General features: G+C 37.1%; 10 protein-coding genes and 1 pseudogene across 12 annotated transcripts in view; 8 read left to right on the forward strand and 3 right to left on the reverse strand.

Moving 5' to 3' along the window:
• Positions 1-9541: 9541 nt before the first annotated feature.
• LOC122092311 (pentatricopeptide repeat-containing protein At2g13600-like) lies at positions 9542-11383 on the forward strand. Its single transcript, XM_042662633.1, has one exon. The coding sequence runs from the start codon at positions 9542-9544 to the stop codon at positions 11381-11383; it is 1842 nt and encodes a 613-aa protein (XP_042518567.1).
• Positions 11384-13816: 2433 nt separating this feature from the next.
• On the forward strand, positions 13817-38906 carry LOC122091993 (probable methyltransferase PMT7). Its single transcript, XM_042662270.1, has 7 exons — positions 13817-14178; positions 16179-16593; positions 23757-24046; positions 33886-34263; positions 36046-36292; positions 36382-36520; positions 38423-38906. Exons 1-7 carry the CDS (start codon positions 14013-14015, stop codon positions 38579-38581), a joined length of 1794 nt encoding a protein of 597 aa, XP_042518204.1. The 5' UTR covers positions 13817-14012; the 3' UTR covers positions 38582-38906.
• Positions 38907-53674: 14768 nt separating this feature from the next.
• LOC122091059 (BTB/POZ domain and ankyrin repeat-containing protein NOOT1-like) lies at positions 53675-58909 on the forward strand. 2 transcript variants are annotated; one of them, XM_042660875.1, is made up of 3 exons: positions 53675-54402; positions 55047-56013; positions 56219-58909. In XM_042660875.1, the coding sequence occupies exons 1-3, from the start codon at positions 53929-53931 to the stop codon at positions 56227-56229; spliced, it is 1452 nt and encodes a 483-aa protein (XP_042516809.1). In that variant the 5' UTR covers positions 53675-53928; the 3' UTR covers positions 56230-58909. The 2 variants fall into 2 exon arrangements, with proteins under 2 accessions (XP_042516809.1, XP_042516808.1); XM_042660874.1 differs by having other exon boundaries at positions 55047-56404.
• An 11010-nt stretch (positions 58910-69919) lies between these two features.
• On the forward strand, positions 69920-72257 carry LOC122090896 (xanthoxin dehydrogenase). The gene is made up of 2 exons (XM_042660647.1): positions 69920-70181; positions 71246-72257. Exons 1-2 carry the CDS (start codon positions 70138-70140, stop codon positions 72042-72044), a joined length of 843 nt encoding a protein of 280 aa, XP_042516581.1. The 5' UTR covers positions 69920-70137; the 3' UTR covers positions 72045-72257.
• Positions 72258-81608: 9351 nt separating this feature from the next.
• Positions 81609-89845, forward strand: LOC122091181 (phytochromobilin:ferredoxin oxidoreductase, chloroplastic). The gene is made up of 8 exons (XM_042661028.1): positions 81609-81996; positions 84239-84358; positions 86823-86917; positions 88316-88409; positions 88520-88651; positions 88858-88962; positions 89291-89341; positions 89433-89845. Exons 1-8 carry the CDS (start codon positions 81796-81798, stop codon positions 89616-89618), a joined length of 984 nt encoding a protein of 327 aa, XP_042516962.1. The 5' UTR covers positions 81609-81795; the 3' UTR covers positions 89619-89845.
• Positions 89846-90050: 205 nt separating this feature from the next.
• On the reverse strand, positions 90051-94695 carry LOC122091180 (triacylglycerol lipase SDP1-like). The gene is made up of 4 exons (XM_042661027.1): positions 94486-94695; positions 92171-94062; positions 91395-91538; positions 90051-91261 (listed from the first exon to the last, which is right to left on the reverse strand). The coding sequence occupies exons 2-4, from the start codon at positions 93587-93589 to the stop codon at positions 90275-90277; spliced, it is 2550 nt and encodes an 849-aa protein (XP_042516961.1). The 5' UTR covers positions 93590-94062; positions 94486-94695; the 3' UTR covers positions 90051-90274.
• Positions 94696-101328: 6633 nt separating this feature from the next.
• On the forward strand, positions 101329-102501 carry LOC122092044 (cytosolic sulfotransferase 15-like). Its single transcript, XM_042662338.1, has one exon. The coding sequence runs from the start codon at positions 101373-101375 to the stop codon at positions 102375-102377; it is 1005 nt and encodes a 334-aa protein (XP_042518272.1). The 5' UTR covers positions 101329-101372; the 3' UTR covers positions 102378-102501.
• Positions 102502-104293: 1792 nt separating this feature from the next.
• LOC122092312 lies at positions 104294-105295 on the reverse strand (annotated as a pseudogene).
• Positions 105296-106563: 1268 nt separating this feature from the next.
• LOC122091593 lies at positions 106564-118569 on the forward strand. The gene is made up of 7 exons (XM_042661609.1): positions 106564-107254; positions 107487-107824; positions 109240-109392; positions 109930-110022; positions 113516-113574; positions 117905-117998; positions 118173-118569. The coding sequence occupies exons 1-7, from the start codon at positions 106750-106752 to the stop codon at positions 118386-118388; spliced, it is 1458 nt and encodes a 485-aa protein (XP_042517543.1). The 5' UTR covers positions 106564-106749; the 3' UTR covers positions 118389-118569.
• Positions 118570-123263: 4694 nt separating this feature from the next.
• On the forward strand, positions 123264-130345 carry LOC122091678 (4-alpha-glucanotransferase DPE2-like). Of its 2 annotated transcripts, none has more exons than XM_042661720.1 (9): positions 123264-123431; positions 123869-124264; positions 127848-127965; positions 128099-128154; positions 128310-128437; positions 128542-128665; positions 128767-128963; positions 129923-130001; positions 130174-130345. In XM_042661720.1, exons 2-9 carry the CDS (start codon positions 123911-123913, stop codon positions 130249-130251), a joined length of 1134 nt encoding a protein of 377 aa, XP_042517654.1. In that variant the 5' UTR covers positions 123264-123431; positions 123869-123910; the 3' UTR covers positions 130252-130345. The 2 variants fall into 2 exon arrangements, with proteins under 2 accessions (XP_042517654.1, XP_042517655.1); XM_042661721.1 differs by lacking the exon at positions 123264-123431 and adding an exon at positions 123438-123777.
• Positions 130346-135451: 5106 nt separating this feature from the next.
• The window catches only part of LOC122092313 (isoleucine--tRNA ligase, chloroplastic/mitochondrial), a 48397-nt gene continuing 39669 nt past the window's right edge, over positions 135452-144179 (reverse strand). The window contains exon 16 of the mRNA XM_042662634.1: positions 135452-135600. Within this exon, the coding sequence (XP_042518568.1) occupies positions 135452-135600 (149 nt within the window). The remainder of the gene's footprint in view (positions 135601-144179) is intronic.

Raw genomic sequence — 144179 nt, forward strand, 5'->3', positions numbered from 1 at the left:
TTTTTTTTTTTTTGCTCGATTTGCGTTCCTCAAACTTTGTGATTCAAACCAAATTAAACCTGGTCAAAGCAAGCGATGTATTTTAAATAATAGAGAGGGTTCTCCAATCAAGTGGCATACAGAAGTACGACTAATGAGATATAAGGGTATAGGAAAACAATAAGGCTCCGTTTGGTATCGTTTTAAAAAAATGTTTTTGGAGTTTTTTCGTTCTATTGAAACGAAAAAATTGAATCTTCTGTTTGGTGCACTTATGGTTTGTTTTTGTTTTATTGAAACAAAAAGTGAAAAAAAAAACTGAAAAAACGAGATTGGACGGAACTCCAAAATGGTGTCTTCTCAGTTTCGTTCCATATTACAAAAAAAAAAAAAAAATCTCGATCAAAATCTGAAATTTTGAAACACCATTTTTTCGTTTAAAAACTGCGTTTTGACACAGAAACTGAAATTTTCGTTTTTAACACGAAACAACGTTTCTGGAACAGAAACGATACCAAACGGGCCCTAAGGTTATTTTATGCGAGGGAGAGAGGGGTAACTATTTGATAAGTTGGAATCTTTTTCTTTTAAGGGAGAGGGTTTTCTAAAAGGATCTAGCAGCATATATTAGATGACTTGGAGTATTCAGACATGGACCCCAACACATGGGTGTGTGTCTCAAGGTGCTCCAGACCTTAGATGTGCGCTGCCATCTAAGTTGCGTCATGGAAGAATTCTAACCTTTCTAAGAGGCTACATTGGCACGGCCCCAATAGAAGTGCACACAAAAGCATAAACAATGGTGGCCCCAATAGAAGTGCACACAAAAGCATAAACAATGGTGTGAATTCTGCCTTTCTTTTGGTGTGGGGGGGGGGGGGGGTGAGGGTGAGGGTGGGGAGTTCATTTTGACTTCCGCAAGGGTCATGCTGCTTTTTGGATTTTTTTTCTCATTTTTTAACAGAAAAAGAACTTGTCCAACAGGTGCAAGAAATGCCCAAAAAAAGGGTATGCGGAAATATCACGCTGCCCCATGACCCCAACCAGCAAAATGGCTCCACTGCAATTGTCTCACTTGATTATGAATACAACTCTAATCTCTACATAAGCCCACCCAACACTGGATATATTGTCATAAATATAATGTCTCATTTTTATTGCAAAAGAAATTAAGAGGAAGGGAAGTAAAATTTTCAAATTTAAAAAATAAAATAAAAAATAAATAAAAATTAGAATCACTATCCCCTCAATGACATATCATTTCAAATTTATTTACTGAATTTTACTTCGCTTTACATCTAAATATCTTGAATCTAAAAATAAAATTATAATAGAAAGTATCATTAAGAAATTTAAGTAATTTAAAAGTGCTTAATATTCAACAAAAAAAAAAAAAAAAGTGCTCAATGGCTCAATCAGTTTTCTTACAAATAATAATAATAATAATAATATCTTTTTTTCTCTCCCTCTAAATATCTACAATACGAAAGATAAAACATCTCTCTTCTCCACACGCTCATACACATACATAGGGAAAAAGATCCTCTCCACCACCAATGCTCCCTATATCTATCTCTCTTTTCTTTAAAATATTGAGTAAAACTATCTTTTCATAAAAGGAGAAGAGAGAGAAACACGTTGGAATGCTAACATAGAAGACAAAGAATCACTTATCAAAAGAAAATAAATAAGAATGATTGGATCATCATAGGCAACATTTATCATGCATAAATCAAATTAATCAACATATTATTTAATAGGTCAGAAAATGCTACTCGATAGTTCATATAAACACTAGTGTCCAAGACCTATAGGAGAACACGTGCAGAGCAGTGTGGTCTCTTCACACCCACTTACAAAAAAAAAAAAAAAAATCAGCATGTTAACTAAGAAAGTGGGTATAAGGGTCGGGCTTACTCAATATAGTTCACTCCAATAGCGTGGGGCTCTACGTTAGGAGTGAAGTGCGCCCATTGGATGAGTATTCGGTGGAATTGAAGTGTGCCCATAGCTTAGTACTGTACAGTTTTCTACGGCCATGTGGGATTAATACTTCTTATATACTTAGTTCCTTTTTAAAAATTAAGATATTGTTCCGGCCACAGTACGATACTATAATCCTATATATAATATATATGCTAGACCTAGCTAGAATGTTAATTAATAATCTATTTTTTTTATATTATTCTTTAATTAAGCTAGAGAATGAATGTCTTAAGGGAAATTTGGGACTTATGCTGGGAACATGAGGATATTTAATTAATTTCAAACACTAGTTTAATTATCTTTCTAAGTAATTGGTGAACCGGGCTATTTTGGTTTATATGAGCTGGATGACCCAAGTACGGTTTGGCCATAATTCATAATTAGTAGGTACGTTTAGATCGAGTGACTTTTATTTTTAATTTTAATTTAAAATTTTTTTTTTCAAATTTATGAATATGAAAGTGGGGTTTCCCTCATGATGCGGACATCAATGTCATTGTTAGAAAACCAGGTGTTGACTTGGGCAAGCCAATCGTGTCGAATACAAAAAATGAAAACAAAAACTTTGTCAAGAGTCCTGAATATTTGTTTTGTGTTAAAAATTGATCGGACTCGTTCCAAGTCCTATCGAGTCACTTGTGATTAAGTATTTTTTTTCCAAAAAGACTAAATCTCGATGAATTCGGTCTCTCCCACCCCCTTCTCATTTCTTGTAACTCTTTCTTTCCCATCAACTAAAAAAACTGAATTGCATAAATTTTTGAATCTTTAATTTTCTCTCTCTCTCTTTTTCTTTTTCTTCTTATATTCTATATATTTTTTTAAAAGATTTATATATATTTATTACACTTAAAAATGAAAATGCACAATTTGTTTTGGCTAGGTTTGATTTGTTCGTTTAACTAGGCTCATGTCTTGGCCAATAAGTTGAGAGAGGACAGGCTCCATGGAGCCATATAAAATGGAATTTTGCTTCTTTTGATATTATTCTTTAGTTAATCTAGAGTTTTATTTTTTTGAATAATTAGTTAATTGATATTGTTTTCCTCGTTTAACTCACAATAGTTATATTTGTTTTTCTTTATTGCTTCGCCATATTATGCATATAAAAACTAATTAAAAAAAAAATATATATATATATATATATGTGATATAGGCTTATTACGACTTATATTTTACTTCACCATATAATCTAACTCAGCCTAATCAAAACTAATGAGGAGTTACATATAAAATTACATGGAAAATTTCATCGTAAATTTTATATAAGAAAATTTTAGATGAAAAATTTTACATCAAAACAAACAGAATCATAACAAACAAGGCAAACACCAACCCCTTTTGACAATCTCCTTAACTTATATGGCATCCAATCACATAAGCACCAAATGCAAGGAGTCTGTGGAGCTAATAAATATAGATAGTATTCAATCATATATTTGGGAATAACAACCATAGACTTTTACGGCCCCTTCCTTGGTGGCATCCTCATGGAAGATCAAATATATTAGAAGTAGACTTGACCAAGAATATCTTTCCGAATATATAACAAGTCATGACTGAGTTTCCCATCGTCTACGATTAAACATAGACTCTTCAGGTTTTGACCCTTAGGTAGGACTCCTGGAATAATGGAAGGGGCATTTTGGTCTTCGTTTAACCGGAGATAGAGGGAATACTGACACCCTAATGCTAGATTCTCTTTAATCACAGGGAAGAAAATTTTCATGGATGATATTATCCTGAAGATTAAATATTGTCACATTATGAATACTGATAACGTAGCCGAACATTATAATGTCTCAATACCAATCAAATCAACCAATTTCAATGCAAATGTAGCTGGTAAAATAAGCGAGTCCACCGAAGAACCAAACTCGAAAAACCAGACCAGGTCTGATAAATATTATTAGATTAGGAACATAGGAACCCATTATCACCTAGAATTGAGCTAGAGATTAGAAGCATCACATGCAGTAATTATGTTTCATTATCTTGGATCAATTAAATTAAGTCCCAAAAGTTGTAATTGAAGTTGGGGGTTGGTTGAGAGTTGAGCCTTGAGAGTCAAGAAACCAAAATAAAATAAATTCAAAAAAAAATTATAATAATAAAAAAGGGAGAAAAAGTTAGGTGTGGAGTAGGGAAATTGAGGTCTCGTTTGGTGCCATCCATGATACACACATGTGAGCAACTATTTCAAAATAGTAAAAGGAAATAATTTATTTGTTTAAAAGCGGCGTATAGACTTTGGTGAGAGATAATTTATTGGGGATTCTATAATCTAGAAGTGGAAATAAGGTATGAACACCTTGATTCCAAAACCCTCATTATCTAGAGGGTCTTTTTCTTCAATTTTTGCCGTGGCTGGTCTGTGGACTTTCTCTCCTATTTGATCCATTTTATTAGAGTACTATTCCTTCCTTTGTAGCTTTCCTGGAAGATTCTTTGGGGCTTCTTTCCTTGTTTTTATATTCAAATTCTGTTAGACTTTTTTAAAATATGATACAAATAGTTAATTAGTAATTACCTTTGAGGGAGAATAGGGATGGCAATAGAGCTGATTAATTAAGTTGGGATATTATTTTAAAATTGCAATTGAAAATCAGATCGAATTTTTTTTTTTTCACATTTTGTTTTAAAAAGTTAAATTTCATTTGGTTTTATATGATTTGAATTTTAGATTGAAAACTACTGAGTTGAGTAAAGTATACAATGAACAAACTCAATCTTATCCTAACTAAATGGAATCAGTTACATGGATCCGTGCAAGACAAAGAGGAAAATGAGAACAAAAGGGGAAATAAAAATAAAAGGAAAGCAGCCCAATATCAGGAAGTTAGGAAAATCTCAGCTAAATATTTGCATGAATCCTTGCCCTCTAATCGCTCTATTTGAGGTATAATCCATATAAATTGACCAAACCTAAATTTTTCAAAAATCCTACAATCATGCATCTTTGGTGAGTTGTGTGAAATAACCTACCATTGGCTTCTCTTCTTGAGTTGTATAAAAAATGATGAAAGATACCAGATTTGGCATTTTCTGGATCTATATCTTCAGGTAGTTGTAATTTCCTTTTATCACTTTCATTTGTTTCAGAAGTTAATTTCTACTCAAACCAAATTTTAATCGAATTATTGACACCAAGTACAAATTGAATGCAGAATTCAAAAAATTGAACCGATTGAATTTGATTTTAGTTTTGAGGTTATAAAATTATTCGATTTTGATTTGATTTCAATTTTTACATATCATATCCTGAACCAAATTGAAAAAAAACTGAAACCAAATCGAATCGATTGACACCCTTTAGCTTGAAAACTTTTTAATTAATATTGTAGGTATAATATGACCCGTAACCACGTAGAATAAGAAAACTTTCTCCCTAATACAAAATGACTTGACCCTAACACAAACTGTTGATTAAACGGATCAAAAAGCTTGATACAATCATAAGTAAAAATCTCACGTAACATATTGATCAATGGGTTGGGGTTGTGTTCAGATTTGTATAAGATGACTTGAAGTGGCAGAAAAGGGGAAATCCTATACAAATATTGTACAAATGGACTTGAAGCAACACAAAACTTGTAGACATTGGAAGTGATAAATGAGTTTGTTAAGTAAGGTCAAAAAATGAATTTGTTAAATAAAGTGGGAAACACGAAACACTATTTGAGGCCGAAGAAAAAAACTTAAGTTATTATATAGAAATAGTCTACTGGTATATGAAGATACATCCAAAATCCCATAATACTTTTACAAAAACTATACCTTTATAACTCTCAACATCTCGACAGAGTCAAGGTTATTTATAATTTAGTGTTCATGTTATGTTGACAGCTAATTTCACGCATTGCCATATGTGAAATTCTCCATGGAATTGAATTGTTGAAGCCTTGAAGAATATTGATTACGAGATTTATAATTTAATTTTATATAGTTAATGATTATATTTTTCTTCAAGTTTTGTAGTTCTCTTTGAATCACATTCTAACAAAAAAAATGCCATTTCAATATCCTTTGATTTATGGCATAATATATATAATACTTGACAACCCAAGGAGGTAGTGCAGTTGGTGAGCAACGAACTTGGTATGAGCCATAAACTCGAATGTCTTGAGTTCGACTCCCACTATGCATACCTTGGGCCATTCACTCGGAGGTGTTTAGTGTTATTCATTGTTTTCAGTAAAAGTTGAATGGTTCTCTTTCAACCTCTGTATGACCCGGTCCACGCGGTTGTGGAGTCAGTATGGGCCTGCGGGACTAGTCAGACCGAAGGCCTGAGTACCCATCGTTAGCAAAAATATATATATAATACTTGATTTCCTTAGACATAATTGGGAATTTAATAAAATAGAAATTACAAGGTCCTACACCCCAATCTGACCTTTGTTTTAAAACAATAAGGATCAAAAGAAAAAGAAAAAGAAAACTAAAGAAGAACATGAGAGGTGAGTACATCTCAACCATACCATGAGTTGGTACATAGAACCAGCTAGACAGTTAATTGTGCTTAGTGGTGATTACCAGAATCCTACCCAACTCTTAAATATATCTATTGGACACCAACCAACCACTATCACTCATAATGTCAAACAGCTCAAAACAATTAATACATTGTCTAAGTAGCAGCAGTTGCAACTCTTAAAGTCTTGGTCCCCAATAGAAGATAGATTCTGAAATCTTTGAAAAGTAAAAGTTCTAAGAATAGTTGGTTTACTTGTAAGAATCTATCAACCATTTTATATTGGGATTCCTAGAAAGAGATTCAGTATCTACAAACCACTACCCCCAAAAAATAAAAATAAAAAATTCAAAAGATTCTCTTCATTGGCATGTTATTTCTGTCATGGGAATGATTTAGCAAAGGTTATAAATGATTTCAGACAACATAGGCCAAAGCCCACAGTTTCCACTGAGAAGATTTTAGGTTGGAGTGAGTCCCTAACTAGCCAGGGTTAGGGTTGCAACTCGCATTTCCTAGTGCTGTTATCATGCATTTTCAGCTGTTAAATTATTGAAGGTTGATCAGTTTATTTCAGTTGTTGAATAAGGGACATGTGGATTGTCATCTTTTAAATCTCATCTATAAATTAGTTTATGTATATAGATGGGCACAACTATATAACATCTTAGATTCTTAATGGTCATGTAGTTAATTCCATTTTTTGTTAATTATTTTTTTAATGGAAAGCACATGAGTATAGAACTTGAGAGAACAATTGCTTGCTCAGTTAGTTGGTATTTTACAAGTAGAGTGTAGGCTCTTAAGAAGCCACGAGTTCAGTTCTCTTGCTTCCTTATGCCTCAAGGCAACCCTTTACCTCCTCCCGCAACTTGTTCCCCATCGTACTCAACCAGTCTCTAGTAGTTGTAGTTAAAGTCCCATGATGTAAATTAGACAAGTAGATTTCAAAAAAACAAAACAAAAAAAAAAAAAGAAAATGGGGAACTTTGGTCCACAAACTTTTAGCATCATATAACTTATCACATGGCTGATTTAAGTGACTCTTTTAGTATCTTGTATAGGTGTGCTTGACTAGTAATACTACTTACCATAAATAGAATATTTTAGTATCATGTTTCCCTTCGTACTCAACCAGTCTCTAGTAATTGTAGTTAAAGTCCCATGATGTAAATTAGGCAAGTAGATTTCGAAAAAACAGAAAAAGTGGGGGTCTTTTGTCCACAAACTTTTAGCATCATATAACTTATCACATGGCTGATTTAAGTGACTCTTTTAGTATCTTGTATGGGTGGGCTTGAGTAGTAATACTACTTACCATTAATAGAATATTTTATTATCATCCAACCTATCACATGGCAGATAGATCTAAGTGACCTTCTTTCTAGTGCTTTCGTAGGGCAAACGAACTCTTAGGTTTTTTTTTTTTTTTTTTTTTTTTTTTTTTTTCTCTCTCTCTCTCTAATTTTAGATGACCATAAATAAAGAATGAAGATAGAGAATTGGATAATGCACAAAGAGTTAGAGGTAAAAAGATACGGCCCTCAAACGACTCATTCAAGGGTTACGAGGAATTGAAGCGTTGGTAGGTGTTGGGATACATGTCCCATCCCTCCCAACCCTTGGGTGGTCATTGAAAAGGAGTTAGATCTGAGTTTGAGCAAGTGGACATACCTTTTTTTTCTTTTTATTTTTTTCATCTGACCACTATTTCTAGACTTAAGAGCAACAATTGCTGGATTGGACTACCATTTCTATTCTCTACACTTTGAACCGAATCAGAACCAAACCGATTAATCGAAACTGAACCAATTAAATACCCCCACCTATACCCTGATTGGAGGCCCAAAACTATTACTGGGCCTTAGTTCTATCAAATCAAACAACAACATAAGTAGGCCCATTGCAGGTCCCATATACTATGATGGGCTTGATCGATCGAACACCAAAGCTGAGCTAAATCCGCGAAGTAAAGACAAGTGATGTGATTAATAAACGATGCTTTGTTCTCTGTTAGGTAGAGTGGACCACTCAGACTACCATGTGGGCATGTTGGGCCCAAAAGCCCATTGATAGCCAATTTGTACTGCGTGTAAAACGATTGTTTGTCTTTTGTTTTGTTTTTTTGTTTTTTTGTTTTTTTGTTTTGCGTGTAGAATGGAATGGTTCTGGTTGGTCAGGGTTTATCTTACCGTCGCTAAGAGTCTATATTAGATAGTCGGAGTCTTGACCGGGTCAATTAGAACAGGCTGAGTCAACTTCTCTTCCTCCCTTGGATAGAAGAAACGGAAAGCTCGAACAACCTTGCTTGACCCACTAACTTGTGATTGACAAATTTAATTAGTTCCAAAACCTTGGAACCGATATAAATTAATAATGTGATTGTTTGGTTCCTAGTTGGTGTTAGTTTTTAATTAATCCGAATACCAAAACACTACTCAATCAAGCCTGATTACTTTACATTTTAACGGCTTACAGAAGATTCATACAAGGTTTACAGATATTATAAATGATTTAAAATATACATGCTGGTAAAATTTTGGTATAATAAAATCTCACTTCACAAAGGATTTCACAACTTCAATTTTTCTTTATCATTTTTTTTTTTAGTTATTTCCAACTCTTTATTACTCGAGGCCCTAAAGATTTCATTTAAAAACATTTGAAGCCAATGAAATGAAATCTTTGGCTTGGAACTAGCTAGACAATTGGAGTGGAGATAGTTCCTCCTTCCCCTTCCACCTCTATTAGTAAAAGATGATAAAATCAAAGGTTTAAAAACTAGAAGTTTTGATTCAAATCATTCCACAAATAAGTTGAATCGGACGGACTCAGTGAGAAAAGGTATAATTAGGTCAAACTCAGCCTACATAGAAATCGGTTGAGTGACTTGAGTTCAAATTGATTCGGCCAATTCTCCACTGATTTTGATCTTTCAAAGCTGGACGATTCAGAAGGCCCCGCCCAGCCCCGCCCAGCCCAGCCCAGCTTGATAACTTTTGGTCAGTTGGTGTAAATCTTGAGACTCTCCATGCTCGAAGCTCCTGAAAACTCGAGGTTTACAGTTATTTCTGGTTGGGTTGCAGGATTTTTTTACTCTACATGCTCAAAGCTCAAGCATTCCATGCATCACTCCTGAAAGCAGGTCTCCAAAACCATGTCTACCGTTGCAACCTTCTCCTCCAAGCCTACTCTGAATCCGGCGCTCTCTCTGAGGCAAACAAGCTTCTTCACCTCATGCCTCAACCCAACTCCGTTTCTTACAACACCGTCTTATCAGGTTACATCAAATCTCAGCGAATCGATGAAGCCTTCAAACTCTTCTCCGCAACACCCCAACCTGACTCTAGATCATGGAATATCATCATCTCTGGTTGTATCCAAAACCAGAGAACTGAGGAAGCCATGACCCATTTCGTCCAAATGCGCTGTAGCTACACTAGGCCTGATGATTTCACTTTTACGATTGTAATCCCATGTTGTGATGTGGGCATTGGGCGGCAAATTCATGCTGAGATTGTTAAGGTTGGTTGGTATTTTGATATTTTTGTTGGCACTAATCTTCACAGAATGTATGCTGATGCGGGGGAAATGGTGAATGCAAAGAAAGTGTTTGATGAAATGCCTAATAGAGATTTGGTCTCATGGAATGCTCTTCTTTTCAGTTATTCTAAACTTGGAATGGGTGAGATTAGTTTAAAGATGTTTCAACAACTTATTAGAGAAGGGGTTCAAGCTGATGAGTTCACTTATGCGATAGTTTTGAATGAATGTGCATCTCACTTGCGAGTTTTTGAAGCAAGGCAGGTGCATTCATTGATTATTCGATCTGGGTTTGGTTCTGATCGCTTCACTAACAATTCATTGGTGAACTTGTACTCTAAGTGTGGACTTGTTGCTTCCGCTGCCGGGCTATTCGAGGAGATGACTGTGCAAGATGTGGTTGCTTGGACTGCGATGATTGTTGGGCTCTCACAAAGTGGACATGAGGAGGACGTGATGCCATTATTTTATCAGATGCGGTTGGCTGGTGTGAAGCCAAATTCTTTCACCTTTGGTGGCATCCTTAGTGCTTGTGCAAGTGCTAATGCATTTGAAAGGGGACGAAAATTTCATGGCCTTGCTATAATGTTTGGTTTGGATACAGATGTGGTTGTGGGAAGTGCAATTGTAAATATGTATTTGAAGTGTGGGGAGATGGATGATTCATTGAAGATCTTTCGAAGCATGCCTGAAACAGATATCGTTTCGTGGAATGGAATGATATGTGGATATGCACAGAATGGTGAAGGTATGAAAGCTTTATATCTATTTCATGAGATGGTGCAATCCAGGTCAATAGCCGTTGTTCCAAACCATATCACTTTCATTGGTGTTTTAAGTGCATGTAGCCACAATGGTTTGGTGAATGAAGGTCGTTTCTATTTCAATGACATGATTCAAAGATATTCAATCAAGCCCACAGCAGAGCATTATACATGTATGGTTGATATATTGGCACGGGCTGGACTGTTAGAAGAGGCTGAATCTCTTATTCTGGCCTTGCCCTTCAAGGCTGATTCTGTGATATGGGGTGCATTGCTTGGAGCTTGCAGATTACATGGGAACACAAAGATGGCTAGGCGAGTTGCAGAGCGCCTTTATGTGGATGAACCTGAGAATTCTTCAAATTATGTGCTTCTTGCCAATGCATATACAGCCATTGGAGAGTGGAATGATGCATCGGAAATTAGGGAAGTTATGGATGCAACAGGAGCTCAAAAGGTAATTGGTTGTAGTTGGATTGAGATTTACAATAGTATGCATTCCTTTGTTGCGGGTGATAAGAATCATCCACAGATTGGATTGGTTTACGAGGTTTTATGGCAATTATGTCAGCAAATGGAGGAAGGATATGAGATTATGACCAAAAATGGAATTGATTCATTGATTGATTGTCAATAATAGAATAACAATTGAACAATTTATTGAATATTGATTATAGAGAAATAGAGTAGTTACTGTAAACAATTGAGCCTGTACTGTCAGAAAATGGTGCCAGATTATGTATGAGAATAGTCACTTTAGAGGGAATTGTTCGGCCGATTGCTTGCGTACGGATATCTCTTCTTTTGATGGTTCTATCCAGTGTGATTGTCAATAATAGAATAACAATTGAACAATTTATTGAATAATTGATTCTAGAGAAATATAGTAGTTACTGTAAACAATTGAGCCTGTACTGTCAGAAAATGGTGCCAGATTATGTATGAGAATAGTCACTTTAGAGGGAATTGTTCGGCCGATTGCTTGCCTACGGATATCTCTTCTTTTGATGGTTCTATCCAGTGTGATGCCCAAAAAAGGTGGGGAGACCATGTTTGCTTGAAACCCACACGAAGCTGAGCAGAGGTCTACTGTAGAGTGAGTACAGGGACAGCTCCCGAACTGGCGGGTGCAGTCCAAGATTTATCTGCATCTCTCAGCCTATGGGTGTGTGGGACATAAATGAGTACTGCTAAATATCGCAGGATTCAATACCTTGTTATTGCTGATGGCAGTTATGACTGGTCTAATGGAGCTGCTGGATGGGCGTCTCTGTTATTAGTTAACTCTCAGTTTACTGCAGCGTATGTTAACAATGATTTTGTAGGGAATTCGCAAGGATCAGAGGTTCAAGGGGTTTATCAGGTACTGCAAGGAGCAAATTATCAGGGGTGGCCGCATGCTGCAGTCTGGATGGACTGGCAAGAAGTGGTAGATTGGCTAGTAAGAAGGAATGTGAAAGCTTGGCCCTGGGAGCTCTTCCATCTTCTTTTTGATGTACGTATCTTGATTAAGGGGTTTGAGTAGAGAATAGATCTATATAGCCCATAAGTGGGTTGCAAATTCGAGAGTACGTCGACTTTTGAAGGCTGTTCATGAAAATGTTGAATCCTTTTATTTATTTATTTATTTTTTAATGGGAAAAGGCTGGGTATGCCACCGGTATACCCTAAGCTAGCGCTCTTTATCTCTTTTCCGCTTTTTGAAATGACCTCCATATCCTTCCTGTATGATACTCCATCAGGTGCCCCCCTTGAGGTACTCCTATTTCCAAATTACAAATCAATTGAAGAACAGTTTGTCCAAAGTCCAATCGTTATGATATTGAAACCTGCTTTGCCATTCAATTCTATTTAAGGTCATATTTGGTTGCTTACTCCTGTGTGGGATTTGATTAATTAAAAAAATAATAAAAAAGAAAAGAAAAAGTCCAATCCTTCTTCCAAAGCTATAATTTCTTAAATACAGGCTAGGCCAAGGTATGTATACTTGCCCTAAGGGGTGTCAACCGGTCAATCCTAGTCGGTTTTGTCGGGCCAAATGGTTTTCACCACCTTAAAGACTTGTATAGTTAATGTCTATTTAGGTAATTGGACCTTGTAGGCCAAGGCATGGACATACTTTTATTTGATTGATTATTTACTAGTCCATATTTAGACAGTCTTTAAACAGGTTCAAACTCATTGGTCTATTGGTCTGGTGTTTCTTGCGTTAACTAGAAGGGTTCTTTCGCCCTAAATTATTCATTTAATTTGAACAAATTAAGAAAGTGGGTCTTTCGATCTAGTTTTCGATCAATCCCAGTCAGACTACTACCTTGCACCATGAAAGCATGGGGTTTGTAATCCTTTGGTGCCTAACCCCAATACCTTTACAATTGGTCAGGTCAATCTCGGCTACAGTCGATCAGTTTAGATCGGACCTACTGATGGATGCTAGCTTTTGATTCTAGGGTATCAATTCTGAGCCTGCACCGATAGGCCCCACCAAGTCCAATACATTTACGGCCCCACCTCAAGCCCGACACGTTTATTAAATAGGTGTTCACGGTGCAAGTAGCTAGCCCGTCGAGCGCATGACCGAACTGATACGTTTATATGTCCAGTTTGAACCAACTCATTGTAGCCCGACCCAACCCGACCCACTTTAATACTATATAAAATTCCTATTTGTCCACTACTAGTAAGAAACACATTAAGCTTTCTTAACTTTGCTTTGTAATAGGATTTGATTTAATTAAGCTTTATTTTGTAAGTTGTAAAGGTCATAATCCCCCGTTAAGACCTATTTAAGGAAGCCCGATATAGACAGGCTCGATTATAAATCGTACCATGAGTCCACGCCCCCCAAAGTTAGGCCCGTTTACTTAAACGGACGTTTGCGATGCAAGGCTTCCAATTGGCCAAACCCGATCCCGACAGAGACAGGCCCGACATGAACCGACCGATTGACACCCCTACCTGCCACAACCCGAACTCAAGTTTGGGCCTTAAACGGCCGGCCCGGCCCCCGGCCCAATAATCTCCACCGTCACAGAAATTTAATTAATTAATAATTAATGGATCTGTCGGAAAACATTGATACTTTTCCTATCTGCAACTCTTACGCTAACAGAGACTGAATCTTGAATGCTACAACGGTTCTACTTTCAGTAGAAAAGATGAAGATGAGACTTGTGAGAGAAGTCCGTGCTAAAGAGAAGAAATAGGAGTTGGAGAATTTCTTCTATTTTGATATAAACGAAAAAAGAAGAGAAGAGAAGAGAGCAATGGGTGTTAATTGGATCTCCGCGGCATTCGATTCGAAGACGGTGCAGTTGATCTTCCTAACCCTTCTTGTCATGGTTGGTTCTTTCTACACGGGAACCCTCTTTGGTAACAACAGCGCTGCCTACGTCCTTCAAGCAACCTCTTCCTCCTCCCTCACCTCCCCTGGTACTCTCTCCAGCAGACACTTCCTTACTCTTTTTTTTTTTGCTAAACCCTTACTCTTTCGTTATATTCAATGTTCGTTTTTGATTTGCTTAATGTGGAATCTGCAAATTGATGGAAACTGGAAAGGGAATTCGATCTTGAACAATATAAAGAATGGGGAACAAATTTCGTTATTATCTTTTAGGTGGAATTCAAACAAATTTGTCTTAATGAAGGAATTTTTAATTTAGAAAGTGCACTCTTATTGCAATGTGATATTCTGGTACAGTATTTCCAGCTTACTAGTTGATCTGGGTCTGCTGGAGGGCATCGAACTTTTGATTTCTCGAGTTAGTTTCAATTGTAGCATTAATGTTTATTGAACCTTCCGCATGGCGAAAAGTTTTTGTTGGAAATCGATCAATGACCTGTTTTGTAGAAAGAAAATTTGGGTGCTACCAACTCCATTACAATTAAGTAATTAAAATGGTAAAGATGGAGCACAAGACCTTGAATTCTGTTCAAGGTCTATGTTTGCCAAGGAACAAATAAATCCACAGAAAGCTCATGAATTGAAAATATGTTAAAAATATGGCTTACAACCTATCTGAGACAGAGTAGATAGGCACTACTTTTGGCTAGAAAATTCACTAAATCGTTCCAATAGAGTAGATAGGCAACGTAGTATCCAACGTATGCATATATCTGATGTCATGTAAAATCTCTGCAGATTCTGGACCAAATTTTCATAGAAAATTCACCTTTCCACTTCTTTCTAGCAAAATACTACATCTACTCCATCAAAAACCTTGAAGATCAACCGAGGGTTACAATTTAGTACTGTATGCTCTTGATTCTGTTAAATTGTTGGTTATCACTCTATTGGTTGCTGATTGTGATCCTAGTGAAGCTAACCATCGAATTGTTTAACTGTTTACTGGACTCAGAATTCTGATTTACACTATTTTATCACTATATTGGTTGCCATTCTTATTTTTTTATGAATTGATGAGTTGATGTGGCTTGATGTTGATTTTTGATGACTTGATGTACACTTTATGGTGATTTATTATGATTTGATGTATAAGTCATATTGATTTTTTATGACTTGATGTTGCTTATTGTTGATTTTTGATGTTATAGGGTATCTATTGTAGCATACTAAATAATGTTAGAAAATAGGGAAAATAAAAAATAACACATGGACGACTTGGGCTCTAAATCAATTAGACACCCCTCCGCCGCCTTGGGTCACCATGACGCTGTGACAACTATGCTCTTTATTTAGTTAGATTGGATTTACATTGGAATGTTTCTAGAAAGTTATTAGGTTGTAATCAGTTGTTATAAATAAAGAGAAGAGGCTGATACACAACCAACGATTGAAGTTTGAGAGAAAAAGAATGGCTATAATTTCTAGCTTCGAGAGCTGTGAGTTGCAGTGATGGTGAGAGGCCCAGGATTGAGATAGTCCCCTATCCCTTATTCCCTACTTCTTATTTCCTTCTCTATTTTCAGTTTTAATTTTCTGTTGAAGTCTGCTCGAAGAAGTATTTCTATTGCTGGACATCAATGTAGTGATCCTACCGTAGAGTTGGTTCTTGTCTGAACTTACCTCTACATTAATCTTTGTAATTCAATTTCCCACCTTGAATTTGTGCTTATCACTGGTTTTGTACCTATGCATTTGTTTTTCAATGTTCCACGTCTGAACTATCTCAATCTGCAATGTGTAACTCCTTAGCTAAATGCTAAAATTGAATCCAAAAACCGAAATCCAAATTGGTTTCAAGCATATTTTCCTGTTCTTAAGCTAAAATATTTCAATCTAGTACTCTGTAAGCTTGTCCATAGATTGTGAAGGGGTCACCTCAACTATTTAGTATATGCTTTGTCAGTTTTTAATACATCAAAGCTGGTCTCTGGTCTACAACAGTTTCTAGTGGGTGCTTTTATACTGCTGAATGTTTAGAACTTTTGGGTGCTGTTAAATCTTACAAATCTATCTTTCATACTTGCAGGTCATTTAAAGTTTACAAACAAAGTTGTTCTTACTTTTAGGAGAGCACCTCTTTTAATACCTAAAACCGGGATGAACATATGCCCCTTAACATACAATGAGTACATCCCCTGTCATGATCCTTCTTATGTAAAAGAATTGCTCCCAACTCTAGATATTCATAGAAGAGAAGAACTTGGCAGGCACTGCCCTCCATTTGAAAGGCGATTGTTTTGCTTGGTTCCCCCACCAGAAGATTATAAAATCCCAATAAGATGGCCAACTAGTAGGGACTATGTGTGGCGCAGTAATGTGAACCATACACATCTGGCTGAAGTCAAAGGAGGACAAAACTGGGTGCATGGGAAGGATAAATTGTGGTGGTTCCCTGGTGGTGGCACACATTTCAAGCATGGGGCTTCAGAGTATATCCAAAGGTACCTATCACTAACCTTCCAAGATATTTCTTATACCTCTGCTAAACAACTGCTCTTCGATCCCGATCTGCTGCCTTTGCACAACTGGCACTGGCTCTGTCGATGCTGCTGGCCTTGACCAGTCCACTATAATGGTTGGATTAAAAAAAATCCTACCATCCCAAGAAGCTGATGTTGGTTGTTGGCCTGGCCCGTAATTCTTCCTTGTTGACCCTCACATATTTCTTGTATTGGCATTAGTACTACTTGTTTGATTATACTTCTATGTAGCCTCTATGTAGCAGGCAGGCACTGCAGAATAGGTCCTTATCTAACTTGAAATAACTGTTGACTTGACTTTCTAAAGATTTTTCAACATTATGAACTTATCAGGTGCTTTTGAACTTTGCTTTGGGGTTTGAACTTTGAATTTCTATGTTAATTTTTTTAATTAAACTTGGAGTTTGTCCAAGTTCTCCATTAGAGGAAGTATAATACTTCTCCTGGTGTCAATAATTTTTATTTAGAAAGACATGAAGAGTAAAATAATCAAAGACATGGAGTAAAATGATCCAAGTGAAAATCAATGATACATAATGTAGCTACCTGTGGGCTGTGGCAGATATGTTCATGCGTAATAGTATAAAAATAATGCTGCTAGAGTGCCAGGCAATAGTTGGACAACTCTTACAGTTACATTGCTTTGGCTCCAGTTTCCGGAACTGGTGAACTGGCTAATGTTTGGGTTAAGAAGACTTTATAAGCACATGTTGCCTTGTAATAACTGGGAATTACAGGATTTCAGTATTTTGTATGCAAGCTACTTAATTTTACATTCTATCTGCCTTAATACTTCCTGCAAATTAGATATTCACCATGCACATAGTAAAATTAAGCAAATAGTTCTAGAAGGTTCTTGCAGTCTCTGGGTGAAGTTTAGTGGAACAATTGGTGGCATGGGTGATAATAAGGTTTGATTGATTGATGTAGGCTGTAGAGGTTGACTTTATCTTTGGTGGGAACAAAGAACACAGATAGTTGAGACTTGAGAGCTTGCAGCTGGTCCTAGACTTGACGTCAGGTCAGAAGCATGCAATAGAAGAAGGGTAATTGAGAAGAAATAGGAGAGTGGAATGATGAATTTTTGGAACAGAATGACATAATAGAACAGGAACAGGTTTCTGAAGATTTAATCGGTAGTATGGGAGGTTTGTGAATTAAAAATTAATGAAAAAAGTATGGGTTTTGAAGAATAACAAGAGTTGAAGATGAGCTATTTACTTTTGGAACAAATCAGTGGTTTCAATATTGTCACGCATATTCTGGGATGGTCACTTTAAGGTGTGGAACCTAGTCTTGCAGAAAGCAAATGATGGATTAGTGGAAGAATTAAGGATCCAATCTAAGGTAGATGTCTTGGAGTTGGGCCATTGCAGTTTCTGTCTGTGGAAGATCCTTAGGCAATTCTCCATGGGGTGTTTGTAAATTCCATTGTTTAGTTGTTAATTTCAGCATTAGAAACCCTCTCCTTTTCCTTTTTCTAATTAAAATGCGGTAAGACCGCAAGGGTATGAAGAAGGAGATTATGGTTAAAATACTCATAGCATTCCTCTTTCCTTTTGGTGTTTAGAGATTTTCTTGATTAAAAAAATGAGATTGGGGAGTTGTTATATTTGAGTGATTATAGTCAAAGTGAAAGGGGATGAACTGGATTTCTTAATGGTAGAGGTAGGTAGATAACGCAGAGTTTATTTAATGGGGAACCGAATGATTGTGGAGGAAGGATATCGGATGTTTGATACTGTAGGAAGGATTACGGATTGCATGGTGGAGAGTCCGATCCCGGGGTGGGTTCATATTGGTTACATGGGGTAGCCTGCTCCCTTCTCGGGGTCAGCTACATGGTCCTGTTGCACCATGCAACTCTATTTAATTCCATGTTTGTCGTCCTTTCATAATTGACAAAGGCCTTTCATGGGTCATGCCCTTTTAAACCCTTTACTGTTTTCCCTGTGCATCCTTGATGCCTGATGGTGTGCGACTGTGCGTTGCACCTTAGTGTTGTTTTATGGTTGTCTTTGTTGGCAACCCGGTCACATGGCAGTGATGATGTGGCCAGTTTGGGTGACATGGATGGAAATGACGACATGGTAGTGTCCAGTGTCACCGATGAGATAACAAAGACGTTTGGTATGCATGGAATGGTTTGATACATCCTTAGTATGTGGTGCCAGTTTCTGGGTCAAAACTGGCAAAATTGGCTTATTTACGCTCGGGGGAATTTTCGGCAGTGAAAATGACATTTTTGGAAGATTGTTTTTTCATGAAAAATATAGATTGTAATTTATCTAGTCCAGTGCATCTGATTTTGTTGCATTCCGATACCGTATGAAGAAGTTACGACATTTGCGGCAGTCGAGGGCAGTTTCGACATTGAAGATGAATTTTTTAAAGGAAGTGTTCTCCATGTAACAATACGACAAAATCCAATCTTTTCAACGGTTCTGATTTCATCGCGTTCCAATTCCGTATGAGAAAGATGCGTCATTGGAAAGGTCTAGGGGTATTTTGGTCTTTTTACATGGTTGATTCAGATCATTGAGTCTTCTGGAAAGTCGTAGAACGTCCAATTACGGTTCCTACGCACTTCTTTTCATCTCGATCGGATATCGTATGAAAAAGTTATAAGTGTTTCCGTAAAGCCGGTTTGAAAATCCAAACCGAAAATTCATAAGTATGCTCTCGGTGTTGGGTGGATTTTTCGGAATTTATTTTTGAAATTTGAAGGGCTTTTATGTAATTTTGAGATTTTGAATGTCTTAGTTGATAAGGGGTGTTTAGCACTGGAAATATGAAGGCAGGGGCTTATGTGTATATAAGAGAATCAGAGGGATCCTTAATACACGGCTCAGATTGAGCCACGTCGGTCAGATTCAGATCTGACGGTTTGTGCAAGAGCTTGCATTGAAGATGCTTACCCGAGGCTTGCCATTGGTGGAGTGTATTAGATATGATGGTGTGGCGCCTCACCATATTGAGTCTTGATTGTGTGTAGCGCATGTGCATAGAATCTATAAAGAGATTCTCCATATCTTGATCTGAGCCAATCATATCAGATCGGTTCCGATCTAACGGTCAAGATCGATGGAGCTTTATTAAAGTTAGCCAATAGCGTACCGTAAAACTCGCTACACCAACCAATCGGTGATCGACAATGCGTCTGACATTGTCAGCGCATACGTCATAGAGATTCAAAACCTATGGTTTAGATCTATTGTCCGTTGGTTTAATCGGACGGCTCAGATTAAGAGATACCTTTTGATGAGATTTACGGCCAGATCTGCACCTCTGTTGCACGCACCGCCGGTGTACCCTACGCCACCCCTACGAAGATTCCATTTCTCATTGCTCCAACTTCAAATGGTCATATCTCCCTCATTTTAACTCAGATTTGGGTGAACCAAGTTGCTACTTCGTTTTTTCAAGCCCTACATTATGGAAACAAGAAAAATGAGTTTTGAGTGAAGGAAGGCTACGGTTTTGGCAAGAGAAGCTTCCCCCTCTTTGTTGGTCTTTGAATGAACATGAATACTTGATGATAAATGTTCTTAGGCCATTAAAGGAGGTAAAAGAGGTCGTTGAGGTGTGTTAATGATGCATTAACTCAAAGCCAAGGAGGAAGAGAAGAAAGCAAGGATGTGTTTGCTTTGGAGAGCAAGAAGCCAAGGAGAGAAGGTGTGAGCACCAAACTTGTTAGTACAAGTTTTCAGTCATCCCAAGCAATCGATTGTGAGATTCTGTAACCTTTGATTTACATTATATGCATGTATGTATGTTAGGGTTAGTTGTGGATGAATGTATACATGCTAAGTTAGTTGTGGATGAACTGTAAGCATGCTAGCTAGTTGTGGATGTATATGCTAGGCAGAGCTTGATTGTAGGGCATTGATATAAGCCCAAATTTACTGTATTATTTGTTGTGCTTAGTGGGTGCTAAGCACCGGGAGTGGGTGCTCCCGTGTAGTGGGTGCTACACATTGTACCGGCACTGCAAGTGCCATCTCAGCTTCGGCTTGAGAAAATTGGGTGTGGGTGCTCCCGACTGTGGGTGCAGTCAAAAGTAGTGCATTGAGTAGGTATGAAGTCTTTACAGGCACTACTCCGGGGATGTAGGCAAATTGCCGAACCTCGAAAAAACCCTGTGTTGTGGGTGCTTGTTGTTTGCATTTTATATTGAAGTGCGTGGAATGTGGAATGGGTGTGCACATTTGGAAGTGCTTATGAGAGGCTAAGTGTGTATACGACTGTGTGCAAACAGGGACAGGTATATCAAGTTTTTCTTGGCCAGACATCAGACAGGTTTTGGGGGATCGGAATTGGACTCACTGATTCACCCCCCCTCTCAGTGACTGCCGGGTTACAACACTTAGAGCAATTTGTTGGTGGAATAAAGGGCTTGCTCTGTCCTCTTCTCTCTCTCTCTCTCTCTCTCTCTCTCTTTCTCTTGGGGGAGTTTATTTGTATAAGAATTAAGAGGAATCAAGCATGTATTCGTCTATGGACTTGGGGTGGCATTACTTTTGGACTCTGATCTTAATATGTAGCTCTCATTGTAATAGTTGAGAGCTATATATCATGGATAGGACCATAGTAATTTTAGGGATGGGATAAAATTAATCTTGGAGGTGGTTGAGTATAACTTGCTTCCTAGAAGAAGTAATATTATAGAAAACTGCAGTCATCATTCAGCACGATGATTGAGATCCTCCCCCTTTTTATCTGCCGTTTGGAATGCATTGCCTTCCATTGCCAAAGGCCTCGTGGTAGGGGAGATTTGATTGTATATTTAGCTTCTTCTATCAGCCATTTCAGCTCTAATTCAGCTTGGGACTTCATCAGAGACTTGTGGCTCCTTGTTTCCATGGCACTAGATAGTTTGGTTCAAGGGTTATTATCCCTCGTCATAGCTTCTTTGTTTGGCGGGACCTCAACACAGCCATTCCTCATCCATTATGTTTGCACCTTCCCCTCTGCAGTTTGGAAAGGTCTCTTCGGCAATGGTTGGCCAAAAAGAAGAAGAATTCTCCCTTTAACGAGAGAATGGATTGTGGTGGATATGGCTTATGCCGGAAAGTCAATTTGTGATGTTGTTGGTGAGCTAGTATTTGGTGTTGCCATCAATCGTGTTTGGATGGAGCGTAACCTCAGAAGATGGTCCTCTAGCTCTAGATCCTTTGGGTTTGCCCATCTCTTTAATGCAGCGCTCTGCCCCCCCCCCCCCTGATGGTTGGGTTTTGCTTTGCTTTGTATTGTTATCCTATAATTTCCCTTCCTCTTTCCCTCTTATAGGGACTCCTCGTCTTTCCTCCTCCTTTTGATAATGAGTTCTTTATTCACCCAAATTTTTTTTATAGAAAATTTGGAATATATGCTTAATATATTTTTATGTACTGGTACATAGAATACTATAACTTCATATGTAAATATAGGGCAACCATTATTATGTTTATAATAAGGATAACATGCTTTATTAAACTATTAAGCTACAACATGCAAGTATTCTTTCTGTATCTTTGGATTCAAGATAGGAGATATATTTTCTTAAATAAAAAACGCAAGAAAGTATTGATGGCTATTTTTAAGTGTTATAGATGAATGAACCCTAGGTGGGACAGGTTTCTATCATATGTATTTGCAGCATGCTCCATTTTACTCCTAAAATTTTACTCTTACCAATAAAGGTTGGGGGGGGGGGGGATCTTTGTATTAAAATGTATATTTGAAGTTGCTGAAAATGATGAACATTTAGTGGTGTTTCTACCTTTTTCTTTTTGGGATAAATAAATAAATTTATACCCAAAGCAGAAAAGAAAATACAAGGGGAAAAAATTGGGGGCGGGGTGGAGGGGAGGCTTAAGCCAACAAGGATAAGCCAACCCCAGGGGGAGCAAAACAATAAAGCATAAAAAAACTAAAGCACCAGCAGCTAGAGAAGACGAAGGGGGAATCAACAACCAGGGGCAGCAACCAGGGAAGAGGGGAGGCAGCGGGAGGAGAAGGGGGGCTTCAAGTGTTGGGAGTGGAGATAGTCGGAAAGTTCTAAGAGGCAATGATGTGCCTGCTTCTAAGGGAATTTGGGACAGGGCAGGTGCGGAGGGTGTGGAGGGATTGGATTTTAGAGGTGACATCAAGGAAGATGGCTATCCAAATCCTGTCTAGAGAACAGGAGTTGGATGACCATCTATGGATGTTACGCTCCATCCAAAGGTGCTTAATGGTTGCAGAGAAGGTAGGTTTACCAATGGTATCACAAATGGAGGAGCCCACAAATGTCATATCGGTCCAAATCCATTCCCTATCAAAAGGGAGAATAGGTCTTCTGGAGGGCCAGCACCGAGACATGATAGTTTTCCAAACCAAGGAGGAGAGGGGGCAGGAGAAGAAAAGGTGGGAGATATCCTCTAAGCCAAGGGGCAAAGACAGTAGGAGGGATTAACAGGGATGTGGCAGTGGATGAGGAAGGATTGAGTCGGGAGGCAGTTGGAGAGATATCTCTAGACAGTGAAGCTGTGGCTGAGAATATGACCCTTGAACCAAATGAGATTTCGTTAAGGAACAACAGGGCTAGAGGATCTCACAAAGGACCAAGCAAAGGCAGAAGAGAACAACCCATTGGAAGAGGGGAGCCAAATGCATTTGTCTTCCCTGCCTCGGTGACCAGGAGGGATGGGAGGGAGAGAAGACCAGAGATCCGCAAGAGGGGGGGGGGGTGGTGGAGCTTCTACCTTAATTATACAACATTCTCCACAATTTAGTTTGTGACTCGTCTTTGGGTTGGATCTGCTACATTGTCATTTAATGAAGCTTGTTGGCATGCATTGCATTTACAATAGTTTGAAAATGTGGCACTGCTACTTCTCTGAGTGTTCAAACTACTGGATCTGGTGTCATGTTATTTGTAGCATGCAAAATGCATTGTTGACTTCCACATATATGATGACATGCTATGGTGCAACTATTAGTTTTCCTTATGTGAGGCAGTTGATTAAATTGCTACTCTTGGGATTTTAAGCCCAATTGCTTAGATCATGCCATCATTTTGTATATTGTTGGCTACATGTGGTCGTAGAAATATCTCCAAGTTGTTTTAGTTGAGTTCAATTTTTTCTGCGATGCTAGTGCAGGTTAGGAAATATGACAACTAATGAGACAGGTGATCTCCGTTCAGCTGGGGTGGCTCAAGTTCTTGATGTTGGTTGTGGGGTTGCCAGTTTCTCAGCTTATCTACTTCCACTGGACATTCAAACAATGTCCTTTGCTCCGAAAGATGGGCATGAGAATCAGATTCAGTTTGCCTTAGAGCGAGGAATTGGTGCAATGATTTCTGCATTAGCCACAAAGCAGTTACCACTTCCAACTAATTCATTTGACATGGTCCATTGTTCACGGTGTCGTGTTGATTGGCATGAAAATGGTAAATTTTTTTTAATTCCTATATGTGATTGTGGAAAAGACCTGCTTGTGATAATCCTGTAATTCTCAGTTAAAAAAAGTTACATGATGCACTTGTCATTCTAATTTTACTATCTTTTTAGATCAAGATCAATGTGGTGGTGAACATGCTGGAATATCATGTTGGACTAATTCATTGTATCAAATGATAACATTAATTATTTCACCCTTTTTTTTTTTTTCTTTTTTTTGTATTGATTATTGAACCACCACCATTTTTTAGTGACGGTAAAAAAATGCAACAGTATCGCTAAATAAAAATCGGTAAGTATAAAATTCTGTATGGAGGCTCAACATTTTAGTTTGGGCTATAGGTTTGGTTCTTCATATGAGACTCCAATCCATATCTTGAATGATAACTTCTGTATTATTAGTTATTACCTTCTATCATATGGCCATTGGAACTGAAGCCCACCCATTTCATCCATGCATATGCCCTGTTATTGCAGAATATAATGAGTGTGACTGCCTTACAATGGCTTGGTAGTAAACTGACACACTGAGGTGCATTGTATATTTGTATGGATTGGTCAGGTGGTGAAGTTGGCATGTACAGAGGAAAAGGTGTAAGTAGACTCCCCAGTCCTATGCCACATAATGAACCAATTTATTATCCTCACAATGTGCTTCTTCAGGGTTTCAATTATAAGGTCTCTACCCAATCCGACCATAAATTCAAATCCTTTTACCTCTGAAGAAACAATTCAAATTAATTCAACTTGACTCAACCTAACTCAACGAAGCCTTACCCAACAAATGAGGTTGGCTACGTGGAGCCTGTTATGTCATTCGTCTTTTGTTGTCAAACCCAATCCATGCTGTTTTTTCTCACTTCTCCTAAAGTCATTTTAATGCCTTCCTGTTGCTCTTTTAGCAGCCCTAATGTGAATCAGAAATCCTCCTTAACGGTGCATTTGAAGATCTTCGTTGTATGTGACCACGCCACGCCATGCCACGCCATGCCACTTGAAACGACTCATCTCAATTATCATGTATTGGAGCTACTTTTAAATTACCTCTAATGTGTTCATTTCTTATTTTATTTTTTCTAATTTTATCATTCATCCATCTCAGCATCCTGATCTTAGCTACAATAACTTTATTTATATGTTGTTTTTTAACCTCCCAACATTCAGCTCCAGAAGTCAATTTTAGTTTTATAGTTGTCCTATAAAAATTTCCTTTCAATTTTATTGGGATGCATTGATCATAACAGCACTTTAGAAACACCTAACCACTTCATCATTGTATGTGTTAATATCTTTGTCAATTTCTCATTCTTTGTTTATGATTGAATCACTTTGAGAGTTTGAGGTATCTACTTATTGCCAATTCTAACTTCTCCACTTTCAGTCCATAGACCATAGTTGTTAAGGTGTTGCCTAGGAATCCCAACGCCATTTGTTGGAGGGTGCCTTGGTCTCTTGGGCACCTTGTTGGTGTCACCTTGACGTCTAGGCCCTAGTTGAAATTTACGGTAGTGGAAGAGAGTAATAGAAGATGAGAGAAGAGGAGACTGAGAAGGTTGTGCAGTAATAACTTGGGGAAGAATTGATTTCTCTTCCCTATATTCATTCACTTGTTTATATTATGGGAATTACGTGTATACCCCTTATTGACGTAGATACGCACCCATGGAGCGATCCATACCTATCTGGGTATCTAGCAAGAGATGAACCGGATCCATGTTGGTTTTGGGTCTAGTAGGATTTTAGAAATTTACTTTATTTAAGAAGATTGTATATGATTTTATTTTATTCACTTTATTTTAGCAAGTTAGGTACACGTAGGATTTAGAGAGTTGATTTGCAATTTGCTTCCTTGTTTAGGGTAGTTTCTTATTTTAGTTGAGTTATTTTGTGTCTTTTATTTTCCTTTAAATTGGTTGTAACCAATAGACAAGTTAGATTGAAGAAAATATGAATTGAGTATTTGTGAAGCATGCGAGCATGTGTGAGCGGTTCTCTCCCCTCCCTTTTCTTAGTGCGATTTCTCCCTCTCCCCAGCAACTCTGAGACCCATCTCAGGGATTCTTCCTTATCCCTACCGGCCCTCCATAACTTATGCTAACATAAGGTAGCCTAGGGAGGTAAAAGGGACGAAACACAATACAAGATAACCCAAAGTACTCTTATTACATAAACTCTAACACTCTCCTCAAGCGGGAGAATAAATGTCATACATTCCTAGCTTGCATTGAATTGGCGAGAGATGAGCCTATGATGAAGATAGCAGCCAATTGGTCACCTGTTTTCATAAATGGAATGCAGATGTAGCCAGAATCAATTTCTCCTTTATGAAATGTCAATCCACCTCAATGTGCTTGGTTTAGTCATGTTGCACAGGATTGTGGGATATACTTATAGCAGCTTTATTATCACAATAGAGCCTTAGAGGCTCCTCAATATCAAATACCAACTCTTGGACCAGCCTTTTCAACAAATGGCTCTAAATTCTGCCTCTGGACTTAATCTAGCTACAATAGGCTGTTTTTTGCTTCTCCTTGTAACCAGTTTACCACCCACAAATGTGCAATATCCTGACATAGACATTCTGTTAGACGGATCTTGCCCAATCAGCATCAATGTGGCCTTCAATCCTCAAATGGTTGTATCTAGTGTACAATAGCCCTTTGCCTGGGGTAGACTTATCTGAGAATGCGATACACGACATCCAAATGCCCACTCTTGGGAGCATGCATAAATGGACTCACCACCCAATTGTTGAGGTGATATTTGGGCGAGTTAAAGAGAGCTTCCCCACTAATCTTTCTTACTTCCTTGCAACAATAAGGGACCGTCCACAATCTTCTCCTAACTTGTGATTTTTCTCATAGGATAGTTTGTTTATGACACAAGATTCATGTTTCTTTCAAAAAATCCAGCACAAACTTCCTTTGACATATATTTATTCCCTTTTGTGACAGCAATAATTTTCTTATGGACTTTCGGAAATCTTTTTCATGTAGCTTGGCAAGGAAAATTTGAGTCATGGGTACGTGACCCTTTACATGTGAGACCTATTGCTCATGCAATTTGGGATCCTTATTATGGTCAATCGGCTGTGGAAGCCTTTACTCGAGGGGGCGCTCTCGGCCTAGTGAATATCACTTGCTTTGACACTTCAATTCCCAAGAAGTATTTCAAGGGACCAACGCCCTTGATCTCGAATTATTGAGCTAAGGAAGACTTCAATCATTTTATCTCCTTGTCAATTTCATTTACCACAATGTCATCCACATAGACAATTAGAGCTTTGATGGTGCCATTATCTTGCTGGGTAAACAAAGTATGGTCAGCTTGACTCTGGGTATATCCATTCTTTAGAATAGCCAATGTTAAATTCTCAAACCAAGCCTGTGGGGACTGGTTGAGGCCATACAGAGCTTTCTTAATAACTCACATCCCTTTAGCTAAGGGAAACTTGAAGCCTGGTAGAATTTGCATAAACACTTCCTCTTCCAAATCACCATGGAAAAATACAGTCTTCACATCTAGTTGATACAATGGCCAGTCTCTATAGTGGGCCAACTAAAAGTATAAACATAGTTGTAGCAAATTGAAAACAAAAGAGAAAGAGAGAACAAGCTTGTTCACCATTGCAAAGCTAGGGATTGACTATTAGACCACTTTGGAAGAGAACCATTCCCTTAACCATAATAAAAACCAAGCCATTGCATTTACAATATGCTGGTTACAAGGCTTTGTATAGGTAATTAATGATCCATAATTCTTGCAAGAAATTCAATTTTTTTACTCTAAAAGGAATTCCTAATATGGCTTGTGAGAATATACTAACCTTGTAAACAAGCACCTATGTGATAAGAGTTGTTGAAGGTACCTAAATCATGGTCTAGCAACCTAAGTCTAATAACAGTAAAAGTGAAACTAACTTACGAATCAACACTACCTCATTATCCCATGGTGCAGTTGACAGTACCACAGGATACACTTTTAACACACTGATTACAATTTAGTGACTCCTATGAGTGCTGGACCTTTTTGTAAACAAATAGGTACTAATTTAGGGATGGAATCTAAATAAAACTCGTGTAATTAAAATTTCCAATAATTTAGTGACTCCTATGAGTGCTGGACCTTTTTGATCATAACATTCTGTATACTGGTCGCCATTGCAAGATCTTGGTCTTGTTGGAAAATTAACTCAGCAATCTTTTAAGGGGCACTAAAAACACATTGAAAAGATCAGTTTTGACCTTGTAAGATACGTCTCCAAGGGGAACTAACAGAAATAGCCCAGTGTACTTTAATCTTGTGCTTCCAACCTCCAAAAACTGATCTAAACTAATGGTCTGTGACAAATCCTGAAACCACAGCAATTCTTCTCAAGGATGCTCCCATGTCGTATTGCCTCTTGAAAGAATCGTGTCCTCAGTGCCTACTTCCATGCCCTTTGTGATGCAGTTGCATGATGGACTTAGAAAAAAAAAAAAATCTTTCGATTTGATTTTCTTTTGTTTTAGAAACAATTTTCTTTGAATTTAGCTAGCTTATAATTTTAGAATAGTTTCTTTTTCAATAGTTGCCATTAATTGTTTGATTTTTCCTTTATATTGGATATGTAAACAATGGAGAAGTTTAGTTTTCAGTTTTTGATTTGAAGAATAGAAATTTGTTTAAGAGTTTTGGTATGAGAACCATGGCTGCTGATTTCCCCTTCTTCCTCTGAAAATTTCCCATCTCTTCTCTTCCATTCTTTTGCTTCCCCTTTATTTCTTCTCCTTCTTTTTTTAAATTTCTGGTTTTTTCTTCCCTTACCCTGTTCTGGGCGACATTACCATACCTGAAAGGAGGCATCACTGCAGCTTTGTCTCCAATCGATTGACTCTAGGATTTGGGTCAAAGGTAGCATATACCTAGGCGACTTACCCCTTGGAGTTTCTAATCTTCACGTTTCTTATGTGGTGAGAAATCAGAACAACAAACAGACTGAACCCTAGCTTCTGCCAGATTCAGTTGTAGGTTTCACTATAGGTCTGATTGGGAGTTTTTGAGACTTGTCGAACTTGGACTTACACTCCTCTTGCTGTTGAGATCCATTCCCTGAAACCTGAGGTCGAGATTTGCTGTCCAAATCCTTCTTGTTCTACCGCCTGCTCTCCTCTCTTAGTACTGGTTTCAGTTTATCATGGAGAAGAAGATCAGTTTTTAAAATTACATAAAGACCCCTGGCTGGACTTTATTTCAGGTTATACTCCCCTTTCTTTAAAAATTCAGAATAAGCCCTTATATTAAAAGTTTTTTAGTTCTAGAACTACCTAGTTGTCATATAATTATTTCTAAGGCTCTGCTTGTTTCTGAAATTACAAGAATACCCTTCAACCATTAAATTTGAGACTTTTAGTCATTCTTGGGACCCTAAGCAATCCGATTTCAGTCCTTGGAATCTGGATCCGCATCAAGTGATACCAGAGCAAATTTCCCGCACTTCTCTAACTATGACAGGTAACGTTACCAATGCTGAGTTGAACAAATTGTATCGTGAGGTACTTGAAAACCAACAGAAAACTAATGCTAGGATTGAGAAGAATGAGGCCAAATATGACAAGTTCATGGACAGCACTCAAGGTGCCCTCGCTAAGATTCTTACCTTTATGCAAAAGTCTGAAACACGAGTCGATGAAGGACCATCTACACCATCTCCTCAGTTTAATGCCTTACGGATTGAAGGTACACCTCATCAAGTGCAACGTGATCTAGTTATACCCCAAGATGTTATCCTTTAATTTTCTGACAGAGATTATGGCATCAAAGTTGAGGTTCCAGAGTTCAGTGGTGAAAAGGGTACTGAGGAATTTCTTGACTGGCTTACCAAAGCTGAGAGGATTTTTGCATATGTTTCTTCCAGACGTGAAGAAGTGTGAACTCATCCTCACCAAGTTTATGGGGTATGCATGTTCATGGTGGGATGATGTACTGCATGCAAGGTTTGTCAGAAGACTTGGACCCGTTACCAATTGGGAGGTCATGAAACAGATCCTGATTGAAAAATTTGTTCCTCTTAATTATGAAAAGGTAATGTTCCATAAATTGCTTAACTTGCAACAAGGTAACAAGGATGTGGATTCCTACACCCTTGAGTTCCACAAGTTGTCTTCAAGGTGTCGACTTCAGGAAACAGACCAGCAACGGGTGATGCGATATGTCAGTGGGTTAAGTACTGAGATTCGACTTGAGTTGGCTAACACTGATTTCTGGTCTATTGAGCGGCTCATGCTAAGATAGCTGAAGAGAAGTCCATTTATTGGAAGGGTATGCTCAAGACTTTTTCAGTTTATAGACCTCCACCACGTATAGAGGAAAAGAAGCCTGAAGCTCGCAGAGTTGAAGAGAAAAGGTCAGAGTTCAACAAGGATAGTGTTGGGGTGAAGAATATCATATGCCATAGTTGTGGCGAGAAGGGTCACTATTCTAACAAGTGTCCCAACAGGACTCGTTCTGTGAACATAGCAGAGAAGCAGCCGACAGAGGAGGGAAGATGAATCTCATTTATATCCTTATCTCCTCGAGGACGATGATATTGTCGATGATGAAGATGAGGATATAGAAGCTCATTCAGCTAACCTTTCATCCTTTTCAAATAGATTGATAAGGCTCCTCTCTTCAGACAGAAGGGTACTCTCCTGCACAGCTCTGACTCTACTGATATTCATGCAGTTGTTGATCCAGGGGCAGAAGCAAATTTTATATCTGCTGAATTTGTTCAAGCACACAACCTTCCACAGACGCAGCTTTCCAAGAAGATTCATGTGCGAGGTTTTGGACCCACAACTCGAGAAGAGGCCACTGCAATTGTTTGAGTACACTTACAATTTGGGCCATTACAGTACCATGTAACGTGTTTGGTCATCCCATTGGCGCACTGTGACATTCTTCTAGGGCAACCTTGGCAGCGACATGCAGACATTCTCTACGATGGTGCACGGAACACCATCAAGGTGAAGCAAGGAGGTCGTATGTACTTAATGAGGCCTCATGCATTATCAGACATGCCACGTCGTCGACTGACTCCTACTCCAGTGACACGTCAGCCTACTCTCCCTCCTCTTGGTGTTATGTTCCCATCTTCTACTTCGAGATACGTGCCACCTCATCAGCGAACAATTTACAAGGGTATCTTGGGAGCACTACCTAACTCGACGGAGTCGAGTTCTTTTAAAACCGGGAGAGCTGATGCAGTTACACGATGGACTTAGAAAAAAAAAATCTTTTGATTTGATTTTCTTTTGTTTTAGAAACAATTTCCTTTGAATTTAGCTAGCTTATAATTTTAGAATAGTTTCCTTTTCAGTAGTTGCCATTAATTGTTTGATTTTTCATTTATATTGGATATGTAAACGATGGAGAAGTTTAGTTTTGAGTTTTAGATTTGAAGAATAGAAATTTGATTAAGAGTTTTGGTATGAGAACATGGCTGCCGATTTCCCCTTCTTGCTGCTCTAAAATTTTCCCATCTCTTCTCTTCCATTCTTTTACTTCCCCTTTATTTCTCCTCCTTTTTTTAAATTTCTGGTTTTTTCTTCCCTTACCCTGTTTTGGGCGACATTACCATACCTGAAAGGAGGCATCACTGCAGCTTTGTCTCCAATCGATTGACTCTAGGATTTGGGTCAAAGGTAGCATATACCTAGGCCACTTACCCCTTGGAGTTTCTGGTCTTCACGTTTCTCATGTGGTGAGAAATCAGAACAACAAACAGACTGAACCCTAGCTTCCGCCAGATTCAGTTGCAGGTTTCACTACAGGTCTGATTGGGAGTTTTTGAGACTTGTCGAACTTGGATCTACACTCTTCTTGCTGCTGCGATCCATTCCCTGAAACCTGAGGTCGAGATTTTCTGTCCATATCCTTCTTGTTCTACCGCCTGCTCTCCTCTCTTAGAGCCCGTTTGGTATCGTTTCTATTCCAGAAACGCCGTTTCGTGTCAAAAACGAAAATTTCAGTTTCTGTGTCAAAATGCAGTTTTTAAACGAAAAAATGGTGTTTCAAAATTTCAGATTTTTATCGGGTACGATATTTTTTTATTTTTTTTGTAAAATGGAATGGAATTGGGAGGACGGAACTCAAAAATGGAGTTCCGTCAAATCTCGTTTTTTCAGTTTTTGTTCCAAAAAAACAGAGACAGACCATAAGTGCACCAAATAGAAGATTCCGTTTTTTCGTTCCAATAGAACTAAAAAACTCCAAAAACGTTTTTTTAGAACGATACCAAACGGAGCCGTAGTACTGGTTTCAGTTTATCGTGGAGAAGAAGATCAGTTTTTAAAATTACATAAAGACCCCTGGCTGGACTTTATTTCAGGTTATACTCCCCTTTCTTTAAAAATTCAGAATAAGCCCTTATATTAAAAGTTTTTTGGTTTTAGAACTACCCAGCTGTCATATAATTATTTCTAAGGCCCTGCTTGTTTTTGAAATTACAAGAATACCCTTCAACCATTAAATTTGAGATTTTTAGTCATTCTTGGGGCCCTAAGCGATCCGATTTCAGTCATTGGAATCCGGATCCGCATCACTTTGGCTGATACAACTTTATCTAATCACCTCTTGAATTCTAGAAGTGGAGTCGTCCTAGCTTTTTTATGGCAAAATAACTAAATCCCTGCCCTTTGGCTGTTACAGCTTTATCTAGTCACTCTTGAATCCTAGAAGCAGAATCGTCCTAGCTTTTTTTATGGAAAAATAATTTCCATCTTGCCAAGGTGAAGTTTCTTTTTTTTCCCCAGCTCCCCACTAGAAGTTTCATGGGGATTTCTCTGTTCTTTTTCAATCTTCTGTCAACACAGCGTGGCAGTTTACTGATGGGAATGCTAAAGACTGTACTCTTGATAACGGTAGTCCTTCCACCAACAGACCAAAGTGAAAAATATCTTGACTTATAAGTTAAAAGTCTACTCTCCACTTTTTTCTGGAATTGTATCCTAACATTATTAGCCTAGCTGTGGCACCCATGTGATGCAATTTCACTATGAGAGCATCACAACTCCCTTGAACATTTGTTACTCCCTCATCATAATCATCTCTCTCTCTCTCACTGTTCTTAGTTCTATGATTTTGTTTACTGCTTGAATTTATTATTTTTTATATTCTGCATTATTCTACCTCTCTAAAAAATTTCATTTTCTTGCCGAATGTCTCATATTTCCATTTTTTTTTTTGGGGGTGGGGGGGTGGGGGAGGGGGTGGCATTTTTGCACATTCCACGTTAAGCTAACCTAATAGACTGATGAGGAAAAAATCTGTCCATGGTAACAGAAAAGGAATATGATTAAGGCTTATAAGATTCAGTCACATGATTATAATTATTAGTGGAATGAATTCAAGTTTGGTGGAGGTGCAACTCTAGAACCCATAGTTGAAATGAAAGAGGACATCATGTATTGGTCAGGTGTCAAATTTGGAGCCCCTAATACAATCATATGGCCCTTTTAGTATTGCACAATATCCTTGTATTGTCATTGGTCCAGATTTGTGTTAATTATTTAATTTTTTTCCTTTTTTCTTAATTTTGACACTCTCTGAGACTGGTTGGGCTCAAATTTGGCACATGAGTAGGAGAGAATGTGGCCTACTTGTCACAAAAAAACTCAAGTGTTCTTTTGCACCGGCTTGTAAGTGTGAGGAGAGGGAAGAGACTTCTATACAAATCTACTCTCTCAATCTGCATCCTATATGTGCAGAATATATTGGACTAGAAATTGTTCGTTTTGATACATTTACAGAAAGTGTTGTTGTGGTGCAATAGTGTAGGTTTTCTTATTGTCGTTGTTTTGTTTTGCAGATGGTGTGTTGCTCAAAGAAGTGGATCGTCTTTTGCGACCTAAAGGATTTTTTGTGTATTCTGCTCCACCTGCTTATAGAAAAGATAAAGATTATCCACTGATATGGGACAAGTTGGTAAATCTGACTTCGGCAATGTGCTGGAAACTCATTGCTCATCAGGTGCAGACAGCAATCTGGATTAAACTGGAAGACCGTTCATGCCTACAGCACAATGCTGAGCAGAAGCTATTGAATTTATGTGATGATGATTCTAAGCCATCATGGAACATACCACTGAGAAACTGTGTAACGCTTACCAGTGGGGAAGCAGATATTAAGACACTCCCACCTAGACCACTGCATCTTTTAGTTTATACAGAGAGTCTGAACAATATAGGTTTGTCCATTATCTGTTTGATCTTATCGATTTGTCTTGTTTCCTCAATATCCTACATCAATTCTTCTCTATGAAGCATGAGCAACTTGGTCATAAGAGTATCTAAAAAGGAAATCAGAAGGTTTCTTTTTTGTACTTATGGCTTATATTTTTACCTTCCCTCTTCTTCGAGTGGGTAAATGTTTTTTGTATTCTTACCATAAGCAGTTACACATGGAGTTTGTCCTTGCCTTGCTTTGAATAATTCTTTTTCATTTTTTTACATCAACATTCAAGTTAGGTGGCTTTCACTTATTCAAAAGGTTATTGATTAAGAAAAAATATGAGTTGAAATAAGAGAATGAGAGAATGAACACTTTAACAATATGTGAAATTTTACTTGTTTATGTATTACTTATTCAGTTGATTATGCTAGTATTTCTATATCAAACACTTCAAGGATGTTGTCTTTTGTGGCTATGATCTCACTAAGTCGGTGATTGTGCGATTGTGCTTGTTGTCCATACCGTAACCTAGATTCAGAGGCTGTCTTCTGATCTTCTCCCTTTTTATAGTTCTTCATTCTTCTCAGTGAAATTACGGTTATCTATCAAAAGTAAGGCAACAATAACTCTCAAACTAACAAAGAAACAATGAAGTTTTCTTGTGTCCATCATCTGAAGTTCGGATGTCATGTATGCCAATCTGCGCAAGACTAGTAGGTTCTTGGAATGCCTCAATATGCCAGTCATGTAAGTCATTCACTGAAGCTCACTCCCAACTGTGTATCTTATTAAAGGAAATTCTGCTATTGTTCTGCTGTGTGTGATCTAAAGCATTGCATCTGACTTCCTATAATGTTACTTGAGGAACCTGTTTCAGCCAACAAATTATTACATGCTTCATCTGATGGAAAACCATCATGTTGAGGAAGTCCAACTGATAGCAAGAGGAAAGCAATTTGAAAGTTAGGGACGGACCAAAATATTGGTCAGATAGAACTTGTGAGGGGCCATCACTTGGTGCGATGTTAAAAAGCTTAGGCTGCCAGCTGGGAAATGTGGGTTCAAGTCTTGAGTGTGGCCACTGTGTGCAAAATATTGGCAAAGGTTAGGACTGTCTCCAATCACCTCTCCCAGGACCCTGCGAAGTTGTGACTTGCATTGGGCTACAGCCCCTTTAAATGGTTAGAACTTTCGCACAAGGTATTTCTAGCTCTCCATTTTTGCATGAATATCAGCTTAACTCAGGCAATCCTAGCCATTTAATGGAATTAGATATTTAACCTTGAAGTTATAGTCGATACTTTTATTTCTAGCTCTCCAGTTTTGCACGAATATCAGACTCAGGCAATCCTGGCCATCCAATGGAATTAGATATTTTACCTTGAAGTCATAGTTGGCACTTCTATGTATTGTGAAAATATCCCCAGGCCACTCTGATTTACAAAACCAACTAATGACATCAAACGATGCTACAGCTAGTTTCCTTCAAAGAGAATAAGATAATCTGAGAGAAGAGCAAGAATCTACACCCAATTGACAGTCTTTTTTCATTATTCATGGCATTGTCTTTCTTGTTCATTGAAGTCTTGGTTCAAATGTGCCTTGTTTGAGCTCCTTCTAGTCATCCAACTTTCTTAGAATATTTTACCTGTAGGACTTGGGATGGGCCAGTCGGTTTGCCTCTTGTTGACTAGTCATTTCCAAAGGGATTTTTTGTGCTGTATATATAGGTGTCTTCATTTTTCACTGTGTGAGATATACTTTTTGGATGTGACGTATTTGATGAATTTCCTTACAGGCATCAGTCGAGAAGAATTCATCTTAGATACAGATTTCTGGCAAAATCAAGTTCAACATTACTGGAGGCTGATGAATATTAATAAGACGGATATTAGAAATGTCATGGACATGAATGCTTACTGTGGTGGATTTGCTGTGGCTTTGAGTACATTTCCTGTTTGGGTGATGAATATAGTTCCTGCAAGTATGAACAATACCTTATCTGCTATATACAACCGAGGCTTGATAGGTGCTTTTCATGACTGGTAATGTTTTTGCCATCTCCACTATATTTCTTTAATATATTACTCAAAACCTTTTATATTGACAGCATTGTTATTTATTATGTGCTTAGGTGTGTGCCCTTCTCGACATATCCACGTACTTATGACTTGATACATGCCAACCATCTGCTCTCTCACTATGAAGGTAACAAGGGAGGTTGCTTACTAGAAGATATAATGCTGGAGATGGACCGTGTTCTTCGTCCTCAGGTAAAATTGTTTTCTGATGTTGTCCTTGAGGCGGTGAAGAGAAAAAACGACAGCCTTAACATACCATACTTAGCCCTGGAAAGTTTTTGCATTATCAGTTGGGGGTGAGGGTGGGGGGGGGGGTGGTGGGAAGAGAATCATTTGCAAGAGATATGGCAAAAGAGCAATCAGCTCAAACAACTATAATAAGTAATTGCCCAAGTAGAATACCTCTCTTAGTTATCTGAATAGATATAGTTCATCGCACACTTCATTGTTACAACGAGGAATAAATCACTAATCCATTGGAATACATTTGGGTCAATAGCAAAGTGAGAAGATAGAAGGAAGACTGAAAGAGTCCTTGATAAAAGCTTAGTAAAAAACTAGGAGGTACACGGGTGCCTCTCATACATAACACATACACACACAGACACACACACCCAATTTGGGCAGATCTTAGAGCTAATAGTAAGAAGTTTCAGGTATAAAGGCTACAGATTTGTATGAATTTCAAGAACTTATAGATGCTTGAATTTAGATTTCCGCATCACTAAGAAAGCTAATATAGGATTGCTGAAACATTTGGACCAATAGACATTTTTAGGGTTGCCATGTGTATATAAATCTTGCAGTTTGCATTTGCAAACGTTGCTGGTCATCTCTGCATCAATGCCTATGTATATCATATTTGGGGATGTCATTAGTAAACCCATGTCACATTAGTGTTTTGGCCACTGTTTGAACCTTACAATTCTGCTCTTACATTAGGGTTGTGTGTCAATTCCACTCTTATATTAGGGTTGTGTGTCTGACTGCATACAAGAATGTGCATAAATGAAAAATAAACTAAACATAACATAGCTATTATAATAAGGAACGGTTTTGGTAGGTGGTGATTGTGCAAAAATGGTCAGTGCTTAGACCTGCCATTGGGGGCCAGAAATTTTGTCGACCGGTAGATTCCCAAGGTCCCTTGCTGACTTGTCAAGATTCAGCCTAAGATGGCCAAGTGGAAAAACAAAGCATGGAAAAATCCAGAACTACCACGAGGTTGCATGGACATACGCTGGAGTAGATTGGAAAGAAAATGATTGAATTTGAGGCAGAATTTGACATGTGGCCTTTTTAGACCATTTCCTAGATATGTAAGAGTTAGAATTACGACTCCACTCTTCCACATGTCAGAGCAACTGCAACTCCCCCCCCCCAAAAAAAAAAAAAAAAAAGAATCCACACACCACACACCAATTTTATCCATGGGTTGTTGACTACAACTTTCACCTAATAAGTAACTTGATTTCTCATAGACCTGTAGAGAAAGGCTTACCTTCACAACCCCACCCTTTTGAGCCTGGAAGATTCTTATAGTCAAACCAACCTGTGGACGGGAAGCCCCCCCCCCCCCCCTCACCCACCCACCCTTGATTTAGTCATATATCAAAGTTTCGGGTCCATCTCCATGTATGGCTTTCCATTTTAAGATTTCTAACCTTGAATTCTGTTTGAAATTAATTCAAAGTTGCAAAGTTGAATTTAACAATTCTCAAAGCTTTGTATTTCCACCATGAAATCGGATTGGGCCCAACCTTGACAGATTGATAGATGATGACATGGACAAAATGTCCACAAAATTTGAGCACCAAAGGAACTGCTATATGGCAGAAAGTGGCACCATGGAGGCAGGCTTCTCTCCATGGTCGGTGGAGGAAACTGTTGCCATTATATAACTCCAATAGACATTGGAATGTGAGGTTGGGAAGTACAAATGATGTTCACCACAGACGATTGTGTAACCTTCATGCAACCTTGTGGGGAATGATAGGTTCACAAGATTTTGGCATTTGATATCATTTTGCAGTATTTTGAGGTTTAGTGAACTGCAAATGACTCAGATTTCTTAAGCAATCTTTAATTGTGCAGGGATTTGTTATTATCCGAGATGATGAATCTGTTGTCTCAAGAATCAAAGACCTTGCAGCAAAATTTCTTTGGGATGTCGAATCACATCTGCTAGAGGATAAACAAAAGAAAATGGAACATGTGCTAATTTGCAGAAAGAAGTTTTGGGCAATCGTGTAAGCTATTTATTTATTTATCTGAAAAATAGGTTTTAAATGCTCCCAGTACCTAGATTGTATGACAGCCATTTGGAAAATTGGATACATGAGGTCTAGCTTAAGATTCCTATGCGACCACCCTTTTGTTCTTTCACCTTTCTCTGTCCTTGTAGAACGATTTGAGGTCTGTAAGTGCTTTAGTTATTTATCATATGTATATGTTTTTTCAGTTTAATGTGTACATGATAGGAAGAACCTTAAATTTTGTTGTTAATGTTTGATGTTATGCTGTTTTAGCTTCCAATTTTAATCTAACTACCTAATGCATGAGTATAAATTTAATATTACATGTAAGACTTGATTTGTTGTATTAGAGATTTTTCTAATTGGGGTTTTTTTTTTTTTGGGGGGTGGGGGTGGGGGAGGATTACTAGTGCAAGGTGAAGCTGTGCAGATATGATCCTGCTACTGTTGGCACTTGATCCCAGGTTGGGGCCGGAAGGCAGCACTGACTTTCGAGGATAACTAGCTTTCACCTTCTATTCTACCCTGTTTTTCAGAAAAAAACTGTTAAGGTCACTGTTTTTTTGGGGTCGATAACTCGGTTAGGGTTTCATTTTTGAAAATAAGGTTATTGCTGTCAGTGGGGGAGGTCTGTTCAAACAGGAAACATTCAAACTGTTGACTAATTGATCTCTTCTCCCATTCTTTGCTTCACTATTTCATTTGATAAACTTCTCCAGCAAGTGAATCCTAGAAGTGTTTTTAACAGTCTCTCAAGCTTGTGCTTATGTGGCCGACCGTACTGTTTGGACCGCCCCATTTTGATGACCCTGCGTGTCTCACTGGAGCAAAGAGATTCTGATCCTTTGATTGGAATGGACAAGGTTTTTTTGGACATTGAACAATAGGGGTGGGACTTGGGAGTTGATGATAAAGCCAGATCTGACCTGTTTTTAGAAAAATGCTTGGTGGTGACTACCAAGGGGAACCTGGGATGTGCTAGTTCTGTACTTGATACCTGTCCAGTTAAATGGGCTGGTATATGGATAGTTGGACTTGCCCAATGGGCCACAGATGAGGTACAGAAATGGGCCTTAGCTAATTAATGTCAAAAGTACTATTTATTTATTTTATTTTATTTCTGGGAATTTTTATTTTGATGGTCCTTTTGGCTGGTCTATTTGAGACACAGAGAAGGTTGGTCTAATTTGGATCATCTATTTGACCTTTCTCTTTGCATTTATTGTTTGGAATTGACTTTTCAACTAATTTTCTAAACATTATATTAACAAGTTGAAAAGCTTGATTTAACTAAAACCTAATACATTACAAAATTATGGGATTAAGACAAATTTGGCACTTGGGGTTGGAGGTAAATGGTTTCAGTGCCAGCTAAGCTGCCACATGGTAAATGTTCAGAACTCTAAGGCTGTGTTTGGTTTGCATTCTTGGAATAGAATCTTGGTCTAAAATGGATTTTAACATGAAAAAGAATTGGGTTTCAAAATCTGTTCTAGACCCAGAATCTATTATGATAATGTATACCAAGCACAACCAAAAAAACAGATAATGGACGAAACACCTTCCCTGTTTTATATTTTTTTTGTACAATAAGATCAGTACTCTTAATTCCTTTACTTTCTTCAGAACAATTTTAGGTTGGCCTTTTCTTGCACTCCAAAACATAGTTTCTTCTGTATTTGTAATTATTCCCCATTCTGTGATCATTGGCTTTTACTGTCATGGATGTAGTTCATGGTATTAGGATCGGTATCGATCACTGACAATATTGATATCGATACTTATTGGCTGTACTGAGCTAATACTAGATAAAAAAAACATTTTTTTTTTCTAGAAAAAAAAAAAGATATTCGTATCACATGAGTCACAATCCATATCGATCAGATATCAGTATTTACCATGGTCGGTAGCAATATGAATCAGTTTATACGAGTCAATCCGATACCAATAACTGATTCTGTATCGGAATACACAGTAAGAAATATGTTTCTAAAAAGAAGCCTTTCCAACAACTATCATTTTCCCCTAAATCATCATTTCAAGCCTGGACGGCAACTCTATGATCCTCCCGCTATCTTATCTGTGATCAAATAACTATGCTTTCAATCCACATGATGGGTACCCGAAAGGGAAAAGTCCACTGCTGCCCACTTGTGACAATAAAGAATAAAGTGTGGGGCCCTATGTGCCCTCACCACCCACTGAAAGGTTATAATTACCCTGAAAGATACTCATCTGACGACAATGAATTGTGGCATACTAGAATGATTTAGATTTCTATATGCTTCATTTTAGTTCACAGTCAAACACCATATCATTTTCCTTAACCTTGCGGGTTTGAAGCTGATGTCTCCAACCTCGCCTGAAAATGAAAAATTTCACCCAAATTGAATGCCTCTATATGTTTTTATTTGCCCCGCACTGATGCAGGAATTACCTACAACCCAAAATATCAACTGAGAAAAAATTAGGGTTAGGACAGTATTACACTGAATTTAATCAATTCCGAACTGATTTCGACCAATTCAATATGAATCGGATCGAAATCTATGGGGACCCATTCGGATCTTGAGAGAGAGAGAGAGAGAGAGAGAGAGAAAGAAGAGGGGTAATTTTTGCGAAAGTGAAAGAACCAAGGAAAGGGACAACCGGTCTGGTAAGAGGAAGCCACTCAGTGAGAGGTGATATGACAAGACAACCCCATGCTTGTCGGCTGGGCCCAACAACTTTCATAATTTGTCAGCATGTCGTGCAGTAGTTGACCCCCAAATCTCTCCCCGCCTCTCTCTCTCTCTCTCTCTCTCTCTCTCTCTCTCTCTCTCTCTCTCTCTCTCTCTCTCTCTCTCTCTAGACTGTAGACACTATAACAATAAGACAATGGAGCCTTGAATGGAGATAAATCACCCTAGATCCATGGTGTAGAAGGAGATGGCAATGGGTCGGATATGAACCAGACATGATTTGACACAATAATACATCTCACAATCTAAATAATTTTTTCCACCATATACCAAATGTATGATCAAATAAAGAGATTAATTCTCATATTGTTAATTGTCAAGTTGGACATAGAAAATCATAAAGAAGAAATTCTCAGGTTACTTTGGATCTATCAAAACCCTCAATTCGACAACTGACTAGGGTTCAATCCGAATTTAACCCATTTTAACCCTAAACCCTAAACTTTCAAAACTGGTTGATGGGGTCCAGTACACTTGATCCATCCTATTAATAAGATAATCTTAATCAATTGATTAGATTGATTTTAGCTTTTAGAGGTTCCTGCAATGTGGGCACATTGATGGAACTATGAACTTATTAATAATGTGCATAGTTTGTGTGCTTAACAACTCTAAGTCCCTAAACAATGCTCCACCAACTACTTCTTGCTGTAATGCTATCATCATTTTATCCGTTTTTAGTCACATGGCTTAAGGGTAATGATTTAGCTTCTACTTTGAGCCATAAGGAAGCACATTGTCCTAAAAAAGAAAAAGTTAAAAGAAGAGACATTTAAAAGCAAGCAAGATTCAAGATTGATATTCTTTGAAAAAAATAATAATAATTGAGAGTATAAGTACATATGTTGGTATTGACATCTGATGTGATACTATAATAATTTATCAAAGAATTAAGTTGTTGATAGGGAGAAAATCTTAATCATCCATCTCATCATTTGGCATGGCTAATCAAAATGACATAAAATTTATAGCTAGAACTATAAGTTTATCTAGATTTCATTTAATGAAATATCTAGCTACTTGCTATTTCGTTAAGTAAAATTTTTCGAGCAAAATTACTAGTTAAGAACAATGATTTTCTCATATATATATAAATATCATTTGTGTTTAAATAGAGTTTTATTTCATGACTTTTTTTTCCTCCTTTAAAGTTCATTAATTTAATATATTTCTTTTTTGTTTTAAAAAAATTTAAAATTTAGATTTTATGTTAATTATAATAATAAGCCAAAAAGTATCATTGTTTATTAAATCTAATGATTTTTAGTATGATGCATCTAGGGGTTTACTCTTCCCACCTACATTCTCCCTTAATTATAATCACTAAAGTAAAATAGAAACTTTTTAGAATTCATCGATACTTTCTTTTAACTCTTTTACTTAAAGGGTGGTCAAACAATTTAAACCATTATAGCTAACCTATCTTTATCGTAGAGAGACCGCTTTAATTGCTTTCCGATGGTCTTATGTTTCATCTCGTACGAACTCCAGCTAATACAGGCTGGAGCACTTTGCTTTTATCGCTTCTCTATCAAATCATCTATATTGATGTGATTTATGAGACTACATGTGCTTTTTTCCCTCTTTTTCAGTCGATAGTTGTTTGTCAGAAGTGTTAATGTACCTAATCTAAGTAACTGGGATAATCTTAGTACGTTTATTTTCTTCATTTTATAAATACAATGATGGATTATTATTTTTATGTATTAAATTTATGCATTTTCAATCCAACCACATAGAACTACAATGTGTAATTAAGAGATAAATTAGTTATGCATACAAGTTTTGACAAAACTTTGAACAAAAAAAGAGGAAAGAAAATTAAATAAATAGTTCATTTAGGAAGTCTAATATAGACAATCCTAAAATTTTTTGATATGGAAATCAAATAGTGCATAAATTTTTGGATAAGTATAAGCTTAGGTCCTCTGCTTAAATGTCAAGTTTCAGTCTAATCAAAGTTTAGGTTTGCCAAAAAAAAAAAAAAATCTAATCAAAGTTTAGAAAGTACCCAAATAGAACTTTGAAAAAATTCAATACTATCAAAATATGTATAGTATGATTAGAGTACACTAGACTTACAAACACATTCATGAGGAAGTATACTCAATACAAGGGAGAGATAAATTAAGTTCTAAAATTTGACATGTGTCTAATCCATACAGTGTCCTCTCTTTCTATAGTTGGAATTGTCACATTACTTTCTATGTAGCACAAAATAATGGACCATTTTGAACCCTTCCAAAATAAGACTATGTGAAAGGCAATTTTTCCATATTATAATTGAGAAAAAGATTATATAATTTGCTAATTTATATACTTATAATCTTCATAGGACTAAGATTTCTAGCACATATGAGGTCAAAAGATAATCTAGTACAATTCCACGTAGCAATTTGGATGGTTCAAATAATCCTTATCATTATGTGATTATAGACTACTTTAAATCAAGAAACTGTTTGAAGGACAAAATGCATTGAAAAACAAGTTGGGAAAATCCCATGTAGAAAATTATATATAGTTAAGATGAGCCATCATTATTTTTAATACATCTAAACTAAGATATTCCTCATCTCTCCAAATGTCAAAATCCAAAATAATCAATTTGCAATTTGTAGAGCATGCATGGAGTGTTAAAAATCCATTCTACCAAGAGGTCTTAGATTCAAGCCTTATGGTTGAAACCTTTCCTCCTCCCCCTACAATAAGATAAGATAGGGTAAAACCTATAAAAGAAAATTACCAATTCGTACTATATATTAGATGATTTCTTCATATTCAATGTAGTTCCTTTTTTACATGCTACAGTGGAGACCTAACTAATTGCATAAACACAATTCATGGAGTAACTGTTAGAGGGTTGGTCACTTGATCAACTCCTCTCAAGTGCATCAGTACTTGTTTTTATCAATTTTTTTGTTTTCCAAAATATGTGGCTTTGAACCTCGGTAAAATCTTCTATGAATCTATACTTGACCCTATATGGGTCTACTTTATAATAGTCCATAGACCCTTGAACTTAAACTTGAATTTGAACTTAAAGGAAAAAAAAAAAAAAATCTACAACTATCACAAAGGTTAGACAACAACTTAAAACAACATGATTTCCTTGAGATTACAAAATAATATTACATAATTTCCATTAAAGGAATCCAGTGTGCTTCCTTGAATAAATTTTCTTTGGGGAATTGGGTTTATGCTTCCTATGTTCTGCTTCTGCCATCAGGCTTCAGATGGTTCAAAGAGGAGTACAGGGGCCTCTCTTCGATATTATCTAGAAAGAAAGAAATCTTCTTGTTATTTTCCCACCAACCTCAAGAATGGGGTGATCACAGGAGTAAATTAATGAAGGACAGGCAAAAGGAATGAGAGAGCACTGAGAGAAGCTATCCCAGATCCACTGGTCTGGGACTTCTGATGTAGGGTTAAAGCCTGAGTCAGGCAAACAACTGGCACGTGAGAGTCAGTGCCGACTGGCAACTTCTTTTGTGACCTTTCAGCCTTTTCCTGAGATGGGAAATCAAATCATGTCGACACGTGCCAACTGATAAGACTGTTTGGAATAAGATTGTTTCCACGTGTAAGTCACTGTGCTTTTGTTTATTTCTTCTTTACAGTTTCTGTGTTGATGTGATGAAAGAAGAAAAGAAAAGAAAAGAAACAGAATAGGATCCATTCCAGAGTTCTTCAGAGAGCATAGTCAAAGCTCTTAACATCATTTCATATCATTTCAGATTTCATGTCATATGTGACCAATCAACGTGTCCACATGCACTTTCGTTTCTTCCCCCCTTCCTTCACCTGTCATGTCAACGGCTTCCAACTGTTCCATCCAAGCCCCACCCCCACACAACCATATCTACGGATTCTTCTCCATCCCATGTATTAATATCTCTCTCTCTCTCTCTCTCTCTCTCTCTCTCCCATTTTCTACTTCAGTGTTTCGTTCCATCTCTTATATAGCTACAGTGATGAGTACACTGAATGAATGAATGTTTTCTCAGCGAGTGTATGAATCTGTAATGTTACATCAATCCTGCCTCATGAATGACCCGAAAGTGATAGCCGTTACTCTCAACCATTTCCATTTCCAAAGGAAAGAAAAAAGAGAAGAGAAGCGTTAGGTACACTTCAACCTCGCCCCCTCCCCAATAAAAAAAAAAAAGCTAGTTATTTTGTTATGGAAAATTTTTCTTCACCCGACATTAGGGATTACAAACTGTTCTTCAAAATATCATTGTGTTAGTGTCAATCTCTATTCTTCTGCTGGATCAACGACTTGATTCCCTATGTGAATTGAGATTTGCACTCACACAAATTAGTAATTGGCTTGGAGTTCCCTCCGAGAAGAAGGCTCCGATGCCTAAATTAATTGAATTCTTTCATTGTCCAAGTTCAATGAATCTTAAGTCTTTGAAATTGTGTATCTGTTCCAGTTGTCTCGTGCCCTTTTTATTGTGATTTCGATATCTCTTCCCATTGGTTAGCTTCTGCACTTGGAATTAACCGGACCATGGTTTATCTTTGGTTGAATAACCTTCTCGGATTCAATTAAGAAGTGTTGCAGGGATGGCATGGAGTCCTCCCCCATGATTATAGTTATGATCAATAAAGCAATGGTCAAGTGTTTGGTCCCTTCTTAGGCGAGCCTCATGGTTCGAGGGGACTCAGGATAAAGGGTCTGATTAGTCGATCATTGACCAACCCTAGATCATAGTGCATATATTATGGTATATCACATTGTGATATCCTTTCATACTCTTCTGAAGTTTATAAAAAAACTCGATCCATTATTATAAATATGGGTCTTATGTTTGTATCCGAGTTCAGAGACCCTTCATTGTTGTTAATCCAATGATTATTAGGGTTTTGATTCATGCACAATCATTACACTAGAACAACTAACTAGAATGGCCCTTTTTTTTTTTTTTTGTGTGTGTGTGTAGACAAAACTGTAAATTAAAGGCTCATTTTGAAACTGGGAAACCATGCTTTGAAGTTTGAAAGCAGCCTTTGCTAAAACAAGCAATGACAAAAGATATTGAATGAAACCACGTTCAGGGAACCTCATTTTAAGGATTCCAAGGGGTTTCATGACTTTTTTCTCCCTTTAGTTAGGTTCAAGTCTCTTTTCTGATTCTTTCAGGTTTCCTTATAAATCAGTCTCAATTTTCTTTATGGAAAAAAGACTGCTGGCACTACCAAATACAGTAGGTCATTAGGGAGGAAACCCAAATATCAACCCTAAGAAAATATGGGACCCAAAAGATAGGTTGGTTATCATGGAAAAGCTAAGAGAGTGAGAGAGGGCACATATCTCATCCCACAACTAATTGTTTCTTCCCATATCTCATGATGGCAGTGTTGCCCTAATTGGTGGAGGGTACTCAAGGGGTAGAGGCAGTGGGGTTTTATTAATTATAATCCTTATTAACACTTGTGTGTGGGTGGTGGTCTACTGAAAAAACATGCAACCTTAACCTTCCTTTCTTCACAATCAAACAAACACTACTGTAGGATGAATTAAGATGAAGACCCCTGATAATGTGAGAGTCATACAACTAAGATGCTTGTAGGTAGCATCATCTAAGTCTACAATTGGTGCACACTTATGCCTGTCTTAACCATTCCATTGATCAAAGGGCCAAAAATAATTCACTAAGTTGTATTATAAACCAGCTAATATAATTTATCTCATCCATCCGGTGGTTGTTATGTCATTTAAACCAATGAGACAATTAAGGAGGGGCTGGCTGATCTTAGTGGGTCTACTATTTATATAATACTCACAAATTGTTCTTGTCAACGTGGACCACTTTAAACCCCAAATTCTCACACCAAAAAAACATAAGATAAAAAAGAATAAGTTGATTAAAAGAAGGGAACTTCCATTGTTAACTTGGTCTCCCATTTAAAGCAGAAAAAATGAATTATTTAAAGATTGGAATCTTTCCAGATATAAAAAATGATTAAAAATTAATAAATTAATAAATCCAAATATAGAAAGGATTATAAAAATAAAAGGAAAGAGAAACAGAGGATATTACTATAAACTATTCAGTGGTTAGCTTCTTCAATCATTCAAGATCTAAGGCTCTTACTTTAAATAAGAATAGTCCCTTTCATCCACCAAATTTGATGTTATACTTTTTCACTTCCTTGGAGTCACATTCAAGTACTTTGTTCAACCATTGAAGTCATGAGACGTCTGGAATAAGAAAAGTATTAGGCTGTGATTGGTGGATAAGCTCAAAGTTTGAAAATTATACAACATTATCTACTGTAATCAGAGAAAAAGCATGAAAACGACATGGGATCTTTGGATTATTTTCAATAATATGCTAATTTTATGGCTTTTAATAAATTAAAATTAGGAGTCAAGATTCACAAGTTTGTCGCCTTCTAAGCTCTCCTATTAGTGGAGTAGTTGGTTAGTACAAGTCAAGCCAAACACAAAACAAGTGTCTTTTGTGTAATGACATATGATCACTGCGCAACAGATGGGATATACAGTCTCATTAACAATAAATTTGGGATTATAAAGTTGTTGCAATTCCTTTTCATTCCATTAATATAATTTGAGCAATTTACATCCCCTCCCCTGTGTTTTCAAAAATTACGAAAACCTCTCCTGTCAGTTAACACTGTTAGTTTTGGGTGTTAAAATACGATTTTGCCTTTTTGCTTTTAACTACAAAATAGAGAACCACTCCCATTGTCCTATCCCTTCTTCCCCTTCTCTATCCCTTCTTTCCCTTCTTATCATGTAAATTGGCTGGTAATATCACTTCTAATATGTCAATGGAAGAAAAACCTAACTTGTAATACTAATTAGAACAAACCCATGTAACACTTCTAATCTGTCAATGGAAGAAAACCCATTTTCTGAAAATTCATCATCTAATAAGCAAATCGGTTGATAAAAATCAAGCTCAAAAATGAAGGAGATTACTCAACAAGTTTAAATCCCACACACATCTAGTTGATTACCGAACAATCGAACAGAGAAACAAAAGAAAAAAAGAGGAAAAAAAGACCCTAACTGTCGAGACAACTCACCGATTAATTGTGCGTAGAGGGCAGCAGCTCATTGGACTTGCCATAGACAAGTTTTCAATTGCAGTTCGCCGTCATCGCGCCTCTTGTCGTTGTCACTGTTCGACGATCACCATCGTCGCTGTTCGTTGATCGCCTCAAACAAGCTCTGAAAGTGGTTAGGTTGCATGTGAGAGAAGATGAGTGTTTTACTCTCTAATTCCTTTAGTTATAATAGGACGAGTATAATGGGTAATTCACCTACTTCAGGGGTAATATACGTATTTAAAAAAAAATTAAACCTTAATGGCCAAACTATGACGGAGTCACGTTTTTTTGTAATATTTGTTAATAGACAGGAGAGGTTTTCATAATTTTTGAAAACACAGGGGAGGGGGTGTAATAAATGCAAAACATAGGGGAGGGGGGTGTAAATTGCTCATATAATTTTGTTGTTTCTTATAATCTAGGGTGTGTTTGGTATGTATTCTAAGCCGATAATGCATCCTAAGAAATTATGTTAAACATAATCTTAGTCTTCCATCCATAATCTTTTACATCTAGATCTACTATTTAGTTTTATCATCTCATATTCTTTATCTCAACATTTTTGTTGTGGTGGGCATCTCACCTTATGAAGATCTTTGACTATAACTACATAATTATATTTTGAAAGCATTGTGAATCAAATAGCAGACTTTTTGAAATTAAGGTTTTGTTTAATATGATTTTTTGAAATACATTACCAACGTAGAATAACTTCTAAATGGAAGAGTTGCGATTTCCCACTTCATATCCATGTGGTGTAAGAAGAAACCTGAAAATGTTACATTCAGACTCGAAGTCATGATAATACACATGGCATCCACTATACCTATGTTCCATTATTCAACTTCTTGTGTAAAGTGCATCACTACAGAAAGCATGAAAGGAAATTATTCTAAAAATTCTAGGAAGAAAAATTCCATTCAAATATTTTTTTTTATTTAGTTCTATGTCCATGAATTCCTTAGACAAGTACATGGGCAGACATTAAATACCCTTAGAAATTATACGAGTATAAATTTGCTAGAATAGTTGTTACTTCATATCTTATAAAGCATAAAAATCCTTATACATAGATTAGAAAGAGGTTCAATTTATGGGACCCATCTATAGAGAGATTGGAATCATTGGATAATCTTCACTAAATAATTGGTTAGTGGATCTCTTTTAATAGTTGAGAACACATATGCACACTATATAAGGAATAGTGGGTTTCAAATTGTGATTCAATTCGTTATTAGAAGCAATTTATATGCTGCTGAAAGCAACATAACAAATCTGCTCAGATGATCGAAGGAGAAGAAATTACCGGGCCTTGTGTCCCATCCTTGTATGATTGGGATCAAGTTGTGATCCAAGCAAGTCAACACTTTATGGTCCTATTCAAAACCTAAGAAAAAAAAAAAAAACAGTGGATTTGAGACATGTGGAAGTAACAAAAAATGTCAAACTTCTACCGAAAAAAAATGTCAAACTGTAGTCTTGTCACCTTAATTGTGCCTTTCATCACCATGTCTCATCAAATCAAAAGAGGCCAACTTTGAATTGAAAATCAAAAAAGAAGAAGAAAAAAGGTCACAGAGTGCTGTCAATGAAACTGCCTCCTCCCAAACCACTGTGGATGAGAGAGGATAAATGGGTAGTGGTTTTGATGATCTTCAATGTGTAGGCCTTAAGCTGACCTGGTTCCTAAATTTCCACCACCAGAATGCTTTTTGACCCTCTTCTCTCCACAAAAACCCTAACAAAATTCTCACACTTCCCATTATGGATATCTCATTCTTCCTAATAATACATGTCTATTCACCAAAAGTCCAACTTCAGTTCAAGACAATTTTGGGTATTGTGTTTTTTGAGGGGGGGGGGGGGGTGGGGGTGTGGGGGTGGGGATGGGACTTAGAATCCAATGGATGCATCCTTAGGTCAAAATTTAACTTCATCCTATCATTAGTTGTGACCATCTAATCTTTTTTTGGTAAAGTTGTAACCATCTTATCTACCAAACATTTTTGCTATACTGACAAGATGTATACGTAGAAAAATGTTCTGGATTAGTGTGTTGTAATCAGCTGAAGTTGACCCTTGTCACTTTGAGTTGCTACCAGTTATTGGCATTAGGAGGGGGGGGTGATCGATCTCAAGGATACCCACCAAACTTCTCGATATGGTAGAGAATTTTGGTGTGGGATAGGATAAACCCAGGTCTTGACCAAATTTTTGGGTTTCTTTGCCTAACCAAAGGGATTATTAAAAGAATTTGAAACTTCTATTGGTTTATTCACTGGTTTTGTTGAAAATATATTTTTTTCTGTTTAATTGTTTAGCTAAAAGGAATAAACAATTGGGTGGAGAGGTAAACTAGTGATGGTAAATTTTGGTTTTCTAATAATATCGAGGAAACTCCATCTTCGGTAAAATAGAGAGGAAATCCCCACCTTCAGTATTATCATTGGTAAGGAAAAAACAAATTCTAACAAAAAAAAAGAAAGAGGAAACTATCTAGATAATCAAAATTTAGGTTTTCCAATAATATCATTCTGAATCTAACTCCTTTATAATAGGTAAAGGAAAATCATGAAGAATGTATTAATACCAAGGTGTAATAAAACTAAGAAACTTGGTTGATTTTATTTATTAGAATAACCTGAGATGTTTTTAATTTTTCTCTTGAGGTAATGTATTAAATTAAGTAAAGAACCAAATAAGTGAAGATGCATAGGCTCCCAACTTTGGAAGGTCGTGACCTAATACTAATCAACCTATTTTTCATTTTTTTTTTTTTTTTTTTGATATTATGTTCTTAGGAGCATAAGTTTTTTGAATTCTTGTAATAATATGGAAGGTTTAGATTTTTTTTTTTCATTTTTTAAGTTGGGACTCAAAGAGAGTTGAACTCATGACCTCTTACTTTTGATGTGTTTGTCTTTACCTATTAAGTAACCCCTAAAATTTACGTACTCAAAAATTTTTATATTTATTCAAGCAATCCCTTTGAAAAAATAATCATGCTTAACGTAACTTATGGAAACAAAAAATAATCGATGCTAAATTTAGTTGTCAATAAATGAATAAAAAAAAAAAAGAATTTGTGGAGAAAGATTTTTACGTAGATTAATTATTGTATCATGTTAAAAAAAAATATGATGATCTAATGATTTTTTATGTCTCTCTCATCAAATTTTATTTTTTTAAATTTCTTTTAGTTCTTTGACAGTGAGAAAGATTGAGATTTTGAAGCGGAAGAAAAATAGAAAGAGGTGGGGATGACTGGTCAAACATGGGTGCCCAAGGTCCTCAAAATCATATGACAGTCAGTGAAATGTCAATCGATAGGATCTGTGGAATGGGAGGGGGGCAAAACAACAGTTTCAACCAAGAAGGACTTTCAACCAAGGCAAGTCCCTTCCACACGTGTCTAATACTTGTTCTCACGTGTGAAGTTGTCACCCCAGCCCACGATGGAGCACGATGGTTTATCTATCACATGGCACGATTCCCTATGTCCCACTTCTTACACTTCTGAGGCCCGGCCGACACTCTACCCAATGCAATGCCCTAATCCCCACAACTCTAGATCTCCATCTCACTCACAGTCACTGTCGACTGTGACAATTAATATACACGGTTACAATTTTTCATTTTTTTTCTATTTTTTCTTCAAAATTACTTTTATGCCACGCTCCTCGTACAATCTCTTTTATTTTGTTATGTTGTTCATTATTTTTTTATTTGGAACAAAGTTTTTTTTTTTGGGGGGGGGAGATATGCTCCTGTGTTTGAACTTGGACCACTTGTTCTCTATATTTCACTTAAAAAATATTTTTGTAAAACATTCAACTATGACAGGAGTAGATGAATCTTTTCACACCCAAATGGGGGTTTCTTATGCCAAATCATTGGGCTGTGTTTGATAATCAAGAAAATAAAAGAAAAAAAAAAAATTAAAAAACATAAGAATATATAAAAAAATTTCTTTTCTTCTCTTCTAATGATAGACAAACACACATACTTTTTCTATTTTTTTATCATTTTATTTATTTTCTATTCTTTTCTAGATTATTTTTTCTTTTCTTTTATTCTCTTCTCTTGGATACCAAACATAGCCTTAAAGTTTTTTCCCTTTTTTTCTTAAAAAGGTTTTTCATTTTATATCATTGGATTTCGTTTTAAAAATGGGTTTTGATGTATATCAGCAAGGTTCTAAAACTTGAGATCGATTAAGGCCAATATCGATTTGAGTCTGCATAGTTGGACCAGACATATTTACTCCTAACCTCTAATAAAAAAACAGTTTTTTTTATTATGTTTTTACCCTTGGGCTATCCCTCTATATCAGAATTGAATTGGTCAAGATCTAGGATTAATAATGGCCAATAGCGATCCAATCCGAGTTTTAAACCATGATACTAAGATATAAAATCCATTTATATACACACACACATATATATATATATATATAGGGATCCCATATATATAATACTTTGTTGATGGTTAAATATGAAAACATACCCTTTTCTTATAATAAACTCCCGGTGTAGAAATGAATCTCCACACCACATCAATCATTGTCTTGAAAAATTTTTGTATCAATCCATATATTCAGAGCATGAGAAATAAAATAATATAAAAACACACATATGAGAGGAAATTACAGTCTGATAACGTGACAACAACCTTTTCTCTTTTTTATATATAGTTAGTTTTCAATTTTTTTGACTCGCACATATATGTGCTTTAATTTATCTTTAAAATGATTTTTATTCTTTTACTTTAGAGGGGTATAAATTTTTTTTAATAAATATGAAAATAGTTGGATATTCCTTAGAATTGTCATGGTAGTATTATAACATTTTATTCAATTATTAATTCAAATTATTAGTTGATACAAATGATTCAATCCGAACTTATGTCTTTATCAATTCAAATTGACTTCAAAGATGAACAGTAACACCTCAAGATACAATTTTTTTTTTTTTTTGGTATATACTGACCGTAGATGTGTGATGTCAAAATTTTGTATCAAATAACAAGGATTTTATAGTTCTAATTCATTTCTAAATTTATAACAAGGGCAAATCATAAATAGAAAGCAATGGAAGGGCAGATTCCATCTAACTAACCCTTTTATTAACCCTTGTACGTCCAAATTAATTTTTTCACTTCCATTATTCTTTTTTCCCTCTCCATTATTTTAAATTACATAGCCGCCCAGCACAGCCACCCATATTGCTCTCTCTCTCTCTCTCTCTCTCTCTCTCTCTCTCTCTCGTACACAAAATATCTAGATTGCCGCATACACTCTACCATAGTCCATAAGCCATCGAGAGATTCTGAGAAGAAACAACAGTTCATGAGAGAAAAATTGAAAGAAAAAATAGGGATGAAGAGAAGCTTTCCTCTTCCAGTACTACCCTATCTTCATATCATCTTGACCTAAAAGTTAAATTCAAATCCAAGACAAACCCATCTCTCGAAACTCCAAACCCAGTCATCATCCCTCTCAAATTCTCTCTCAAAACCAACAATGAGCCTAGAAGAATCCTTGAAGTCTCTCTCCCTAGACTACCTAAATCTGCTCATCAACGGCCAAGCCTTCAGTGATGTAACCTTTAGTGTAGAGGGTCGTCTAGTCCATGCTCACCGGTGCATCTTAGCTGCCAGAAGCCTCTTCTTTCGCAAGTTCTTTTGTGGGTCTGATAAGCCGGCAGGGTTTGACTCGTCAGCTGTCGGTGCAAGGATGAGTTCGGCTGCATCGCCGAGAGCTGGGAATTCTCAGGTGATACCTGTGAATTCGGTTGGGTATGAGGTGTTCTTGTTGCTTCTGCAATTCTTATATAGTGGGCAGGTCTCAATTGTTCCTCATAAGCATGAGCCAAGGCCTAATTGTGGAGAGAGGGGTTGCTGGCACACGCATTGCTCCTCAGCCGTTGATCTCGCCCTTGATACTCTAGCTGCCGCTAGATCCTTTGGTGTCGAACAGCTCGCATTGCTTACTCAGGTCACCTTGTTTATTATCATCTCAGATTTCTCTCTCAGTGGGATTACAAAATTTAAATGGTTTTTTTATATATGTATATATATTTTTTAATTGTTTTGATGAAGTGGGTAAGTTCGATTTGGGTCAGCGATCCAAGTTTTTTTTTTTTTGTAGATTTCTTCCCTTTGTACTTCCTTTACCTGAAGCACTTGGATATGATAAATAAATTATCATCAAAAGGACATTTGGGCCTTCTTCTTCTTCTTCTGTTGCTGATTCTTGAAAACCCTGATTTGGAATTTATATTTGGTAAAAAAACTGTACTTTCTTCAAATGTATTTTACTAATTAATCTTGATTTCATGTAGCATTTGGAGTTTCTTCTATTGGGTTTTGTTATTTTTCTCTGTTGCACTTCCTTGACTTTCCAAATTAAGACCTTGATTACCACTTGTCTTCTCCTCTTCCACAGTAATTTCACCTTTCTTTTCTCTTGTGTTTGGTGAAACACACTAAATCTTTCTGAAACATTCAACTTTCCTCATTTAGGTTTAGGGTTCTACATTGAAACCCTTTTATTGAAACAAGGACACACTTTCCTTATTTAGGTTTTAGTTTCATTTCATCAATCTGGTTATACTTATATATTTGCCTTTTGCACTACAGAAACAATTGGTAAGCATGGTGGAGAAGGCTTCAATTGAGGACGTGATGAAAGTTTTGATAGCTTCACGAAAGCAAGACATGCACCAGCTCTGGACTACTTGTTCTCACCTCGTTGCCAAATCTGGCCTTCCGCCGGAAGTCCTCGCAAAGCATTTACCAATTGACATCGTTGCCAAGATTGAAGAGCTCCGCCTGAAATCCTCCCTCGCTCACCGCCGCTCGTTCATGTCACAACACCATCCCCACCACGATCTCAATGCCGCAGCTGACCTCGAAGACCAGAAGATCCGCCGCATGCGCCGAGCCCTTGATTCATCCGACGTTGAGCTCGTCAAGCTAATGGTCATGGGCGAAGGACTTAACCTCGACGAAGCACTCGCTTTGCACTACTCCGTCGAGAATTGTAGCCGAGAGGTAGTGAAGGCATTGCTAGAACTTGGAGCTGCCGATGTGAATTACCCGGCGGCGCCGGTGGGCAAGACACCACTTCACATTGCGGCGGAAATGGTATGCCCGGACATGGTGGCAGTCTTACTAGACCACCATGCTGATCCCAGCGTTCGAACCGTCGATGGTATCACACCACTCGACATACTTCGAACGTTAACCTCGGACTTCTTATTTAAGGGGGCCATTCCCGGGCTGTCCCACATTGAGCCCAACAAGCTAAGGCTCTGCTTAGAACTGGTTCAGTCAGCAGCTCTTGTTCTCTCTCGTGAAGAAGGCAGCAGTGGAGGGAATGCTCCCTCCACCACCACCACCACCCACATTTACCAACCAATGAATAATGACCTAAACAGCAACAACAATATGGTTAACCTCAATCTTGATTCAAGGATGGTTTATCTGAATTTGGGAGCATCTGGAGCAGTCCATCGATTTGGGTGTAATAAGATGGATGGAGGTGACGACAATAGCAACAATAGCCAGAGAGAAGCCATGAATCGACATGGGTCACACTCACAAGGTGGGTATGACCCATCAATGTATCATCACTCTCATGACTATTAATTCTATCAATACTTAAGTCCATGAATTGGGAAGAAGAGATTTAATTGATTTGCATCTTATTTTGCCATTCTTTTTGTCTTCTCTTTGATCTTCTCTTTGTTTCTATCTTCTCTGTAATCTTCTCTTCCTTTTGGGTGTCTTCGTATTCTTTTCTTTTGTAGGGTTTCGATGATCATATGCAGTGCAATCCCTCTGGACATGGATTTTTCTCATGGGAGAGGAGACAACGAGAATCTAAGTTTGCTCTCAGTGGGGGAAGATGCAGGTCAATCTTTTTCAAACCCGGCCTGTCAACTCCTTTTGTATTTGATTATTAATGTTATCTAATATCATGACTATTTAATTAAGATTTCTTTAATTTTTCTGTCCCCTCAACTACCATTTCTATTACATATAATAGTACTATCTATTATATGATTTATTTTTTAAGTATATCTTTCTATGTATGGTCACTACCATCATTCTACCAAATTTAGTGTTAGATATCTGTGGGTCTAGCTTAAGGTCCTTTTAATTTGTTAAATTTGTGGCCATTCTTGGTCCTCCGAGGCTTTGTTTGGATATGGACATAGACTAGAGTATATATCCTAACAAGGGAAGTGAGCTGTCTCCTCCCTATCCTCTCTCTTTGCCTCTTTCTTGGCTTCCACAGTAACCCCTTTGTCTTTTGGTATCCATGATCTATTGATCTTGTTAAAAGAAATAAATCATTTTGCCATGGACAAATAAATAGCTTGTCTTTGTTGAATGCAAAATGAGTGTGACTAGCTACTGAAAAATTGCATCTAAACTTTGTCCCCTTGGCCTCTTTTTTTTTTTTTTTTTGGGTCTTGGGTTTCCTTAGAATGAAAGGAATTGGCCTTGAATGCTCTTCCACCTTGTACTCTTGGGTTGTTTAGTTTCCGGACTTGCAATTTATACACATTAATTGGGGTAGGTAAGAAAGTAACACTCTTCATTTGTTCATAGGTAAGCAGTCAATCGTGCCATTAAGAAAATCACTGTTTACTACAGTTAGTTGCTCATTAAAACCCCTAAGTGAGAACATCAGGTTGGTAGGTTGCTGAAGAGAGAGTAGATCATCGATTCATCCATATATGTTGAGAATTAGTTGCTATGGGATTTGTGCAATTTATGGATGATATCACATGTATTAAGTTTTTTGAGACATTTGGCCATTTCTTAGATTCTTGTTAACTTTATCTTTCAAGAAGTTGGTGAAATATTAAAGAGGGAAAGAAAGTAATGCTAATGAAAAGATACCAAAGCAAATCACTAGACCTTATACAAGACCTAATTAATGGGCCAAGAAAAGATGAATCCAACTGCCTTAACCAATATTTCTACTCAGAGATCCTAGACACTTATAGTAGTTGAGTTGTTAATTAAGTGAATGTAGTCATTTAATGTCGAGATGGAAGTCTAGCTGTCAAAAGAATTTACAAACAGCACAAGAGTAAATATAGTTTTCTTGCTTGGAGTGAAAGATGACACCTATAGGCAATTTAATGTGTCAAGTGTATTTAAAACTTGACACATTCTTTTGATTATTTCTTGTCTTATTCCCAAGTCCTTTAAGATAGGGATATAAAAGAGTTTTCAAAAAATAAGTATATATATTTCATAATGTTATCCGTATTATTCGAGTCCAAGTGTAAAATGACATCATTACTTTCACTGGAAAAAAATTATGTTATACTAAGAGGGTAAAAAAGAAAGTCAGTCTTAAATTGTAACTCTATTGGTGTCTAATTGTCAATCAACAAATTATGTGTCTCATTTTTGGCATCATTCATCATTTTGAGTGTATTCTCACATGTTGTCACCTTTTGTTACTTATATATGGTATATGCCTTCCTCATTAGTGACTTTGCAATATGCTACATATGTGGATACATAATTACATAAATGGGCGCCTGCATTCAGTGAAGATGCATGACTTTTAACCTGCCTATAGTTAGTTGTAGGTTCATGATTTAGAGATTCAACATTGAAAAATAACACAAAATTTGTGGTTAATGTTGCAACAGATTTGAACTATTTACATGTTGGGTCTAGCCGAACTTCTTATCTCGCGATAGAAATATCAGAGGATATTGAGAAAACCTTTAACAGTAAACAAGATATAACATTTAAAGACAGATTTTTTATTAAAATTTTGCATTAATATTTAAATATTGTTAATGCAATGTTTTCATTGACAATCCAAATTTTAGCTGTTCCATCCATGTTCACATTGCCATTGTACTTCTAATAACTTGCAACATTTCAATGTAAAGCAACCTAAGTAACAAAATACACTTCTACCAAAAAAAAAGTAACAAATTACACTTCATGGTGACAAATATGAGATAGAAGTTAGAAATTTAACTGAATGCCCAAGTTTCTCCTTCTGTATAAGGTACCAATTATTCTTTTCAACTGGTATATGAAGAACCAGAAGTTAGTAATTATGAGAACATGAAAGAGAAAATTTTACAGGAAATATTAGAGATAATTTCTTTCAAGTCATGCATCCTTGCAAATAGGGTGTATTTGTCTATCTTGTCAATATTTCATATATAGCTAAGATCTTGATACTTTTTATTTTTTTGCTTTTGAAATTCCACTTAATTAATCTTGGTGATTTATTTGTGATAGAATTATCCTCTATCAGAAGTGAGTGTCCTATATTAACTCCAGGCATTCTTCTTTCCTTGGTAATTGTAATACAATTCCCAAAATTTTACTGAGATTATTGTTTCTTGATGTTTGTCTAGATGAATGGAAGTCCCTAAAATCACTTTGTAAACAGCACATTTGTAGAAATATATCAACTAGTGTGATCAATGATATATTTAGTTGAGATGTCACAAATGATTTCACCTCTGATTCAACTAAATTCCAATTTAAATACGCCTATAACAATTTTTCCGATATCAAACCAAAGAAATAAAATTTAACAAACACATTTTACGCGTACGGAACCGATTAATTTTATTGATTCAAAAAAAAAAAATTATGGATATGAATAGTTTAGTGATTAACCCCCATACAACCCTCCCCCCCCCCCCCCCCCAAAAAAAAAAATTGAAATTGTAATAGTATCAATGGTGAAAAGAAATTTGATTGGGTCGATCAGAACCAATACTAGAACTCCACCGACATATCCATTGAAACATGGGCAGCTACGTTTGATTTAAATAGATCATCCCAAAAATTGCAGTGATGGGCAGATCTCATTCCAGCTCATGTGGGTCCAGAGGAGCGAAAGGTTTTAAAGCATAAATATGTTGGCTGTGCAAATTCCTTTTTAAGAACATTATGGAAGCTCTGTGAGAGAGAAGAATATATATATATATATATATATATATATACCTAGTTACTTTCTTTTAGACGGACGAGTGGTTCAGTGTTGGTTGTTATTCTGAGAACACTGAATTGGCTTCTTAAATGCTAAGTGGTACAAGCTAAAGTTAGGGACCTTTTGGAAGACTTTAACAAATGGATGACAGTCTCCTTGTTAGTATTTGTAGTCCTTTTGTACCTACAAATAATTTAATTACCCTGATGGCTTATGCATGGAATCCTATGAAAGCTAAGTTATCCAATAGTAGTGCTGTGTTTCAAAACCAACAAAGAAAGACATTTCATGAGGGGCTTCATGTAGTAATTTTAGTCAATCTTCTTGTGAAATTAACTAATAACATATTTTTAACACGTGATATTGGTTAACAACTTTTGTTTTATCTGATGTAAGCTTGGACTTTCAGAGAAGGCCTAGATTTCAGTTTATGTAGATATTATGATTGAGCTAAAAATCTGTTGATGGCCATGCTGAAGGTGGATTTTTAGTTCAATGGATTTTGATTATTCCTGTACCACCATTTCTTATTAATGATATTCTTTACTGATCTTTGGAGGAAAAAAAAGACCTCATCGATCTGAAATAAAATGACTTTAGTTTTCAGTAATTAATAACACAAGGTGGCAGGCGATAGAATAATCTTTTAATGAAAGCCAAAGGTCCTGAAGTTCTTGGAGCAAAGTAGGAAAAAGCCAATTAGAGTTTAATAAAGGTGGTGGGAAATAATGTGAAGCCTAAAATAGCTTTCTTTTCATTGATTAGAACCTTACGAGGCAGTAAAATTAAGGTGGTATGGTTCATCTAGCTCACTGTCAGTACTTTGTGTGTACTCAATAGTTGTTTGAGATTTCACTGAACTGATAGCCTAGAAAAACCCAAATCTTGTCTAAAAGAGATCCCTGAGAATTTAACACCCAATGTTCTTGTATCATATTGAGATTTGAGACCAAATCACCTAATCTTTTCAATTGGAGGGCTTCTCTTGGATGGTTTGATTTTAATGGTTGCTTGAGCCTTGAACATAATGGACTTGACAGATGGGGTGGACTAAGTGTTAGTGATTCTAAATCCTAGAATCATTTGAATGATTTACATTGTATAGAATATAAGAATGAATAATAGAAAGAAATCGGTCACATACTCGTTGAGCGTGAATGAAATACCTAAATCAAGGTTGACGCTTGTATCACGAAGTCATGATGAAAAACCACGTAATATGGATCCTTCTATTGAGATCTTCTGCAACCTCTTATTCTGGGATCTTCTCTTTGTCTCTACACTATCTCTATGAAAAAGCAGTGTCTCCAAAATATTATTATATAAAGTAACGGTTGCAGGGACCATCAGTATTCTATATATAATAGAATCCCTAAACCCTATTCCATTCCCACAATAGAATAGGGCTAGAAGTTTCCTAATTAGAATGGTCCTTATTCTCTTGAGCCCAATAGGTCAATTAGTATCAGTTAAGTCCACATAAGAGTCCTAACAATCTCCCACTTGGGCTACCTTGATATTGATGTCTTCCCATTGACATCTGGCCAAATAATCCCAAGATTGAATACCACTCAAAATAAACTTTGATCCAATCAATAATCTCTATTGGTGAACAATAGTGAAAATACACCTTAATATACGGCATATAACTATCTAATGTTACAAACAACAAAAAATTATCAATTCAAATTGCCTGGAAACATAGATATAAGGAATTATATCATAACTGTGATCACATAAGATATATCCTCCTTATAGGTCCGTTCCTGATCTAAAGATCAGCCTACCTTGAAAACCTCACAGGTAGAGAACTTTGATATTAATCAATACTTAGGCAAACCGCCCTTTTCTTATATTAATATCTCACTTTGGCATACAGTCTATGGTTAACAACCACCTCCATGGATTTAGGTTAAATATCGTCATAAATCACGAAACTTGGCTAAACACTGCCATTAACTGTGACATGTCAAAGTAAACCACAATAATCATACAATAATATGATGAGAGAGAATATAAATGAACACTATACTGGAAAGTAAACATCCTCAATATAGATTGTGCTCATAATGTATGATCTAACAAAATAATACTTATTACAATACCACTATGGATAAGTAAACTCCCACTAAACAAGCATATCAAAAGATTCCATCACACCCATGTTAGAAACATGAGTCTTAAAAATTTCCACTGGAAGAATTGGCCAAAGGATCAGCAACCACCTCTTCAGTAATAATATGCTCAACAACGATCTCCCCAGTGTTGATCTTCTCACGAACCAGAAGATATTTAATCTCAATGTGTTTGGAGCTGCTAGATCTCTTGTTATTCTTTGCAAAGAAAATAGTAGAAATATTGTCACACCACAAATGCAAAGGCTTAAAAATGGAATCTGCAACCTTCAATTTAGATATGAAATTCCTCAACCACACTGCCTACTTGGTAGCTTCATAAAGTGCCACAAACTTAGTTTACATAGTGGATAAAACCAAAATAGTTTGTTTGTCACTCTTCCAAGAAATAGCTCCTCCTCTTAATACAAAAATGTATCTCGAGGTAGACTTTCTATCATCAGTACACCCACTGAAGTCCGAGTCAGAATATCCCACAACTTCAAATTTTTCTGATTTACTGAACACTAGCTTGAAGTCCTTTGTTCACTGTAGATAGCATGACCTTCTTAGCTGCAGTCCAACGAGCCAGACCAGCATCAGATTGAAACTTGCCAAGTACACTAATTGCAAAGGCAATGTCAGGGCGAGTAAAAACTTGTGCATACATCAAACTTCCAACGGCAGAGGTATAAGGCTTATAATTCATTGAGCTCCTCTAAATATCATTCTTTGGACATTGTTGCTTGTTCAACTTGTCTCCTTTATTAATGGGTGCTTCACCACCAGACCATTTGGACATGTTAAACCTCTTTAAAACTTTATCAAGATATGCCTGTTGTGATAGCCCAAGTAACCCCCATGGCCTATCACGACTAATCTCGATTCCAAGCACATAACTAGCTTTACACATATCCTTCATTTCAAAGTTTTCTGAAAGAAAACCATTAGTCTCCATCAATAAGGTTTTGTTGCTGCTAGCCAACAGAATATCATCTACATAGAGCATAAGAAAGATGAAACTACTCCCACTGAGTTTCAGATATATGCACTGGTCGATTGGATTCTCTACAAAATCAAAATAAGTCACAACTCGATCAAATTTCAAGTACTATTGTCGAGATGCTTGCTTTAACCCATAAAGAGACTTTTTCAACATACAAACAAAGTCCTCTTTACCCTTTTCCTCAAAACCTTCAGGTTGTCTCATGTACACCTGCTCTAACAGCTCTCCATTCAGAAAGGCTATTTTCACATTTATCTGATGTAACTCTAGGTCAAAATGGGCAGCAATAGCCATGATAATTTTGAATGAGTCCTTTGATGAGACAGGTGAGAAGGTTTCCTTGTAATCTATCCCCTCTCGCTGAGTAAAACCCTTTGCCACAAGTCTAGCTTTGTAGTGTTCTACTCTACCTTGATAATCTATCTTGGTTTTGAAAACCCACTTAGATGCAATAGCCTTATAATCTTTTGGGATTTGCACTAATTCCCATATTCCATTATTGCTAATGGATAACAGTTTTTCCTTTATTGCTACTACCCATTTGTCTGAATGCTTATGATTAACTGCTTGAAGAAAAGTAACAGGGTCTTCTTCTTGTCCTATGTCAAACTCACACTCATTCAAATAAGAAACATAATCAGAGTGCAGAGAAGGCTTGCACACTCTAGTAGACCTCCTTATAGGTTCAGGTGAAAGACTGCCAATATTAATGGTATCAAGAGATGATGGTGGGTCTGCAATAGCAATATCTGTCCCAACTTGCAAACCATATTCAATTGGAGTTTGAGTGATTATATCATCAGATAAGATGGGATTGAGATCAAGAAGTGAATTTCTCAACTCAGCAGATGCTATCTCAGGGGTGTCATACTCCCCTTCTTCAAAAGAGAATTACGAGGTATTCTAGACTCTTCATTGCATTCAACAAATCTAACATGAGTGGTCTCTACAATTTTGTGTCCTGGGCCAGAACAATAGAATCTATACCTTTTAGACCTCTCTGGGTATCCCACAAAATAGCAGCTTGTAGTCTTTAATGTAGTTTTCTTGAAAAATCATCTCTTTTCAATCAGAGTTTTTTTTTTATTGGTCAACAAAATAGAATTAAAAAATAAAAATAATATAGAGTTAGCGTCCAGGCATACCCAGATGACTTAAATACAAGTTCCTTATTTACTTCGACCTCCACATTTGCTTTGCCATATACAGAGGAGGAAACAAACAAAAAGCAATAAAAAGTCAAAATCCCCAACACTTAGTTTCTCTCAATTATATCTGTGGGAAACTCACTAAGACACATATGCCTTTCTATTAAGGCTGCCTTTGATGTTCCGAACAAAATTCCATAGCCACCTAGCATTCGGACAACCACTTTTGGACTTACAACCCCTTGCTCAAGCAGCTCGGGTAACTTCCTTACCTTTTAGATCGCCTGATCTTCTTGAAGTAGTTCCTAAATACTCCTTATCTTCCTTGGCAATTCTTGAGAACCTGGACCGAATGACCTATCCTTCATGGAATCGCGCTTGTGCCTACCATTCCAATTAGAGTACAACACTTAATGTATTTAAGATGAAATTAGTTTTGTTTCCTTTAATCTATTGGGGTAGTAATTAATGGAGTTTTAGACTTGGAGTGCCACTTTTTTATTTTTTTTTCTTTTTCCAAAAGGAAGTTGTAGTGCCTCTTATCTTATAGAGTACATTTTAAAAGTTCATCAATATGTATATATCATGGATTAGTTGTACATATCACCACTCAATGTTTGATCCAACCAACTTATGGGAATCTTTTACCCTACAAACAAATACGTGGAATGTAAGGATAGACATCTCTTACCCGCCTTGCGAAATAGGTACTGTAAAAAGGGGCAACTATTTTCGGTCTAGGAACACCCCTTTTGCCTAGATACAGAAGCACGTGAACTCAAGAGGGGCACGATGATCATTTTGTTCCTCCTGTTTCGAGGGGGCCGATCCTGGACAGAAAACTTTGCCCTTGTAAAATAAACAACTCTTTCTCTCTCTTCTTTACCAACCTAAAGTGGCATATCCTGTACCCAAAAAAAAAAAAAAAAAAGGTAAACAGCTATGGTATTCATCAACTCACTTTTGTCCTGCCCATTCTATTCTTAAATAGCCACTACCCATAATCTATAACCCTTAAATCCCATTAGAAGTCCATTATGCCAAAAAATAAAAAAGAAGAAGAGGCGCTTTGCAACACTAGCCCTTCTAAATAATAAGTGCAACCCAGCCAAAGCCCATTCTCTGTTGGTCTGGTTTGGTTCTGCAATCAAACCATATGTGTAAAATTGGCCCAAAGCATTAAATCACTAGGCTTACACAAAGTGGGCCAGACAATAAACCCGAAAAGAGCCTGCAGAGGGTGAAAATATTGATTCTATTAGAAGGTTGAGAATTCAAGGTCAAAAGTCTAATGCATGGTAGCAATAATATTGAGATGGCCACCAAATATGGCGCGTAACTAAGTTAAAGCAACTTTGGGTTTATGGTCCTTGCACAAGACCTTCTGATCAGGATTATGTTATAGCAAACATCAACAAATACAAAAAATAAATAAATACAGATTCGCACAACACACAGAGATTTAACGAGGTTCACACACCGGTGTGGTGTGCTATGTTTTCAGGCAAAGAAGATGTTTCACTATGTAGAAAAAAAATTACACCCAAACAACGGGGAGAAAATTCACTCTGAAACCTTAACTTGAAAAACCCCTAAATTACAACTACTTGCTTAACAAGACGATAATACATTATATACTTGTCTAAGTCATGGGTCAATCCATCGGATTGCAATCGATCAGATCGCCACCAAAATATGTCAGAGTGAACCATTCTTTAAAATAGGTCACGAATTCAAGACAAATTTAACAGACTAACGTCCATATAACATCCATAATGTAAAATAAGTTTAAATGGGCCTAGGATAGGCCCAGATCTTGTTAAATAGCCTACTGGGCTCGGCATTATCTCAGCTACTAAGGCCCAAGACGATTTTAATAAGTTAGGGTTTGGCCAGTGAGATAGCCTGTAATACAAGAATCAAACTGAACCTATTTCATGGCTCTAAATGAGGTTAAACCATGTCTTGGATGGACATCTAAAATTATGAATTGATTTCAGTACTAAGGCTCTCTTTTCTGCATGTATTACTAGAAGGTTTTGCCTTATGTGCTATATATCTGTTACAGAATATAAAGGTAATAATCGAGTTTTTACCCACTAGGTGAAGGAGGATTTCCTTTCACTGATGTCCATCATTGTGCTTCGAGGAGTGTCTAAGAACAATAAAAAGCATTTTGGATCTCCAACAATTAAGGAAGTAGATAAACGTGATGATAAATTTGTGGTGCGGCTTCATTTGATTGTAAGTGGAAGTAAAGGGAAAGGAAATGAAAATTTGAAGTTAGAAAAAAAACTTTTGTAATCATTAATACCACATGTGGCTATATCAGTAACTCCGAATCATTCCATATTTGGTTATTAAATTTCGCTTTATGTTGTATTTAAATCCCCTCAGTTTAAAAATAAAATGAAAAATTAAATGTAAAATGTCTCATTACTAAATTTGTTAAAAAAATTAAGTAACTTATACAATCATGTGAGATAATTATTACAAAAGTTTCTTTTTTAGGTTCGAAATTTTTCACTTCTCTTCCATTTTATTTTCCTTGCAACCAAACATAACTTGAAGGAAAACTTTCCCCGTATCTAAAAATTTACAATATAAAAAGTTTTTCTTCACTATGGATGAAGGAAAACTATACCTATCCTACAATGTTTTAAAACTTTGGATCGATCATGAAACCCAGAGGGTGAAAGCACTCAATAGAAGGGAATCGACAACAAGATAGGTAATTCTCCTTCTTCAGTTTGGTAAGAAGCTTCGTCAAGGATCGGAGACTTGTGGTATAGATGTGGTCCAATGGCTAAAGCTTTGCTAGCTTCTTGTAGACTGACATGGTTGAATCTGTATCAAATAGATTTACCCATGTTTTTCAATTAAAAAACATTTTTATTACCATTTTACCCTAATGTCTTACTAGCGGATTGGTATCAGATCGGTCAAGGTTGGGGATCGCTCAAGACCAAATACCGATCTGATCCAATCCACCCAATAGTGACCAATCCAATCCAAAATTTAAGACCATGACCCCATATATATAGTATAATATAATATTGACAATACTCTTTGATTGTTCTGTTATATCTTCTACGCATTTTTTTTTGTTAACCAAGGTGTTCGGGCCAGCTTACGCGTACCTCGATTAATCCTTGGTGAGACTAGTGTAGCAACCCACCACCACAGTCTCCACTTAAGTAACAGATGCACAAATGGGAAATCAAACCTGAAACCATGTGCCTATCCATGTAATCTCCAATTTGTCCTAACCATCTGGGCAACCCACGGATAGTTTTTACAACTGTATAGTTGCATTAATAGCAAAAGGTTGTTCAATAGTTTAAAGTGGAGGCAAATAATGAAAGTTTTTTCTCTGAATATTTTGAGATTTATTAAAGTGGCTCCACTTTATAAACTTAGGTATATTACTAGAAAATTCAGTTGGGAACCCACTTAATAGCAAGTTGGCTTTGCGTCCAGGGTCAATAGTGGGTTCGCTCATGTCCAAATTGATCATTTTAAAATAGTCTTTTTTTGAAATCCAAAGTACTATTTTTGAAATTCAACTTTTCCCCTCAAAAGTGTCTCTTCTACTTTTATTATTTTGTCTTTAGTATTATGAAGTTGCGTATGAACTAAAGACAACTCACAAAACTTTAATCCCACATTACTTAGGGATGAAAAAAAACTTGGATATATATGTAGGGATGTTTGTTAAGGGTGCAAGCCCTTTAGAGAGGAACTCTCCCATGTCATGAGTGTGTGAGGGTTCCTGGGGTGCTTTTGAATTGCGAGCCAAGTAGGGCCATGGCCGGGTACAGGTACGGGTGTGGGCGTGGGTGATTCAAAGAACTTACTTTTTTGCTTCATATAACTTTTTGTTTGGATCCACACTAAGGGACATATTATTGGTATATGTACCAAATATATGTAAATACGTATGTACATATACATACATGCACTTGTACGTATGAGACATGTACCTTCCTATATATGCATAGAGTCACACCTGTATACATATGGATACCTATACAAATATACCCATTTGTATATAGGTACTTACATTCCATATATACAGAATACATATTCTGGTTGGGTATTGTATAAAATACATACTGTGAGAATTTTTTGGTTCTCTGTTCTCTGTTCTCTACAAGTGCTACTGGTTTCTATTTCCTTTCTGGTATTGGTTTTCTGTGTTCTGAGTATTACCTTCGGACATACCTATTGGAATCGATTATTAGAAGTGCACCTTAGTCGATTTGGAAGATGTTTTATATTGGAGGTGAGAACTTAAGGTCAAACTAGTTGCATACAAATATACGGGACGTTCAAATACCTTAAGTAGAGTATACATACTATATGATTCAACTTCATTTAAAGTGGGACGATTTCTGCTACTATTACAGAGGATCAATTGAACAAGTAAGTCATCTTTTACTTATAATTACATTTCAATTAAGTAATTGTTTTGTCAAAGTCTTATACCTATTGCCTAGTTCTTGTTTTCTTACAATGTGTTGGGAGTCCAATCAATGTTGTGATAGAACCCATAAGTACACACATGTGGTTTTTATTTTTTTATTTTGATTGATAGTTAGGCGACACATTTGTGGCTTTGTTCACTCGATCTTCTTCACATTTTGTTCATAAGGAATTGATAACACAATTTCACAAGAAGTTTGGCTGCCAATAAAATAAAAGAATAAAAATATTTATAATATGATAAAAATTATGATGATATAATGATTGAATTATGTGTATTTTTTTCTTAGATTGAAAAAAAAAAAAATCCTATTCTTGTTTTGGTGATTAAATTTATAATAACTTGTCAGCTACTTAACACAGTTGGTAGATGCATAATTCAGTAGAGCACTTGCGTCCAAAAGATCTCGGATTAGAGATTTCTGCTCCACATCTAATCCCTCCTTGTATCCCCTACTTTGTAAACCAAAAAAAAAAAAAAAAAAAAAAAAAATCCGAATAAATATAAAGATCGACTAAGAAAAGTTATACCTACTTGACATTGACCAATAGATTAGGTTAGTCAAATAAATTTTCATTCATTCTAGTCTAAGTGTTACGATACGCGAGGTGTTTAACGAATCAAACCAGAAAGAATCCCAACCACCGCCATGACGCGTATATGATCAAGACCCCACCCCGCCAACCCCTACCTGTTTGGTCACTCGTCTTCCACGAAGATTCCCATGGCCCTGTTTGGCCGTTGAACGAGGTAGTAGTACTAATAGTACTTAATTACGGTAAGATATTTCTTTAGAAGACAAGATCAGCAATCTCAAGGAACCCAATTTGATTGGACCATATGGATATCGAGAAAGATAAAGACTTTTTATAAACAGAAAATATCTTGGGATGGTTGATTGATCAATCCGATCAGCTAAAAGATTTCTAATTTTATTGGAACTCGTAAAATTAAACTGTGGGATGGACCATTTGGTTTTTTTAGAATTTTTTTTTTATAGTAAATAAAAATCTATTTATGAAAGTGAGTAAAGTAAACAATTTCAAATTTCAAGATTCTATCAACTATAGAGTGAAAATAGGTCAGTACATCTTACTTGGAACACACAAGGCCATCAGTTGTTCTTAAATAATGATGAATGTACACATGAAAGGATAAGAATGGACCGAAAGGGGTGGAGATAATTGTGTTAAATCCTATTGAGGGCCCATAGACTATTAGGGTTGGCAACCCAACTCGAGCAAGAGAAGGGAGGCCAAAGGAGGGGGGAATAATATGTTGTACACATCCAATGGAGGGGGGTGGTTGATCTCTCCCTATCTGAAAAAAGAAAACTTCTGAGACTTAGATTAGGTTAGGCCGCTAAATTGTACTATCGACCACCACCACACCAAGAGGCTCTTACCATTCATAGAGACGTGGCTAACAGATACCATGCAAAGAATGCAATTGGGAGGTGGAGGGTGTCACATTTATAGGCTAAACTGCTAGAGGACAAAGGGTTACTAAAATGAAATTTATTGCTATTTTTCCAATTTCTGCATGATTGGGACTTCAAGGAACAGGATCAGATCCTTTCTAATGCATCAGTGTATTCAAAATACATCTGATGAGAAAATATGCATGTTCAAGTGCTACCAGCTGTCCGATGCTCACTGGAGAGAATCCAAATCTCCCAAAGGGCTGTGAGCAACCGCAAAACAGCAACCCCATTTTTTATTTGACTGAGAAATTTTAGTAAGAGATTCTTAACTCTTAATCCTAATCACCAACCAAACACCGCAACGCGCTCCTCTGCCCCTCATTTCTACTCTCTCTCTCTCTCTACCTGGCGTTTGGCCCCTCCTTCCACCTTGGTCTTTAAAGTCTCCGTAAACAGAAAAATCTTTCTCACAATTTCAAAGCATCACTCTGTGGAGAGAGAGAGAGAGAGAGAGAGGTAGATCAGAGACAGAGAGTGAGCAGTGAAAGAGTGGTCCAACCATGTCCAGCAGCAACTCAGGCAGTTCTTCTCTCCCCCACCAAAGGTAAGCAACAGAGAATCTCTTTCTATTTTTTATTCTAGTTTCTTGCTTGTATAAATGGCAGCACACTTCAATGGGTCTTCAGATTGTTTTCCCCCAATCACAGAACTAATTAATATGATTTGAGTCTTGGGTTCTGCACTTTATAGTCTTTACCTTTATAATCTATGAAACTAATCCCTTTACTGTAACATTTTGAGACCCAAATCTGTATCTTTGATGAACTAAATAAATTAGGATCTCTAGTTTGCAATTGCTACTCACCCATTATGAGAAAGGGAACCCTTTCTTGTGGGCTTCGATTTATCCGCCCAAACATCAGCCAAATTCAGTTAATTCCACAGGAGAGAACTTGATTTCATTGAGGAACAGTTTCTGCAAGTTTCTGTGATTATGTTGAGGGGCCATTGACAGTTTCATTGATTTGGCCCAACAGTGTTGGTGTTCTCCTCCCAAAGACCCATCATCTGTTTCTCTGGGCATATTCCCTCTTAGCAGATTAAAATTCATCTTGTAGAGTTAAGAGTTGCAGCCAAGCACACCCACTGTAAATCAATGGGTTTTCTTGTTATCTCGATCTCTCTCTTGAAGTCGAGATCTTGCATGATTAGCTTACTTCTTCAATCCATTGGTTTCTGCAATTTCTCAGGCATCTTCTAAAGTTTTCTATTGCATTTCATTTGATATTTCAATTGCTTTCATGTAAGGAACTATAAGGAACTGACTTGTATTTATAATCCCAAGTCCAATCCAAGTACTATAAAGGAATTGAATCAGAGATGTTGATCTAAGCGCATGGGTTCATACTCTTTACCTAGAAAAAAATTGAACATTTCAATATATAAGATATCATTCAACACTAAAAAATTGAACATTTTTCATATTTTCTTTGTGTGTGTGTGTGTGTGTGAGAGAGAGAGAGAGAGAGAGAGATTAATTAATTGTATATCTTAAAACTATGCTTAAGCCCATGTGGTAATATTCTCTCCTCTACTGATATATGCCATCCTTGGGAGCTCTAGGAGGCATTGGTTTCTCATAAATTATGTCTATTTACCACATAGCAGACTTTTGGGGAAGGTGGCATTGGTGACCGGCGGCGCAACCGGGATCGGCGAGAGTATTGTACGTCTCTTCCACAAGCATGGTGCCAAAGTGTTTATTGTGGATGTAAAAGATAACGTTGGGAAGCATCTATGTGAGGCTCTTGGAGGGGACCAAAATGTGTGTTACATCCATGGTGATGTAACTATTGAGGACGACATTCACCGTGCAGTTGATGCGACGGTCGAAAAATTCGGCACCCTCGACATTATGGTTAACAATGCTGGTGTCTCCGGCAAACCGATTCCAGATATTCGCAATGTAGACATAGCTGAATTTGAGAAGGTGTTTGATGTGAATGTAAAGGGTGTCTTCATTGGAATGAAGCATGCAGCTCGTGTGATGATCCCCAACCACAAGGGCTCTATTGTTTCTATTTCTAGTGTTTCAAGTGCTATTGGGGGCTTAGGCCCTCATGCATACACAGGGTCCAAGCATGCTGTGGTGGGCTTAACAAAGAATGTAGCTGCCGAGCTAGGGGCTTATGGGATAAGAGTGAACTGTGTATCACCCTATGCTGTATGTACTGATCTAGCATTGGCTCACTTGCCTGAGGATAAGAGGACTGAGGATGCTAAGGCCGGATTCCGTGCTTTTGTTGGGAAGGCAGCCAATCTACATGGTACCAATTTAACGGCCGATGATGTGGCTGATGCAGTGCTTTACATGGCGAGCGATGAGGCGCGGTATGTCAGTGGGGCCAACCTCATGGTTGATGGGGGTTTTACATGTGTTAATCACTCACTTGGGGTATTCCGGTGAGAGTGATCATACTAAGGAAGTGTCTTGTGATTGTAGGGTCAGCCACCCTAGAGGGACCCAAGGATCCCAAAATTTGATTAGGTCTAATGGAATAAAAAGTTTTCTTTTATAAGCAAACAATGAAACAAGAGTTGTTAAAAGTGTTCGTGAGAGAATCAGATACTGATGATGTTGTCAATGAGGTTTGGAAGTCAATTACTATTGTTATTACTATTGTCGTGCAAAGTATGTTAGACACAAATTAAGCATCTGATTCCATAATTATAGGCATAAACTTGATTTAATTAAAATGGAATTGCTTTTGGATGATTCTATAGGAGCTTAAGTGTTTAAAGGATAACAATATTAATTAGGATGATCTCATTCCCAAGCAGTTCGTTAAAAACTCTTAGCCACACCAACTCACTCCCCTCCACAAACAATGTTTAGTTTATTTAGTTTTGCTGCTTTTGGTTGCCAACTCTAGCGGAAACAATTTCATTGTGTTTTGCAAAAGCATCTTAGGGGGCCTAGGATGCGTCGATCTTGCTTCGAGTGGTTAGCATTGCTCCCTTGGAGATCGCTCATGGATTAGGTCAATGCATAAGGTCCCTTTTGGCATCTAAAAAGGCACATCTATTAGGTCACTAAGTATTTTTCTCAATTTTTGAAGAAATGTAGTCCTCTTGGGTCCCCCATCCTAGCCCCTCTATCAGTTTTTCCTTGACTATCCACTGTATGTTCCCTAATGGGCCCTTCGCCAAAAAAAAAAAAAAAATGGGTGGGTGGTGGGGTGGGGAGGTTTCTTAAGATGCTAATTAAAAATTTCCATCCTTTTCTTAGGGATTTAATTAAATGCACAAAGGAATGAACTCCTTTAAATTTGGAATATTCTGCAGGGTTCGGAGGTGCACATACCATGGAGTAGTCAATAGTGACCCATTTAATTGGGATGTAAACGGATTGGATATGGATCGAATTCGGATACAATGTGTTCGGATTTGAATATTTTCTGATCGAATACAGATGCCCTTAAACGAATTTGGATTTTCAACTATCCGTTTACTCTCTAACTTGTGCAATCTATACCTTCCTCTCCCTATGAATATAATTTGCTCTTAATTCATCCTTCTAAATTGTTTTAACTCTTTTTCTCATTATCTAGAATCAGTTTGAACTTCAAGAATCATCAAAATCGTTAATTGATTATTTAATCAAATCGAATAATTATTTTTCAAATAATTTAGATTTTAATCCGGATACCCTTTAACCCCAACTCCTTCAAAATGGACAACTCTTCTTTAACCTAAGAAGACTCCACCCTTAAAAGAATTGGTACAAGCTTCTCGCTTTGATCAATTCCAAGTCCCTACTACTGAACAAGAACAACTCTTCACCCTCGAGATACCTCTATAATTAATCCCTCAATGGATCTAGCAAGGCTATACTCACCTCCATCTTGGGGCCATTAAGTTTGCTCTCTCCTTCCATGGCAGGAAAGGACTCCTAGTAGTTTCCCGTGTTGTCCTTCTAGATAGTTGATTTTTACGGTACCAACATGCCGTGATTGCTACTGTTCAGACAACCCTAAATGCAAGAACAGTGTTTTTAACTCTATATCCTAATTTTAGCATTCCACTATCAAACTCTCTTCTCCCCACTACTCTCGAATTTCAGATCCAAATTACTGGTGTTCCCCAGAATGTTATTGCTAAGGTTGCTACTTTACATTATCAGGATGGCCTATCATCTGCAAAATCATGCTTTCGATCTTCTTACTGGCCATACAGAGGATGCTTTGTTCATAACAATGGACTCTAACCAAGTCCCTTGTTGTTCCTATGTCCCACGACAGATCTCTCGAGATGAACTTCTTCGTCTCTTCCCTTCTTCTTGGGTTACAGCCTATGAACAACAGGTCTCTAATTCTCAGCCACAAGCCCCTCTAGAACCAATTCAGTCTACAGATCCAGAATATGTCAGACACCCCAATGGTGAAGTAGAAATCCGATTTTCTCCTCTAAAACCTCAAACCCATCCTTCTCCTTTCCCAACCTCTTTTGGGATTCAAGAAAAAATTCCTATCAAATCTTTTGATTCAAAAGGAGACCCAATCTATTTCTTTCAAGATCTTGTTACTGGTCATAAATATTTTGACCTCTGTGACTGTGATGCTTGTCTACAAGAATCACAGGATGATACCCCTCCTCTATGTTGTTCTTCCAAAAAAAAGTCTTCCCAACATCTTCTCCTAGAACGATACGAATCAGGAGATTCCACTGTAGGTCCCCTCAGTGATGAATCCAAATACCCTTTCTTTGTCAAGTATGGAAAAAAGGTTACCCACACACCTTCTCCCTCTACTTGCAAACCTCCACCAAAACCGGATCTTCCACCTCCGATTATTCCTCCCTGTTGTATGTACGCTCCAGGATCTTCTTCCTCTTCTCCTCTCAAGAATTTTCCAAGCCCAAGTGACTCTGGCCCAGATGTTCATGGTATTCGCCATATTTGGAAGGTAAAACCCCCGATCCATGCTACGAGTCAACCTTCATATATCTCTCCAGCAGAGGCAGCTTTAAATTGACAAGCAAAAAATATCACTGTTCAAAACCAATACCTTGAAAGGATTCTGGCCCAAACACAACAAACCCATGGCACTTTAACCCATCATGATCATCTTCTACAATCTCTCTGTCGAGAAATTGATCAAATACATACAGAATTTGCTGGAATTGTTTCTGGTGTCGTAAATACCACTGCTGCTTTTGCCCTTATTGGACAAAAGGAAAAGCATCTCCGTTATCTCGAAGCTCAACTTTAGAGCTTACAGCGACCACAACCTCCTTCTTTTGCAACAAGCAGACAGCAACCACTTCTAGTTACAGTTCCAAGCTTCATTCCACAAGATCCTTTTGCTATATATACCTCTCCTACTCCACCTGTTGTCTCTTCTCCAAGGACTTTTCCTATTGAAGAACTCGAAGAACTCAAAGAACTCCAATGGCAACAGCGTTTTCTTCCTAAACGAGCAAGAGCTACTAGAGGTCGTGCCCGTGGTAGACTTCCTACATCATGGACAAGTACCACTGCACTTATGGATCTTAGTGATAATTATGAAGAAGAATTTGCAGATGCCCTACCAGCACCTTCTCCTTTTACACCTTATACTATGCTCGTTCCTTACCCAACACTACCACCTCCAGTGCCAATAACACCACCCATTTCTCAACCTGCTCCTCCACCATCTACCCCTGTAACTACTCAACCACTTCTCAAAACCATCCATACCATTGTTACCCCCTCAGAAAATATTTTATCTGAGTACCTACAAACCTTACCATTACAGAGCCTCTTCCCTCATTCATGAATGATGGTCCTCATCCCACTGGTCCTTATGTTTCAGAAATGGATGACGACCTTGAAATCCAAAATCCTAAAGAACCGCCTAGACCTAATCCTGTTCCACCTACACCGTATACCCCATACCAAAACTAGGACCCTAAACAGTTTTTCACCCTCGTTGATATCCCTGTTCCTAAATGGGCATCAAGAATTACAGATTTTCATTCACGGATCAATGCAGAATTACTTCATAAAGGCGCTTCTACCATCACAGTCTTGTCTAAATTTGTTGCAAGACTCCAAGGAAAACTCAAAGAATGATATTTAGCTCTTGGCCCTTACAGGCAACTTCAACTTGTTCAACTCACGGAAAGCCAGTTTATTACCACTCTCTACCAAGAGTTTCTTGGCCCAGTTTCTAATGATCTATTAAAGGCCCATGACGAATTTCTTCAGATGAAGTGCTGCTCCTTCAATAGATCATATCTTGACAAAAAATTTTCAAGGATGACTGATCGTTTCCATAAGATTGGTGGAATTGATAATGAAAATCTCAAACAAGTCTTCCTGAATTCTCTTCTAGAACCCCTTGGTGCAGATACACAGTAGTTTTTGAGGAACCAGAACATTCCACTAGCATCGTGTATGATTGGTTCTCTCTACAGCTATGCTCTTACTGCCCTTGACAAACTTTGCAATATCAAAAAAGTCTGGAAAGAATTGCAAGATAGATCTGATAAGGTCTCCTCAGCCTGTGATATCTCTTACCTCAAGATCAAGTGTAAAGGTGACAAATCTTATGATTGTTCTACCAAGAGGTCTTCTCATCACAGAACATTTCCACCTTTCTTTCATCCGAAAAGAAAACTTACAAAGAAGTTCTCCCTCTGTTCCCTAAAGTTCAAGAAAAAATGGAGATTTATTCAGAAAAAACAATTTAGAGGAAAGAACAAGTCTACTTCTTGCTATGTCTATAGAAAAGAAGGATATTTTGCAAAAAATTGTCCCCTGTCTCACAAGAAAGACAAGATTATGCATATGTTATCTTCCCTTCAACATGAAGATCTTCAAGATGCCGACCTGGAATCCTTATATTCCCTTGATGAATCACCCACAGATCTTTCCCTCTTTGCTATTGATTTCCCAGTAACAGACTCAAACCCAGAGTCTTCTCTTTCCGAGTCTGAGGAATCTGACCCCCTCTACCAGGTCATTCCCTTTGTCTCCCCTTCTCAGACTAGCCTACAACCCTCTCATCTTCCCTGCCAAGCATTTTAACTTCCCCATGTTTCTGTTCAACTAATCCCAGAACCTTATGCTAAACCCATTAAAATCCAACTTCTCCCTACCCTGTCCTTCACCCATACTGTCTTAGGAACTCATTTCCCAAGAAAATACCTCATCATAGGTTTTAATGTCCTCAGCCATCTCCCTCTCCGTTGGACTCCCCAAGGTCTTGTGTATAAACAAAATCTTCTTCCTTAGTCTCCTGTTTCTAACCTCTTTCTTGCAGGTCCATCTCTGTTAGAAGAATTCAAGGCACATATCCTAGCAACACTTTATGGCAGAGTTTCTCACAAAATGTTCACATCCTTTATGGCAGAATCCTAACTTTTTCATTACACTTCCTTTCAAGAAGAATGAAGATGTCAATCCTACAAAAGCCAGCCATCCAGGCATGAATCCGGAACATCTCTCTCTAGCGGTCCAAGAGATCCAGCAATTACAGTCTTAAGATCTTCTAGAACCCACTCTCTCCCCATGGGCATGTCAAGCATTTTATGTCAACAAAAGAGCAGAACAATTTTCGTGGCAAATTAAGAATGGTGATTAATTATCGGCCTTTAAATTTTTTTCTAGCTAATGATAAGTTTCCACTTTCAACTCGCCCAGCTTTACTCCTCCAGTTGGCCCATGCTAATATTTTCTCTAAGTTTGATCTCAAATCAGGTTTTTGGCAACATGGGATAATCACAGAAAATAGACCAAAATAGCTTTTTGCGCTCCAGGCTACCATATGCAATGGAAAGTAATGCCTTTTGGCTTGAAGACAGCCCCCTCTATCTTCCAGAGAGCCATGATGAAAATCTTTGTTCCCATCAAAGACCATGCCATCATATATATTGATGATATTCTCCTCTTCTCTAGAGATGAAACAGATCATCTTCAACTTCTTCGACAATTTCACAAAATTTTTTAAGCTTATGGTCTTATGCTCTCTTCTAAGAAGATGCAAATTGGTGTCTCTATCATTGATTTTCTCGGTGTAACCATCTCCAAAGGACAATATAATCTACAACCTCATATAGCAACTTCCTTGCAATTATTTTCAGATGGTCCTTTGACAAAAAATCAAGTTCAACAATTTCTTGAGATAGTCAATTACATGACAGAGTTTCTTCCTCAGCAGATCAAGTACACCTCTCTGCTTCACCAGTTTCTGAGTAAAAAAGCTCCTCTGTGGTCTTCTGCTCACACTACAGTAGTTCAAGCTCTAAAAAGATTATCTGAGAATCACCCCACTCTCCAAATACCTTCTACTGGAAAAAGAATTTTACAAATAGATGCAAGTGACACTCACTGGGGTGCAGTTCTTCTTGAAGAACAGAACTCAGCCACCAAAAGGATTATCTGTGGTTACAAAAGTGGATCTTTTAAGCCTTCTGAAGCTCATTATCACTCTACCTTTAAAGAGATCCTAGCAGTCAAGCGTGGCATAGAAAAATTCCAATTTCATCTAATTGGCCACAATTTTCTAGTCGAACTCGACATGTCAAGCTTCCCCTAATGCTTGAATTCCGACAAAAGATTGTTCCTCAAGCTCAACTTCTCCGATGAGCTCAGTGGTTCTCCCAATGGTCATTTGATGTCAAACACATCAAAGGAAAAGAAAATATTTTGGCAGATTTCCTCTCCCGACCTACCTCAACTTTTGCTGTTATACTCCTACTTTTTCCCATGATCCCTGGTGCCTCAACCTCTCAATCTCAACCTTCACCACTTGGCCATAATCTTTGTTGCTCTCTTCCACCTAACCTCCCATATGAAATACTACAAGATCTAACCCTGAGAAAAGTTCTTTCTTATAGTAAGACTACATCATTCCAACTCTTTGAAGTCGTTGTTCGAGGAGAAGGATTATCCTTCCTTGGCCTTTCTTTTCATCCAGACTACACTTTCCTTACCCTGTTTACCTTCACTACCCTATATGAACTTCAAGACCTTCCCCTTATCTATAAATGTATTTTTTGGCACCTCTGCTCAGTCTACACTATTGCCCTAAGCCTTCCCCTCAGCACTATCCATTGGTTTACCTCCCGTTGGATGTTTCCCAACCGAGGTATTCCTCGCCCCAACCTTATAATCCTCACTTTTTTACAACTTTTTGGCCCCATAACCTATTGGTTTAATTTCTTCTCCTCTCATCTCTCAAAAACCATAAAAGAACAAGAACACCCAAACCAACACCACATCACCATCCTCTTTCACCGACCACTTCTCATCCATCAAATCATCGAAAACCAACAACCCTACCATTATATTCATTACATTCTTGATTTTCACGTGTTAAACATCAGGCCTTATGACCTCTTTACCACTCGGGCTTAGCACAGGAATGAATGGAGATCTTTCTTGGCTACTATGTGTGCTGCTAATGATATCCTCCCAAGTCAAGTTCTAGCTCCACTACTACTTCGACTTGATACTGCATAGGAACTCCATCAAACAGGCAGGCTCACTGAACCACGTGTTGCACAGCTTCTCGATGCTTACAATGACTGGTTAATTGATACTGCCAGCTTCTACCCAGCCAGTAGCTCTAACAGCACTGATAGCAATTAGTGGTCTGTCCCACACCTTATCTTCTTGGGTTATGTATTGTAATTATGATATCTTATCTCTTCGTGCTTTGAAAAAGTAGCTTTGTAAAAGTAGTAGCTTTGTAAAAGTAAATTTGTTTGTTGTAATGTGTGCATGGGTCCACGATAGGATCCAATGTGTAGGGTGTAATGTTGTTGTTGTAAGTTGCTCTATAAATAGAGCCTTAATCTTCATAAATAATACAAAGGTTTGGAATGAACATCTGCGCGTTAGATTCAGATACATATACCCATCCTTTATCTTAATCTTCATAAATAATATTTGTTGTTGTAACAAATACGAATGCAAATTCAAATTCAGATTCAGATTTTGACTATCCATTTACATCCCTACATATACTCATCCTTTTATGTTTTTTCAACTTACATCTATAATATGTGGGCCTACCGTACTCAAAGAGACACCGCTGCTCCAAACACAGCCCATCTTGGATGGGATGTTCCATAGCGACCCGTGCAGTGTGAGTGTTACTTAACAAGGATTCCTCTTTTCCTTCTTTTGTGCCTTTCTGCGATTGAGGAACACAGCCCATCTTTGATGGGATGTTACACGGTTGCCGTTGTAGTTTTCTTTTCCTTCGATAAATACATGAAAAAATGGCCCACAAGACGAGGACGCATAGAATTACAGTACACTAAATATTGGGATTAGGATTGGGGTTAGGGTGAGGGAAAGTCCCAAGTGGTGAAATAACAAAAATGTGGAGAAGTGTTTCTTATGAAGGAGGGCCAGCCATGCTCCCCCTGATATGTCTGGCCGTCCGGGTACACAGGTTATATTCTCCTATAAAAATCCTTTTTTTTTTTTTTTTGAAAATATTTCTGTTCTTAGAAAGTTAAGAGGCAAAAGAGGCAAGGGCATCAGCTACTGAATTGCCCTTCTTTGTGGATATGAACAAAGAGGATTGAAGGAAAATGGGAACTGCATTTCATGCTTTCGTTACCATTCAGCAATTCAATAACTAATTTAGAATCTCCTTCAGCAATGATATGATGTAACCGTTTTTTGAAGGGCCAAAAGAAGGGCATTCCTAATTGCCATTGATTTTGCAATATTCAATATGGGACAACTAATTTGTGGCTTCATAAGTCATCTAGAGGTGTCAATTGATCGGGTTAGGTTTCACCACTTTATGATCTTGCATCGTGATAGATCCGTTTGAATAATTGGTCCTCATATCATAAGTATGGTTCTATTTATAAATAATTGGTCAAGTATTGATCTTTAATCGAGTTATCAATAATTGGTTTAAATATGTCTTAAATGGCTTTAAATGGGCTCTAAATAAACTTTAGGCTTTAAACGTGTTGGGCTGCATTGAAAATGATCAATTATAATTAAGTCAGGTTAAAATCAGATACAATTATTAATTGAGTCAGACCGGTTCAGACTTTAAACGATCCAGCTCGATCAAACTTGCCATACTGAGCCTAGAATTGACACCTTTCTGCCTCTCTCACTCATGCAGTCATGCCTAAGGAAATCGACAGCCATGCGATAATGCATTCTGGAATATTTTTTGGAATTGAAATATGAAAAAAAGTATTGAGGATGACTGGAAAAGAGGCGACCGCCAGAGATGGAAGAATTAAGAGTAAAACATGTGACGACAGTATCAAGGAACGAAACTTTTCACACATTCTACTCCCCATGGCCCGTTTGGTTTTGGTATCCCCCTTTTTATGCTTCCTCTTGGACATGAGCACGTGGTTGTGCACTCTTATGTCTGTGTTTGGTTGTGCACTCTTATGTCTGGCCGCAAGCTCACATTGGCTTCTTATGTCTGACCGCAAGCTCACATTGGCTTCCATGCTGGCACAAGCCCCATGATCAGATAGTATTCTCTCTTTTTATATATATGGGTAAAAGAATGCTCCTTGATCACACACAGGCCAATAAAGGGGAGCGCTTGGACATCAACAATGGGTGGGGGATATCATTCTCCACCACCTGGGTTTAGGTGTTAAGGCCACGTGATTAGGAAGTGATTTTTTCTCCCAATAAATGGCATTGGTAGATTTGATCAAAACCGACAGATTAAAGCCCGAAACTAAATTGCTCGATCGATAAACAATCGTCAAGCCTAGATTGATTATTATTTGGGCATTCTATTATTATTTGGGCATTTAGAATGCTTGGTCATAGCCCAAGGGTGCTCGATCAGGAGCGACCGTTATTAACAAGTTTTTACAGTGAGTAGATTCTGTGTTAAAACCGTGCGAGAATGATTTTTGAATGAAGACCTAATCCAAACTTTACTAAATCGTGTCCATACTTGGTCTATGATGCCCAACTTGACAAAAAATGCATCACGTGGCAACAATCCAGACAGACCAGTTGAGTTGACAGTTTTTTTCCTTCTTACTAGACCAGTTGACTCCTCAAGCCCTAGCATTCCCACCAAGGAAAGAGCGCGCACAAAAGCAATGAATGGCAGGAAAGCCCTTTCAGTTTTTGGGCTGCCATCATGCCATGTGTCACTGCAAAACCCGAACAGAGATTTTTGAACTAAACGAGCTCCTCAGAAAGAGGGTTCCATACTTCCATGGCGTTCAGTTTCAAAGAAAGCCCTTTAATGGATTCCTCCTTGCAGAAGTTTCTCAGCTTTGAGTTCAGAATAGGAGCTCCATTGATGAGCAGACGAAGACATTCAATGAAAGTAGCTGTTATTTCTTACCAGAAATTCGTTAGCTTCGCTTTGGAAGAAACACAACGTCGAACCCATTTGATTTCCTCTCCTTTGCAGGTGAATTTGGGTCTTATGCTCTTTCCTTTATGTGCTTCTGCTTTGGTGTTCTTTTAAAAAATATGAAACTTTTTGTATGAGTTCTGCATCCAAACAGAGCAATCAACTTAGCTTGAAATACCATTTACTTCCTCACTTGGTTTTTGATGTCCAATGGGTTCTCCTTTGGTTAATTTATATTAATACATGATACTTTGTGAAAAGGTAGAAGCTTCTTCAGCTTTTAGTAATTTCAATTGGGCACCTCGGTTTTGACTCCGAAGTTGAATACAAAATGGGTTCATGGTTAGATTAGTGCATAGTTCACTATTAGATTGGGAAAACTAAGAGGTTTAGAATCATAGAATATCCATTCAGTTAAGTAAATTTACAAGCAAATAGGTGTCTAGTTGGGTTAAGTAGCACGGAGGTGTTACTGATTGATATCTGACCAGTTTGAGGAGGTTACGGGTTGGAAGGAGTAAATTGCTTCCGCATGTTCCTTTGCTGCTATCGTATGTCTAGGGATTGAAGGAGTGGGTTTGATGTTATACTTCCTGCTGGGTTGAAGTGTTGAACACTCTGGGATGCCGTCTGTTCAGTGGTTTGTCGTCCGATATTGGATGCTTCCATTCAGCTCATCCTGCCTTGTTTCTTGGTTTTCATTTTGTTAAATCCCCTTCCTCAAAGGTAATTAGGGAACCCTTGAAACTATTTGGGAAACAAGTCTCCAAGTTCTGGAAAATAAAGTTATATTTATTTTGGGATGATGGCAAGGTGTAGGGTATCAGTCCGATATGTATCATGTTCCCATCAATACATGACTATCAGATACGGTACATGGAGGGAAAAAGATATTAGTATCAGCATATATTGACCCGTCTTGCTTGATACAAACTGAGACATGTCGATGCAGGTCAATACGTCGAGCCGCCGTAGTAGTGGGGACAGCAGTGGTGGTGGAGAAGCAGTTACTTCAACCGCATGTTGCCCCCTTCCTTTCCTCTTTTGTAGTTGGATAGAGGTTTTCTGTGGTCTGTCCACACATGGCAGCTTCCATACGCTGCCACCTAATGTGTACATGGAAGGATGATTTGGCAAATCGAACCATTAAATTGGAAGGACATAGTTTATATTGCTTACATGCCAATTTTTCACAGTAGAACTTAATCATTTGCTACCCCTATATTGTCATCTTTCCATTGTGTTTATAGCCATCCATTTGTTTTTCAAAATGTAATGTATCTTCAAAGTTTTATACCACCACATGGCCAACTCTGCTTGAGTTTAAAATTGACAGGTATCAGGGTATCATGAGGCAACTTGTACATTGGGCTCGAATTGATTTGCCACATGACAGATAGTGGGTCGAACCACCTAACATCCTATGGTTGGACTTACTACTCATTTATGGAGTATTATGCTTTAAAATAGTACCATGCATGTACCCTAAGCTTAGCCATGTGCGTCTTTAGGGTATCTTGTGTCTCTTAGTGTCTCTCCAGTATGTTTCTTAAAACCACCCTTCTGATATGCTGACCAAAACTGATACTTGATACCTTGGATGGTACTGTTTGACTGGTTTTGTTTTCCTCTATTTACCTTAGGTTGTGAGGCTCCTTCCCTAAATGGACTGGGAATTTGGACTTTGTTATCTATATAAAGTGTGAAATATTCTTCCAGGTTGTATTGAGACAGTTTAATCTTAAGGGAACAAGCTGTTGGTTCTTATCTATGGAACAACTAAGATGGAGGCCTACAGGTTATTTGCCTTGGGACATAAGATGAGGTGACTTCCAAAATCATGAAATAGATATGTACAGTAGCGGTGTCCTGGTGCTTGAGGATGGATATGGAAATTCTGCCAAGGAAATTTTTTGGGAAATGAAGTGCCCTGTTAGATAGGTTGTAATTTTCTATCATTTCCTAGCCAATAGTAAGTTTTGAATTGCATGTCTTTCAGCAATATACTTTCCACTTGTATTGGATGATTTTAGAAACTCTGAAATCTTCATGGTTGGAATTCCATCACCTAAATACTTTTGACAGATTTTATAGTGGTGTGCTTTTTGAGTAACTACTTTGGTTGCATGTCTCACATTGCCACTGGTTAATTGACTTTAGATCTTATTTGAATCTTTACTTTGTCCTCTACCAATTGATATCAAATCACAAATTACATCAGAAATAAGAACTCCATTGATGTTTGCATGAGGTTTTATGATCTTCTGTTATTCCTTATACATCATTTTTGCTTCATCAGGAGAACTTCAGTTCCCTAAAGTCCATGGACGGACAGACAGAGCTTCGGATGCTATCATTTCAAGCTCCCAAGATTAGGCTCCTCCGTGGTTTGAACATCGAAGGGAGTGAAGGAATGCAGGTAATAGTTTTCCCTGGGTGTCCATCCAAGGAGTGGGAGATCTCTCCATCCCAACGGGATCGGAGAGACCTGGCCTTGTATAGCATTGAAGGGTTCTTCCCTTCTTTGACTAATAAATTCTGTTGGTAAACTATTTACTCGTAAGACCATCCCCATGTTCTTCGTTTCACTTTGGTCTTTTTAGACACAATACCTCCTTGATCATGGTTCAAACACTGTTAAAACCGTGAAACAAAGGTTGCAATGGATGATGTTCTGATTACTCCAAAGCCATTTCGAATCTGACATTGATGAATCAATTGATGAATCAGTGCTGGCATCTTTTTTAACTGGTTTTAATCAAAACTTGAAAGCCTATTATGTCCACTCCCTCACATACAGTTTTGTTTTCTGATTTGGTTACAGTGTATGTAGTATAAGGTTGCCTTACATCGCATCTTCAAGATATCTGCAAACAGACCCCCAGCCAGGACAAAATATTACGCTCATTTGGACACTGTTGTTTATTTTGAGCCGATTTTTAGGATGAAAATTGCTTGTTAGAAAACAATCTAAGAAAAAACACTTGAATGCAATATTCTGAAGATGAGATCAACCAGGTGATTAGATCTTATAGAACAGACAAGCAGTTTATTCTTGTCGTACAAAATTTTGGAAAGACAGAATATTTGTTAAATTTTTTTATTGAACTGTTCATTGAACGCACTCTAGGATAATTGGCTTTCTCCTAAGAATTTCATGGTTTGAAACTGCATAACTGGGCAGTTGTTCCTTTGTACTATGAATCTCCAGTCCTTTGCAGTCAAGTGATAACCACTGCTTGAAATATTGCAACAGTTTCGTGAAGATTTTTTTTTTTTTTTAATCTACATCAATGTATCTCTGTAATGACTTGTAGTCAACACCAAAATTTTAAGAACATTTGTAAGATGTGTCCAAAACTATGGTGTTTTTACCACTTTTCTTATCAATTTGCTCATGGAACTAATTTCTTGAATTTTAAGGTGTTGGCCTTGGAACCAACACTTCTTTGATCCATTCCATATAATTCCATATAATGCAATCAAATGGAATGGCTGTGCTTCAGTCGTTCTTTTGCAGAGAGAGATTTTTATTCATTTAATGTTATTGAAATTTATTCGTGCTGACATTTGAGGTGATCTTAGTGAGAACTAGCTAGTGACTGAGACTATGAATGGATGTACGAAGGAGGGCAGGTTTTCATTTTCTTAGCTTTCTTTAAGGCTCAGTTTTTTCAATGAGAAATATTTTACAAGAATTGTCTTAAAAACAAAAGAATATTGCCTAGGAGTGAAAAACAGAGCGTTTTACTGAAATGGAATGCAAATTTTGGAAAACAACTTCCAATTTAATTTTTTGGACGTTGTTGTTGTAACTTCCAATTTAATTTTTTTCATGTTGTTTTACAAGAAACGAAATGGTACAACAACAACAACAACTCAGCCTTATCCCAAGTAAATGGAGTCGGCTACATGGATCTACGAGTGGGGAAAATGAAAAAGAAAGGTAAGAAGATGGAAAGAAAGGAAAAGGCAAAGCAACACCTCCGGGAGATCCCATCTACAAACGATCAGCGACACGGAGCTTTGTTCTCCAAACAGCTTTGTTAGAAGTCATATTGCAGTCAAGGCCTAGCCTCTGCATGTCTTTCTTTACCAACTCATCGATGGTCATCTTAGGTCTGCCCCTGGCCCTTTTAGCTCCATCCATCCGGATCTGATCACACCTCCGCACTGGAGCATCCCAAGGCATCCGTTGGACATGTCCAAACCACCTTAAACGACATTCCCGGAGCTTGTTCAGAATCGGGGCAACTCCCAAATCATCTCTACCCATTCATTTTTCACTTTGTCTCTCCTAGTTATTCTGCACAAGAAACGAAATGGTATCTTGCTAAATCACATAGTTGCTACCTATGGAGCACACTATATGGTTGGATTCTTTTCGTCAACCATGCCAATATATGCTTCTTTCCTTTAGGACCAAAAAAAAAAAAAAGCCGCAGAAATATAAAAATAGTTTTTATATTACAAATTGGTTTCGAGGAAATGTTTTGGTTGAAAAATTGGAGCCTAAGTCCTGTAGTAATGTGAACTGTCCTAACTGTGGTTTCTTATGCCCAAAGTAGTGGATAAGCTGCATTCCTTGTTGACCTTGGGTTGTTCTTTCTGTAGCTTTTGGTCCTCTTTCATATTATCTTCAAAAAATTTCACAGAAAAGTCAAATTGATGAATTTTTTTGTTAATCAAGCCCTTTTCCTGTTCCTTTTCCTAACACAACCTGTTTTAGCTTCTGGGGCTAAATTAGTTTGAGCTGCAATATCTCTCATTAAGCTTTCATACTTAAATTATGAATCTCTCATTAGTTGATCAGAGTCTTAATTATTTATTATTTTTTTCTTCCCTTGTTCCTGAGTTCTACTTTTCATTAATTTATTCTGCAGGTTATGGATTTTGCTGCTTTACCAGAACCAGAATTTGATCTGCCTATATTCTGTGCCAACTTTTTCACTGCTTCTAGCATGAACATAATAGTCTTGTGAGTTATTGTTTCTCTTTGCTCCAATTTTCATAACCATATTGAAACTGATTATCAGATGTTTACAAGGATGATATTTTGATCAGGAAATGTCTTTGTAATTTGAAATGATTCCTTGAAGTTGGAACTCTTGTGCTTAAAATTTCAAGCTTTGAAATCGTCAATTAATCAACTTCAGCTATCCTGCTCACTCAATCTTGAGTGCCTCAAATAGGACCAAGTGTTACTTTATGCATAAAACCAATGCTTTATCCATAAATCAATTCATTGACATTACCAAATGAGTTGATGTCTTCATTTGGTACCCTTTCCGAACTTTCCCTTTTTTTAAAAGAAAAGGAAAAGATAATATTTATTCAACTAAATAATCTAAGCGCTACACTTATAAAGGTATACACAACTCCCTGTGCCCTCCCCCCTTCTTTTGAAAAAAAAAGAAAGAAAAAAGGCAATGACAAATGGCTCCTTCCCAACAAATAATTGATGGTACTAGGCTCCTTCCAATAGCCTTTCTGTTGCCCCATAAAATCCCTTCTTGTTTTTTCTCAAAACTGTAGTCTGCTTTCATTGATACATTCCCCACCATGCTTGTTATCTCTTTCAAATGGTTCTTTAATATTTACATATTCCTTTAAAACCCACAGCCATGCAATAATAATACTCTAGTGTTCCATCGGCTGTTGTGCGCTTCTCCACATTTTACCATACCTGCCTGTCTCTGTTAGCACTTCTCTTCCCAACAAATCCTCCAATCCATTGCCCAAAGAATTCTGCATCAATTTCTCTTACAATGCAATGGCAAACACTCTTCCCCTTTCAAAGGGCAGGCCACAAAACAATGCCTGAAATGGAATTTCTTTTATCCATCTTTCCCAGGCTGAAGTAAATCTCTCTGTTATGTTTCCATCTTGTTCACCGATGAAACTGAAAGTTTAGACGATGGTAAACAATTAAACATCTAACTGGTATATTTTATTACTGCAACTTTTCCAAATCTAGATCAGCACCAGTACCCCTTCCCCTTATGATAGATAATTTGCTTTCCATGTGAACTAGTAAGATATGACCTTGGTCCTTTTTCGGGGGTCTGTCGTTTTGAAGATTTTCTTCTTCTTTATTTAGTTTTATCATATAACATTTCTTGGGGGAAAATAATAATTGACATGCTGATAATCTAATAATTGACTATCTATGTTTCAGACACATTCATACATATGCTACTCACTGTTCAACTTAATATTCCCTGCATAAGTCAAGCTACATGTAGTGACTGCTAGTGAATCTCTTTTGATATCCAACACCCATTTGAATATCCTTGTCATTTGGGACAATTTCCACCCCCTGAATTATTAGGGCTTGCAAAGAGTTCGTAACTTAGCCTTAATTGATCATTTTTAGGGACCTTAATCCTTTGTATGATGTCATATATCATGGTGACTACAAGCAGAAGTATTATGAAAGGCTGATGCCCATTGCTGCCAAGTACACCGAGGTGAGAAAAATGTTCGACAAGCTGGTGCCTTAACATATTGAGGATAATTACACTCAGTTATAACCTTTCTCAAAGTCATTGTATGGAGCCTTAACACACAATTTATGCAGGTTTTACCTTGGGGAGGCAAGCTTACAGCCGAGTCTTTGAGATTTTTCTCACCAATTGTAATATGGACGAAGTTTACCTCAAGCCAGTACAAGCATGATATTTTGTATTCTGCATTCATGGACTATTACAAGGTACAAATTTTTGGAGCATCTCTACAGTCAGATTTCAAATAGTTTGAGGTCTGGTCAATTATTTGCTGGCTGATAAATTGGGTGAATATTTTATGACAAATATCAGCTGATCTTTAGTTGTTTACTTTCTTATTCACTTCAAGTGGATGACTTGCTGAAAACTAAATTCCTTTTGGGGTTTTGATGTATTTACTGGACATTCGCAGGCGTGGCTTGAACTGATGGACCAAGCAACAGAGGAGACAGATGCTTCTCAGATTATTTGTAATCGCGAAGCACAGCATAAATATCTGACTTGGAGAGCTGAGAAGGTGCTTCTTTTGTCCTTGTCATCTACTACATCTTCAATCAACTTCACTCAGCTATGCTTTTGTTGTTGTAGACATTGCTTGCTTAATGTTGACAAAATCTTCACTGATCTTGGCTCCAATGGATAAAAGAAACAATAATTGTGAGCAGGTCCAAATTCAGAAGGTTTGTAGATGTTATGGTTGCATCTGAAGCATATCTGGATTATATTTTAGAAAAATGGAATCCAAATGTAAAAATTTGGTAGATGTGGACAGGCTTTTACAAAGCTGTTATTAATCTCTCTCTCTCTCTCTCTCTCTTTCTCTCTGATTTATGTTCTGATACCAGGATCCAGGTCATAAAATTCTAAAGAAGTTGATTGGAGAGACCCTTGCAGAGGTAACACCATTGGAGGAGAAAACATTTTCAGTACTCACAGATTATTGAGAAGTCTTGTATTATTTTGAACTATATTGTGTTTTATCCATAGGACCTTGTGAGGAGCTTCCTCTTCAATGGAGTTAATACACTTGGAAGCAAAACATTTTTGGATCATTTTCCAGAATATCGCTGTGAAGATGGGAGTGTAAATGCAAAGCGAAGCGTCATTGGGAAGTCTTTTGAAACTCGCCCTTGGGACACACGAGGAGAATTCATTGCCACTGATCTTTGTTAAATAGCCTTTTCTTTTGGGGGGGATGAAATGGTTGAATAGCTTTCTTCTTTTCTATTTGGTGGCTATTCATTTTCATTTTCCTCCTTCCCATGCATGAAATTGATGTATTTATCTTTGTATGTTGCCACAAATGGTGAAGATTTGAGAATTCATAAGGGCAAAACTATTAGAGCCTTGTGTGCCCATATCATCTTCTCTAATGGATGGTTTTGAACTAGTTCATTGAATTAGGAGTGCTTGCAAATAGGACTTAATATTTTAATCTAAAGAGGCTTTTCCCATATTTAATCTGGTTAAACAAGCTTCCAAATATGTAACAAAAATTTGGCTTTGAAGTTATCTAAACCTAGATTTTAAGTGCAGCAAAATAGTCTGCATCGTCTTCTCTTTAGAAAAAAAAAATGAAGAGAAAATGAACTAAGAATGATAAAATTACAACAAAGCACAATACAGGGCAGTAGTATTAGTTTGCAAGTATTAAGCAGTTTCCTGAATACAGTAACTTTATATACAGTACCTAAACTTTGCGTTGTCAGCTTCGAATTTAAACTTTGCATGTGGATTAGCTAATCTTTGGCCCAAGGGGATGTCAGTTCCCAAATTTTACTACTCACAGAAACAGAAAACCAAATTACATGAATGAAATCCATCAATTCTCAGCTGCCCAAAACTTCACGTTTACCTTCATCCGAGACTGAAGGATCCTCAGAATGAGGCAAAACCATATCAGTATGGCAGCTATAGACGGTCTCATCATTGTCATGACATTCGGATTCTGTGCTTTCATTCATACATTCATCTTGCACACACTCTACTGGACTCTCAGATGAAGAGTGGAAATATTCGGAACCATTAGCCCCATGTGCAAGAGGAGCTAGTCCGTCCTTCTTCACGACATTGAATACAATCCCGTTATGTATACTTTCAGGTTGCAATAAGTCTCCTTCACCGAGCATGATACTAGAAGTGGTTGGAAGTCTATGATTGTTGACATCCTGTTGGCCGAATTCTGTGCTCTCTGAGCTTCCATCTGGTGTTGTTCCCCTTGAACTGTGATAATATGGATCCCTGTCTGCAGTCTGAACCACAATGGAGTTGTGATTAACCACCCAACCTTTGACATCTTCTTCCCTTGTCCATGACTTGCTCAATTCGGCATCAATATCCAGATTTTGGATAAAGTCAGTGAACTTATTTGCTGAAGTTGTCCTCATCAAGGGTCCACCAGATCTTGTCCAAGAATTGAGGTCCACACAGTCTGATTCACTATCGCTACCATCATGTAAGCTCCTCTGGACATGGAAGTTCTGACCTGCACTCCCACCTGTATGGAACATAACATCTGAAAGGGTATCTTCTTCAAGGGACCCTGTTGAATTATCTCGTGCAATGCGGTTCCATGAGGGAATCCTTTTAGAAGCATTAAACTTGCCTGTACTGCTTAATCCATGGGAAGCAGCAGCCCTCTCAGCACTCCTTTTGAGCCTACGCATGTGGTTGAGAATTGCTACACATTCATCCAATGCAAGTTCAATGCCACAATTAGCCTTTATGGCAGAAAGCTTCTCCCAAGTGCACCTCCTGCCCTGGTTCGCAGCCTTTTGAAGCTCCACGTAAGATGGGTTCTGAATGATTTTTGAGTACTGATACAGAATACGAAAATTGAATCAAAAGAGCTTATTAACACGGCAAAGAATAGTTTTGAATCAATCAAATACTGCAGCAGTTCAGAAAAATGCCACTAAATTTTGTATGAGGGAATGATCTAGTATCTACCTGAGCAAGGGTCGCTGGCATCACAACGGTGACATCACCCTCCCAATCTTGAGCAAACAGCTTGGCAAGCCCCCCAAGTGGAAAACCAAGTTCCAGTACCTGGTTGAATCTATGCTTCACCTCCATCTCCGTAAGTTGAGCAAGCTGTATGAAAATTGATGAATTAATGCCCACACTTGAACAAAAAGATGAAGATTTCCCTATTTTGTTTTGCTTTCAATTCTGTTGGGATAAGGCTGAGTTTGGAGTTGTTTTTGAACAAAAGGATGAAAACGTGCAGTAAAAAGTCCTGATTCACAGGTGCGTAGGACCAATTAAGCTCAGCTGATACCATTCTAGGAGTCAGTGAGTATGATAGAAAAGTAAGCATCTAACATTTTACATGTAAAGCAGAAGTGACATGCAAATTGCAAAACAGACAAGGCTTTAATTTTTACTGAAAAATTGGTCAATGTGTGGCCTAGTATTGGAATTGATGGGAATTTGTATCTTTTTACAGTATCCTCAGGATCAAACATATGGTGTTCTCCATGCATGTATAGATTTATGATAGAGCCATTCAACATCACCAATATAAATACATCATGCAACCCATGTGTAAAGAATACTCCCAACATGAATGCCCTATAAATATTTATCAGATAAAAAGAGAAGAAGAAAGAAAAGATGCAGAATCACATTCAAGAGGATTCTATATTTTGTTCTGATTTGAGTAACAAGGCTCAGATAAATTTAAGGGAAAGACTATGGAATATCAGAATTAGTCACGCACATACCTTGGCAGCAAAGTTGCCTCCATAAGCTCTCAGAAGCTCCTTGAGCCTCAGAAATGGTGAGATGTGAGGATTTGCCTGACTGACAATGAAATGATTGACATTGAAGAGCTCCTTCAGCTGCATCATAGGTAAATCACTTTCCAAGCTACCATCTCTCCACCTGCGGGTGTGTGCACTAGAACCTTCTTCAGGACTCAAGTGAAATGGAGGGTGATAAGGAACAATTTCACCACTTCTATCCTTTGCCATCAGTTCTTGAGCCTCAAACAAGCCAGGGAAAGCACAAGAAGCAGTCACTGCACTCCATATAACAACATGAGGTGATGTCAAGTAGTTAAGGCACCTTGGGGGCTCATGCCTCCTAGGGGAGCAAACTGTAATCCCCAGAATACGGCCAGTCATGTCGTAAGCCTCTTGGAAGGTTAGGTTACTTGTGAGATGTCTCAATAACATCTGCAACTGCCTTATATCATGAACAGCTCCTTGTGTCATAATTCTCTTCACAACTGTAAAAATCCCACCCATCTGATCGAAGAACTGTAATGAATGCCAAGAATCCTCAAAGAAACTTTGAAGTTCAGGCCAAGACCTTGTGGCAACAACAGCACACATGATGGAGCCTACGCTAGAACCTGCAACTATCCGAGGCAAAAGCTTGTGCTCCACCAATGTCTTAACCACACCCACATGAAAAGAACCCAGAGATGCACCACCACTCAAGAGCAACGCGGTCCTCCCAAAGGCATGTCTTGTTTCATGCATGAATGCTAACTTCTCTTCTAAGAGCAGCTCCTCATAATTTGAGTCACAAACCATTCTCAACTGAGTGGAAACTTCACCGATGTACTCCTTTATGAGCTTGGGAACCTGAAGCCTACCCTTGTGAAGCTCAGGGTTGCACATATTACCTAGATTTCTAATTAGATCTGCACGCATACAGAAGATTATATCTTTGAGAGAGCCTTCCTGGCGACGGTGCCGAAGTTCTTGGAGTTTATTCCTCACCAGTTCCTCATCATAAAAGTCTGATTCATTCATCTTTGGGGTCTCCTTATCAAGCATCTTAGCTGCATGAGCCCATTCCTCATATGTCAAAGCAGTTCTCATCATATTCCTCCAAAATTTCCTCCGATAAGCCAATTCAGCTCGCAGTTTTACATTTGTATATCTATTCAACAAGAAAGCCATTACTGTGATCATTGCTAATATTCCTTGTGGGTTTCGGGGATGGAACCAGGAGATCACGGGCATCACAGAGCCCCTCAATTGACTAGCAATATTCCACAGAACATGGAAGATCTGCAGCCTTACATGTGACAACGACTTGCAAAACAAAACTCTAAAAGCAATTGTCCTACCAATAATAGTGGAAGGACCGATGAAAAATTGATCAACTTTAGCTTCATTAATGATATCCATTTTTCAGGGAAAAAAAAAAACTTGGGCAACACACGATGGTGAATTAGCCAGAAACTACTTCTCAAAGCAAACAAAGAAATCTGGAGAAAATAGAAACAACAGTGATCAAATGGGTTTGAACCCGAAAAACTGAGACCTAGGTTTCCAGCAAAAAATTGGATTTACAGCCCTCAGAAAGATCTAGGACGAGAAGTGATTGTGCTTACAAAAGGAACACTGTAAGAGTTTTTGTTTCTTCAACCCTGGTTTGATCCGTCCAGCAACTGGAAATGGAGAATAGGCTTTGGTAAGAAATGGGATTTCTCTGCTCATTACTTGACTTGCATCTTCAACAATAAAACGGAGAGAACCAGCTAACTCAAACAAGTTTCATACAGGCCTCACAAAGGGGATTTAGGTAAAAAAATCAATCCCTTTCCCTTCCTCAATTTGGAGATAAAACTGCTCCTGTTTCAACCAGGGTCACAGAGAACCTTCAAAAATTCAGGAGAGATATTAGTGTTGAGAGAAAAAGAGACTCTAATAAGAACAAATAACCGCAATCAATCCCATAATGCAGAAAGCTAGAAGTTTTTGGTACCCAAATCTCAGTTTCAGAAAACTTCTCACCAAATCGAAAGCTAAGGGGCAAAATCCTCACATTCAATTTCTACCCAATATTGGCCATCATTCCCCAAATCAAACCCAGAAATAGAATCAGAGGTTCACGCAACCAAACAAATGAATGCAATTCAAAAACCAAGATCTGGGAAAGCCAAAAAAAATCTCGTGATGTTGATCCTGCTTTTTTACTTTGAAAAGAACAGAACAAAGACGAAAAGAGACTATCGACAAGAACAATTTACTTTGAATAAGAAAAGAAAAACTAATCAAATTAACGAATTAACAATACAAACCTGCTGTTTACTTCTAATAAGAGCAAAAGAAATCATGAAGACGCAATATCTGATGACGACAACGAGGAAGGACATTAAATGCAAGTTACATTAGATTAACAACAAGAAGCAAGGGAAAAGATTTTAAGAACACATAGACCCAATTAGAAAATCGAAAGAACTGTGCCTGTAATTTGGACTTTAGAGAGAGAAAGAGCCGTACGATTCACAGTTACCATTTATTTATTTTGCTTTACTTCTCTTTCTTCCTTTGCTTAACACCTTTTTTTTTTTTTTAATTTCAGTTTATGGTGGTGGGTAATTCTAATAGATAATTCCGTTTTAGATAGTGACGTCAAGTATATGTGGCAGCTGTCTATTCGCTGTTGGTTGAGGCAAAGGTTTTTCCACACTACGTCACTCGCCCAACATCCAATAAAGTATTTACCAATCGTTTTGGTTTGATTTTGGTTCAAAGAAGTGAAACCGTTTAAATTGCCAGTTTAAATAGATTAAAAATAATTAAAACCGGTATGCTATTTAACCGATTATACATACTAAAATGAAGAAGAAAATGGGCTAATTTTTAGTGTTTTATACACATTGTCTAGTGTTCTAAAGTGGATTTACACGTAAGTTATATTAAATTGTTTTTATCTCTTTAAGTCATAATTTGTGTCTTGATGTCGTGGTTCTTGTCTAGTAGCATCAAATTTCTTTCTTCTTCGATAAAAAAAATATATATTCATTCCTAATTGGGTCCAAAACTGTTAACTCGTATCACCAAAAAAATTGAAATTAAAACTGATAAAAACTATTTAACTTTAATCTTTTATTAATTGGTCTCAATTTTGATTTTTGTCCTTCACATTTGAACCAATTAAAACTCTAGTCAAGGAGTAGTGTTGATGGTTTTAACATTGGGCTCATTTTTTTTGTTTCTTATTAAACACAAATAGGTAAAAGTTAATGAACAAATCCGAGTTATGAATTATCATAGATTTTTCCAAAAAATGGATAGTCTCTTTAAAGAAAAATCTTTATAAAAGTTTTCAAATTAGAAAACAAATGATACAATAAAATTTGTTTTTTTGATTATTTATACTGAAACAAAGTCTGGGCTATGTTTGATAAAAAAGAAAAGAAAATAAAATAATACAAAAGACATAATAAAACCAAAAAAAAGTAATTACATAATAATTTTTTATGTGCCTAACTCTCTTCTCAAATTCAAAATTTTTTGAAATTTTTTTTTCTTTTCTTTTCTTCTCTTAATTAACAAACATAGCCTTATAATGAATCCTCCATATGTCCAAAGCATCAGGCCACCCCTGAGGTAAAATATGTTGACAATTACCCTCATGAAGAAAATTTGGGAGAATATTTGACAATATTTTGGCTGTAATTTGTAACTAGCTATAGGACAAGGTAAATTGGGTTGACTAGAGAGGTCGCATGAGCCCAACCAGAGGTCTAGGAAGTCAAGCCCACCAAATCCCAACCCAACCCAACCCAACCTAACCTTAGGCTTGGTATTTGTGAGCCCTTGCCCAACCCAAGCAAAATAGGCCTGCAGACTGCAGCTGGGCTTAGGTTTTCTCAGGTTTGATTGGGTTCTGGTAATCTCAATTTAAATTATGTACATTAATGATCGACCAAGTTGAGTGGGCAAAGGATCCGACAAAAGTCCAACTTTCTCCCTGAATCCTACCTCTGTTTCTGTTTTCAAAAGCCGGTCACGGAAAAAGATTCTCTGCAACTTCCACCATTTATCTCTCATTCATCTAATGACTGAGACGATGACACGATCTGTTGGATAAGTGAGAGTTTAAGAGACAAATGGTTGGCACTGGAGGCGATCTTTTTTCCGATATTAAGGTTGGACGATGTGAAGATTTATAGATACTTGGGCATTTTCCTTAACAGTTAACTTTTGAAAATAAGTTTTACCTAAGTCCCTAAGAAGTGGTATCAAAGCCAAAGTTTGACAGAATCAAGATGTGAGAATTAACTTGATGTGTCTCCAAGGATAAAATCGAAGAATATCTCAATGGCTTTCATGTACTCCCAAGTGGAAAGGGAGATTGTTGGGATTCCACACAGAAAGTTGAAGTAATAATCCCACTTCAAAACCGGCTTAGTTTGGATTTGCAATCCTATTATGAGTCTAAGCTGTCGAAATCCAATCTATTTCCTATTTTGGTTTCGGAACGGTAGGATTAGATTCTAGTATGACCGTAGATAGAACATTGTGGAGGACAAAGACCTGCAAAGCCGACCTCCTGTAGGGGATATTATCGGGATACTATTCTATTTTACTACTAAAACTTATTTATTTTATCGTCTTTTAGTTATGTGTGCACTTCTTTTATTCTATTTCTTTTTTACTTTGATACATATTAGATTCATGTACTTCATTAAGTTGAAAATAAGGTTACTATTGTCGTCATTGTTAAAAGCCAACTAATTTCAACATCAATCAAGTATTGTTAAAAGATTAACAACAGGTGGTCGAATAATAATTCATGAGAGAGTGTCAAGTCAATTGATTTCAGCATCAATTAAAAGATGACACTACAAAGACTGATGTTGATAGAATATTGACCATCTTAAAGCTTAAAGGCCAGAGGCAACTTGATGAAATAGATATTTTGATTTAGAAGAGGGTTACCTCAGCCATCCCTTTTAAGATAGAGAAGTAGAAGTTTTGTTTTTCTAGGGAAACAAGAGAAGAAATTTAACATAGGAAAGTTTTAGAAAATATAGATTAAGAATAGGAGAGTGATATATATATATATATATATATGTATAAGATTTGACCAACCGATGATGGTATCAGATTATATTTTTTGTGAAGAGTAGAGGTAAAACTGGGCAATATCAATCTGATTCCTGAGAACTAAATCCCTATCTATGAATCTGTTATCACTCGCTGAAATATGTGAGTGTGGTCCAACCACTTGATGAAGCTTTATTGTATATTAGACTATTTTTTGGGATAGAAATTATATACCAAACTTCAACCTAAGGCAAACTTAAAAAGGAAAAAATAAAGTTAGGGAGAGAAATACCAAAAGAAGCCTAAAAGGCAGTGTTCAGATACAGTGGGAGGTAAAATGATCATCTCACCCCAAGTGAAATACGAAAATCTCATCCTTGTTGATGCTTCTATTAGTGTTTTTATGGATCCATATATTAGTGTAGGAGTTACACTGCCTTTGAAAAATCCTCTCTCGTAAATTTATAAATAATTTCAAGGACTAGGTACCAATTACCAAACTTTATTTATTAATTTTTTTTGGTAAATAATTACCAAATTTTAGGAACATATGAAATGTGCGAATCATAAAGTATTCATTCGAAACACGTTTTCTAGTTGTGATTTGTGACTGATTAACCTATGACTATCACCAATAACAACAAAAACAAATTCAGAAGTCCTCTAAAAGCAAGAAAAAATGACTGCATTCATTGCAATGTTGTTGTTGGTGTACGATGTCTTGTATTTCATCACAATTTAATCTAAAGAGTATTGGTGCAGCACCTTGACAGGCACGAAGCCGATCCCGCCAGCCAATTAGAGGGTCGTGGTGGTTACAAGGGGGCAGGAAGCCCCCTGCATAGCGGGGGTGTAGGGGGCGCAACCCCCCGTTCGATTTTTTATTTGAGGATAATTGTGTACTTTTCGAATTAAGGTTTTTTGCTATATATTCGTAGTGAGAGTTTCTTTCTCTGTAATGCAAGCAATACTGAGAGGTGTGAAGGACGAGCGTTGTAATCCTATTCTCCATTGATAGTGAAATAGGATCTCATCTCACCGAGGACGTAGACAATCTTACCGAACTTCGTAAATCTGTGTGCATTGCTTGTTCTTGTTTTTCTATCATCTTCTACATCGTTTTAGGGTAGCGTTTCTATAGTTGTCTGGTTCCGATTCCTAATTCTAACCACTCGAAGTCTCTCTATACAAATAAAATTTTCAATTAAACAAAAATAATTAAATATATATTTTTTTAAACAGAAATAATCAATCATCATCAATTCTTATGCATACAAACACTAGTATGTAGTAAAAACAATAGAAAAAGATAACATTTAGTTTTTTTTTTTTTTTTTCATTTAAATTACAATATAACTCATAAATATTAATTAAAACCTAAATAAGTAAGTTAGGCATGTTAAATGGGTTTTTAGTGGTTTCAGTTCTAACTGTTCCTTGTTGGGTTCAATTCTCTGGACCACTGGGAAATCCATACAGAGCCGTCTTATCTCATTTAATAATTGGTCCCGAAATGAACTCCTCAAACCATCCCATGCTTTTAGTAATGGGACACGGTCCCAGATTTTACTGGGACAATTCCTCATTATGGACCCAAATTGACACCCTTAGGCACTTTGGCTATGATTTTTTGTTACCTGAATAAAATAAAATAAAAAACTATAGTTTTGTTATTGTCACCCAATTGGATCACTTTGGCGATACGATAATATGGTTAGATAAAAAACTAAAATTTTGTGAATACATAGATCCTAATTTCTTGTTTAACCATGATAAGCTTTATTCCAAACAGATTTTGGGCCCGTTTGATTTTGTTTCTCATGTTTTTATGCTAAGAAACGATTTTTGGAATTACAAAAAGGTGTTTGATTTTTCTATTTCCCAGAACGTTTTCAATAGTGTAGTCGAATTCAAGACGTGAGTGAAGGCACGATGTTGTAGGAATGCAACTCACCAGTGAATGCATGACATTGGAGTTATAGGTATGCTTCATGAAGATGAGCTTCATAAGAATGAAGACAATTCGAAACTGCGAGCTTTGCACAACCAAGTTGAAATTGCCGCATTTGGATAGCGAGAAGTTTTAACAATGGGTTGGGGTTTGAGTAGGTCGAGTGTTTCACAATTTTTATCGTTCCCACTTGTTTCTGGAAACAGAAAAACAAATCTAACTTGTTTCTCCATTCCTATTTCCAGACACAGAAATATACATAAATTTCTATTTCTGTTTCAAAAAACAAATGAAACGAAACAGAAAAATCAAACGGTTTTTAAGGTATTTTTCTATTTCTAAGAATAGAAAAATGAAAAAACCGTTTCTAGAAACAAAATCAAGCCCTTTGTTACATGGTAAAATGTAAATGTTGAAAGAAAAAGATGCAAGAAAAATAAATGATAAATAATTTCCTAAATATACAATAATAAAAATTGTATAATATTTCAACCTTTCTCACATGATACATTATGCAAATCAAGAAACGTTTCACACCAATTTTAAAAAATAAAAATAAAAAAAATAAAGGACTCATTCATTGAATAGATCAGCGATTGGATTATGGAGATTTTTTGAACTGATCACATCAATCAATATCAAAATGTTGATCCAAATTTATTATTAGCTATAAAACCCTCATGGGATGGGGAGGAGGAGGGGGAGGTGGGCACCTCCATTGTGAAAAAGATACAACAAGAGAAAAAATAAGCTAATTCCAACCAGAAAATATGAGATAAAAACAAAGTAAAGCCTTAGAAGCTAAAGTATTTGGATCAAAGTTAAGCTCAAGGAGAATGTAACGAAAAATTATATGCTCAAAACCATAAACAAGGTAAAAACTGCCCTCCAAAAGGAAAAGCGAACCCCAACCTAAAGCAGAGGCAGGCAAATTGAGACCCATGATCAAAGCTAGGCAGTCAAAAAACAAAATCACTTTCCCCGAGCATCAAAGCTTCTAGCATGTCAACATGCTTGTGTAACATGACCCAGGCAAGCCAAAGCTCATTCGAACCATCTTCCCAAATATCCTACCAAATTTCATAACAATTAATGGAATAATGCTTGTCAAATTACACTTTGCCTAGCACCTTTTGCCTAACTGTCCCTCGTCATATAGCTCATCGTTCGCAATCAGTCTCAGTCTCAACTATAGTTACAGCTATAGCTACAGCCTCACCTTCCATAGATATTAAAAAAAAAGAAAAAAAAAATTACATAATTACTCATTTTTGGGTTTTTCTTTACAAAATTACCCACAAAAGGTTTTGATTAACAAAAAATACTCAAAATTAGGTTTGAGTTTACAAAAAACTACCCACTCAAAGTTTTAGTTAACAAAAATACCTAAAATCAGTTTTGGGTTTACAAAACTACCCAAAATAGTGATTCTTCATCGTCTACATATAATCATGTATTTTTTTTATGGCTAAAACTTTGAGGGGGTAGTTTTGTAAACCCAAACTCAATTTTAGGTATTTTTGTTACCTTAAACTTTAAGTGGGTAATTTTGTAAAGAAAAACCTAATTTTGAGTATTTTTGTTAACTGAAATTTTTAATGGATAATTTTATTAAGAGAAACTCAGAAATGGATAATCATGTAATTTTATCAAAAAAATAATATATATAACCATGTCGGCAAATAACAGCAATGAACAGCCCTCGGTGATCACCAATAACAGCACCCTTCTCACCGTACTGCCGACGCGCATTGTCTCTTGCCTTGCTAATTAATAATTAATTAGTCCCCACTTGTTGCAGTTTTGTGTTGATAGTAAATTGGCAATCTCCAGCTGTCGGCCAACACCCAATGGGACACGTTAATATATATCAGCATAAACAATAGACACCTTAAGAGAGAGAATGGTACGTCACGTGGCCTTGTTTTTTCTTTAGGTGCAAGTAGTTGGCCCTATTAATTACCCGTGAGCCAATCTTGCTCCTTATAAACATGTGGACCATGTGAATCACATTCCTAGTATTCTATAAACGTCTGGACCATGTGAACAGTAATGGTACTACACTAGTACTACTACCTCATATCTATATATATATATATATATATAAGTCTAATACTTGGTTAAATGTCCTAAGGTGAACCAAACCAAGCTAAGCTAAGCTACCATTCTCAATATTTCATGGCTAACACCACCCACATCAACCAAAGTGATTCTCTTATGGGTCATCTTGATCTTCTTTCCTTGCCCAAAGAAAAAGGTTGGATTGGTCTTCCTCTTTATCAATATCAAGGCTCTTGGTGTCATGCAAAGGGGATTCAAGCAGCAATATCTTTCCAAAAACACTTCCATGCATCTGATACTGATGTAATCTTAGTCACCACACCAAAATCAGGTACTACTTGGTTGAAGGCTTTAGCTTTTGCTATCCTTAATCGTCATAGATACACTAGTACTCTTTCTCAAAACCATCCTTTGCTTACAGATAACCCTCATGATCTTGTTCCATTTTTTGAGTTTAAGCTTTACACAGATAACCAGCTTCCTAATTTAGCAGATTTTCCTTCTCCAAGGCTATTTGCTACTCATATTCCTTACCCATGGCTACCAGAATCCATCAAGAACTCCAACTGCAAAATTGTCTATCTTTGTAGGAATCCGAGAGACACCTTAGTCTCTTATTGGCACTTCACCAATAAGGCTAGACCTGAAACTCTTGGCCCACTTTCATTAGAGAAAGGTTTAGAGATGTTTTGTAAGGGAATCACAGGGTTTGGACCCTTTTGGGATCATGCCTTGGGTTATTGGAATGAAAACTTAGAGAGACCTCAAAAGGTGTTATTTTTGAAGTATGAAGAATTGAAGAATGACATCAAGTGTCAAGTGAAGAGACTTGCAGAGTTCATGGGATGCCCTTTTACTATAGGAGAAGAGAGAGATGGTGTGATAGATGAGATATCAAGATTGTGTAGTTTTGAGTCTCAACGAAGTCTGGAGGTGAACAAGTCATCAGGAATAAGATCCATTTCCTACTTTGAAAATCAGACTTTGTACAGGAAAGGTGAGGTGGGTGATTGGGTAAATTATCTTACTAACCCAATGGTGGAGCAGTTAGACCAAGTCATGGAAGAAAAGCTTTGTGGTTCCGGCTTAACTTTTGATATGTATCCTCAACTTACAAAATAAAACTTTAATTAGTAGTACATTTGTAGTTATTTAATAAGTAATTAAAAAGCATTAATACATAATGCTAGCTACGTACTTTTTTTTTTTTTTTGGGATATGAATATGATGTCTTTTTTTTTGGGAATTTGCTATGTATATTTTTTTTTTCTTGCTGAAATTTGATATGTAACATGATCCATGTAATGCAAGTCAATTATATAACATTCCCACTGATATAAACACATAAAAATTATCCTAATTAATTGGGATGATTGTGGCATAAAGCACTATTGATGCAGAAATCCGACCGTCAGTTTTGGGAGAGAGACCTACAAAAAAAGGGAGCCGGAGGAGTGCTCCGACCAAGAGGATCTAATGCCTAAGTCAGTTTTCAAACAACAAAATACATTATTAGAGCAGTGGAGAGAGATTGACTTATTTTCCCTTTTATAGGGTAGATGCCATGAAGCCCTAATCCCCATATATGGGGTGAAATGCCTTATTTATCCTTATAGTTAGATTCCTTGAGTTGTGAAGAGCCCCTTGGTCTGTGGTTGGATGCCACATGACCTACACTTATTGGTGAAGTGATATTATGGTGTATCAATCAGTTTGGTATTATCAATTTGATCTTTTTTTGGGCTCCTTCTTAATCTTCCACTGTGTACTTTAGTAGTATATTAAGGTTAATATATTAACAATAGTATTTCTACCCCCTCCAAAAAAAAAATCTATTTAAAGCATTAATTTAAGTAGAATAAATATCTTTATAAGAATATATATATATATATATATATATAATGAACAAGAGAGGAAACATATTTGAATCCATAGTGTTTGATGAAAAAATTTTCATCATAGATTCTTTCCCATTGTTGATCTTGTTAGCTTCATTCTCATACACCCTCACTTACAACTAGTAAAATTATTATTTATAGATTACAACTTACAACACTATCGTAACCTACTTGAGTGACACTATTGTAACCTTTCACCTCAGTTAAAAGGAAAAAAAAAAAAAAAAAACCTCTTTCTTTCACCATCCCATCATATGAATGAGATTATATTAGTAAGGCAGACACTTCTTCCCCACTTGATTGTGTAGCCTCAAGTGGAGCCAAAGATACGAGAGAAGGGAGTGGTGGGATTTCATCACGTGGTATTGACCACTAGGTTGCACTTTTATATGAAAATAAATAAATAGTCTACGACTTCACCCTAGACCATAAAAGGTATAAATCCAGACCGCATAGACATAGACACTTCAAAAATCAAAAAAAGGCTTTCGTGTGGGTGTGAAATAGACCAACAAACAAGAATTAAGTGTGAGACACATCATTCCTTGTGATCCTTTACATTAGGTTTCATGCATATAACCACAGAGGTACAATCAAACCAAAATGCTTTCTACACTTTGAAAATAAAGGACGACGGCCAATGTGGATATCCAAGAAATTGTATATCTTACAAATTAATATAAAATGTCTGGAGTGATCTATGTGGAGGAGTGCGGTTCTACACGTGTATGAGGACCAATGAGGGTGTACAACTAAGCATCAACAAAAATATCATTTGCTGATCATGTCGCCCCCATTGTGTCTAGATGCATTAACCACACTCCCCCATAAAAGATATTTTCCCAATATATAGATTCAAAGGCGATGATTGTCTACCCAAAAATAAAAAAAATAAACACTCTTCAAAAAATATATAATAGAAGGTTCTCTAAACCTAAAGCATACAATGTGCCTTCTCACATAAATTATTATATAAATTTTTATCAAAAGAATGTCATCTATCATATGAGCCTTGCACCTAGACATATAAGGATGGAATGACCGCCCCACCTCCGTGAAATACAATATCCCCACCCCCAACCTATTGATGCCTATGCATGCTCCTTCATAGATAACTTCAAATAAGCTAAAACTAAAGCTTTATTTAGGAAGTTGGGGATACATATCAAAAGTTAAGCCAGAACCACACGGCTTTTCTTCCATAATTTGATCTAACCGCTCCACCATTGGAGTAATAAGATAATTCACCCAATCACCCACCTCACCTTTCCTGAACAAAGACTGATTTTCAAAGTAGGAAATGGATTTTATTCCTGATGCCTTGTTCACCTCCAGACTTCGTTGAGACTCAAAACTACACAATCTTGATATCTCATCTGTCACACCATCTCTCTCTTCTTCTATAGTAAAAGGGCATCCCATGAACTCTGCAAGTCTCTTCACTTGACACCTGATGTCATTCTTCAATTCTTCATACTTCAAAAATAACACCTTCTAAGGTCTCTTTAAGTTTTCATTCCAGTAACCCAAGGCATGATCCCAAAAGGGTCCAGACCCTGTGTTTCCCTTACAAAACATCTCTAAACCTTCTTCTAATGAAAGTGGGCCAAGAGTTTCAGGTCTAGCCTTTTTGGTGAAGTGCCAATAAGAGACTAAGGTGTCTCTCGGATTCCTACAAAGATAGACAATTTTGTAGTTGGAGTTCTTGATGGATTCCGGTAGCCATGGGTAAGGGATATGAGTGGCAAAAAGCCTTGGAGAAGGAAGATCTGCTAAGTTGGGAAATTGGTTATCTGTGTAGAGCTTAAACTCGAAAAATGTAACAAGATCATGAGGGTTTTCTGTAAGCAAAGGGTGGTTTTGAAGAGTACTAGTGTATCTATGACGATTAAGGATGGCTAAAGCCAAAGCCTTCAACCAAGTAGTACCTGATTTTGGTGTGGTGACTAAGATAACATTAGTGTCACAAGCATCGAAGGGGTTTTGTAAAGATATTGTTGCTTGGATCCCCTTGGCATGACACCAATAGCCTTGATATTGATAGAGAGGAAGGCCAATCCAACCTTTTTCTTTGGGCAAGGAAAGAAGATCAAGATGACCCATAAGAGAATCACTTTGGTTGATGTGGGTGGTGCTAGCCATGAAGTGTTGAAAATGGTGGGTAGCTAGCTAAATTCACCTTAGAACATCTAGACAAGTAGTGATGACTTATATTCATAGGGAGGTGCATCCCAGGGCTGGCAGCACATAGGCGCACACCCCAAGTGATGCCCAGCTGTTTGATGCATGTTGGAGAGGATCTAGGTCCAATTTGGGGAACTAGTTCCTCTCTAATGCACATCTAATGGCTGACAGCACCTGGACATGCACATAAAAAGTACTGTAGAAGATAAGGGTTCTAGCCCTATTAGGCATTGTAAGAGGGGGGATAAAATAGAATCGTCATCAAAAGGAATGAGTCCAGCTCAACGCCAACAATCCAATCCAATCAGGTTTGTGATGGCATGAGGAAAGAGGCATGAGCCATGAGGTATAACCCCCCAAATGATGGGTCAAGATTATCTCTTCTTAGCTGGGATTCTTATCCTAATAACTAGGTGGGATTCTAATCCCTATTGTGTGCATTGTGTATGTGACCTTCAGAGAGTGATCGAAAGATCAATGAAGACATGCTAGAGAATTCAAACAGTGGGCATGTTGTGAAAACCAAAACCACTGCAATGGGAGCTGTATACTTTCAATCTTAGATCCGAGTTCGGAGTCTTTGGACTCCCCACCCCTGCAAGTAACCACCTTAATCCATCTCACATCATCCATGGGATGCACTGGTTTCCTCCCTCTATGGATCATCACTATAGATTTGGGTAATAAGCCCAACACAAGTTCTTAGGAGGGTGAGCCCAACAAGGTCTAGGTTGAACCTAATCTAGATTCAAGTTTGAGTTTTGCATGTTGGTTTGGTTTCAGGCCAACTCAAGAAAACGTCATCTCCAAAGGGTCAATTGTAGTTAAATTATATAGTTAAATAATAGGTGTTGGATATTCATATATATGCTACTAAAGAATTTAAATTTCTTAAAAATAGGGACGATGTGTGGAGAGCAGATCAGGTCCTCATAAAAAAATCATTATTGTATAAGTCTGATCCACAAAGATGAAAACTACCCCAAAAACCAACTCTGTAATGAATTCCATCTATGTCGATCAATCCATATGAGATCAACACTCGTAAACGCACATCGTTCTTTCTTGATATAACTTAAAAAGTTTCAAGATCAAAACTAACCAAATGGGGCTTCAAGGCGCTAAGTAGTTCCATGAGGCATTCTCATGTGAGGCCGCGCTCCTTTAAAACCGTCAAAACCGAATCTCATCAATAGGGCGTTGCCCACGTCCTTGGATACATTATCTCATCGGTGTTAGCTTCCAAGTGCCAACTCCCAACGTTCCTTCATCCAAATAGGAAATCTGACTCACAGAAGCGTAGCCTGAAAATCCAGAATCTGGTGGCCATGGCTGCTCACCTCCCTCACCTGCCTCTCCTCATTCTGTTCACAGAGACTTTCTCAAGACCCTAGCTATATATACTGTCAAACATGGCTTCCTTAGCACAATCATCGTTGGTTTTCTCTCTCAATTCCAGTACCGGCGTCTCTTTTTCTTCTTCTTTCAAAACCAACACTTACCCATCAACGTTCCTTAAGACAGGGTTTTCAAGAAGTCTAAGAATCTCCGCATCTCTAGACAATACCAATTCAGATTCATCTCCATCTAATTCAGCAAATGATTCAGAGAGAATTGTCGGGGACGAACCGGAAACAACCGACCCAGTGAAGCTTGCTTTTGCTAGAGCGAAGTCTTATAAGAAAGCTATACAATCAAACCCGAGCCCCAAGAAAGATACGAGCCCAGTATCAGAATCTGTCGGCAGTGGGAATAGAACTGAAGGTACGATTGCAGAGAATGTTGATGGAGATACGAAGAAGGTCCCGATTTCTGTTAAGCAGGCAATGGAGAAAGCTAAAGAATATAAGAAGAACAAAGGGATTATAGGAAATGCGGGTAGTTCTAGTAATGTTGGAGAAACAAGGAGTGATTCAGGTACTCGTTGGAAATGATTCGTGCTTTTAGAGATTCGATTAAATTTTGTTGAATCTGACTAACTTAGAGGTGTTCTTGACAAGTTCTTCGCATTCTTCTGATAATATATATTAAAAAAATAAAAATAAAAAGTTGTAGGACTGGGACTCAGAAGTAGGTATTGAATTCTTTTGTTTAGGGTTTTGTGATTAAAGTATAATATTGGGAATTATCTGTGTACTTTCCATTCTAGGACTAGAGGGAGCGAAGGTGAGGACTTTGGGAGATGGGTTTGTTGATAAAAGAGTTAGCAAGAAGGAAGAGCCCGTGATTTCTAGTATTGACTTTATGGGCCTTGGCTTTTCGGATCAGAAGAAGAGCAAAGGACTGCCAGCAGGTTTAGTTCCACTGGTAGACCCTTTTGCAGATGGGGATTTGCCTGAGGTGGAGTTAATTGTTGGGGACTCTAGCAACTTCGAAGCTCCAACGCCTTCTAATCCCGAGCTAAAGAAAGAGGATGATTTTGATCTCTACAAACCTAGGGTTTCAACATGGGGAGTTTTCCCAAGGCCTGGCAACATTTCCGAGACGGTATGATGTTAGTTGTCATCTTCCATCTGTTACAAGTGCCAATAATTCTCTCAATTGATAATGCTGATTTATAAGTGCCAATAATTCTCTCAATTGATAATGCTGATTTATATTTTCATATCCCTAGTAGGGGATGGCTGTGGAGACTGATTCCCTTATTACTCCACTTAGGTCATTTGATTTAATTGAGCAAACAATTGTGTGAATTGGATGTGACCAATTTTCAATCTAATTTCTTGAAGCTATTTTCTTCTTTATTTTATTGTTTTGGAGTAAGCTTTTGTTCCACCAAAAAAAAAAGGAGTAAGCTTTGGTTCTTTTCCAATTAATAAATTTTAACCCAAGGGGGTAGCGCAGTTGGTGAGCAACGAACTTGGTATGAGCCGTAAACTCAGACGTCCTAAGTTCGACTCCCACTAGGCACACCTTGGGCCACTCACACGGGGGTTGTTTAGTGCTCTTCACTAAACACAACCAACGGAAAATAGTACAGTCAGTTCCTTATGCGTATTTGTTTCCTTTTCTAATTTAATGGTCGTTACTTGAATGTTCTTCTTCTCTTCTCTGTTCATGTTCCAAAATGAAGTACTGATTGGTTCTTGATAAATGGTAGAAAATCAAGAGGACTCTTCCAACCAGGCAAAAGGTTCCCAATTGTTGGGGAAATGTGTTAATTTTTTTTTTTCTCCTTCAAATCAGAAAAACGATGCTTACTTTATCTTTATACATAATAGATGGGCCTTTTACTTAATCATCATAAGTGGTGGCTGAGTAACTGCTATCACCACTGTCATTGCTAGCTTCCAGAAATCTATGGTGATTTCCTCCCCTATTGTTACGTTTCATCTGGCTTGTTAATTATCTTTACTAAAAAATTGTATCACCCTTGAAAGTAATTTATGTTTGAAAATTCTCTGAGCCAGTAGGAAAGTGAAAGGAACTGCGTCAACCATAAAAACCAACAACAACAAAGCCTTATCCCAACTTAATGGGGTCGGCCACGTGGACCCAAGAAGACAGGGAAGAAGAAAAGTAAAAGATAGAGGAAACAGATTACTAAGAACATTGACGAAGTAGCACACAGTTATAGGCTGGATCTGAAGTAGAACTGCCTCAACCATATGGTTGGTTGTACATTAAAATTTATCCCACTTTCCACATTGAGGAAAGGGAATCCTATTATTGTCACTTTGATAGATGTGACAGATACAGACATGAAGTTTCATCTGTCAAATTTGCACTAGGATGCGACCTATGCCTTCAATATGTAGCTTGAAATCCTTTTTCCTATATCTATTTTCTCCATACTATTGGTTTGTCTAATGCTTGATAGGATGTTGGAACATCATCTATATTTATGTTGTTCAGTACTCATACTTTTGCTCCACTCTGTCCACAATTCCGTTTGATGTCAGTTTGGTGGTGGAAGAACTATTCGCCCAGGGGAGGTGCTTGAAACTGCTGAAGATAAAGCTGCTAAACAAGCACGCACTAGACAGTTACTTACAGCCTACAAGAATAAGATGGGCTTAGTTATTGACCCCAAACTGAAATCTGAATGTGAGAAGGTATAGTAGAAACAAGGGAACCTTTTCTGTGTTTTCACATTCACATTAATACTTTATATGTATGCTTTAGGAGATACCTATATGTCAATTTTGTTATCACATCTTTTGAACAACTATCCATAGGGGGGGGGGGAATTTTTTAGCAACTGGCATAGATGGATATTTTCCATCGATTCTTAATGTGAGATGACACAGACATTTTACCAGAAAAAAAAGAGATGACAGTGACATTTGTAATCATCATGCTTTTCAGAAATTACTACAGATTAGTGAATAACTTACCTTTCACAAAATGTGGTAAATCTGGTTTTACATGTTGGGAAGTTAAATTTAGTACTTCCATTGGAAACTAATAAAAAATAAGCATAATCCCGCCCCCCCTTTTCTTTGCATGCGTGTATTGTCTTAGATATTTCATGGTTTTAAGGTGTATCTCCTGTTACTTCTATGCATTTTTTTTTATTATTTTTTTTTCTTTCTCCTAATGAAGAACATAAAAATACTGTTGGCCTGATTATTTTGTTTGCCCAATAGTAGGCTTTGAAAGATGGTGACTACTTGATGGATCTTGGGAAGCTTAAGGAAGCATTACCTTATTATGAAAAAGTGATGGAGGACTTAACTTTTCAGGTAATTTTTTTTCAAGATACAAGTCTCCCTTTGAAATGATTTGAGCTATTGACATGGTCAGGGGTTTTCCGGTGTAGTAAAACCTTCTAAATTCAATGTCTTCTCTATTTTCTTGTGGAGAATTTCTCAGGAGAACTAAAGTATTAGAAACACAGAACATGATATACACCCAAGTGAGAATGTTCAAACGCCTTATGTTTTTCTTTTGACAAGTAAAAATGTAAAATATGTAATAAAATAAAAGAAAAGGCGGGTGAGGTTATGTGTTGTAAACAGAAAAGCGGCCAAAATGGGGATGTGAGAACTTCATCCTACACTATGAACACAGTTTTATGAACGAACCTGGAACTTACAAGTTACAACATGATAAGCTTACATCACTACACTGAAAAAAAAAAAATGGCATACCCAGTGCACGAGGCTCCTTCATGTGCGAGGTCCGGGGAGGTGAGAACTGCACAGCCTTACCCGGGGAATTTTGAGAGGCTGTTTCGACCACTTGATCACTAGGTCAGAACATTCGTACATAACCATTGGACCAAGCGCACACCTTAAATATAGTGTTGGTATTATTAGCTGTTTTATATGTCTTGGATTCTTGTACCCGTTTTGATGATTGCCCCGCTCTTACATTTATGGTGATGACTTGAAGGAGAAAATTTGTGGGGTCTGTGATGGTACCAGAGCCCATCATTGATCTCGTCTCGTAAGGGTATGGGGGTGTAGCCCCTACGGTATCGTACGACCCGACCCGATAGATCGACCCAAATCTATTGTAACGTATGTTGAGGGAGTTTTGGTATTTTCTCTTGTATTAGGGATTTTATATGTGAATGTATAAATAGGAGATGTAGGTGTCAATTTTGACCTAATCACGAATCTCCATTTCTCTCCATCTCTTGCAGTCTCTCTTCTCTCTCTTGAGTTCTTCCTTCTCTTGCAGGTTTGAGAGTCTCTCTCTCATTCTTTCATCATATAAGACCCTGTTACTCGAGAATTAATAATACTCACAATCAACTTCTAATAAAAGATGCCAGTCTCAAATCCTAACCTACAGAAGAAAAAGTTGCTGGCTTTGCTTGACGTTGGATCTGTTGGACCCATCTTTGGGCTTTTAGTGTTTCTTTGTGTTCTGAAGTCATTCTACATGTTCGTATATGCAGGGTGGTCTTGGTGGATGAAGAATTAATTGTTGATAGGAATTCAAAATTTTCATCGTCTCCTTTATTGTAGGGCTATTTCTTTAATAATAGATCCATTTTTTTTTCCAGGAATTGCTAGAAAATAGAGGAAATTTTATTGGTCTAGAAAGCCATACAAACTACATTTGGAAAATGTATTCCATTTTAAATATCTGGATGTTGTTTTCCAGAAAAAAAAAATTGGTGTTATCTTGGTCCATGATACAACTACCACCATGGAGGAGACCAACTCCATCATATGGTTGGATTCTCTTCCTCATTTAATGGGGCTTAATGTACAATCCATAAAAGGACTGTGGTAAAGAAATACACGATAAATTTTATATATAAAAGTCTATGTTGTGCAATTTATTTTCCATTGAAGCAAATGGATCCTTTTTGAAATGGGAACTTTGTGTCAAATTATATAGTCATGGAGGGTCTTCAAATATTTTGAATAGTCTCGTAGTGTTGGTGATTTGCCTAATAAAGTAAGTGCATATTGTGTGAGTTATTTTATTTTTTGAGTCATAGATATTGGAGTTTAAAGAAACAATATAAAGACACTCCAAGCATCAGATTTAGCACAACAAAACATCACACCTCATTCATGGTTGAAGTAAACTCTACAAAAATAGTTCTTTAATCATTTTTCTTCCCAATATTTTTGTAAGAAGCTATTATGAGTAGGGATGGGCAGGTTGGGTTGCTATGATGAGACCATGGAACCTATCTACAAACTACATGGCCAAAGATATCCACCTTTTTTCATGGTCTACCTGGGATATGAACTAATACAAGGTAACCAGGAGTAAACCCATGTTTCGAGGAGGCTAAGGATGGGACAGGGCCTTTGGAAATCTTTTTCTCATTCTTTTTGTCTTACCGAAGACAACCCCCATCTGCTAAATGTTATACCAAACCTTAATCGATTGGGGTGGGCTGAGGTGGGCCTCTGGTTTGAACTGCACTGATGTTTTCCTAATTGCGAGATACTCTATGTATATGGGGTACAAGTTGTCCAGCCTTGTCGACTTGTCGTTATCTTTTGCCTTGAAATTTCAATCAAAGTTATGATGTAGCTCTAAAACTGAGTGTGGCCTGGCTAAAATTTGCGCGACACAATCAACTACAAACATGACCCAAGCATAAGAAGATGACCAAATCCAAATGTAGGGCCCATCCTTTAAGAAAAAAAATACAGCATTAGTTCCAAATACCATTAGAAACCCAAAAAGGAGAAAACAAATTGAAGTCTCAAATTAATAGCTGTTGGATGTGGCTAGAAGTGAAAGTGGAATTCATCCTTTATTTTTTCTTTTCCATTCACTCAATTCTCCCCTATGGAATGTCAAGACAAGACATGTTGTCCCTCTTCTCTGCATTGCTTTAATTTCAGCACAGAACTGGAGTTTCTTGCTTTGATTATTGTTTTTAACCCTTTGGATTCTTCACAGTGACAGTACTCATCCATTATCACTGATTCCCTTTCCCTTCCAACCAATTGGTAAAGAATGATAGATTATTGGTAATGCAAATGAAAAAAATTCTGATCAAAAGGTTCTTTGTAAGATGGGAAACAAGTATATCCTGATATAATGATAGATTGATATTATATCCAGAAAACTGGGTCAAACTTGAGAACTCATTGATCTCCCAAAAAAAAAAAAAAAAAAAAGAACCTTCAGAACTCATTCCTTCATGGTTGTGAAGTACTGGTACAACTGGTAATTTGTAATATTTTCCCTTAGTCCATTTATTTCAATGGAAAATATTCAGTGGAGAATCATTTTTTTTTGTCATAAAACTTATTTTCTGTTTCTTTACTCTGTTGTTTTCCTTTTAATACATTACTAGGGAGAGTACTTAGACATGGATGATTGAGAAGAATAATCCGACCATATGATTTGGGTGGTGTCCACAGCTGATGGCCTTTGTATCATTAACTAGGATGCCTTTGAAAGATGTTGTCCTAATCTCTTTCTCTTAATACCTTTGCAATAATTTTCATTTGCTTTTAAGAAAATTACTGAAACATTTTTAAGCCCAAGGGGGAAATGGCTTACATATACAGAAATGCTCCGTGAATGTTAATGGCACACAATATTTCTTATTAACTCAGTTTATAATCATCTATTTTTTATAATCTTTTAGGCCCTGTCACAATTAAATGTCCCCATTTTAGTTCACACATGATTATTTCTGAATTTTAGGAGCTTATGGAAGAACACACGTTAGGTCATATTGCAGGAATTCTTTCCTTATTTCTGAATGTGTTTCTTGTATAATGCCATAAAATACTGTTTACACAGAGTGAACTTCATGGATTAGCGGCTTTGCAATGGTCTATTTGTCAAGATTCACTTAGCAGGTACCATTTCATTTTTGGAATTTTATTTGGTGTTAAGATTGGAATAGTTTGAGTTTGTTATTGTTTATTTACTACCAAAGATTAGTTTATTAGTAAAATGATGCTATCCTACATAGAAACTGGGAACACTTTGGTGATTCTAATCATGATTAGAAATTTTTTGGTGTTTCCTTTGTTTTTGGATTTTCTAAACCTAACATATGCACATACAAGCTTTCTGTACACATCTGTTTGTGGCTGTTGTAAGTTCATAAATATTTGAAATGATATTTTACCTTATTAACATGAAATTTAGATTAAGAAGAACGCATAGGGAAAGGATTATCTGAAGTAAAAGGAGTTGAATCGGTTGCAGAGGTGGATTTTGATAAAAGTGATCATGATGAAATTTGATCAGGTTATGAACAGCATGCCCATAATCATCAAAGTGATGAAGTCGATCCTAGTAGCGTGGAGTTTTTAATCAATGAAGTTAAAGTGATTACAGATGAGCTCTCCTCCCCGCTCCTTTTCCAGGGGTTCTTTTTGATACTGTGATTATAATGGAATTGGTATAGATTGTGAAGATCATGGACTCTTTTTTTTTTTTGGTGGGGGGGGGGATAAATAATTCATGACCAAAGAGAGGAAAAAACAATACAACTCAGGGTGGGAGAGAAGATAAAAAGAAAAGAATACGAAGAACCCACCCTCAAGAGGGAGGGGAACGAAGAAGAGATGGGGAGAGGTCTCAAAAAACAACAATATGCATGTTCCTTGGGGAGTTATTACAAGAGGAAGAGACTATAGAGAGCTTTCCTTTGAGGTCAAAAGAGAAGGAATCCTTAATCTGACGAAGGGGCCGGGATTTAGAGGTCCATTTCCTTAGGTTTCTTTCCATCCAAATCTGATTAATGGCAGCATTGAAGGCAAGCTGCCCCATAATATCACAAACAGTAGAGCCAGCAAAGAACATATCAACACAAATACATTCCCTATGGAAAGGGAGGATCCTACGTCTTCTCGGCCAACATTTAGCAAGGGCCCCTTTCCAAACAGAGGAAGCGAAAGGGCAATAAAAAAAAACAGATGATCCACATCTTCAATAGCATTAGAGCAAAGACTGCATAGAAGAGAGACAAGATCTGGCAGTGAATAAGAAAAGATTGTGTCGGCGGAGAGTAAGATAGGGCCCTCAAAGTAGTGAAACAATGACGGGGAATATGATGTTTAAACCAAACTAGCTTACGCCAAGGAACAAGAGTACCTCTTGTCCGAATGTGATCCCAAGCATCCTTAGAACTGAAGAGACCCGAGGATCCTAGAGACCAAGTGATAAAGTCACCTCTGCCAAGGGGCCTTCTGACAATAGAGGGCAATGCATTCCACACCATATCAAGTAGAGAAGAAGTGGGGGCTAAGGGGGACCAAATTCCAGAGCTAATGATGTCAGCAACCATTGAATTCTTGAAGAGACCCGAAGCATATATAGATCTAGCATTGACCTTATGAAGGAGAATTCCCATAGGGTGCCAATGATCAAGCCAAAGGGAAGTAGACGTACCATCATCAATGTGATTATGAATGGCTTCCAGGGCAATAGACCTGAGGGAAAGAACCTAACGCCAAACCAAGAAGCATCAGAAGGAATAGGGGCATTCCAAATAGAATCCGATCGGAGAAGCCTAGAATAGATCCAATCAACCCAAATACTTTTCTTCTTGGTCACTACTTTCCAGATTAGCTTGATGATATCAGCTGAATTAACCACCTTTATAAGCCTTAAACCCAGACCACCTTCCTCTTTAGGGAGGCCAACAGTGGCCCAACTAATAGGGCAAAGAAATATTGAGGAATCTGAACCTTTCCAGAGAAAAGCAGACATGAGGGACTCCAACTTCTTGATGGTGGATTGAGGCAGCCCATAGATACCCGACCAATGAATATAAGAAGACTGCAGCACCAATCTAATGAGGACCAAATGGCCGGCAACGGAGAGAATCTTGCCCTTCCATAACTGAAGCCTTTTCTTGATAATATCCAACATCGGAGTGTAGTGATGAGCAGAGAGCCTGGCTGGAATTCAAAGGCAAACCCAAATACTTGACTGGAAGATGGCCAATAGTGAAACCTGTTATATCAATCAAAGAAGCTTTCACAGAATCTGAAACCCCAGCCAGCAACAGGAGTGACTTGCCTGGATTGATGCGAAGACCCAAAAGATCTTCAAAGAACTGAAGACCATATTATTTCTCAAGCCTTAAGATGTTAAATACCCATAATATAGGCCCGATTTGTTATGATGTACTAAAGCAGCTGTTTGTCTTTGTTAATGTTTATTTGCCTTATACTTTAATTAAGGGGATGTTAGCCACTATGCTATTTCCAGTAAATATGTGGGAAGGGGATCATCTAAGATTATTCCTATACTTTTTCTTCTCAAATATTTCTTCAATTTTTTTTTTTTTTTAAATTTAAAACCAACCAGTCAAAAGACAAGCACTTCAGATGGAAAGCAGTACATTGGACTAAATTTCATCTCAAGTACAAGAATTTTGTTCCTTATTTTCCACTCTATTTAGGGACATATCTTCTCTCAACTCATGAGAACTTGAATCTTTTCTCTCTATTTAATGTTTCCCGTTATCCTTTTCAATGTCTTCAACTTGGTAGTTGCTGCATATGGATGAGCCAGCTCAATTATCACCACCTAATGATGCTACTCGGAAGCCTAGTTAATAAAGAAGGCATGACTGATACGTGAATTAAACTCCCATCCCCAACTTTTTTAATGAAACTTCCATTTGTAACTTTTCCCAAAGATACAGAAAAATGTTGCTTTTACTACTCCTGTCTGAATGATTCATTGGCTGTTTGAAAAGAAGAGAGGAATTAAGCAAGAAGTCACAAAACCCGTGTCAGTTGAAGGAGCCCTTTCCTTTGACCCAAACCGTACGAAGAAGAAAAAAAGTGAAAAACTGTGCTAATTCCCATCTCTTTCTCATACACACGAGTCATGAAAGCCTTTTTCTTTGCCATTTTCTGTTCCTCTGAGAATGCTGCAATTTGTAATTCATGGCTACCAGGACTCTGGAACAAAATATTATTTTTTGGAAACAGTGGTGCGTGAGCCTCTCTTGCCCTCTCCCCTTGCATGAGCGTCTCTCTCTTTCCCCTCTCCCCTTCTCATCAACCTGCCTATTCTCTCTCTTCTTCTCCCTTACTTGTCTTCCTTTTTCCTCCCTTCTTCTTTCTTCCATAATTCTTCTTAAGTTCAGCGGGTACTATTCTGCAGAAATTGAGCAGAGAATCCCTTCAATTATTGTCCTGCTATCCAGTAAGTGATCTGCAACTTAGCAGATCTGAGAAGAGTTGCTTACTACTATATTCTGTTATCAGGTTTGTTTCAGATCTGTGTTTCTATTAGTTAATCTTTAATTCTGTGTTCGTTATAAATCATTATATGAGATCTGACTTTTCTGTTAATAAGATTCATAATTATTATTCTTAATTTTTGGATTTAGATCCATTCTTCATATTTTTGTTAAGCCTTTGTATAGCTATTACATTAATCCCATGAGCCTGTTCTGCAGTTGGATTTCACATACTCTTAGCACTTGAGGACTGTGGAACCAGCCTGCATGTGGGTTGTGACTTACAACCTCTCTCCCATGAATCGCAATTTGAAACCTCTCTCCTGTATAGCCAGCCGGGCCATAAGCATGCCAGCCCTGGCCTGATATGAACTCAGAATACCTTTTCTTCAATTCTATCCGAATTAGCTCCTTGTGAGATTCTATCTCTCAGGTGCTCAAGCGAACGATGCAAACTACGGATCAAAGAAAACAGATATGCCAGCCCTCTGTGTGTTTCTCTGCAAGCTATTAGTTACAAAAGCCCTTATGCAAGTTAAAAGTTGCCACTTGGTTCGTATTTGAAATCCTTGAAACGATTATATTCAAACATTTGGTTGTTCTTTGAGGCATATATTCCAATAGTTGTATATTATTATTGGAATTATAATTGATTCGATTGATTGCAGGAATAATGGTAGGTGATGCTTATTGGCATATATATAGCCGAATTTTTTAAGTGGAATTGTTTTGTACTCGAACATTAGTGTTTCTGAATTGTTTCCATCTGCAATTCATTTGACCGAATCTTAACCTTTTTCTTACATTTCTCAAGCCTAACAATACCCGTACGTTTCCCGTACCAACTGTTTGCTATTCCCAAACTTACCATCTAGGCTCCTAGGCTCCTCGAAATGTTTCTGTTCCTGATTCTATCCTTTGAAGTCTTGTCACTTATCCATCTTAACCTAACTTAGTTGAGAAAAAAAAAAAAACAGGCCAAATGAAGCTCGAGTTATGTATGAGAGGCTCCAATCGCACCCAAATGTTGAAGTAAGCAAGAAGGCAAAGCTGTTCATGTTTGGCTTCCAGGTAGCTTCCCTTGGTGACAATTTATATTCAATTATTCTGGATGTGATTATCATCATCATTATTGTCAATTTTCATTTTCCTCCTGTTATCATTTACATTTTCATATTATGTAAGTTATATCTCTTAAGTACTACCATCATAGTTTCTGAGGTCTTTTAAATTCATTCACCACAGGCCATGGAGATGATGAAGATTACGGGCTCATCTCTCTCTCAAAAGACAACAGGCTTCCAGAACTATTTTGAAGCATTTATAGAAGATAAACCTGAGTACATTCAGGGAGGTAGCAAGGATGAGCAAAATTCACTAATTGAAGCCCTTCCATATATTTTGTTTCTTGTTTCTCCTATTTTTCTTGTACTACTTGTAGCTGTACAAAGAGGCACTTAATTTTGACATTTCATCTCAAAGTATAGGATTCATGCAATTATCCTTCAGTGTCCTCCGGAATTTCTGGGCATCCAACTTGTACTTTCTAACAGTTTTAGAATATTAAGTGGCAGGTTGTGTAAATACAATGTTCTTCACGAATTGCATACCAATCATCAGACAAGAGATGTCATAATTTTTATTTGTAAGGTATTTTATCATGAGAAAGTGAAACCCAACATGCCTATAGATACTACGAGTGTGTCAGTTTGCTGAATTAATCAGGGTCAAGGTTTATGTTTGCATTGAAACTATGTGATTCAAAATTCAGTAATGTCAAAAAGAATTTACAATTGGAATTAGCCTTACCAAAGGTTGAGTTTAATGTTCAAACTAAAAATTCAACATAATTAAAAATCAGCAGGGAGTCCTTCTCAAGACCCCAAATAGATAAAAATATTGTTTTGCCATTAATGATTTTAAAACAGGAGTTGGTAGAATCTCTCTCTCTCTCTTTCACACACACACACACATATTTGGAACACAACAATCTTGGGAACAACAGAGCTGGTTGTACTCACTTGAGTCCAACTTACATTGACATTGGTTTTCTGACCTCCCAACTCTAGAGTTGGATCTTTCCCCAGCTTCTATACAAGTACTGTTCTCGAACAACCTCAAAAATTATTATGAGGGAGGATTTCCCAGGACACCAATATAAGAAGGAATCTACACGTTACATCAACGAGGGTATGAAGAATGTATCATTCATGTGGGTCCACATGGTCAAAGTAGGAGAGGGTGTCTGTGTAGACCTTATTATTTATTATGTTAGGGGTATCCGCTTCAGAATTAGCTATTGGTACATTTATATTAATTTTGTGATGTCTATAATTCACTGTTCCCTAAGTATGGCAATTTAAGTTAATTTGGGTTCTCTTTACAAGTTTTATATAAGATATACTGATATTCAAACACCCTACTAGCAGATAGCAAATGGGTCAGGGCATTTGTACTTGTAGGTTTCAAATAGTGCAGTTTGAACTTGAAGTTGATGGGATTTCCATGGGGATTCCAAGGTTACTAAAATCATTATAAACCCAAAAGTTCTTGAAAGTACAAGAAGTGATACTTTGAAAAGGATACTAGAGCATGAAATTCTCCTGACAGAGGATACTATGAATACAAAAAAGGTGAGCATCTCAGACAACATTAGGAAATATCAGCTTTGTTTCCATATAAGAAATATCCGTGAGACCTTTCACTTTGCCTCTTCCCCACTTTGAACCATAAAATCTCAGTTCCATAAGAATATAACTTCATATGTGGCCTGTGAGCACTTGGCCCACGATTCTTATTATTTTGGCTTTTCTTGATGCTCAAATAACCTAATCTTCCAGGCCGACTCGCATCACATGTAATAGATCATTCATGGATTTAGGTTGTGTGGCTGTAATACCCGGGCTAAGGCTGAGAAATTGTCTCAGTCTGCCAAGTTGGTTACTTTACAGGTTGAAAGAGTACAAATTGACAGCAATGGAAATATACCTAAACTGAGGAAAGTCCCTTCTACTTTGCATCAAAATCGTCTGTGATGAGGCGATGAGGTGGGCGCTCATTGCAGAAAATTTTGACACATCTACTTCTTGTAGAGGGGAGGGGGGTTGGGTGTATTGCCACCCTTAAGTATTACACTATCTTGACTTGATTTGCTCAGGTTCTTGGTGTCTTCATATATTTAAGGAGCTATCTGCACTTAATGCCTAAAGGTTTTTATTTAGGCCCTCCAACATGGTATCAAAGTTTAGATCCATTTGTTATTCTCCTTAAGTTGTTTGTTCACTTGTAGAACCAGATATGTTAAAGCTACAAGTGAGGTTGAGTGTTGAGATAGTGGGCATTGTAGTTCCACATCAATTAGTGCTTTTATATACTTGAGGAGCTATCCTCACTTAACACCTTTAGGTTTTGGGTTGAAACCTTCCAATACCTTCTAGAGGTAAAACAGAAAGGGCATGAACTACAACTAGCAAGACCTGCTCCATAGTGTTAAAAGAGCCCAAACAACACTCAAGTTGGTCCTGAAATCTAGCCTGGCCTATTAATAGGCTTAGACAAATGTTGTACCTCAAAATCCAAAGCCATATACTTTGAGCTATTTTTTGTTTTGTTTTGTTTTTTTTTTTTTTTAAGGGGGGAGCCACCCGTTTGGCACAAGTACATGCCTAGATATAGTAGGTGCCAAAAGACTATGCTACCCCCACAAGTTGATGTATTCCAGTGCCAACAAAGTAGTGTTTTTTTGAGGAATAAAGACTACTGCATATTTGTGTTCCCTTGTTCATGCAAACAAGGGAGGGCGAAAATGACCTCTCACTGTTCTGGTTGGGTTCCCATGCACACCCCTTCATTCACCTTGGCTAGTGCAGGTGCCACACAATCGGGCACCAAACCCTTTCCTTTTTTTTTTTTTTTTTTTTTTAAATGAGAAAATCTTGTTGTAGCTAAGGTTGGCGAAAAAAGAACGTTACTTTTGTTTTCCCTTATAGTATAACACATGTTTTCCGATGAGGGCAAAACTATCATTTTCACATACATTCTTGAAAAATGTCAGTTTTTAACAATTTCATGATGATAATTCACTTTCAAATATTTTGAGAACCCTATGTTACCCTTACGTTAGATAATTTTTGGGAATAATCAAAATGAGGTTATAATTTCTCACTTCACCATTTTGGAGACAACAAGATACATCCTTTTTTTATTTCATTTGGGCTAAATTTTACTGGTAAAAAAAAAAAAAAAAAAAAAAATGCAGCATTCTATATGACATGAACTGCTTAATATTCATTAGGCTGCATAGTAAATGTAGATGACATGTTGTTGTCAATGATAACAATGATAAATAATTCTTATTAGTTATGGTAGTTATGGTCCCAGCCCTGGAAGGCCTTTAGTTATGGACATTGAAAGGCGAACTTCCACTCTAATTAATAAATATTTATAATACAGAAATATACAAAACCCTTAGTAAAGGTATTTGTAAAGGTATATACTTGGAGTCTTCTTCTGGTCCTTTAAAAGATCCAAAAGTTAATTACCTTTGAAAATGAAAAATGGAATATGTAGAGTCCTCGTTGATATGATTTGGAAGTCATCAATTTAAAACACTAAGGTTGGAGTAGTTACAAATTAACTAAATAAGTTGACTTCTTAGAAATAAGACCAACAGAAAGTAATTATACATTATATTTGGATACTAAATACTATAGTTAGGAAGCCTTTGAGTTAGATTATAATTATTATTTGTAATGATTTTAAAAAAGGTTTTATTTTTTATTTTATTTTTCCTTCCAACTAAGATTGAGATGCATTGAATACTCTAGCTCTTTTTTCCCCTATCACTATCTCATTTCTTAGAACTTTTTGTATGGAAAATTTCCCCTACCTCTATTTCATTTCTTAGAACTTTTTGTATGGAAACATTGATCTAGTTGGATCATTTGACCATATTGTCATTCAATTTTATAACAAGATCAGATCAAGTAGATTTTAGGTTCATTTTATATTTCATTTGTTGAATCAAGCATTCCCCCCACTTCAAATAAAAAACAAAAAGACAGTTATGTTTGGTTGCAAGGGAAGTGAAGGGTAATAGAATAAAAATCTTTGTATTTCTTAAAAAAAAAAATTTCACCAAAAGATATAGATTTCTCTTGCAACAAAAACATCAAAAATGATTTTATTGTAAATATGTTTCACTTTCCAAGCATTTCCCTTGCAATCAAACAGAACCAATATATTAGTTAGCAATTGAATTAACAAATTAAGATGGATCGTACCAAAATATGCAATTTAGTTTTAGGTTTTTCATATGATATATATGTTTTTTAATTGTCTAATTCTCGTTTCCTCTATGGATCAATTGAAAACAGAAATCATTTACCAAAAAGGGGAAAAAAAAGAAAAAAAAAGAAATCCAAGTTTAACTCATATCAGTTTGATTCACCATGTATGAAATACACTAGTCTCTTAGCTCTTGTAACTTACTTGGGGTTATAATTATTTTTGTTAATGATGTGTCCAGACCTTTGACACAATTAATCACCTAGATGCTTGTTAATTTGGGATTACAATGCCAAATCCAATATGATTACAATTTAAAAAATATAATTAGGATCTAAAGTCGTCGTTGATGTGTTGTGCTTTTTTTTTTCCTCACATGAAACTCATGTGAGTTCAAAGAAAGAAAAGAAGTTGAGATATATATATATATATATATATATATATATATATATATATATTTATATAGATGGAACAAAGGCTGAGAGAAGAAACCAAACCCACCAAACCCCCATTAGGCCATTACCCCCAAAAAAAAATAGAAAAAAGACACACACATGTTCAATTAGATCAGTTAATTCTTAATTTTCAATTAAGGACTTCCTAAAAGATTCCTAAAAGCCTTTTCTAGAAAAAGATCCCTAAACATCATGGAAACCCCGTGGGTGGCCTCATAATTATTTTTTATTTATATTTTGGTTAAAAGTGATTTTATTTATATTTTGGGTTAAAAGTGATAAGATAAAGAAATTTTTTTCTGCAAAAAGGTAAGACTGCGTAGATTATGCTCCCAATTGCATAAGCCTTGCGCACGTAAGCCATTATATATAATTTTGTTCTTGAAATGCTATAGTTCCTGTGAAAAAAAAAAAAATGCTACAGTTTCCTCACCCACAAGAAAAAGAGCTACTGTTTGGCATCTAACCGTCAAGATCATCTAAGTGGGACCTAATTTGTGTCCAAAAGAGTTCAGAGGGCCCCACGAATGGCATGTCTGGATGTAGGACTATGCACCTCCAATATACTGGAAAGAATCTGGAGTGTGGCTCCTTGAGACCAGAAACAGAGTCAGCTCCAACTGTCACTCTCTAATGAGACGGGAGCAACCGCGCATTTCAAGCGATTCACGGATTAGAACAAAATGGCACTGAAAAACAAATAAAAAATCACATCGATCGATAAAGACTTCGCTGCTCCTCCTCCATTCAATCCATCAAAGAGGTGTGTGATCAACCGTCGACGTTGCTTTTGTTAGTTCGCGACAAAGCCCACTCCAGAATCCATTTTGTTTCTTATATAAACAAAAAATATCTTACTGTTAATCCCATAAAGGGAGAAGAATGCAATTTATTTCAGCTGTGTTTAACCTCGGCCTGCTGTGTTTCCTTTGGAAAACTGTGGTTTCCTACTAGTTTTCTCTTCCATTCAGTTCTTCAAACTGTTCATTTGGGTTTGTCAGAGAATGGTCAATGATTGGATGGTTTCTCTTTATAATTGATTAATATCAATCTCTTGGTCCATATAGCTGTCAAGTCTGGTTTTCTCCTTTAGAATTTTACTCTTTAAAGTAGGCTTCTGTTGCAATTTCAATTGGTTTGGTTCCTTCATTTCAGATTCTGCCTCAAAATTTTGATCTAATTTCAGTTGGGTTTTGCCAGATTTGATAGTTTTCATCTGGGTCTAGTTCATTCTCTGCATAAATGGTGAATCAGGGTGTGTTGTCGGGGAAGAAGTCCTTTAAAACAGTGAATTTGAGCTTCATATTACCTTACTACACTCAGTGGGGTCAAAGCCTGCTAGTTTGCGGCTCTGAACCTGTGCTTGGTTCATGGAATGTGAAGAAGGGTCTGCTATTGATCCCTTTTCATGAAGGTGGGGAGCTCATATGGAGCGGAAGAATTGGGGTTCCAAGTGGGTTCGGATGTGAGTACAGTTATTATTTGGTGGACGATGACAGAAATGTTTTGAGATGGGAGGCTGGGAAGAAACGCCAATTGCAACTTCCTGAAGGGATTGAGGATGGAGAGGTGGTGGAGCTTCGTGATCTGTGGCAGGTCTAGTTCTTATCTTTTTTATTAGTCCGTATCTCCCCTCTCCGCCCACCACTCACCCCCCCCCCCCAAAAAAAAAAAAAAGAAAGAAAAAAAAATGCACACACTTGTTTGTCAATTATGATCGTCTTCAGAAATTTCTACTGCTTCCCTATCACAGTATAGCAGATTCAATGCTCATTTCTTGTCCTGATGCTGGAAGCCACTGAAGATATAGAATTGAACTTCATTTTGGATTCAAATTAGCAGTTGATAACTGTTGAAAGCTATGTCTAGGAAAACGGAATTGGTTCCAGTGCAGTTCTGGTTTTGGATATTAGTAGCAGGAGCATTCGATACATCACATTGTCATTGTAGAATTATCTCATCTGTTTCTTGCGTTATGTTTGTGTTTGTGCTCTCTGATAAAGTGTAAATGATCTCATTGCAAATGCACTAAAAGAAGAGGAGGTGCAAAAAGGGACTCATCTGTTCATGTTACTAGAAGTCAATAATATATATGAATGAACTCCATTTTACATTCAAATTAGCCATTGATTTATGGGGTGGTTGGCTACAACAAGGATAATGGAATTGGTACTTTGGATATTAATCGCATGAGTACTTTGGAAGATCTTATCATGCCTAAGGTGAACAGAATTTGGAGTAACCTCTTCTGATTCTTGCATTGGTTTCTCTTTTGTGCTTCTGATGGATTTTAAATGATTCCCATCACACATGCACTGGGAGAAGATGAAGTAAGAGAGAGAAAGAGGGACCAGGAACTCATCTGTTAATTCTTGCACAATTGTGTTTCTTTTAGCTGTGGAAAAGTAATATTAATTTTCATGTTGGTGGTCAGAGTGCAACATGGTTAAGAATTTTCATTTTCTCTAAAGAATGTTATATGTGTGTGTGGGGAAGGTAGATCATGGTTCTTGCTAATAAAGAAAAGTACCAAAGCTGTGTCGGATTATGTTCTTCTTAGCTGTTTTTAGATTTTTTTAGTCAGTAGGGTAGATCGTTTATGCTTCCTGCAATTAAAGGGGGTTCTTGGAGAAGAAAAATGATGTGGAGTTACCTGGGAACATAGCGTAATGGATGAATAATAGGTTCGGGGTTGTAAATTGTTTCACTTTGTTCTCAAGTAGGTACTCTTCATAGAAGGTTTTTACTACAGAAGTTTTCTTAGTGATGTTTGTAATGTAGACTAGGGTAGGGGTCTAACCAAGTCTCAGTCTACAGGAACTTTTGAACCTAAGAACAACCAAACAATATTCACAATAATCCACGGCAGATTTATATTCCAGCAGTGCAAACTCAGACCACAGGTTTAAGAATATCAGCAACTATCGATCACAGTATTCAACACTTTCTAACCCAGATTTCAGTAGATCCAAAGGACTAATATCTAGGAGTATTAATTAATAAAGGCAGCAGTCCAAAAACAATAGCAGAAAACAGCAGAACAGAATGAACAGTTCAGAATATTGATTCTGTTAAAATTTCTGACAGATGCACCACAGGACAAAAATCCGGAGATTTTGAATATCTTCCAAACGACAATTCAGAACCAGTCGTCCTTAGGGTAATCCACAAGGAAGGTCAGAGGAACAATCAACCTCAATTTGAGGCCTAAACAAGGGCTGGAACTAGCTCCAGCAAAAGAGGTCGAGAGGTACTTTTTCAGAATTTCTGGGCAGAAAAAATTAACATACCTGTTCTGAGCAGTAGCAGATCTATGAAAACAAAACTTGAGAGTAATTAAATAGCAGTATGGAGTTACTTGTAGAGCCCTCCTGGACTTCATGCCGCAAGGAGTCTTTTGGATCAGACACCAAACCCTTCTTCCTCGATTAAACACAAGGAATAGCCATGGAGATCACCCAGCGGCAACAACATGAAATTCTTTTGTTTAATTGTCAAATCGTGGCTCATAAAAGAGCCCTCTTATTTATTTATAATGATGGGGAGGGTTTACAAATAATAGTAACTCAGAGTTACTAAATCTTAGTTACTAAAAACTGATTACAAGAAGTTACTAAAAACTGGAAATTGGAATCTAATGAAAATAGAAACTAGTTTTGACAGAAATTAGAAACTAATTTAGGACTTCAAAATAGAAACTAAATAACTAATTAGTAACCCCATTAGCAGCCCAAATCGTGGGCTGACTTGGACCAGATCTGGGTCGACCCAGTCAGCCACTTGGATGGACCTTGGTCTTGGTTCTCCTTGTGTAAACCCTTGTCGGTACTGCATCGGTTTGTGCATTGAAAATATAGTTAGGCTTCTTGGACAAACATGGGATGCTTTTGGGTGAAGGGGTTCTCTGGTCATGGAACTGTGGTGGGATGGAAACTGTCTTTGAAGGTTGAGCCAGTGTGACTGCCACACCAGCTGTGAAGTCCTTAGCCATGGATTGCTCTAGCCTCTAGACATGGCTGAAAGTGTTTTGTCTTAACCTCCCTACCCCCATCTTCTACAAATTCATGCCAAGACAAATCAGCGCGTCTGGTTTTTAATTCAATTGTTCATTCTTAATAGGTGATCGTTCTCCTTATTGTAAAATGCATGTGTTCTCATATTTGTCTCTTGACATATTAACATGTCTTATCCATGACCAAAGAAAACATATTAGCAAGTTTTCTATTTCTTATATGATTAGCAACAACTAATCGTCATGTTTCTTATTTGTCGGGACTTGCTACATCAGTAATCATGGGTGGCTTCATGTGATTGAGGAACCCATGCCCAATTGCAGTGGTTAAGTTTCAACCCAAAACAAGTAGAGGAAGTTCCTTGTACTGAGTGTGTTAAAGGGACATTTGGGATACTGCTCTGGGATGCTTGGGACACCTCATGGTTGTCTCTGCTGGTTGTCTGTGCTGTCCCACCATTCTTGGTCAGTTGGGATGTCATTTGGCATTTGGGATGGGGCGAATATCTGGTGGCTCCTTGGACCGACTTGAATGAAAAAGAATTTTAAAACACCGAGTAGTAACTTCAAAGTGCGTTCAAACTTGATAGAGATAGAAATGCCAGTAGATGCCATTTTAGGGAAATGATTTTTTTTTGTAATTTTATGAAACTTCAAACTTTGAAGTTGCACCATTGCAACATGTTGGTCATAGGTTCAAAACTTAGAAACAGCCTCTTCTGCGAAGCAGGGGGAAAGGCTGCGTACATTTGTCCCTGAGATCCTGCAGTAGCAGGAACCTTGTGCACTGTGGGTTGCTCTTTTATGAAACTTCAAACTCACTGTTTTACCACCTCCTGTCCTTGTTTCAAGCTGAAAGATGGGTGGTGCTGGGTTCTCTATCAGATGGACCCGACAATGCCCCATCCAACTCTGCCACATCAAAGGAAAGATGTCCTTTTGTTGATAACAAGTGTAACAACGAGGTCTTTTCACTTGTAAGAACCCATCTTTTATATGTATTCCATCTATATGAACATGTTTTTCTGATAAAAATGACGAGTATTATTATAGTTAATTTTTTCTTAGTGTGGTTGAGTTGACCAGAATTTCCTTTATGTGATGCAGTCATGCAGTGTATCCATTATAATGACACTATAGATTTCTGTACTTGGTTTCTGTAAGCAGGGTGCTTCTGAAACTCTATTTTTCAGAAATGCTTTCAAGAATGTCATATTTCAAGATAGTTGGAATTTGGATTCAGAAACACTCCTTGTACCCTTTCAGAAGAACCTTGAACTAGAAGGTATATCTTTGTTGAAGCTTTTTAAGTTTTCGTTTCCATGTCTTTTTAAGGTATATCTACTTGAAGATTTGTAATTTGATGATTTCATTTGGTGGATGAAGTGGTTTTTGTAATTGTTTATTGATATAAACAGATTCTGTCCTGGTTCATTTTAAAATTAGCTGCCCAAAGATAGGAAAAGGAACATCAGTAAGACTCTCATCACCAACTCACTTGTTTCAATTTTCATTTTCTAATATTATGATATCTTTGACATGCATACTTCAATAATTTATGGTTCCTTCATTCCTTTGCATCACGTAGTTTTTGTAAATTTGAACTCTTCCTTTGGCACATTTTGGTAGGTTTATGTGATAGGGAGCTCCCCCCAGTTAGGAAAATGGAAGCTTCAGGATGGACTTAGACTTAGCTATGCTGGTGAATCGTTTTGGCAAGCAGATTGTGTGATTCGAGAGGATGAATTCCCAATTAAATATCCTTTTGGTTTGCTTCATTCTACATCTTAGCAATTATATTGGTTTTGTGCTCTCTCTCTCTCTCTCTCTCTCCCTTGTTTTTCTTTTACTATAGTTTCACATATAGATACTGTCAAAGTAGCCAGACAGGAAATACTTCATTGGAAATGGGATCAAACCGGGAGCTCTCTATTGGCTCAAAAAGTCCTCCAAAATACATTTGCCTATCTGATGGTGTTTTTCGGGTAAACTAGAGAATGAAATCAAATATTTGCAAGGAAAAAACCACAATTTTTCATGGAATAGTTCTCAAGTAGGCTTTAACCATCAATGTTGGGTCGTTCAGGAAATGCCATGGAGGGGTGCTGGTGTTGCAATCCCAATGTTTTCTGTCAGGTCAGAAGATGATCTTGGAGTTGGAGAGTTTCTTGACCTGAAGCTGCTTGTTGACTGGGCAGTTGAGTCAGGGTTCCATTTGGTTCAACTTTTGCCAATCAATGATACATCTGTTAATGGAATGTGGTGGGACTCATATCCTTACAGGTATAATGTTCTCCTACAAATTTATAGAACTTAAAATCCATGTTTTCTTCTCTTGTTTGGTTACATATTCATTTTCTAAGGCAACTAAGAACTAGAAACTACCTAAGTAGTAGGTGGACTTTATGAGATAGTCCTTCCTAATTACGAAAAATTGCAATCTAGTTAAATAGAAACTAATATGTATTTGTAGAAAATAAAACGATGCAGGAGATAATGGCAAAAACAGAACAAACAATGCACACAGATTTACGAGGTTCAGCAAGGTTGCCTACGTCCTTGGTGAGATGAGATCCTCTCTCCTGCTTCACTATCAATGGAGAATAGGGTTACAATGCCCCGTCCCTCACACCTCTCAGTATTGCTTGCATTACAGAGAAAGAAACCTTCGCTATGAATATATAACGAAAAACCCTAATCCGGAAAGTACAAAACTGCTCTCAAATACAAGACATTGTACACCAATAGTAACAACCTACTACAAAGTACCAACATATAGTAATTAAAATAGAAACAAATAAGAAAGAAGATCCTCTCATAATCCTCCCATGCAAGACATGAATAAAGTAGTGATGGGCCTACTTCTGGCCCACGATGTTGGACCAAAAGATGAGCCTATAAGTCTATCTTGCTGACTGATTGGACTGGGTTCAATGGGCTTGCTGGCTGGACCATCTTCTCTTCTTCTTTAATCAATCTACTTCACTATGACTATACTGTTTGTTGTAGTGCTTATCTACATCACTGCTCCCACTTCCATTAGCAAAAAATTGCATACTTCTGAAGCATACATGGAATAAATGAGAAGATGATGAAATATTATGGGCCTTCTAGGATCCTGTTTTACATTGGTCATGGCTCTCCATGGACTTCAATTCACAGGGCGATTAAAGTTATGTTACTGAATATCAATTGTTGTAATCCCAATCATTTTTATGTTTTCTGTGATTTCATTCTTGCAGTTCTCTCTCTGTATTTGCCTTGCATCCATTATATCTGAGAGTACAGGCACTTTCAGAAAATATACCTGGGGATATTAAGGTGATTATATTTTTTTTTGTCTCGTTGTTAATTATGAATAACTTGTCCTTTTTATTTCAGTTAAATCCCAAAAGTCAACATTGTTCTAGATTTTTTTCTTCCTCATCTATGGATGTTTTACCTTTCTTATTTTCCTTGGAGACCGACTCTTGAATCATTCCGCTGTTTGCAGAAAGAGATCTTGAAAGCAAAAGAACAGCTTGATGGGAAGGTAACGCTGTCTAGCCCATGCTTCCATTGGAAGGCTTAGAAGCCCACTGGTTACTTATTTTTGTGTCATATTTTAAATATTTCAATGAAATAATTGTATGTAATACTTCCAATGAAATATTCGAATTTGTAAATGTCTTTTGCCTCCCTCCAATTTGATGATTTTTCAGGATTGCAGAGATATTGTGAAACCTGTTCTGTGGCTGCTTCAGAGCAAATCAATTAATCAACTAATCAAATATCTAGAGAAGCTTTATTAGGACTATTTCCACTGTCATTATTCTTTCTATATCCATATCTGTTAGACGGGGAAATAGGAAAATAAACTTTGACCTTATAGCACTGATGAGCTCTAGGATATTATATTACTTTATGCAGGTTTGGAAAATGGACCACAATTCATTTTACTTTTCATTCTTTGGGTGGTAAATCAATATTTAGACTACTTGAAATTTTTTGTTTCCTGTAGTAAGTAATATTTAAAAAAAAAAAAAATGCAACACTTTCAACAGTGGGTAGACGAATGTAGGAGATCAGAATGGTTTATTATTTTCTGTAAGTTTTCTTTGTTCATCTAACAAGATGCAATAAACTTAAGATAGAGGTTGGGACTTAATGGTAAAATTAGACTACTCTGATCTTTGAGGAAATTCTGGAACACATGTCATGTGTATGCTTGCTAAACATAGTTCCCTATATTTTGTTGAAAATTTTGATGAAATCTTGTTTATCGTTCATTTGGTTACCTACAAGTACACCTTGTCAATAATTACTGTAGTTGTAAGGTATATGTTGCTTGATAATACCATATTTATGATTTTACAAGTTTGATATAGTTAGAAATGGTTCCAAATAAATTCTTTTCATGGGATTCTTGAAGAAAGAGTTTATCAATTTCTAATGAGGATCTTGTCTAATGAAATATTATTCTATAACAGTGTTGTTAGCTTCATTTTTCCCTCTTTTCTCCAAAGAAAATCCATAGCTACAAACTAAGGAAATATCTTGAAGTAGCAGCATCAGACTTCATTTTAGTTCAAGGTGTTAAGCATCCGTCGATACTTTCCAATACATATAATATCTTTAAAGCTGGTACACTAAGGTTGAAACCGAAATTTAGGTCGAAATTTCCGGAACTTGGTTGAAACCAGTTTTTTTTTTTTGGCTGAAAATTTGGGCTGAAATGTCCAAAATATCCCAAATACCTGTTTTCGTCTCGGGTTGCGTCAAAATCACCGAAATTTGCTGAAATTTTTGAGATTTAAAGTATGCTTTAAAATATCATCTGATATTACTTATTAATTAAAAAAATGTATTGTACTATATCGGTTGATACAACCTGATTCAGGTTGATATGGCTCGATATTAATCAATGCACTCGATACTTGCATCATGGATACATTGTTTTTTTGTTTTGTTTTGTTCTTTTATTTTTTATTTTTTATTTTATTTTATATTTTGTATTTTGTATTTTGTGTTTGTATTTTGTATTGCACATATGTTCATTTTGGTGCACAACATTATCTTGGTTGCACCATTGCCTAAGATCACTTTCAACTCCGAGTTTGAACCAACCCACAACTCTCTATGGTAGAAGACTATTAATACGTGTAAGAAACCTCATCATTTATATACAATCTATTGAATACAATTGTCTCGTCGTACTTTGTTCTCTTTTTTATACAATATATATATATATATTTTACATATTGCTTATTTATAGTGTTTTGTGCTTCGTTTGCATTTCTATGCATTTCTTGACAATTTCCATGTATATCTTTGGCATGTCTTGCGTCTCTTCAATACGATTAAGGGCATACCCAGTGCATAAGGCTCCCTCACTGTGGGGTTTGGGGAGGGTCTGGTGTCTCTCCGATATGACATTATTGTATATGTTGTTTGCTGACAATACAATTTGTTAGAGAAACTTGACAGAAAAAGGGTAACTGGCAAGGTATCATATGAAGGATATTTTAGAATCAAAATATTTTATTTAAGCTGGTTAGGAGTTGACTAGACATGAGGGAGTGGTCAAGATTGAATACCAAGAGAAAGGTTTAAAGCATCGGTAGTGGGTATTATATTAGAAGGGTGATTTTAGGAGACGTATTATATCATATTAGATAGATGTAGGATACTTATGGAAATGCTTAGGATATATGTAAAATGCAGTTTCAAAGCATAAAACACTATAAATAGGTAATATGTAAAATATATCATTTACAAAAAGGAGAGAAAAGTACAATGAGGCTAGTGCATTCAATTGAGTATATATAAAAGATGAGGTTTCTTAAAGAAATTTTACCTATCGGTTAGTATTGGTGGATACGGTAGGATACTTAAAACCTTGAAAGTGATACCCCAAAATGCCCATATTTGTTATTTATATTCAATCATCCATAAGAGGGAGAGATTGAAGGATCTATGGTACATTGGTTAGGTATGGCTGTCAGATTGTGTATTTTTGTTACATCTCAGGAAGTTGGATGTATCTGATTGGCTATCTAAACTTGGCTAATACATACTGTTTCCAAGTAAGAAAGTGAATTAATAATCTGAATGCATTCATTATAATTTTCCATAACAATGTTAATGTTTACTGACAACCATATTGTGCTGGAGTCTTGGAGAGACAAGCAAGTTTTCGGTATTTGTAGCACCAATTGCAGTATTTTCTAGAGGTGTTTGTTGGGAGAAAAAATTGTGTTTTATTTGTATTTTCAGTACTTTGTATCCTTTTGCATTAATTCATTTAAGGCACAAAGATATACAAGAATATCAAACAAAGGACTAAACTTGGAATTAGAAGATAAATGTGGTATCTTCTTATGCTCTTACCTGAAAGAAAACTAATTTAGTTGTTCAGTGAAACATTCACACTTTTGATAAAAAAAGAGCAAGCCAGTGCACAAGGCTCCCGCTACTGCAGGGTCTAAGAAGGACAAACATTAACACTTTCGACACTAGTGGAAAACTTTTTGGGCTCCTGATAATGTTTGCAAAGGTGACTGAACTTGATGAAGTTTCAACACAAATGACATGTCCGACATTGGGGTGTTCCATGGTATAGCGGACCCCTCTCACCTCTTATTGGTTGAATTGAACCATAGTTGGCACGGCGCCAAGGCGAACCAAGGCGGTGGAGGGTTATTTAAGCGCTTAGGCGAGAAGGTGCCCGCCTTAAGGCGAACAAGTGTTATTTTTTATTTTTCCTATTTTCTAACATTATTTAGTAAGTTATATATACCTTGTATCATAAAAAATCAAGATTAAGCCACATCAAATCATAAAAAATTAACATTAAGTCATATTAAGTTGTAATAAATCAACACTTAGCGAAATGCTCTTATTCTATAATAAGTTTGACTGGTCAAATGATTTTATTTTTATATGAGACTTTTTGTCATAGTTATAACATAAAATCAGTTTTCTAACAAGTCTAAGATTACTTAAATCTGAGTTGCAATGACAAAATAATGCTCCAATCAAACTTATTTTTAAGTGCATGAATACTGTTAAAATCGCCTGAATGAAAATAATTTTATGGATATCAAAACAAAATATTATTTTACCGGACTTTTAGTTTTTAGCAAAGTTTTAAAATGACAGAATTTATAAAATTTTTAGAGAAAAACCTCAGTATTTAAAAGATGAAAATCGCCCCTGTAACCAAAATCTAGATTTTGTTCTTGGACTGGGAGGTTAACTTTTAATCCTTTCGGAATTTGATTTTTAAACTATTTTTATTGGATTCAAATAGGGGGTATTTGCTTATTTATGAATAATATCTTAAGTAAATGAAATAACAAATATAAAACCATTTACTTAATTGATATTTAGCATAAATAAGTGTCAAAACACAAGGCGACATGCAGTGCAATAAGGCGATTGTCACCTAGGCCCCAGGCAAACCGCCTAGACGCCTAGTCGCCGCCTAGGCGATGCCTTGACAACTATGCAGCATGATTTTTTGGGGGCTTTTTATTTCAAAGTTGCTGCCAATCATTTTTTCTCTCTAACTAAAATGAAAATCAAGGTTGGGAATAAGGATTTTACATTTATAAGACAACTACAAACCTTGGATTCTTAGTGCGATACTCTCAATTTAGTGTTTTGCATAATACATGTTATATATAGCTTTTTTTAACTATTTTTTTCATGCAAAAGTGTATAAAAAAGTGTTTTCTATCCATTTATGTGTGTATCTTTAGCGTATCTCCAATACGATACCCGCCGATACGTATCTTAATTTTGGCCGACTGACACGATGACCAATACCGATACTTTAATCCTTAGGAGTGGAGAGGCTTACTGATGAGTCGATGATAGACCCAGTAATGCTTAGACCCTGAGAACACCAATAATGGAGTGGAAGATTTGGCACAGAAACCCAAACTGGGATGATTTTGAAATCCACTTTGTTGAGGGGTAAGTGTTGGTCCCTTTGTCTGAGGAAAACTTGCTTCTTTCCTACAAGCCAGGGGCCACCTTCAAGGGCATTATTCTTTTCATCTTCACTTGAGAAGTGGAAAATAAAAATACCATTGTCGGGAAGAAACGTGGAGAGCTTGCTGAAGGTTCCCCATTGCTGGGATAGTGAGGTCTTCACAATAGGGAAGGGACGGCGGCTTCCAAGGAAATGGCCAATGAGGCAGTTGCTCCACTTTGCAATCTCTGAATCTAGCAAACAGGAAGGGCAGTAGCCCACTATGACTCATTGAAATGAGTGGGAGGAATGAAGGATAGGGGAAGGCCATCACGTCAAGGGAGAGAGTGGGGAGAAGCTACAGATTTCCAGGGGTTTTGGGAGGGGGGACTAGGAGGTGAAGAGAAATGGGATGGTGGTGGATCAAGGAGGCTGGAGGTAGAAGCAGGGGGAGGTGGCAGAGGAGGGGGAGGAGGAGGCAGTAATCCGGCGGTTGAAGCCGCCGGAGTGGGGAGGAACATGGAAGGGTTAGGAGAGGGTCAGGACGCTAGGGGAGAGGGGACTGGATCTCAGTTTAATCCAGGAAGCCAAGTAATGCTATATTCCTTCATCAAAAGAAAGAAAAAAAATCAAGAGGTCTCTATAATCTTAAATGAAACAAATATTAATCAAAAAGATCAGAAAGGAAAAGTATCAGATATTAGTCTCATAAAGAAAAAGCAAAGGACCAATTTTTGGCAGTTGAAGGGCAAAAAAATTCCATAAGCATGTCAGTAAATACCCAAAACAATATATACTAAATATCTGAATATTGTTATTCTAAGGAAGTACCCGAATCAAACCAAACATCCATTGTATCATATCCTTTTTGATAATCTGATGCCTTATCACGGTATTTTTCTGGGAGTAGATCCTCCACTGACATGTACCACCATGCATCACTTCCTTTTTTGGATATCACAGCTGCAAAGAAATAACTAGATTAAAGTTAATGATCAAATTCTAGGATTTAATGTTTTCATGGCATCATACACCAGAAAACTTCAAAGTAGGATACTTTAACAGGCATAAACTGAATGGTTAAGAATAATCACAGCATCTAAAAAGTATTCCATATTGAAATCTAGTCCTATAAAAGCAAACGATGAGTATTTGGTGCCTCGTAGACACCCAATATGTCAATCTCAAACTTGCACATTAGAAACTATATAAGTTAAATATGTATAATACTTGATCACAATATTTTTTTTGAACAGAAAAAATAGTCAGAATTGAAAGCAGTAATCCAGACTTCACTGTGGCTAGGGAAGCTAAATGCTCCACAACAAGTCAAATGGCAGTAAACATGTGGCACCCATCTCATTTGTAAATTTTCACAGCCAAAGCAAAGGACGTGGCTAAGACCTACAAAGATGCCATTTTGAAATATTGTATTTATCGTCCTCTTTGTGCTATTTTTTGTAATTTTGAAACCTCGGATCAAAATTTTGAGCCACTTTTTATTTGGACTGAAATTTTACCAGTGAGATTGGTGCAGGACCCTTCATCATATGCAAGGCAGTGCCCAAGCACCTTGCTTCCTAGGCAGGCGCTGATGCACTATGCCCTAGTTGGGAGGCTCACAAGGTGATGATGGCAGTCCACTGGGCTGAAGTTGACCTTTAGATAGTTATATTATAGGTTGGGCCTTTTATTTTCTTCGGTCTCATTGTAATAAGCCGAATTTATAAGCCCATAAAGTGGGGGTAATGTTAGAGCCCGTTTGGTATCGTTCTTAAAAAACGTTTCTACCATTTTTTTCATTTCAATAGAATGAAAAAACACAAAAAATGGCAACCATATGATGTATTTCAGATTTTTTGAAACAAAAGTTGGAAAAAAAACGATTTGAAGGACCAAAGACGGAAAGACAAGGCTCCATTCTGTCCAACAAGTTTCGTTCCAAACGTTCTAAAAAATGAACGATTTTTACAACTTCACTCTCCAATGTTCCCGATAAAATACACTCGACCTCTTTTTTCACCTCTGCATTTCACCTTTGCGCACACAGAGCTGGAGAAGAAGAAGACCGATCGCCAGAGAAGAGAAGCACGATCGACCTTGAATCCTCGACTTCACTCTCAAGTTCCCGATAAAATACACTCGCCCTTTTTTTCACCTATGCATTTCACCTTTGCGCACACAGAGCTGGAGAAGAAGAAGACCGATCACCGGAGAAGAGAAGCACGATCGACCTTGAATCCTAGACTCAGCAGGTACGCCTACCTCTCTGCTCCTTTTTTCTCAAACAGGTATGCCCTAGCTCTTTGCATCTTCTCTGATATGTTGATGATGGATCATGACCTCAATAAACTTTATAATACCCTGATCTACAACCCAAATCAAGATTGGAGAGTTCGGTATTGTTTACCTCTAAAGTCTCTGCAATTTGAGAGTTCGGACTTGGGTTTTTCTAGGGTTAGTGGTTAGCACCTCATTGTGAACCAGAGAGAACCAAAGAGGGTTTACTCTACTGTCATGGCTGTGCCGGAACTGAAGCTTACTCCCGTCTCTTGCTCGAATTCTTTCGAACTGCCGATGCTGATCAAGCAAGGAGATTGCGGATTGATTGGAGCTTCACTCCTTTACTCCCACGACTTCTTTGTTTCACAATCGTCTTCTCCAGATTTATGCTAAATCTGGCTACATCTTAGATGCTCAAGACCTGTTCTAAAGAGTGTCTCACAGAGATGTTTTCTCATGGAATGCAATGCTTCCTTCTCCTGAGTTCTACTTCTGGTTCTGATTCTGTTTCTATTTCTTGAATTCATCTTCCCATCAAATTTTCATAGTCCCATTTCTATTATGCTTCTTCAAATGTGAACTTGATTTGGATATTAAGCCAAGGTGTAATATTTTTCCAATCCAAGTCTACATAAGTACTCACATTTATGAAGATAGAGCTAACTAGTGGTTCATTCTGGATTTATTGGTGATATATATATATATATATATATTCAGTCCATTACAGTACAAGGAGTAGTACAGTAGCCATAGTAACACAGCCTACTTGATTATTGAATAACATCAAAGCCACAACCCTTCTGTCCAGCAGTTCCAAGGATCACTAGCGGCACAGTAGGGCTGAGGGCTCAGTCATGGTTCATGTCCGTGTTAGGACCCACTGCTGGTGGGGGTGGAGGACTTGGGCATCTGTGGCATATAGGATGAACTTTTATTTGACCTATCATGGAAATCTTCTCTTCTGCAGCATTTGATTGAGAGTAGTATTAATTAGACAGTAGAACTATAACAACAATGATGATTCATCAGTAGTACTGGGATCCAATTTTGATCTGGTCATTCTTTACTAGTGATAAAAATAAATAAATAAAGAAAAAAAAAAAGGCAAGAATGTTAAATGATTAGATGCATAAATGCATGACTAAATCCTGTTCTGGTATTCAAACTCCATGCAATTTTTAGTTTTCCTGGTGCCATTCAAATTCTTAAAATCCTCACTTTTCTGATTTGATCTTTTGAACTTGATTTCCGTTAACTGTTTATGGCTCTGTTTGCTACTGAATCATTCAGTTGGATCATTATCTAAGCCCTGTTTAGAGTATGAAATCTTTTGTCTATCAATTCCTGCTGTTGCCTGAATTTTTAGTTCCTATCTGAAGTAGGAAACTATCATAATTCTGAATTCAGCTATCGGATAGCTTTCATAATTTGCATCAATCTTAGTCATCCATTTTTCAGCCCATACATAGTGCGATCTTAGTGAAGTGGCAACTTATACTAATAATTTGGATAGCTTGATTTCTTCATTACTTTGCTATCCTTCATTTCTTTGTTACTTTCCTATGCTTGATTTCTTTGTTACTTTGCTTGGTTTTATTGGTCTTTCCATTATGTCTCCCCAAATCTGATTTTATTGGAGCTTTGTTACTTTGCTTGGGTATGATTCCAAATCGGATTTCCAGATTTCTTTGGTAATTTTTATTTGATAATTGTAATAAGACATTGTTACTTGGTTTCTTTGTTACTTTGCTTGGTCTTATGTTGCTTATATTACTTTTTGTTTTTTTAGTACAAGAAATTGTTACTCTTCATGCATGTAAGTTTTATTTAGAAATGTTTGTATCATATTCAGAAGATGAGCTTTGTTATTTCTTTTTTTAGTGTTCAATCTTTTTTAACCCAGTATGCTAACTTTTTACACTAACTTATAATGTCTAGCTATTATGTCTGGAAGTAGTATCCCTATCGTTAAGTGGTCAGAACTTGAGACCACTGTTTTCATTGAGGCAATGAAAGAACTGTAAAAAATGGTCACAAATCAAATAATTCATTTAACAAAACTAGATGGGAGGACATTACAAAGCAATTTCAGAAGGCTTTAAATCGTACAGTTGGGAGAGAACAATTACGCAACAAGATGAACAAGTTGAAACATGAATACCAACAATTCAAGAGACTACTTGACAAAACTAGGTTTGGGTGGAACTCAATGACAAAATCAGTCACAGTTGATGATGAGTCCGTATGGGATAGGGCAATACAGGTACAATAGATCTCACTAACTAGTTGAATTATTTCAAAATTATATTGCAATGAGTAGTACATTTAAGTGATACAATGACTGCTTATGCAGGCAAATCCAGGTTGGTTGAAAAACAAAAAGTATGGACTAAACAACTGGCCAGATTTGAGCATGATATTTGAGGATGCCTATGGTAGAGGAAACTTAGGGGTTGACAGCGCTCAAGATTTGGATGACATCGAAGCTGTTAATACTGTTGATATTGAGCAAGTCTTTGAATCCCCTAGTACCCCGGTGCATTTAGGCATGACTGACCCCTTCCATGAGGATACTCCTACTCCAACTCAGACCACCACAAAGCGAAATCTTGATAGGACACCCACGGGACGAAGAAAAAAGAGCGCCAATAAGGGAGATAGCCACGTCTAGGACTTGTATAGAAAGTATTTATCTATTAAAATTGAAAAAGCATCCAGTACTTCCGTTACATCTCCTGTTCGTGGTGGGGAAGGTGCATCTCGTCCTCGAGATTTCAGTGTGAGTGCATGTGAGGTGGTATTATCCTCTATACTGGATATGTCAAAGGAGACATACTTGAAGGCCACCAGTCATATGTGTGCTGATCCTAGTTGGAGGGAGTTGTTTGTCTGTGCAGAGCCTGTTAAGAGGACTTGGCTTTTAGATGCCTTGGAGTAGTTTTGGGGCAACAGGCCCTTTGTTTGATTCTACTGTTGAGACTAATTTTGATGGTTGTGTTTGAATGCTACTTCTGATAATTTTGAATTCAGGACAATAATTTCAATGATAGCTACTTGTGTTTTATTTCTTTTGTTTTTTTTTTTATTGATGTGTGTAATGTTGAACATGTGTTTTGGGTTGGGACAATGTGTTAGATTATTATGTTTTACAGTTATTTGTTTGAAATTGAGAAGTAGTTGTCAATTTATTGCAGTTATGTCATATGCATTATGTGAAACTTCTAGTGATGAAGAAGATATGATCATTCACATGGGAATGGAATTACTAAGTGAGGCTGTATATATTCGAGAACCATGTAGGGATAGTGTATTTCCAGGTGCTATCATGATGCATGAAGTATTGAATGGGCATGCCAACAGATGCTATGAAGAGTTTAGGATGGGACATCATGTCTTCCTCAACCTGTGATTATGTTAGACATAGGGGGTGGTTGAAAGACACGACCAACATCCGAGTGGATGAACAGCTTGGAATGTTCCTATGGATTGTTGGGAAAGGTTCAAGTAATAGGGACACCCAAAATCATTTCAACCACTCAGGAGAAACAGTTAGTCGAACATTCAATGTTGTCTTGATTGCAATGTAACACCTGGCTAAGGAGAAAATCAAACCTCCAGACGTCAGTATGATACTGACAGAGATTGCACAGAACCCGAAATACTACCCTTTTTTCAAGGTAAATATGTTAATATGATACATGTTTGTAATTAAAGATACAAATATTTATATTCTTATATGTAGTGACCATTTAATTGTCACTATATGTCATAGCACTGTATTGGCGCCATAGATGGTACTCACATCCATGCGATAGTTCCAAGAGAGGATCAAACTCGATATAGGAATTGGAAGGGGATCACAATTCAAAATGTGATGTGTGCATGTTCATTTGACATACGATTCACATGTGTATGCGGGATAAGAAGGTAGTGCAAATGATTGTCGAATACTTGAACAGGCAAGGAGTGATCTCCAAGAACAGCAAAAGAGTTGTTCAATTATAGACATTCATCACTTCGGAATGTCATTGAACGTACATTTGGGGTATTGAAGAACAAATTTCAAATTTTTAAGGCTAATGCACCAGTTCAGTGAAAACTCAGGTATCAATCGTACTGGCATGTTGTGGGCTACACAACTATATTCGAGAAGAGCATATTGTTGATGCTGAATCCGTGGGGATGAGTGATGATTTGAAAGTTGCAGAAGATGACTTTAATCCGGCACATAAAGATGTCGTTGATCATTCTATAGCACAATCAAGTCAACGAAATAGGGCAAAAGAGATGAATGCCACTAGGCTAAGAATTACAAATGCAATGGCTAGACAGCAAAGGATGCCAGAACTAGTTGAAAACTAAAACCGATAACTATTTTGACGAAACTGAAAACCTAAATTGATGTTTCAAGTGATGTAGTACTTGTTTTATGTTACATTTATGTATGTGATACAAGTTGATATATTATTATGAATGTCATATATTTGGATGCTATATTAACTTTTTTGATATTTAAATTACTGTTACAGATGACTTCTTCTATGCCCCCCACTCATAATAGCAAATTGTGAAATTTGCGGGAAGAGTTGTGGTAAATATACAACCAAGTCGGGTAAAAATATTGGAAGAGAATTTTTCAAGTGTCAAGATTCATGTAATTTTTTCATGTGAGTGGATCTACATCTATGTAGATGTGGTAAAGGTCAATGCAAAATATGAACTGCGACGATAGGTCCAAACAAGGGACAGTATTTTCTATGTAGCCCAAATTCAACTAGGGTAATTTATTTCTATGATTGATCTATACCTATAGATAATTTTAGATTTTTTTTAATTCGATGTTAAATTTCAACGACCCTAATCACATCTATTATTTGATATAGGTTGATAACCGTAGATGTGGTATGTTTGTATGGTTGAAAGATGAAACACATATCTCCATCATACAACATATAGTATGTTCAGAAAGCTCAACATCAACATCATCCACACCACCATCCACTTCGAACGTGTACATGAAAGGATATCTGGAAGGGACACTTAAAGGATTAGAGGACCAAACAAATAAGATGAAAGACATCCTCCATGCATTCAAGTCTTTAGACTTGGACAAAAAGTGAAAATTTGGGGAATTATGTAATAATTAACTTGGATAAGGCATTGTTAATTCTGTATTTTATTCATCATTTTGGAACCATGTTTTTTTTAGTTGGTATGTAATACTTTATTGTCCCAAAGGATTTATATGCTCAAAGTATTTTAATGTTATTTCTGTAATTATTGACTTAAAAGAAAAGAAAAGAAAAGAAAAAAAAAAAAAAAAATCTGAAACAAGCATTACCAAACGGCAGAACTTTCGCTTTTTTTTTTCTGAAACTGTTCTAGAAACAGATTCACCAAACAGCCTTAAATCGTTTAAAAGCGGCGTTTTGACACAGAAACTGAAATTTTCGTTTTTGACACGAAACGGAATTTCTGGAACAGAAACGATACCAAACGGGCTCTTAGTACATGGGATTAGAAATTAAGTCTATAAGTTAGATTAGAATACTATATCTAGATACGGTTCTATTTAATAAGAGTTCTGTTTTGAGTTTATATACTTCATTGTTTTAAGAGTCAATTTAGGAATTTTATGTATTTATGCATGTGCCATACACCGCCCATCAATTAAAGATCGTTTGAGTAAAGAATACGAGTTTTTTTTTCTTTTTAAGAGTTTTTGTGGTGTTGTGTGGTGCATTCGCGATTGGTATCCCAAACCTGATTTCTTCCCTTCTCTTCTTCCTCCCAAGAAGATCGATGGAAGGGGAGTGAAAGGAAACTAAAAGAAGCTAAACTAAGACTCCCTGGCTGACCTTTGTAAGGAGAGTTGAGTGCAGAACCACGTTACAGCAAAGAAGGGTTTCGCTGAGGCTGGTACACAACACTTAGTTCTTCAATCTAAGCTTAAGCTAAGTAAGTACACTTACTTGTGCCTGCTTGCATCTAAGATCTATAATCTGGAATTTCAGATTGCAATATTTGGTACCAAAGCCGAATCTATCCATGGACACCTACATACAAACCACATATCTGATGGAGCTGAAACTAACACGTATTAAAGGCCCTAATATGGTGAGTATGTGGTTAAAATATCAAAGCAAAGTGATGGTTAGATTATGAGAAACACACATGGACAGAATAGAAAGAAGAAAGAAAATAGAAAATAAAAAAGTAATGAGAACTAGCATAACTTTCAATCTATCAGTCCAATGGACATCAAACTTGGGTCGAGTGGAGTAGACGGGATGGAGAATAACAGAGTTACAGCTCAGGCCCCAATATGATGGGAAGATTCAGGGAAAACAGAGATTGAACTTCAGGCACATATGCTGTCAAATAATCTTATTGCAGAACTATAACAGCATTTAAAAATAATAAAAGATAAAGAGAACTTGGAGAGCAATAATAAGGGATTAAGTGAACACAAAAAAGTTCAGAAGTCACCTAATAAGAGGCCACATGGAGAGAATATTTGCTGGAATATTGGCAAACAGTGAATAAAGAAGAAAGAGAGAAGAGAAGAAGGGGATATGACCGGAGCCATGGAACAAGGTTTTGAAAATTTCTTCAAACCAACTTAAATATTTCAGTTTCGTAAGCTATCAAAACGAAACAGCCTGTGATACTGAAAAATTGCAATATTCCAATCAAAATTTCGCCATTGAAATTTCAAAGTCTGAAATTTCGACCATTTTTTGGATTTCGGTATCGTTTTGGTCAGAACCCTATATACAAAATGCATAGTTTCAATCCAAAATTCACAATTTCGATGAAATTTCGACCAGTTTTGAGTTTTGGCATCATTTCTCTGATTTCAACTCCAAAGAGGGAACATCCTAGAAAACCTCAGTTTTTATGATTTTTGGCAAAATTACTCCTATATCTTAGTAATGAACCATGAAATCACGTTTGATTATTATGATATGTATCTAATTTTATACTTATTCATTCCTAAAGCTTATTTTAGTTGTTTTAATTGAATTATGTGTGTTCTAGTACTAAGTTTTGTGTATACAGCGTACCGCATACACTACCAACCGAGGGTCTAAAGCTAAACTACCATTTTGTATTTGTTTTCTTACAACATAAGGGTTCCACTATGTTTAAAGGGCCTAAAATAGGAATTACAAGAATTTTTGGCCATTTGGGCCCTCATTGAAATGGTTTGGTGAAATATTTCGCGGTTTCGACCAGGCACGAAAACGAAACCTTGA

The sequence above is a fragment of the Macadamia integrifolia genome, chromosome 10 (genome assembly GCF_013358625.1).
Source record: "Macadamia integrifolia cultivar HAES 741 chromosome 10, SCU_Mint_v3, whole genome shotgun sequence".
In the NCBI taxonomy this organism is placed as follows: Eukaryota; Viridiplantae; Streptophyta; class Magnoliopsida; order Proteales; family Proteaceae; genus Macadamia; species Macadamia integrifolia.

What these genes read in the sequence shown, in the direction of transcription:
- LOC122092311 (XM_042662633.1), top strand. Translation starts at nt 9,542, where the DNA reads ATGCTCAAAGCTCAAGCATTCCATGCATCACTCCTGAAAGCAGGTCTC.
- LOC122091993 (XM_042662270.1), top strand. Translation starts at nt 14,013, where the DNA reads ATGGGTGTTAATTGGATCTCCGCGGCATTCGATTCGAAGACGGTGCAG. An exon ending in CTCCTCCCTCACCTCCCCTG is followed by an intron (nt 14,179 to 16,178) that starts GTACTCTCTCCA and finishes TCATACTTGCAG; the next exon opens with GTCATTTAAAGTTTACAAAC. An exon ending in ATAGGTGCTTTTCATGACTG is followed by an intron (nt 36,293 to 36,381) that starts GTAATGTTTTTG and finishes TTATGTGCTTAG; the next exon opens with GTGTGTGCCCTTCTCGACAT.
- LOC122091059 (XM_042660874.1), top strand. Translation starts at nt 53,929, where the DNA reads ATGAGCCTAGAAGAATCCTTGAAGTCTCTCTCCCTAGACTACCTAAAT. An exon ending in AGCTCGCATTGCTTACTCAG is followed by an intron (nt 54,403 to 55,046) that starts GTCACCTTGTTT and finishes TTTGCACTACAG; the next exon opens with AAACAATTGGTAAGCATGGT.
- LOC122090896 (XM_042660647.1), top strand. Translation starts at nt 70,138, where the DNA reads ATGTCCAGCAGCAACTCAGGCAGTTCTTCTCTCCCCCACCAAAG. An exon ending in TCTTCTCTCCCCCACCAAAG is followed by an intron (nt 70,182 to 71,245) that starts GTAAGCAACAGA and finishes ACCACATAGCAG; the next exon opens with ACTTTTGGGGAAGGTGGCAT.
- LOC122091181 (XM_042661028.1), top strand. Translation starts at nt 81,796, where the DNA reads ATGGCGTTCAGTTTCAAAGAAAGCCCTTTAATGGATTCCTCCTTGCAG. An exon ending in AAGGGAGTGAAGGAATGCAG is followed by an intron (nt 84,359 to 86,822) that starts GTAATAGTTTTC and finishes TTTATTCTGCAG; the next exon opens with GTTATGGATTTTGCTGCTTT. An exon ending in TTGGAGAGACCCTTGCAGAG is followed by an intron (nt 89,342 to 89,432) that starts GTAACACCATTG and finishes TTTTATCCATAG; the next exon opens with GACCTTGTGAGGAGCTTCCT.
- LOC122091180 (XM_042661027.1), bottom strand. Translation starts at nt 93,589, where the DNA reads ATGGATATCATTAATGAAGCTAAAGTTGATCAATTTTTCATCGGTCCT. An exon ending in GAGGCAACTTTGCTGCCAAG is followed by an intron (nt 91,539 to 92,170) that starts GTATGTGCGTGA and finishes ATTTTCATACAG; the next exon opens with CTTGCTCAACTTACGGAGAT. An exon ending in TGCCAGCGACCCTTGCTCAG is followed by an intron (nt 91,262 to 91,394) that starts GTAGATACTAGA and finishes ATTCTGTATCAG; the next exon opens with TACTCAAAAATCATTCAGAA.
- LOC122092044 (XM_042662338.1), top strand. Translation starts at nt 101,373, where the DNA reads ATGGCTAACACCACCCACATCAACCAAAGTGATTCTCTTATGGGTCAT.
- LOC122091593 (XM_042661609.1), top strand. Translation starts at nt 106,750, where the DNA reads ATGGCTTCCTTAGCACAATCATCGTTGGTTTTCTCTCTCAATTCCAGT. An exon ending in AGAAACAAGGAGTGATTCAG is followed by an intron (nt 107,255 to 107,486) that starts GTACTCGTTGGA and finishes TTTCCATTCTAG; the next exon opens with GACTAGAGGGAGCGAAGGTG. An exon ending in CTGGCAACATTTCCGAGACG is followed by an intron (nt 107,825 to 109,239) that starts GTATGATGTTAG and finishes GTTTGATGTCAG; the next exon opens with TTTGGTGGTGGAAGAACTAT.
- LOC122091678 (XM_042661720.1), top strand. Translation starts at nt 123,911, where the DNA reads ATGGTGAATCAGGGTGTGTTGTCGGGGAAGAAGTCCTTTAAAACAGTG. An exon ending in GAGGATGAATTCCCAATTAA is followed by an intron (nt 128,438 to 128,541) that starts ATATCCTTTTGG and finishes CTATAGTTTCAC; the next exon opens with ATATAGATACTGTCAAAGTA. An exon ending in TATCTGATGGTGTTTTTCGG is followed by an intron (nt 128,666 to 128,766) that starts GTAAACTAGAGA and finishes TGGGTCGTTCAG; the next exon opens with GAAATGCCATGGAGGGGTGC.